The sequence below is a fragment of the Hypanus sabinus genome, chromosome 1 (genome assembly GCF_030144855.1).
Source record: "Hypanus sabinus isolate sHypSab1 chromosome 1, sHypSab1.hap1, whole genome shotgun sequence".
Taxonomy (NCBI): Eukaryota; Metazoa; Chordata; class Chondrichthyes; order Myliobatiformes; family Dasyatidae; genus Hypanus; species Hypanus sabinus.
The window spans coordinates 6,912,760-7,018,239 of record NC_082706.1 but is presented as its reverse complement, the minus strand read 5'-3'; the positions used below and the strand labels follow the sequence as shown (position 1 = coordinate 7,018,239).

The following is a 105,480-nucleotide window of genomic DNA, read 5'->3' as shown; positions in this document are numbered from 1 at the left end:
GTTTATTGAAATCAGGGTGATAACACAGGATGGTTTTCAGGCGGTCAAGTGCTTCTTGGCAGAGGTCATTCCACACAAATCTTTCACTCTTCCCTAGGAGTTTCGTTAGGGGGAGAACAATGTCTGTGAAGTTCTTACAAAACTTATGGTAATACCCAACCATTCCCAAAAACCTTCTTAATGCTTTCTAGCCCGTCGGAATGGGAACCTCAGCAATAGCCCAAACCTTGGCCTGCACAGGTGCCAGTTGGTGCTGGCCTACTACATAGCCAAGTTACGTGACAGTGGCGTGGCCAAATTCACTTTTAGCAAGGTTTACAGTGAGATTTGCCTTGGACGGCCTTTCAAACAGTTTCTCTACTGCTGAGATATGCTCCTCCCAGGTGTCATTCCATACAAACAAATCATCAATATAAGCCCCTGTATTTTCTAAACCCTGAATCACTGAATTCATCATCCTTTGCAACGTCCCTGGAGCATTTTTCATGCCAAAGGGTAAAACATTGTACTCATACAATCCAGATGGTCTAACAAATGCAGGTATTTCATTAGCCCTTTCTGTCAAAGGAACACACCAGTAACCTTTCAACAGGTTAATCTTTGCAAGGTATTTAGCCTTCTCCACTCTGCCAGTACAGTCATCCACTCTCAGGATGGGATAAGCATCTGTCTTAGTGACGGCATTAACTTTCCTGTCATCGGTACAGAATCTGATGGCTTAATTATGCCGGCTGTTAGCATGTATTCAATTTCTTGTACAACCATTTTATTTTTGTCTTGGTTTATTCTGTAAGGGTGTTGCTTAATGGGATCAACTTCATCTACAATTACGTCATGCACCGCAGCCGTGCACAGTCTTGAAATGTCAGGGAATAAACCTTTATACTTGTTAATTAAACTCTTCAGTTGTTTTTGCTGCCTTGACTACGAATGTTGAGTCTTTCCACCAAGATTTTTCAAAACATCATAATTTCTGAGTCTTGTGGAAACTACATGGAGTTCATTAAAATGATCTGGTATCCCAGTACCAGACACCACAATCTCCTCTGTTGTCATAACAGTACTCACAGGTGCAGGGTCGGGGTCACGATAACGCTTGATCATACTTATGTGGACGAGCTGTGCAGCCTTCCGCCATCGATCAGGAGTTCTAATAACATAATTCAAAGAATCAATTTTCTTAATTATTTCATATAGTCCACTAAATCTCGCTTGAAGGGGGTTGGTAAGGAGAGGGACCAGCTCCAGGGCCCTTTCTCCAACGTTTCATGTTTACCTGAGAGTGCTGTAAATTCTGCTTTGCAAGGTCACAAGCCTTGTTAAGTCTGTCTCTGAATTCCAAAGCATAACTAAGCACGAACATACACACATTCTGATCTGACCATTGCTCTCTGAGTAGGGTCAAAGGTCCCCTAGCTTTGTGACCAAAAAACAAGTTCAAACGGGCTGAACGCCAAAGACTCTTGAATTGAATCTCTAACAGCAAATAGGAGTAGGGGAACCCCTTCATCCCAGTTTCATCCATTTTCCACACCGTATGTTTTGATCATCGTCTTAAGAGTGGAGTGAAACTGCTCCAAACCCCCCTGGAACTCTGGGTGATATGCAGATGACACAATGTGCTTAACTCCCAACTCTTTAACTATCCCCTAACATGTTTTTGAAGTAAAGTTACTACCGTGATCAGATTGGATTTCTTTAGGTAGACCTACTAGTGTGAAAAATTTTATAAGTGCCTTTACCACAGACTTGCAAAAGTTCATAATATCCTTTCTTAAATTAGGCCAGTAGAATTCCTTCATAATCCTGTTTACTGTCTTCCTCACTCCAAAGAGTCCACCTAAAGGCACACTACGAGCCATGTTTAAAATCTCAGCCCTGTAAACTTTCGGGAACCACAACTTGATGTTCAATGGCCCAATCCTCACTTGCAGGCACTGTAGGTGGTCTCCACTTCCTCAGTAACACCCCATCTTTAAGGTAATATCCTACTGACTCTCTCTGAACCTCCTCTTCTGTGACAGCTGTCTCCTTTAACGCAGAAATTTCAGAATCTCAGCTTTGTTCCGCTATAAATTCATCCCTGGACCAGGACAAACCTTTCTCATCCTCCTTACTACCCAGATCCTGATGTAACATGGAAGGTAGAAAAGTCTCTGACAAATTCTCATATGTTGAACCCCTGTCTTTGCTATCTGCGTCGGCAGCCTTTCTAGACATGCTTCTAGACATGTGGGGTTCACATCAGTGTCTCTGTGTGTGTCAGCTGGCTTGTTGGCTGTACTGCTGAATAAACTGCGCCCTGGATAGGTGCCAGCCTAATGTTTACCAAACTCACTACCATCACTAAGCTTACGAAGACCATGTTTACATTATGAAAATTCCCAAACAATCCATCTATTCTGTTCTTATGACTTTTAACTTGACTCGTCTCTATAGTAACCCAGTCAGGTGGTCTGTCAAAACCAAAACTATCCTTCCTCCCCACGTTGCAATCATGAAAAGCAGCTCCATGACCTAGCAGCTGTTTACTTCCTACTGCAAAAACAGAATTCAACAGAGTTTCACATACTTCTGCAGGCCATTTTCCTGAAAGCAGGGTCAAAGGTCACAAAACCAGTCCAAACTTCACAAGTTCTTTATTTAAAAATCCAGAAACAGCACCTTTCTCAATACTTTCAGTAAAATTTACCTCACCAGTTTTCAACATCACCAACTTTTATAAAACACCTTCTGACACAAGTGACTGAGAATCCTCAATTTCCACTGGCACCAAGGTTAACCCTTTATTTCCATCTGACTCAAAAAGATTGCATTCCTTTTCAACTGAGTCAGACACCTCAGACCTTAAATGAGTTTCAACACAAGGTTCGACACCCTGGGAATTCACAGGTGCTTCAACAACCTGAACACAGGCAATCGGGACAGCTGCCTCCTCTAGGCTTTCAATACCAGACCCAGTTTCAAATTCCAGATTCCCCTGATCCTCCCAGCTACTCTCTGGGAAAATCCCATCCAGAGTGAACTCAACCTTGTGGGTTGAAACAACCTCGTCTGCTAACCCAGCAGACTCCCGCAAGGCAGTGGCATCCTTTTCATCTTGGTACGCCCTTACATCAGTGGGAACACACTTCTTAAAGTCTTCAATCACAACCAGCTCTTTCAAGCTGTCCAAAGCCTCAGTTACCCCTTCAGCGATTGAAGTACACTTGTTTTTCATGGGCAAACTCCACGTAAGTCTGGCTCCCGGTCTTTCTTAAATCTCTGAACTTTTGTCTGTGTGCCTCTGCAACCAACTCATGGAATTTAGAATCAGAATCAGAATCAGACTTTAATCGCCAAGTACCTGGGCACATACAAGGAATTTACTTCCGGCAGATGTTGTCTCTCTGCTCATAACAATAATAATGATAAATATAAATGAAAATATAGATTATACATACAAGTAGTGCAATCCAAGTAATAGTTAGCCGACAGTTAACCGGCAGTTAACTGTTCAGCAAAGTGACCGCAGTAGGGGAAAAACTTCTCCAGTGCCTATTAGTCTTAGTCTGGAGGGATCTGAAGCGCCTACCAGACGGAAGCAGTTCAAACAGTCCGTATGCAGGATGGAAGGAGTCCTTTATGATGTTCCCCGCCTTCTTCTTCAACCTGGAAGAGTACAGGTCCACAATAGAGGGCAGGGAGGCTCCAATGATGCGCTCGGCAGTCCTCACTGGGCGCTGTAGTCTGGTTCTATCCTGCTTGGTGGCAGCTCCAAACCACACAGTGATGGAGGTGCACAGGACAGACTCAATGACTGCAGTGTAGAACTGCAGCAGCAATTCCTGAGGCAGACCGTATTTCCTCAAGAGCATAATTTAAGAATTTAACTCAAGAAATTAAGCACTGCAACTTTCACTGTATCATAATTCTTTGACTGTTCAAGGGTCAGGGCAGAAAACGCCTGCTGAGCCTTCCCCTTCAACACACATTGCAACACGACAGCCCACTCATCCCTCGGCCATTTCCGAGTCTGGGCCACCTTTTAAAAGTGTAGGAAATATTGGTTGACCTCAGCTTCATCAAAGGGCGGTACTACCTTAATTTCTTGGCTGATAATAAATAGTACCACCAGCTCCTTACCCCTACCTGACATTTGATCTTGTCGCTGCCACATCTCCCTCTCGAACTGTCTCCATTTTTCTGCCTCTCTAGCCTCATGTATCCTCCGCTTTCCTGCTTCTTCAGCCTCCAGCTGCTTTAATTTCAACTCATACTTGTATTTCGGTTTTGCTACCTAAAGCTGAACCTCAGCCTCAGTAAGTACTTTACCTTCAGCAAACATTTCCAACACTTCCTCTTCAAATTTCCCCTCAGCTACGTAATGCTGTGCTATTAACAGCTGTATCTGAGCCTTCTTCATGCAAGTGGGCACTTTAACTTTTAACTTACAAGCAATTCCCAAGAGTACATCCCTCTTAGCATCATCCAATGCCTCCAGGGTTGGTTCTGCCACAGACTTATTAACTTCAAGCTCCATTTCTGCTGATAATACACTCACACAAATCGAAATGGAATTTCCCCAATCAAATCAACTAGTCAATCAAGCCCCCAACAAATTTTAGAATGGCTCCTACTAATTTTTGTTGATATCCCAGACAAGCCCCAATTTGTTACATACCCCGTAACGGGTTAAAAAGAACCAGCAGAATTGGAAGCACCTGGAGTCTGTGTCTTCTGTTATAAACTCTATTCTATTAGTAACTACGTGAATAAAGTAATATAAAACAAGGCAAACAGGTTAGCAGAGTATATGTATTAATGAGTAAATAAGGTTCCCAAGCTCCCCCAGCTCAGGTGATCAGGTGATACAGTCTTACAGTGGTATGGTAAGTAATCAGTTCAGTTCTGGAATTTGATTTGAGTAGAGTTGGAGAGAGAGAGATAGAGAGTTGATTTGTCTTCCAATGCTGATCCTCCATGTCGTCCTCCAGCTCCTGAAACTTACAGTCGCCAACTTGTGACCACAGACAAGGGACCATTTCCACAGTGGTGCTATCAACCCAGGTCGTGGTTAAACACACCAATAGCATTCCACCGTTCACTCCTTTGTCCACACTGTGAGCACACAGTTTGTTGTGGGCACACAAACCTCACTAGTGTCCCTCTTGCCTCTGGAGTCATGTCTCTTCTGTGTCTGATTAAGAAGTCAACTGACCTTCCATATATCTCCAAGTGCTGAGTATGAGCTGTCCATCCTATAGGGCCGCCTTTCAGTTTCCAAGGCAACTCACAGACTTTCTGTTGCTCTCTCTCCCAGAAAGAGCACACAAGCTGTTTGCTCCCTCTCTCTTGTTAAAGGAAGAGTCCACTTTAGAATAATCCTTCAGATCTGATCACAATGCCCCCTCATAATAGCCAAAACTCTCTAGCTCTTCACTCTATCTATGTAAGCTTCTTATCGTCTTGTGCAGTGACTGCAGTTCCCGTGAGACAAGGGTGCGGAGGAAACACAGAAGACCATGAGATATTGGTCCTTTCCCGAACCCTGTTTCTTCCTAATGAACAGTTCCTTAGCTCAATGAGATAGACCCTTGACCTCACAATCTACCTCAATATGATCTTACATGGTCATAGAGCACAAGCAGCAGAAAAACCGGCCGTTTGGCCCATCTAGTACATGCCAAACTATTATTCTGCTCAGGCCAATTGACCTGCCAGTGGACCCTACCCCTCCCACCCATGTACTTATCCAAACTTCTCTCTAATGTTTCAATCAAACTTGCAATGACAGTTCTGCTGGCAGCTCATTCCACACTCAGATTAAAGGACTTTCCCTTAAACATTTCACCTTTTGCCCTCAACCTGGGACCTCTAGTTCTAGTCTCACCCAACCTTAGTGGACAAAGCCTGTTTGCAATTTACCCTATCTATACCCCTCATAATCTTGTATACCTTAATCAAAACTCCCCTCATTCTCCTAGGCTTCAGGGAATAAAGTCCTAACCTAGTTAACATTTCCCTATAACTCAGCTTCCCAAGTCTTGTCTACTTACATTGCACTTTCTGTGGAATTGTAAACACAAGACACTCAGCAAATCAATATTTATGCCATCACGATGGAGGCTACGCAGGGTGACAATAAGATGTTGCTTCTCCAACCTGAGCGGCCTCATCACGGCAGTAGACCCGACATATGGAACAGGAATGGGCAGTAGCATTAAAACTATTGGCCACATGCTTGCTGTGGACCGTGCACCTTCCCCCCGCACCTATCACCTTCTACTTTGTACTCCTTCCACTCCCCACACCTTCTTTCTTATTCTGTCTTCTTCACCCTTTCTTTCCAGTCTTGAAGAGGGGTCTCAGCCCAAAACACCAGCTGTTTAATCTCCTCCAGAGATGCTACCTGACCTGCTGAATTCCTCCAGCATTTTGTGAGAGCTTCTGTGGAGTGTTACACTTTATTATGAATCCTGTTCTTTTTTAAAAAGACCTTGCACTACCTCAACGCACTCTAGCGAACTAACCTGTAGGAACAGTATGCAAAACAAGCATTTCACTGTATCTTGTTACAGATAGTGAATGATCAGTCATGATCTCAGAATGGCGGTGCAGACTCGAGGGGCCGAATGGTCTACTTCTGCACCTATTGTCTATTTCTGATGGATAGGGGAATCAAGGGATATAGGGACAAGGCAGGGACTGGGTATTGATAGTGAATGATCAGCCATGATCTCAGAATGGCAGTGCAGACTCGAGGGGCCGAATGGTCTACTTCTGCACCTATTGTCTATATAAGCACAACAAACCAACCCAATTCCTTCAGTTGCAGTTATCACTTCTGGTCACTGGGTGTCAGCAGAGGATCATGTGGACCATTGTTAGAGATGGCTACTCCCCTTCAACTTGGTCATTACCATAAGACCACTATACATAGCAGCACAATCAGGCCATTCCATGAATTAATTTATTATCTCTCTCAACCCCATTCTCCTCTTAACCTTTGACATCCTTATGAATCAAGACCCTACCAACCTCTGCTTTAAATATACTCATAACTTGACCTCATAGCCATCTGCAGCACTGAATTCCACAATTTCACCACCTTCTAGCTAAAGAAGTGTCTGTTCGCAACTGGTCTAAAGGGACATCCTTCGATTCTGAGGCTGTGTCCTCTGGTCCTAGACTCCCCCGCTATTGGAAACATCCTCTCCACATCCACTCTGTGTCCTCTGGTCCTAGACTCCCCCGCTATTGGAAACATCCTCTCCACATCCACTCTATCTGTGTCCTCTGGTCCTAGACTCCCCCCGCTATTGGAAACATCCTCTCCACATCCACTCTGTGTCCTCTGGTCCTAGACTCCCCCGCTATTGGAAACATCCTCCACATCCACTGTATCTAGACCTGTTTGATAGGTTTCGATCCCAGCCAAAAGGCACCAGATGCTTCTCAGACATTAACCTTTTTATTCCTGAAGCTGCTTTGGACCCCTTCCAACAATAGCACATCCTTTAAGGGGCTGAAAACTGCTCACAATACTCCGTGTTGTCTGACCAGTGCTTTAGAAAGCCTCAGCATCAATTTCACCAGAGCAGTTCAACTCCTCCATGGGACAGCGATTACCTCACTAACCACCAACATCAGGCTCTTGCCACCCTGACTATGAAGGATGCCCTGATCTGGGGCATGGCCCTTACAGGAGATGTTTGTCAATTTGCCCTCAGAGCGAAGTTACAGTAGCCCAAAGGCCCACACATTTTATGAACAGCTTCTTCCCTCCAAGTTTACCAACCCTAAACTGTACATCTTTAGTAAGTGAGAGGAGAATATACAAACTCCTTACACAGGTCGGAGTGGATGCAGGTCACTGGCTACGTCATACACTGCTCAGCTTTCTGCAGCTGAGCAAAAAGTTTGCTGACAGTGAAGTGACACCACAGTTAGGACCCACAAACTGGCAGAAGTAGCCCAGCCAGTAGAATCTCTTCACTCATTACCGTTAAATCGGCAACACCAGCAGCTGGAGGCCTGAGAGAGTTTGGAGTTTGAAGTTCAGAGGTCAAAGCCCTGGATTTGCAAGTGCCGAGGCCAATGACCAAAAAGTCAAACTGCAAAGGCTGAAGACCAATGTCTGAGTACAGAATCTGAGGCTCCATGGCCAAAGCCCATAGGTCAGCACATACAGAAATTAGAGCCATGATGTCTGCAAGTCCAGCCAGAGATATGAGGGGTGTGTGTCTGTGTGCGTGCACCTGCAGGCAGAAGTGAGTGTGTGTACATATGCAGGTGGCCATGTAGGCACAAATGCGTGGGTGTGCATGAGAGTATATCAAAGCGTGTGCAGAAAGGACTACGTTTTGCTGTTGTTGGGGCTGCTCGACTGAACATGGTGGACCTGCTAGGTTGGCACTGGAATGTGTTGCAGCATTTGTGGGCTGGCTCCAGCACACCCTGGCTGTTAACACCAACAAAACATGTCACTATATGTTTCAGTGTACATGCAATTATCAAATCTGATTAGAAGGCTACGAATTTAGTGATGGCACTTGAGGTCTAACATGGTGATGGTCAAGCAGTCTTTCTACCCTTACCAATGGAAGAGAAGTGGTTCAGCTTTGTGATATGGCTCAGAGCACTCGATAAGTGAATCGGAATTAGAGAGGAAGGGATGCTGATACCTCAAATCACACTTTCTGCAGATATTGCCAAAGCTTCTCCACCCACGTGCGCTTTGACCCCAGCTGTAACCCAATCAGACCACTGCAGCTCAAAAAGACACAAGGAGGCGTCTGTCATAAGAAGTATTTTAATTCAGATTAAGTAATAAAACACACCCAAGTGGTAGAAAGTGTTATTACATTCACTTGCTGGTCAGAATGCAGGAAGCTGTGGAATAAATATTGCTGTTTTCATAAAATTTTATGTGCACAAGCTGAATATTCAGTAGGTGATTAAAAACTATTGAATATCCTGCAACATTTTCCTCAAACCCCACCCCCCCCCCCACACCACCAGTGCCAGCAAGTTTACTCCTCTTCAAATAGCTTTAGAGAGGGCTTCTGCTTGCTTGTAATTACCATTCAGTTCTCCTTATTGAGCAACACACACAAAATACCGGATGAACTCCGGAGGTTAGGTGGCATCTATGGAGAGGAATAAAGACTCAACATTCATCGGGAAGTGAAGCTTGGAGGCCTGATGCTCCAGAGTACAAGAGTCTGGGGCAGAAGTCTAGAAGCGACCTGCTCTTGGGTTAAGTCCTGATGATAGGTCTTGGCTTGGAATATGGGCTGAATTTCCCTCCATAGACGCTGCCTGACCTGCCGAGTTCCTCCAGCATTTTGTGTGAGTTGCCCTGGATTTCCAGCATCTGCAGAATCTCGTGTTTTTGATGGTGGCTTCAAGCCCATTTAAGTCTTGGGCTCCAAGCCCATTTAAGTCTTGGGCTCCAAGCCCATTTAAGTCTTGGGCTCCAAGCCCATTTAAGTCTTGGGCTCCAAGCCCATTTAAGTCTTGGGCTCTGAAGCCCAAAATAGAAGAGAACTTTTATTAAGACAGATCTGAGATTTAGTTTGATCATTGCACACTGGCGGAAACATGCGTCTCTCTTCCCCCCACCCCCCCCCTCCAATCAGTGGCTTGTACTCATTGCCAGCCACTAGATTTCAGCTTGCCTAGAATCCTATACAGTAGTGTCCTATCCAGTATAATGAGGTACTCAGCAGCAAGATTATAGTACTCTACATCACAGCAAACAAAATCAATACAGATGATCAGAAAGCCTTGGTGACAAGCTCAGATGCCAAGTACAATCTGGCTCTTTCACAGAGATTGACATCTGAAGGAGCTGCTCCAGCCCATTATCAAACAACCCATCCCCAATACTGTTCAACATGCAGTTTGGCATCGGTAACTGTACACAAACCCATTGCCTGTGAGTCACAGGCAGAAAGCAGCTCGATTTATACCCACCGCCTCTGCTCTGCAGAAGTCGTCCTCAAGTCAATGCAGAGGTACAAAGCTGGGGTGCAATGCTAAAGTATCAAAGTCTCTCTCTCTCCCCCCCAGCCCAAATTAATCAATAAATTGTGCTAGTCATCTTCTACAAATATATACTGTAGTTCTCCAATAAATTTCTTCAAACATTAATATTAAAATATAACTCAGAATATTAATTGAACACACTGGATCACCAACAAAGAAGTAAGTTATTAGTAAGGGTTTCCCTGGGAACTCAAATTTATTCCCTCCACCCCCAAGTACCACAAAAAGTTAGTTTCCCAAATTAATTACTGGGTTTCTGCTGAAGAGAGCATCTTCCTCAGATGAATAGGAAATATGAATCCAAGATAAAGCAGGGAAATCTAAGAAAAAGATTTCCTTAATCCAGATTTATTTAATCCAAGATAATTTGGCATCAGATGGAATTTAAGACCTAAAGTCTAGCAATAAATCCCCCCAAAATAAAACATCCATCTTTACTCAGCATTTCTATGTCGATCAAAATTTTGCTCTATTTACACATCCACCTAGGCGCCAAAACATGTTTATCTGTGCCACATTGAAGATTTATTAAAATGCTATAGCATCAGCGGAGTTTACTACAACAGGGTTCTCGGGTATTATGTTGGTCAGTAAGACAAATTAAATTTGAAATTTACAAAATTAGGAAGTTGTAGAGCAGTTTGGCAAATGTGCAGGAGAATGGGATGATGGGCAGATTATCAACTTGCCAAGTGTGACCAGGAGCCCCAGAGGATGCACTGGGGCAAGAAGACACCTCATTACTGAAGAATCAGGGAATGGATTATGCAAGTCAGACAATGTCATGAATACCAGTGGAGGACATGGAGACAACTGTCTGCCCGGCATTCTGCCTCTTGCCTAACGAGATAAACAAAGGTCAATACTTTTGATGCAATTACTTCCAGTACATGCAATGATGTCATCATATGCACAAAATACAACGGAGACCTCACAGTAAGGGGTCCAACATGGAGGGAATGGACACAGAGATCAGGTGGAACAATGGGGCAGAGTTTCACAGCTCTGGGGAAGCATGTCCAATCCCAAACTCTGGGACAGTCCGGCTGGAGTTTGCACATTCTCCCTATGACCATGTGGGTTTCCTCCCACATCCCTAAGGCACTGCAAGATTCATTGGCCACTACAGATTGCCCCTAGTGGATAAGCAAGTGGTAGAATATCGGGGTAATGAGGAATGTAACAAGGGCAAATCAATGGAGAGAGAAAAAAAAAAAGAGCTTTTGGTTCAACACAAGAGATTGGCCAAACCAGGAATTTGGACCGTTGATGTTAGGGACAATTTGTTTGAAGTCCGAGAGGAGCTGACAGGGTGTGGATTGACAACAGGCTTTAAGAAGAAGTCTGGGATAGCTTCCAAGCAACTGACGATAAATATTATTTATATTCAATCCCAGCAATAAATAATCTGTCACTGTAAAAGTTGGCTCCAAGTGCAGTAAATGACCAAACTAGTTAGAAGTTAGATCTAGTTAAAGGTTTATCACCCCACTTGTGTAAACTATTGAAACAAAATCTGTTTTATTCTTGATCTCAAAATGAACACCTCATACCCTTGACCTCAATTCGAATTGAACAGCACTGAGGATTTCCAAGGGAATTCAAACTCATTCCTCCACCCCAAGTACCACAAAACTTGGTTTTCAAAATGTCTTGCTTACAGAATTATTCCTTTTCTCAGTACAGTAGACAGTATAAATCCAAGATAAAATAGCAAGAAAAAAATCTTAAATTCAAGGAAAAGAAATACTTCCTTAATTGAAAAATGATTTTTTAAAACCCAAAATTCAACATCAGATGGACTGTAGTCAGGTCACAAATCAACCACGATCTTACCAAGGTGGCCTTGAGCCAAACAGCCTCCTTCCTATCTGTCAAGTCACAAAATTGCTCCGAAGCCTGGTCCTGGCTTGCTTGCTCAGCCAATCGTTTAATATTTGCACCCAAATACCAAAGATCTATTTACATCTACAATTCAATTGTGATGCAATTGATTGAAAATAACATACTTTTGTGTCAAATGAAAACTGGCATGTATGGATTCATTCAGAGTACTCTCCCACACAGGAGCTTCACTAATCCACACACTTCCCTGAAGCCTGAAATATTAAGATGATGATTTATGAGCACCCCAATCGTACCTGCTCACATTTAAATCTCCATGGTAAACTACCAAATAATCTGTTACTGTACAAGTCAATCTCATATGCCGTAAATCACCAAAACAGACCGAGGTAAAAATCTGACCTAGTTAAAGTATATCACCCTACTTGGGCAAATTTTTTTTTTAAAATATGCATATTATTGTCAAAGGTTCACATCATACCCTTGACCTCAAGTTGTAGAGTTCCAAATCCCACCCAATGTGGGATGTTCTCCTCTGGTCATCAAGTTTGAGAACACTGAATTCTTACATCCCCATTTATTGCCCCCAACTGGGGTTTGCCGTACTTGTTCAGAGTGGTCTGAGTGCCTGCTTGCTGTGATCTCCCCAACAAATGTCCACTGCAGCAGACAGGTGAAGATCAATGATCAATCAACCTGTACAGGTGGCCAAGATCAGTACCACGTTCAACATCTACCTATGTGGAATGGCCAAGGCAAGGTCACGGAAGGATCAAATTGCTTAGGAGGCAAATAAAAGGAAACAGTCAGTACAAAATACAACAGATTTAAAAAGTACACTTTTTAAAAAAGATTTGTCTCAGAAATAATTATTCATTTCTACAAATTGGAATGTGTCCCCTCCCATCAAGCACAAGTCTTCAAATTTATGTTCAGGAATTGAAGCAATTGAGTAGCTTTGTTCAGCCTTTGACAGGTTGCCCCGACCTCGCAGGTGGTGGACTGAAAGGAAATTGCTTTGGACGGGTGGGGTGAATAACGCATTGAGGTTGCATTGAGGTTGAGGTACAGCCTCTCCTCTTCACCACTCTCTGCTACATGTAACCATTCACTTGGAACACTGCAACATTAAAAATGTCCCTTAACTTAGAAATGGTCTAGTTAATCTTTCAAAATAGCAGGCAATCTATATTCAACTGTATTTCAGACTAACATCTGGGATTCTTCAGTTCCACAAGCACACAATTTGAAATTATATTTTTAAAAGTGTTGAACATGTATATCGAGATAGAAAGCATCTGTGGAGAGAAAAATCCTCTTTTCAATATTTCCTCTACAGATGCTGCGTGACCTGCTGAGTATCTCCAGCATTTCTGCTTTTTACTTCAGATTTACAGCATCTGCAGAACATTTACCTTCCCAATTCAAAACCAAAAAGAGAATGAAATTAATGATGCCGAGTTTTTCCTGTTGTGAGTTAACTTTTCCATTGGCAATGTTTTAAAAGTCTTACTTTACATTTAAGTGGTGAAAGTCAGTAATTGAAGATAGCAGCCAGTGTGCACTACTAGATCTGCCACTTCAAGCACCTCAACATTTCTTCATATTTCTCCTCTCCTATCAATTTCCTCCTTCAGCCGTTTGCCTTATCCACCCATCACCGGCCAGCTTCTTACCTTATCCTAACCTCCCCCACCCACCTGGCTTCACTTATCAGCCTCCAGCTATCCTTCTCCCCACCTCCTTGTTCTGGTTTCTTCCCCCTTCCCTTTCAGTCCTGATGAAGGGCCCCAGCCTGAAATATTGACCATTTATTCATTTCCATAGATGCTGCCTGACCTGCTGAGTTCCTCCAACAGTTTATGTGTGTGTTGCTCTGGATTTCCAGCATCTGCAGAATCTCATCTTTATTTCTACATCGTTACTGTTTTTGACCCCAGAACTCCCTCCACAGGACCTGTTGGAAGCATCTCAACTAACTGCAATTGTTGAAGAAAACAAGTCACCCCCACCTTCACGGACAATTTGGGGTGGGTTATAATGCCATTAGGGTGGCGGACTGGAGATACATCTCTACCAAAGGAGGTGTAAGGCGCTCCATCCCTCTTCTAGCTGTGGGTCATCCTTGGAGGTGTAGCACCTGCTTAGCTCCCAATCAGGGTCACATGAAGCCATGGGAGCAGGTGGTGGATGGTCATATGAGCAGCCGGTGCAGATCACAAGTCCTGGTTATGTGACCACTGACGCCAGGCAGACAATCTCTGAAGAGTATTGATAATGGCTGGGGTCACCAGTCTTGTAAAGACACTGCTCAGAAGGCAATGGCAAACCACTTCTACTGAAAAATTTGCCAAGAACAATCATTGTCATGGCTAGACCACGATTGCCCATGTCATAAGATAAGGCATATATAATGATGAATAACATGAAAACACTGGCTCAAAACCCTGTTCCATCACAAAAATATCTCCAAAGATGAATGTTCCCCTTGTGCTATCAAGTGAAAATATCTCCAATGGAAGACAGTTGACCCAGAAAGTTTCCCCTTTCTCTCTACAGAAACTGTCAAAACACAATAGTCCATCACGTATGGTTTTATCTCAGATTTTCAGCAGCTGCAGTTTTGCGGCTTTTCAAACTCAATAAGGTAGGATTTTAGAAAAACAGATCTCGTTAGCTAGTAAATTTAAAGACCCCAATAGGTGAATTAGGGACCCTGGAACTTAGAAATTGGGTTTTAACTCCAATTCTAGAGGAGGTTTGCAGCTGGGAAGAGCATTCAAGAGAATTCAAGAAAGACAGGAAGAATCTCCACACCGAGGTAAAGAGACAGGAGGTCACAAGAAGCAGCTAAGATCCATTCCCACCTAACACCCTGCAGGTTATTGCTTCCTCACCACACACCTCACCAGGCCAAAAAGGTATTTTTTCCCCTCCTCTCACCCCCACTGCAAAGATTCCTCAGACGAATAACGTGACAGTGGGGTGCAACTTCTCCTTTCCTGATTGTTAGCAAAGTCAGTACTGGAAATAAGTCGAAGTGCAGCTCAGGATGTTGACGGTCTGGTTGAATTCCTCTTCAATCTTGGCAATCCATTTGCAAACATTTTGTCACCATTCCTAGAAGCGTGGTTTTCCGCAAACAGTTCTATAAACAAACATGAAGACCTCGTTTCCTTTTATAAGCCAGTGCGGGCAAAATTCCAGGCAAAGCACAGAGCTCACCATGCAACCAATCAGCAACAAGGCCCCATCACTACGTCACACTTGAGTTTCTGTAACAATGGCCAATCAGCTGATTGATAATAAATGCCAAGCATCCAGAGGACACAACACAATTAACAGCACTCTGATGACGTCTCCTCATATGACGATGAAATGTTTGCATATGGATTGACAAGATCAGAGAACAACTGAACCCAAAGTCAGTGCTGGCCATTCCTCCAAGTCCACAGAGTAGGTGACTTTTCAGATCAGGGTTTGCACGCAGCCTTGACATGGGAGGTAGGACTTAAAAAGCCCAGCAACACAGCTGACGGGCAGCTTACCTTCACAAAGTCAGGCTGTCTACAACATGTCAAAATTCATTCTCTGCTGTCCAGTGACAGAAGCGGGTCTGTAAATCTATACCAATATGGGATGTCTTGTAACACGGTGACGTACAAATTGTTGTACACATTTTCAGGTTGAAGGCGGCATGTACTGACCGTTACACTCAATATGGCAAAACAAACCCAAAAGAGTGTTCAGGGCTCAATTGGAATCACATTAACACACTGATGTTGAGGTAAGTGGCCAGGTTGGTCACAGGTGGAGCAAGACTACCCACTGCAGCCCGAGTCCCTTCTCCTGCCTCTTTGACCCCAGACAGTTAAGCCACTATGTGATGGGATCCCAGAGTGCAACTAGAGTTGAGTGACTGCTGTGCGACTCTAGGAGGCACCCTGATCAACACCCGAATGGAGGGGATTCGAAGGGAATGCAAGATGGAGCACAGGCTCCACTGAGTCACTGGGTTTAGTCTGTGGGTCGCGAGTCGGTCGGCAGTTGGTGCAAGACATTATCTTGGAGCACAGAGCAGCATTTCTCGCCATCGCACACTCTTTGTGCCCTCCCGCTGGGTTACTATGCCACCTTGAGGATGTTGGGAGTCTCCTCCATGACGCGGACCAAAAGGTTGTCAATGTAGCTCTCCAGGTCCCGCAGGTGACCGTCCTTCTTCGCAATCACCTCGTTCTGCTTCAGCACCAGCTGGATCAACTCGTCGTGGGTGAGCTGGGAGTAGGCGGCTGCCGCATCAGAAGGATCATAATCCTGCGAAGTGGAGCACAAGAACATTAACGTCAAACTCAGCAGAGGCGGCAAACAGAACGTTACAAATAGGAACATTAACAACCAGCACACCCAAGGGTCACCACACAAACTAAACTTATTATCAGAGTACATTCATGTCACCATATACAACCCTAAGATTTGTTTCATGAGGGGATTATTAGCAACACCAAGAACCATAAAAGAATCATTGAGTACAGTGTGCAAATGACAAAGTGCAAATACAAAAATTAATAATAAATAAGCAATAAATACTGAGAATCTGAGGGGAAAAGAGTCCTTGAAAGTGAGTCCATAGTTGTGGGAACATTTCGACGATGGGGCAAGTGAAGTTATCCCACTGGTTCAAGAGCCTGATGGCTGAGGGTTAATAACTGTTCCTGAACCTAGCGGTGCGGGTCCTGAAGTCCCTGCATCTTCTTTCTGATGGCAAAAGTGAAGAGGGAGCATGCCCTGGGTGGTGGGGATCCCCGATGATGGATGCTACTTTGCTGCGACAGCAGTCTGTATGGAGGAGTGGGCTTTACCCATGATGGACTTGGCTGAACCCACAGAGACCCAACTCTCACCTCCAGGTTCATGTGTGGTTACTACCCCAACCATCAGGCTCTTGAACAGTGGCAATAACTTCACTTGCCCCATTATTGAAATGTTCCTACTTTCAAGGACTCATCTCATGTTCTCGATAGTTATTGCTTGTTTATTATTCTTTCTTTTATGCATTTGCAGTTGGCTGTCTTCTGCAGACTGCTTGAATTCCTATTATGGTCTTTCATTGGCTCTACTAAGGTCATTATTCTATCATGGATTTATTGAGGATGCCTGCAAGAAAATGAATCTCAGGGTTGAATATGGTGACACAAGTTCAAAGTAAATTTATCAAAGTACATATGTTTCGATCTAAACAAATCTGAATCTAAAAGCAACCATGACCTTCACACATTGGTCATTAAAAATTAATCCATCTTCACTTACCTTGAGGGTTTGATTTTCATTTACCACCAATGAGTGCCCAGCAGACTTCGTCACCAATACATTCATATTCTTGATCTTGCTCTTCAAATTCTCCTCCGGAGACCTTGCGTTAAATCGCGTCTCCACTGCACTCATGGGCTTCACTGGGTGGGGTCTGGAAAAACAGTTTAACCAGGGAATTTACCATTACAGCACAGAATGAGGCCATTCACCCATCATGACACACAGACCCTCAGAACAAAACCATCCACCGATTTCCAAAGTAACCCATTCTCACTCAGTTGCCCATTAAGCCTACCATCCCTCTGCACTGATCCTCTGACTATCCACTCCTGAACCTGCAATGATTTACAAATTGGCTTTTATTTGTCACAAATACACTGATGTATAGTGAAGTGCATTGTTTCCAACAACCAGCTCAGCCCAAGGATGTGCTGGGGGCAGCCCACAAGTGTCGCCATGCTTCCAGTGCAAACACAGCATGCCCACAACTCACTAACCCCCAACTTGTATGACTTTGGACTTCAGAAGGAAACCCACGCAGTCACAGGGAGGTTGTAGAAACTCCTTACGGACAGCGACAGGAATTGAACCCTAATCGCTGATGCTGCAAAACGTTTTCCTAACAGCCACACTGGGCTGAGTTCAACCCAGATAAGTGTGAAGTGGCTCATTTGGTATGTCAAATTTGAAGACAGCATATTAATGGTAAGACTCTTGGCAATGTGGAGGATCTGAGAGAACTTGGGGTCCGTGTCGATAGGACACAAAGCTGCTATGCAGGTTGATGGTGCTATTAAGGCGGCGTATGGTGTTCATCAACCATGGGAATGAGTTCAAGAGCTCTGAGGTAATGTTACAGCTATACAAGACCTTGGTCGGAACCCACTTGAAGTACTATGCTCAGTCCTGGTCACCTCACTACAGGAAGGATGTAGATACTACAGAGAGTGCAGAGGAGATTTACAAGGATGTTGCCTGGATTGGAGTGCGTATCTTATGAGAATAGGTTGAGTGAACTGGGCCTTTTCCTTTCTCTTTGGAGTGATGGAGGATGAGAAGTGACCTGATAGAGGTTTACAAGGTGATGAAAGGCATTGATCATGTGGCTAGTCAGAGGCTTTTTCCCCAGGGCTAAAATGGCTAACATGAGGGGGCATAGTTTTAAGGTGCTTGGAAGCAGGGACAAGGGGGATATCAGAGGCAAGTTTTCTTCCCCCACACAGAGTGGTGGGTTGTGTGGAATGCACTGCCAGTGAAGGTAGAGAGACGGATACAATAGGGCCTTTTCAAAGACTTAGATAGGTACATGGAGCTTAGAGGCCTAAGGGGTAGGGAAATTCTAGGCAGTTTCCAGAGTAGGTTCCTTGGTCAACACAACATTGTGGGCCGAAGGGCCTGTAATGTACTGTAGATGTCTATGTTCAATGCTCACACAACTGTGCCACACATACAAACCAATTAACCTTACCAACCCATGTTTCACCAGGGGAAAACCACTTACAGAAAATGCATACGCTGAGACCATGCAAACTCCACACAGACAGCAGCAGAGTGAGGATCGAACCCAGGCTGCTGGAGTCATGAGACCACAGTACTTCCTGCTGCACCTCAGTGCTGTCCTAGCCGTGTTACACAACACTGACATTGTACAAAGCGGCGAGGGGATTTGTCGTTGGTGAGAGACCAAATGGAATAAGGACAGGCTCTCTTTAACCATCAACTGAACATGGTGGTTTAAAAAAAAAACCCACAATTCTGTTGGAATTCAGGTCAGACAGCATCTAGGGAGAGGAATAAAGAGTCAACATTTCGGGCTGACACCCCTCACCAGGACTAGGAAGGAAGGAAGGGGGCTAAAGCCAGAATACGAAGGTGAGTGAGGGGGAAAGAATACAAAGTGAGACTGCAGGCTTCCACAAGTAAAATGGATAAGCATTTTATGTTTAAGAAAAGCAGAAACACATTTTATTGCACTCTAAACCTACACAATAAAAGCACGCTGAAAACCTTTTGATAATAATGTTATCGTGTCAGACCAGCCTCAAAACGAAGGCCCCAACTCAATGGTGGTGGCTGGGAATTATGTACATTGCTCCCAGTTACATTAACCTACAAGAGCTGAGGAGGTGGTTGGGTGGGTGAGCAGAGGATGAAGAAAGAAGCAGGGAGGTGATAGGTGGAAGATGCAATGGACTGAGGGAGGAGGAATTGATAGGAGAGGAGAGTGGACCGTGGGAGAAAGGGAAATGGGAGCCCCCAGAGGGAGGTGGGGGACAGGTGAGAAGAGGCGAGAGGGGAGTCAGAATTGGGATGGGGAAATGGGGATGGGGAGGAAAGAAAGTTAGAGAAATTGATGCTCATGTTATCAGGGGAAAAAAGTCAATGAAATCTCAGCACAAAACATGCAATGTTTAGACCTCAATCTTCTTGGACACAGAAAAAGAGGGCACACAAAATCCCCTATTGGCTGAACACCTGCCTTACATTACAACTGATCTTCTCATAGTTTAAACTCCAAGTCGTTGGTAGCAAGCTACAAACTGATATAACAAAGCCACACTCCCTTGGCCATCATCTCCTCCTCTCAATACTTGGATGTGCTCAGATCTCCAGGTGTTCCACGGCTGTGCTACACCCATGACCTCCCACATAATAACATACTGGAGGAACTCAGCCCATCAGGCAACTCCTGGGAGCAAAGAGATGGTCAACATTTCATCTTGCATCTTGACTCAACTCTTTGCCCCCACAAGATGCTGCCTAACCCACAAAGCCCCTCCATCAACTTACCTTTTGCTCCACATCCCAGCTGTTGTAGTTCACTTACTCCTCTAGATTAAAAAACAACTTTTCCAAATCTACTCACACTGTGCATGTACGCCTTTAGACCAGGACTTCCCAACCTGGGCTCCATGGCTCCCTTGCTTAATGTTATTGGTCCGTGGCAGAAGTGGTTGGGAACCCCTGCTTTAGACCACTATTTAAAGTGGCACAGCATTAAAAGAGGATTAGTCAGCATAACTCACTACAACAATGCCAACAATCACAATGAGGTCAATTCCTGCCAGTGCCTGCAAGGAGTTTGTACGTTCTCCCCGACTATCTGGGCTTCCTCCGGATCATCCATTTTCCTCCGAGTTTGAGAAGATCTGGCATGTCACCAAAACCGCTTAAATTTCTACAGATGCACTGTGGAGAGCGTTCCAACTGTCTTTTGGGTGGGGGGGGGGGGGGGGTTGACGACACAGGATTAAAGCAAGCTGTAGAGAGTTCTAAACTCAGTCAGCTCAGTCATAAGCACTAGCCTCTGTAGTATCCAGAACATCGTCAGGGAGTGGTGCCTCAATAAGCAGCATCCATCACCCAGATCATGCCTTGTTCTCATTGCTAATATCAGGGAGGTACAGAAGCCTGAAGACACACTTAACGAATCAGGAACAGCTTCTTCCTCTCTGCCATCTGATTTCTGAATGGCCATGAACACTATCTCACTACTTTTAATTTCTATTTTACACTAGTTTAACACATACACACTTACTGTAATCCAGTTTTTTCTTATTATGTATTGCTACTGCAGAGTCAACAAATTTCATGACACATGCCGGTGATATTAAGCCCAATTCTAATTTACAGTACAGGCTAGGGGTAGCAAGTTAGTAAGCTTGATTCTGATGTACAGTACAGGTTAGGGGTAGTAAATTTGATTCTGATGTACAGTACAGCTTAGGGGTAGTAAATTTGATTCTGATGTACAGTATAGGTTAGGGGTAGTAAGTTTGATTCTGATGTACAGTACAGGTTAGGGGTAGTAAATTTGATTCTGATGTACAGTACAGCTTAGGGGTAGTAAATTTGATTCTGATGTACAGTATAGGTTAGGGGTAGTAAGTTTGATTCTGATGTACAGTATAGGTTAGGGGTAGTAAATTTGATTCTGATGTACAGTACAGGTTAGGGGTAGTAAATTTGATTCTGATGTACAGTACAGCTTAGGGGTAGTAAATTTGATTCTGATGTACAGTACAGGTTAGAGCAGGGGTGGGCAAATTTTTTGAGTTGTGGGCCACAAAGGGTTCTAAAATTTGACAGGGGGGCCGGAACAGGAGCAGATAGACGGAGTGTTTTGGTAATACACCTCATAAGAGAAAATAAAATATCATGGGATATGTAGAAAACATGTGCTTTAATTTCAATTGAAAATGAACAAATGCATTACAACAAAATATCTGTCTTTGAAGTCCCATGGTATTTAGCTATTTATTGAAATGACTTTTAAAACACTGAAAATTAAATGAATAAAATACAGCTTTTTTTAATAGTAACAGTTATTATTTTAAAGCACTGAAAATTCTGTTATCCTTCAAGATATTATCATCATCACTCTCCTCCTGACTGTCTTTATTTCAAAAACGGTAGGAGATGCAGGTCTACTTGTCCTGCTCCTTCTTATTCAATTGTCCCCTGTGCCAAAACTCAACAACGACCAGCACAAGGACAGAACAGTGACAGCGCGCCAGTATGCGGAGCGCGTTATTTGATCTGGAGCGCATTTTTTATTTTGAGAACGTACGTGCACCTGCGCACTACTCATGTCCATCACTTAACAGAAATGACATGCAACATGTAAGGCTTATTGAAAAAAATATTTTCAAATGCATTTTTTTTTACATAACACAACAAAGAAACTTATTTTTAATTTCAGTGGGAACAGTGTTGTTGGTCTCCCTTTTTAGCCAGCGCATCAAAGTCTGGATTTAGTTTTGTTGTGGCGATTCTCAGGATGGATCTGAGGTGTTGGTCAGTTAACTTGGATCTGTGGCTGGCTTTGTTGATGTTCATGACGTTGAACGCCTGTTCACACAAATAGGTCAAGCCGAACAAAGAGTAAAGCGCAAATGTGGAGTAATACGCTGCACCTCAACAAAGGTCAATGTATATAGAGTGCGTCATCTATTGGGAAAACGCCAGAATTGCGGGGAAAAAACGTTAACAAGGTTTATTAATATAATTTCATCAAGTTCTGTGGGCCGGATTAAAAAGCTTAACAGGCCGCATATGGCCCCTGGGCCGTAGTTTGTCCATGCCTGGGTTAGGGGTAGCAAGTTAGCAAGCTTGGTTCTGATGTACAGTACAGGTTAGGGGTAATAAATTTGATTCTGATGTACAGTACAGGTTAGGGGTAGTAAATTTGGTTCTGATGTACAGTACAGGTTAGGGGTAATAAATTTGATTCTGATGTACAGTACAGGTTACGGGTAGTAAATTTGATTCTGATGTACAGTACAGGTTAGGGGTAGTAAATTTGATTCTGATGTACAGTACAGGTTAGGGGTAGTAAATTTGGCTCTGATGTACAGTACATGTTACGGGTAGTAAATTTGATTCTGATGTACAGTACAGGTTAGGGGTAGTAAATTTGATTCTGATGTACAGTACAGGTTAGGGGTAGTAAATTTGATTCTGATGTACAGTACAGGTTAGGGGTAGTAAATTTGATTCTGATGTACAGTACAGCTTAGGGGTAGTAAATTTGATTCTGATGTACAGTACAGGTTAGGGGTAGCAAGTTGCAGTCCTGCGATATTGTCATCGGAAACTTGGCACCACTATAATCCTCGGACTGTGTCAGCCGTTGACACAAAATGACACGTTTCACAGCTTTGATAGACGTACTGTACATGCAACAAATAAATCCAATCCTTAAAGTCAATAGCTGGAAGTAATGTTGTCATTTTTATGGACTTCCCCAAACATTGATACTCAGTACTGTTTCCATCGATGCTCTTTCTGACCTGCTTGTGGTTATGATCAGCAAACTTCAATATGTGGATCTCTCTCTAGTCACCAAGGCACACAACTGTTGGAGGCATTAGGTCCCCGTAGGGGCCCCTTTTCATTTGTGTAGATTCAGATGCCTCAGATTTGTCCAGCTTTAAGCTCTTTGAGTCAAGTCTACACTCAGCTGACTGTCCCGTGGTCTAGGATGGCAATTCGAATGCACAGCAACGCAAGAAGCTGTAGAAGGTGGCGGATTCACCCCAATACATCACAGGCTCCTCACCATCTGTTGTATCCACAGGGGGCACTGCCTCAGGAAACACAAATCCAAAAGATCCCCTCCAGCCAAGACACACCATCTTCCCACAGCCACCATCAGGCAGGAGGTACAGAAGCCTGAAGTCCTACACCGCCAGGTTCAAGGACAGATACTTCCCTTCAACCGTTCAGCTTCTGAACCAACTGACAAAACTCAATTTAAACACCAAACTAAAATGAAAGAACAGCTCAGGAAACATCCGTGGAGGGGAATAAATAGTCAAAGTTTTGAGCCGAGACCTTTCATCAGCCAGACAATGCCTGATCTGCTGAGTTTCTCCAGCATTGTGCATGCTGCTGGGATTTCCAACATGTGCAGAATCCCGTGTGTCCTAACACTGAGTGTTTTTGCTCCAATTATATTTATTACAAAATTATTGTATAATACTAAAATTTATGTTTTTATTGTGAATGCTGTTTAGACAATAGGTGGAGTAGGCCATTCGGCCCTTCACTGTGATCATGGCTGATCATCCGCAATCAGTACCCTGTTCCTGCCCTCTCCCCATATCCCCCGACTCTGCTATCTTTAAGAGCTCTATCCAATTTTTTCTCTAAAGCATCCAGAGAATTGGCCTCCACTGCCTTCTGAGGCAGAGCATTCCATAGATCCACAACTCTCTGGGTGAAAAAATTTTTCCCCCAACTCCGTTCTAAATGGCATACTCCTTATTCTTAAACTGTGGCCTCTGGTTCTGGACTCCCCCAACATCGGGAACATGTTTCCTGCCTCTAGCGTGTCCAATAATCTTATATGTTTCAATCAGATCCCCTCTCATCCTTCTTCTAAATTCCAGTGTATACAAGCCCAGTCGCTCCAATCTTTCAACATATGACAGTCCTGCCATCCCAGGAATCAACCTCGTGAACCTACACTGCACTCCCTCAATAGCAAGAATGTCCTTCCTTAAATTTGGAGACCAAATCTGAACACAGTACTCCAGGTGGGGTACCACCAGGGCCCTGTACAACCTCTTTGTTCCTATACTCAATTCCCCTTGTTATGAAGGCCAACATGCCATTAGCTTCCTTCACTGCCTGCTGTACCTGCATGCTTACTTTCAGTGACTGATGAACAAGGACACCTAGATCTTGTTGTACTTCCCCTTTTCCTAACTTGACACCATTCAGATAGTAATCTGTCTTCCTGTTCTTGTTTAAATGATGCTGTTGCAAGTTTTTATTGCACCTGTGTGTGAAAGTAAACAATGAAACACAAACGCCCCACCACACGGAACGTGCCCTCTTCACATTACTACCATCAAGGTGGAGCCTGAAGAGAGACACTCAATGATTCAGGAACAGCTTCTTCTCCACCGTCAGATTTCTGAACAGACATTGAACCCATAAACACCGCTTTTTTTTGCACTTTAAAACATTTCAAATTGAAATTTATAGCACTGTATTGCTGCCACAAAGCAACAAATTTCATGACATACATCCGTGATAACAAACCTGATTCTAACCAGGATAGCTGGAGTTACAAAGCAGCAGAACATCCTGCAGGGCCCGAAGCCTGAATTTGCATGTTGAACTACTGCAGCTTAGTGCTACGAACCACAGGTCTAGACATCTCCCCAACTGCCTCTGGGTCAGAATTAAAGCAAAAAAAAACAACCAAGAGGCAACTCAAGCACTCATGCATCAAATGGGACTGAGATTTTGGAAGGGTGTCAACCCACACAGAACAGGATAAGTAATTAAAATAAAAATCATCTGGGCAGGAAGAGCAGGTCAGAGCACATTCAATACTCTCTCCAAGGATAGCCAAAGAATGGCTTCTTCAAAATGATGTGCATGAACACACTACCCACAAGCTCTGGCTGCTGGAGGTCCATGAGCCAGCCCTCATTAGAGGATCGGAGTTGGAGGGCGTCAGTAACTTTAAATTCCTTGGTGTTATCATGTCAGAGGACCTGACCTGGGACCAGCACACAAGTGCCATTACAAGGTACCTCTGCTTTCTTAGAAGTCTTGTAATGGCATGCTATCTAAAACCTTGACAAACTTGTATAGATCCATAGTAGAGAGTATTTTAACCTAGTCATCTCTTCCCCATTTACCGATCTGAAATATCAGTAATTTCTCTTCTCAGAGGGGTGGTACGGCAACACAGCACTACAGTTTCATCACAAGACCCCAGAACATTGGAGCAGAATTAGGCTATTCAGCCCATCATGATGCTGTTCACTGACTATAGCTCAGTCTTTAACACCATCATTCCCACGACCCTGTCCAATAAGTTACAGAACCTGGGCCTCTGTACCTCCCTCCGCAATTGGATCCTTGACTTCCTAACCAGAAGACCACAATCTGTGCAGATTGGTGATAATATCTCCTCCTCACTGATGATCAACACTGGCGTACCTCAGGGGTGAATGCTTAGCCCACTGCTCTACTCTTTATACCCATGACTGTGTGGCTAAGCATCGCTCAAATACCATCTACAAATTTGCTGATGATACAACCATTGTTGGTAGAATCTCAGATAGAAATGAGGGTATACAGGAGCAAGATATAGCAGTAGTTGAGTGGTGTCGGGGCAACAACTTCGCATTCAATGTCAGTAGGACAAAAAAGCTAATTGTGAACTTCCGGAAGACAAAGAAATCTAAACCAATCCTCAGGGGGGTTCAGAAGTGAAGAGAGTGAGCAATTTCAAGTTCCTGGGTATCTAGCCTGGTTCCAAGATATCAATGCAGCTATAAAAACAAGGCAGCAGCTATATTTCATTTGGAATTTGAAGAGATTTGGTCTGTCAACCATTAGATGTACCATTCTGACAGGCTTCACCACTGTCTGGTATGGGGGTCTACTGCACGGGACTGGAAAAGCTACAGAAAGTTGGTAAAATTAGTCAGCTCCATCATGGGCATTAGCCTTTGTAGAACCCAGGGCATCTTCAAGGAGCGGTGTCTCCGAAAGGCAACAATTATTAGGGACCCCATCACCCAGTACATTCCCTCTTCTCATTGTGGCAGGAGAACAACACAAACTTTCATCTTTGGAACACTGGAGGAAACCGGAACACCCACAGGAAAAGCCACATGGTCATGAGGAGAATGTACAAACTCCTTTCAGCCAGTGGCAGGAATCAAACCCTGGCACTATAAAGAGATTACGCTAACCTGCTACATTGCACTACCATTCCTTCAGGCTTTGCCCCCATCAAATGCATACCCTATGAAAGAAAACAAAAGCTTCTCCCAATTCCACCTCAGCTGAGAATTTAAATTATAAAAATTAATACTTCTTTCCAACTCAACACAAACAACCACCATATTCCATATTGAGACAAAACATTTAAGAAATTTGAGCTTAGGGTAGTTCAAACCCTCACCTGTGTTTAGAAGGCACTGTTGACCCATTGCTTTGCGAGGGAATTGGTTGCATCTCTGTAGGCAAAACCTTTGCCTGAAGCAGCTTCTTCTGGCCAGAGCTCTCTGCTTCGTGAGAACTCCCAGCTGGAGGAGGATCATCGGGCACAGGGCAAGCGGACTGCAACAAAGCGGGCGGAGACAGAGGAGGAACCAAGAGCCCAACAGAATCCAAAGGTGTAGGAGAAGCCCCAGCCTCTCCATAGACAAAGTCAACGGACTCAACCAGCTGGGCAGAACTAGAGGAAGCCACTGCCAAACTCGCAGAACTCTGCAATTCTTGATCAGTGAAAGGCCCTTCATTCAAGTGCAAACCATGGCCAACATCCAAAGTATGTGGCTCGATAACATCAGCCGTTAGCTCTGGATTCCCAAAATTAGCTTTCACAGATAGTTTTTCACTGTCGTTTTTATCAGGAAGAGCTGTTCCTTTACCTTTATCTGTGCTCTGATCAAAAGGCTCCCCCTCAAATTCACTCAAGGTCACTTCATTGTCACTTTGACTTTCATTAACCAACTCCTGCAAGTGGGCTTCGCTGTCATTAGTCTCCATCATCACAAACTGCGAGCTGCCCAGGTCACTGGAATCAGTGATGATCTGGTTTTGATCTGATTTCAGGGCAAAAGGACTCTGTTCTTCTACCTCCCAAGCCAGGGTCACAGCAGGTGGGGTTGGAGGCCCCAGAGATGGCGACTGACTACCAGCCTCTGCCTCCTCCTTTGTAAAAGCCTCTTCTGTAGAAACTTCCAGCTTCCCAGGAAAGACCAGCTGCCCGCCAGTCCCCAGACTGGAAGGACTGCCCATGTTTACGTCCATCTCCTCCACCATGGGGACCAGAGGGTCGGTGATCGCCTCTGAAGAACCAGCCCTCAAAATGGTGGAAGGCTCAAGCTCAGCTACCAGTGTTCCACCACAGCTACCTTCCCCTTGGCCAGTCAACAAGTCGTAAACAGAATTCCCCACTGCCAAAGTGGGGTCAGTCTCTCCACCCTCAGCAGACCCTACCGCCATCTCCTCGTGTTCGTCTTTCCACTGAAAGGAGATCAAGTCCTCTAACAGTTGTTCCTCTGAAGGTTGCAATAAGCCATCACTGACTTGGTTCATTGCCATTAATTTCCTTGGTGCAGGAGTTGGCAGAACCTTCTCCCCCTGGACCAACTGTACATCTGAACTGGACAAGCTGCTGCAGGGCGAGATGTTAGGTGGTTCCAAAGGCTGGCTGGCTTCTGACACTGACATAGAGTCGAAGTTGATCAAGGGCAAAGGATCCACAGACACCTCTCCTTGTGAAGCCATACTCCCAGGCATCTCCATCTCCTCTTCACTACCTCCACCCCCAACTTCTTCAGTGTTTTCTAACCTGCCTTCTGGAATTATTTCAATTGGAGAACTTTGAGACAGGTCACATTGCTCAACTGCGCTGTTGGGCCAATCTTCGCCAACACTCCTTCCAGTCAGCTCCTGGAACATGCACTGAGCCGACGTCTTGCTGCTCTGTATGTATGGCACCTCAGCTTCCTCAGATCGTCCCACAACAAACTCAGTGGGGAACTGGCTGGTTTGGGTGTCTAAGGAGGTGGAAGGGGGAGAGGAGCCACAAGCAGAAGGCAGAGGCGAAGGTGAGAGTTGGAACTCATCTGCGCAAGATGACGATCCCACCGAGTCCAACTTGGCATTCAACGAAGAGTGTAGAGGTTGCGCAGCTGGGCTATAGGTCAAATGGAGGCTGGAAGAGGCAGAGCCTTTCAAACCTATAGCAGGAGCCAAGCTAAAGGGATCGCTCACAGCAGGAAAGGAAGGAGAGCAGGGCTCTGTAAGCAAAGGAGATGACAAGGAGCTGGCTTTGGTTTCGGCCTCTGGAGACACGTCCAGTCTGCAAAGAGGACAAAACACCAGTCAGCTGGGTGAAGCATCACCGTCCCTGAGGCAAGTTTAGGGAGAGCGTCAAGACTTCCCCCAGTCAATTAAACAAAATCATCTTTATTAACAGTACTGTCAAGGGTATGCAGAGTCCCCAGTAGAAAAACGTAGAGAAAGGATCGATCAGCTTCATTCACCATACACTTATGTGCAATAGGAAATTGTTGTGGTATATGAGCCAATGTGTGACATGCAACAAAACATTCAACAAGAATAAAGAATTATATTTTAAAATATTTTAAAGTACAAGGTAAAGCATGTAAAGTTAGAGGTACCATTTATAAGAACTAAAAGCCAAGACACAGCAGAATTAGTCCATCGAGTTTGCTCTGCCATCCCATCATGGCAGATTTATTACCCCCATTCTCCTGCCTTCTCCCCATAAACAATGACACCCTGATTAATGAGAACCTAACAAACTCCGCTTTCAATACACCCAGTGAGTGACTTGGCCTCCACAGTCACCTGTGGCACTGAATTCCAGATTTACTGCCCAGCAGCTAAAGAAATTCCTCATCTCTGCTTGAAAATTTAATGCCTGTGGATCTGTGGATGTGCTGGTGATGGGTTTATTTTGCCCAGCTCACCATCTCATTTATTCCTCCCTCTCAGATCGAATATTCAGTGATTCAAATACTGACCTTCAAAAGGCAATCCACTCAAAGCAATGTCACTCCACAAGCAGGAAAACAAACAAACTGGGAGAAAATAACCAAACCAGTGCCGCTAAAGGTTTCGACAGGATGCAAGAAAAAACACAGAAACTGTATTTGATAAATGCACATCAAGTGAGTGAAATTAAAACTTGTCAAATTCCACTCACCCACCATTCACTCCACAGTTAAAGTCAATTAGGAGTTAATGTTGTCACATTAGGGACAACTCCTCAAAAGGCAATGGCTTAAAAAAGCATCATCCATTATTAACACAAGAGATTCTGCTGATGAAATGCCTTGGGCCAAAACAGTCTCTTTTATTCCTCTCCAGAGGTGCTGCCTGACCTGCTGAGTTCCTCCAGCATTTTGTACAACTCTACCATCCCTCATTAAAGGACCCCCCCCCACCACCACCACCGACACACACCACCCAGAACATGCCCTCTTCTCATTACTACCATCAGGAAGGAGGGACAGTAGCCTGAAGGAAAACACTCAACATTTTAGGAACAGCTTCCCCTCTGCCAGATTTCTGATGAGACAATGAACCTTTTTGCATGCATGTTTACATTTTTATTAAATACATTTCTTACTGTTATTTATAGTTTATATTTTGCACTGTACAATTGCTGCAAAACAAAAATAAAATCACTACATACTCCCTGTGACCACTATCAGGTGTAGGAGTGGAACTCAGTGGTCTTCAATGAGTTGTGCATTCAGGGATGTTCTTCGGCACACATTATTGTAGTGCATAGTTATTTGAGTTACTGTCAGCTTGAACCAGTCTGGTCATTCTCCTCTGACCTCTCTCATTAACAAGGATTTTGCTTTTCCACACCATTCTCTGTAAACTCTGTGCCTGAAAATCCCAACAGATCAGCAGGTTCTGACATACACCTTCCCATCTGGCACCATCAGTCAAAGCTACTAAGATCACATTCCTTCCCCCTTGGTCCAAACAACAACCGAACCTCTTGACTACGTCTGCATGCTTTTATGCAATGAGTTGCTGCCACGTGATTGGCTGATTAGATACTTACATTAACAAGACGTACTAAAGTGGTCACTAAGTGTCAGTGATAAAAAACCTGATTGTGCTTCTATTTTTACTGAGACTATTTAATATTCTGTATATTTTCACAGTTGTGGAGGCAATATTTTAATATGCTGTAAACATTTTCACCTGAACTTGATTCTGATGTGGTTTAACAGTGGCAGGGACTGCACTTATGATTAGATTATCACTGTCACGTGTACATTGAAAAACATCAACTGCGTCCACGACCAACACAGTCCGAGGATATGCCGAGGGCAGCCCGCAAGCCCCACCACAGCACGTCCACAACTTGCTTCTGCGGAATTTGGGAGGAGCCCCACACGGTCAAGGGGCGAACGTACAAACTCCTTACAGAATTGAATCCAGGTCTATTCTATTGCATTGTAATAGCATTACGCTGAGCACTACACTGTGCCAGACTTACATTGCATGCAATGTCCAAATAAAAGCCTTCCATTACCTTACCAGGCAGGTCAAGATAAGATCAATAAATGCAGATTTTACCAGCGACAGCAATGCCTGATCAATGACGGGGAACAAAGTTGGGCAATAGTAGGAAAGAGAAGCAATTCAGTCAATATGGACAACTATTTAAAATTCATAATTAATCTTCATTAAGGACCCCCATCTCCCAGGACATCTTCTTTTTTTCTACCAACAGGAATGGCTTAAAGATAATGTCCTGGAGTGGCCAAGTCAGAGTCCCGACCTCAATCCAATTGAGAATTTGTTGCTGGACTTATAAAGGGCTGTTCACTCACGATCCCCATGCAATCTGACAGAGCTTGAGCAGTTTTGTAAAGAAAATTAGGGAAAGCCAGCAGTGTCCAGATGTGCAAAGCTGATAGAGACCCGTCCACACAGACTCAAGGCTGTAATTGCTGCCAAAGGTGCATCTACTAAATACTGACTCAAAGGGGGAGAACACTTATACAATCAATTGTGTTTTGTATTTGTAATTTAGATCACTTTGTAGAGATTTGTTTTCACTTTGTGATCACATTTGCCAGACTTACTTGGGTTTGACAGCAGCAGTCCTGTTTCCCCACAAGGAGATGGGTGGTTTCTTCACCTCTGCCGTGTCAAAGGGGTTCTGCGAGTCCTTGGTTCCAGAAGCCTTGACAGCTTCAGTCTTCCTGGAGAACAGAGGTAAGATGCCACCTCGTTTGGGCTCCTCCTTTTTGGTCACTGCTTCAACCTCTGGAGTGGGCTGAACTTTCTTCTCCTCCTCCTCTTCAGCCATGTCCTCGAAAGGGTTGAGTGACTTGGTACTGCCCCCGACGACATTCACTGTATCAGTGATTTTACCTGGGGACTGCTCCCTCTCGGGGCTCCGGGGCAGACTAACATCTCTCTCCTTCAGCTGGTCAGACCTTTGGGTGGTCAGGTCATCCGTGCTCCCGAAGCTCTGGGAGGCTGACGGGGTCGTAGATTTCGGCACTTGGACACCGAACAAGAGTCCGCCGCTCGTCTCAGCTGAGGGGGTGGTCGACTTGGACGACAGGTCCTCCAGGGAGGCGTAGAACTGACTGTTTGACGTCAGCTTGGGATCACCCCTTGGTTTCGAGTGAGCGATGGGATTCGGCTCCTCATTGTAAACATGGCTGCCATTAATGCAGAGATTGGACTGTGACATCGGGTCACTCTTTGGTCTCAGGCCACCGAAAAACGAAGGAGCTTCTTTCTTCCCCATGGCTGATGGCGTTAAATTCACCTGCTTGGTGTCTGCACTCGAAGTCCTCTTGTGGGTCATAATTTTCGGTACATGAAAAGTCTTGCTTGAGCTTTCCTCTGGAAATTTAAGGAGTGACAATTAATGCCCTTTGCACAATAATCCCTTACAACATGGACCCATTGAAATGTCACTGTTTCCCCAGGGCTATAGAGGTCTTGCTTCTTACAGAAGCCCAAAATTGAGTCTTGGTCAGGAAAGCCTGATTAATACAGTATGGAAGCAGGCATTTCGGTCTACAACGTCCACACCAACCAGCCAGTACCCATCTGTCTGATCCCAACTTGATCCACAGCCCTCAACTCCCAGGTGACTCGTGCTAAACGTCATCAGTAGTTCTGTTTCTGCCTCTCCGACAATGTCATTCATGTCATCATATACATGAAGATTCATTTTCTTGCAGGCAGTTACAGGAAAAGGAAATGCAGTAGGAACTATACATGAACAAAGACTGACAGCCATTGGGCAAAAGACAAATTGCAAATACAAGTCCCGGGAACATGTAAAGGGTTACCCCTCGGATCCCGCACCACAAATTTACATCCTCTAATAAGAGGAGCCATAATTTAAAGGTGATTGGAGGAACCATACAAGGGAGGGGATGTCACAGGTAGTTGATTTTTTTTAAATGCAGGGGGGGGTGTATGGAACATGCTGCAAGGGACAGAGGTACAGGCTGTGTGGCCAATGCACCCACCTCACTATGTCCTCCCCCCCCCCCACCCTCCCCAGAATATTTAAGAAACTCTTAAACAGAAGATGATCTGCAGATTCTTGAAATCCAAAGCAACACACAAAATGCCGGAGGAGCTCAGCACGCCAGGCAGTGTCTATGGACAAGAGCCGAGACCCTTCATCAGGACTGGAAAGCAAAGGGAGAAGTCAGAGGACGAAGGTGAGGGGAGGCGAGGAAGTAGTACAAGGTGGCAGGTGAAACCAGGAGAGGGGGGGGTGAGGTAAAGAGCTGGTGAAAGAGATAAAGGGCTGGAGAAAGAGGAATCTGATAGGAGAGGGTTGAAGATCATGGGAGAAAGGGGGGGACCACCAGAGGGAGGTGATGGGCAGGTAAGATGAGAGAAGGGAACAGCAAGTAGTTAATGAGGGACAGAGGGGGCAATTACCGGAAGTTTGAGAAATTGATCTGCATGCCATCAGGTTGGAAGCCATCAAGCCTCGACTGAAATTCTTAGATAGGCACACAGATGATCTGAAAAGGGAGGGCAATGTAGGAGGGAAGGATTAGATTAATCTGAGAGGAGGTTAAAGCTTCGGTACAGCATCATGGGCTGAAGGGTCTGCAGTCTACTGCAATTTCCCATGTTCTGTGTTGATGTAACTGAGGCAGTGCAGACTGAGGTCAGGGCATACAGGGAGAAGAGAGCAAGTTAAAATTACCACTGGTAAAGTTGGATCAATGCTTTTACCCAAGCATCGAAAAGCCGTCAGATTTCTGACCGTGAACCCAATAACACCACATTACTTTGCTTTTCTTTGTCATTTTCCTTTAAAAGTGACGGAGTTACAATAGGAGACTGATGTATTGCATCAAATGCGTCACCAGAGACTCGAGTTTCTACAGAGCCGTCAGACTGTCTGGTATGGAGGATCACTAGAGGCTGCAGAGGGTTGTTGAGTTCCATCGGGGCAACAGGCCACCACTGATGACATCTTCAAAAGGTGACGTCTCAGAACGGCGGCATCCACCATTAAGAAACCCCACCAACCAGGGCATGCCCTCCCCTCATTACCACCAGAGACGAGGTACAGAAGCCCAAAGACAATGTACACAACATTTTAGGAACAGCTTCTCCCTCTACACCATCAGACTTCTAAATGATCCATCAACACACCTCAATTTTTTCTGCACTATTTTAAAAATATTTCACGGTCTAACTTTAGTGATTTTAATGTATTGCATTGTACTGCAGCTGCAAAACAACACATTTCTCAAAATACACTAAACCTGATTCAGGTTCTGAAAGATGCACTCTGATTAAATGACCAGCACTCAAACTCTACTTGAAAGAGCCAAGCTAAGGAGCCTATTCAGCTCTTAAGAGGACGGCTGAGTCATCATCTGGGTATCGCCCCCAATCAGGGTCACGTGAAGCCATGGGAGCAGGTGGTGGATGGTCGTACGAGCAGCTGGCATAGATCACAAGCCCTGGTTATGTGACCACTGACACCAGGCAGACGATCTCTGAAGAGTATGGATGATGACCAGAGTCACTGGTCTGGTAAAGATATTGCCTTTAAGAAGAATTCTTCATAGAAGAATTTGCCACGAAAAATCACGGTCAAAGACCATAATCACCCGTGTCATACAACACAGCACATAATGATGCTCCACCTTCATTACAATCTTACCATTCCTTCCCAACTGAGCAATTAGTTATTTGGAAAAGCCGGGTCTGTTTTCCCTGGAACGGTAGAGAGTGATGCAATTGAGCTACACCAAGTGGAATTGATGGAGTGTTCTGGGGAGCAGTTACACACTTCATCTGAAAACCATAAAACCCACCTTAAGGGTTCTAAGACACCAGTCCAAAGTTAAACAAGGCTTAAACAAGACAGCTGGGGGTGGGGGGGGGGGGGGGGGGGAGTGGTTAATTTCGAAACTGATCAGAACCAGTTTTAATATCACTGGCATATGTCATGTGCAGCAGCACATTTTATATATGTGTACATATATTTATATACACACACTATTTGTTTTTTTCTATTAAATATTTAAATAAGTCATGCAAAAAATAAATATGGAGGTAGTGTTCACGGGTTCAATGTCCATTCAGAAATCTGATGTCAGAGGGGGGAAGTTGATCTAAATCGCTGTGTGCGTGCCCCCAGGCTCCTGTACCTCCTCCCTGATGGTAGCAATGAGCAAAGGACATGTCCTGGGTGATGGGGATCCTTTATGATGGATGCCACCTTTGAGTTATCACTCCTTGATGTCCTGGATGCTATGGAGGCTCGTGCCCACCATGGAGCTGACTGAGTTCACAACTCTCTGCAGCTTCCTTCCATCCTGCGCAGTAGCTCCCCCATACTAGAGGGGGGGTTAGAGTGGAAAGCCAAAAGTCCTGATCACACCGGTCTGCCCAGTACAGATTACAGTCATTTGTCACAAGGTACACAAACTTGCGAAGCTGTGAAATCTGTTCACCAGTCCATCCCCGCCAGCTCAGTCACCAGAGAGAAGTGTGTGTTGGGTCGTTTGGTTAGGTGGCTTCTCACCACAAGCTCTAAAGATTAAAGACTAGCTTTGTCGAACCCTAGTGAAATGTGTCATTCATGTGTCAAGTCAAATCAACAAAGACTGTACTGGTGGTGGCCAGCAGATGTCGCCACACTTCCAACCCCAACACATCATGCCCCCAATTTCACCGGCCCTACCCAGTGTCTCTGGAATAAGAGGGGACTAGAGCACCTGGAGGAGATCCACGAGGCCATAGAGAGAATGACCAAACTCAGGAGGGAAATGAACCCCAACTGGTGATCACTGGAACTGTGACCCAGAGCACTGGCTAATTCACAGCTGACATCCCCATCAGTACAGGGGAGCTTTCCTGGATAGACAATAAATGTTGGTTGTGATGGGAGTCAGGACAGTACAAAAACGCAAGGGCATAGAAGCAAATTGGGCCACTTGACCCATTCAGTCTCCTCTGCCATTCCATCATAGCTGATTTATTTTCCCCTCAACCTCATTCTCCTGCCTTCTCCTCATAACTTTTGATGCCCTGACTAATCGAGAACCTATCAACCTCTGCTTTAAATATAACCAATGACTTGGCCTCCACAGCCGTCTGTGGTAATGAATTCCATAAATTTATCACCTTCTGGCTAAAGAAACTCCTCATCTGTTCTCTGGTCCTAGACTGCTCCATTGTAAGAAACATCCTCTCCACATCCACCTTTCAATGAGATCACCCCCCCACCCCCGCCACCAAGTCTTTGAAAGTCCCGAGGCCCAGAGCCAAACACTCCTTTCATACCTAGGATCATTTTCATCTTGACTCTCTCCAATGCTGGTACATCCTTTCTTAAATAAGGGGCCCAAAACAGCTCAATTGAGGTCTGACCAATGCCTCAAAGCCTTAGCATTGTATTCTTCCTTTATCTTCTTGTCCTCTCAAAGTAAATGCTAACATTGCATTCTCCTTCCTTACCACGGACTCAACCTACAAGTTAACTTTGAAAAAAGAACAGCGGGTACTCAGACTTGCAAAATTCTGATTTTCTTTCCCCCTCAGATGCAAATTCTGAGCCCTTTATGGGGAAGCACATTTTTAAATTCTGTACTTGATGTTCAATTATTTGTGGAGACAGTTGGATGTCCTTCAGCATCATGTTACCAACATTAGCCCTTGGCCCACTGCAATGCGACTCTTTAGTGAGCTGCAAGGCTGGGTTCAATTACCACCACAGCCCGTAAGGCGTTTGTATGTTTGCTCCATGACTGCACACACTTTCTCCAGGTGCTCCAGTTTCCTCCCACGGTCCAAAGACATGCAGGTTAGGGTTAGTAAGCTGTGGGCATGGTGACATGCGTAGGCTGCCCCCTGCACATCCGCATACTGTGTTGGCTGTTGACGCAAACAACACATTACACTATGTCTTGATATACCTGTGACAAGTAAAACTAACCACTCTCTTCTGGTTTCATTTCCTTCCTTTTCAGTCCTGAAGAAGGGTCTCAGCCTGAAACATTGACTATTTCTTTCCACAGATGCTGCCCAACCTGCTGAGTCCCTCCAGCATTTTGTATGTGTTTCTCCAACCACTCTTTCAGGTCCCTGTCACCTTGAGCTGCCCTGGGAACAAAGTACCTGGCTTTCAAGATCTCAAGTCCACAAGCTCCCCTCCCCCACAGATTCACCAACTTTTGGAGGAATGCAAACACTGTGGAAGAAAGATCCCATGAAGACAACCGAGTCACTTTAGCGCAAAAGAGATATGTTAATGCAAGGTGGGTTGTAAACCGTAACACAAAAAAAAAATCTAGAGGAACTCAGTAGGTCAGGCAGCATCTACGGAGAGCAATAAACAATGTTTTGGGCTGAGACCCTTCATCAGGACTGGAAAGGAAGGGGAAGAAAGCCAGGATAAGGTGAGGGGAAGTAGAAAAACCTGGCAGATGATAGGTTGAGACCACGTGAGGGAAGAGGTAAATGGGTGGGGGGTGGGGGTGAAGTATGAAGCGAGGAGTGATAGGTGGGAAAGGTAAAGAGCTGAAGAAATCTGACAGGACAGGGGAGTGGACCTTGGGAGAAAGGGAAACACCAGAGAGAGGTGATCGGCAGGTGTAAGAGGGAAGCCACAATGGGGAATGAAAAAAAAGGAAAGGGGAGGAGGAAGAAATTATCAGATGTAGGAGAAATTAATGTTCATGCCATCCAGTTGGAGGTTACCCAGACGGAGTCAGAAGTAAAAGCGCTGAGGCCTCAGAGTATTTGAGCAGTTTTGCCCCCCTCATCTTGGAAAGGAATTGCTGACACTGGAGAGGGGTCAAAGGAGGCTCACAAAAATGATTCCAGGATTAAACAGCTTGTCAGATGAAAAATGTCTGATGGCTCTGGGCCTGTATTCACTGGAATTCAGAAGAATGAGGGGGTGACCTCATTGAAACCTATCGAATGTTGAAAGGCCTCAATGGAGTGGATGTGGAGAGAATATTCCCTACAGTGGGAAAGTCTGACCAGAGGATACAGTCTCAGAATAGATGGGCTTCCTTTCAATGAAGATTTTCTTTAGCCAGAGAGCGGTGAATCCATGTAATTCGTCGCCACAGACAGCTGTGGAGGCCAATTCTTCATGCATATTCAAGGCAGAGATTGATAGACTCTTGATTGGTCAGGGCATGGAGGAATCAGGGGAAAAGGCAGGAGATTGGGGCTGAGAGGGAAGATGGATCAGCCATGATGAAATGGAGGAGCAGAGGCCCAATTCTGCTTCTATACATTACGCAACTTGAGGGTTGGCTCCTCCACCCTGAGGGCAGCCTTATTGTGGTAGTAGAGTTGGCCGCGGACAGACATGGCAGAATTGGAATTAAAATAGCTGGCTTCTGTGAAATCCTGCCTGTTGAGGGATGGAGAAAGGAGCAGATTAAGGAGCGTAAAACGTACCTTCAGGAGAGTTCTGCAGTCCAATTTCAGTCAAGTCTTCGTCAAAGGCTTTCTTGGAGACATCAGCTGGGGAAGTTGGGCCAGTGGGTAGGACAGACATGGACTGTGACAGAGTGTTTCGCTGCAGGTTTGACTTGGGGAACAGCATCTTCAGCTTGGACTTCTTTGGAGCCACATCCTCGTCGTGGCTGTCAGCAGAGGCGCCGGTGCTGGGGACGACTGCCGACATGGAATCGGAGAACCCATCTTTCTTCTTTCCCTTGAATCTGTCCTTCAGCTTCCCAAGAGTCGACCGGGACTTGTCCTTCATTGAGAGGTCAAACATGCTGGCCGTCATGTTGTTCCGCACAAACCTGATGTCCACTTCAATCTCTCCCCTCTCTTTCTCCTTCTTCCCACGCTTTGAGTGAAGCTTATGCCACCTAGTAGGGAGGAGGAGAGTTGTCAGCATAAATAAAGACTAGCCAAGTACCCACAAATACAGCAAACCCTCGTCGCCAACAACATCTTCAAGAGGCGAAGACTCAGGCGACATCATTAAGGACCCTCACCACCCAGGACATGCCCTCTTCTCATTACTACCATCAGGGAGGAGATACAGGAGCCTGAAGACCCACACTCAGTGATTCAGAAACAGCTTCTTCCCCTCCGCCATCAGATTTCTGAATTAACAGTCAACATTACGCCTCATTATTCCCCTTTGGCGCTATCATGTGACATGCTGTATGACATCAGGTGCCATATGATGTGGGCCATCATGGCCTTTCCATGACCATGATTGTTCTTGGCAAATTTTCTGCAGAAGTGGTTTGCCATTGCCTTCTTCTGGGCAGTGTCTTTACAAGACGGGTGACCCCAGCCATTATCAATACTCTTCAGAGATTGTCTGCCTGGTGTCAGTGGTCACATAACCAGGACTTGTGATCTGCACCGGCTGCTCGTACGACCATCCACCACCTGCTCCCGTGGCTTCATGTGACCCTGATCGGGGGCTAAGTAGGTGCTACACCTTGCCCAAGGGTGACCTGCAGGCTAGCAGAGGAAAGGAGTGCCTTACGTCTCCTTTGCTAGAGACATCTTCACCCCTCCACCCTAACTTACTATGTTATTACTTTATTTATAGTAACTTTGTTTGCACTGTACTGCTCTGAACGACATTTCATAGAGTGAACTAGGTGGACAAGATCAACAGTGACATCCAACAGCCAGGAACGTGGCTCTGAACCACTCCGTGCAAAGCGATGGGTAAAACCAGACACAGAAGTCATCGTCATCCATCGTGCCGACTACTCGAACCACCGCACCCGGATTTCCGGGAATCAGAGAGCGGAACTACCCTAGTGTAATAGCTTTTCCGCTTGAAAAACTCTTCCGCGTTGGTGGCTTGTCGCATCCAAGGATGATGATAGAAACCAACCAAATCAGCAGTAATGAACCCGATTGTGAAAAGCATAGAAATAGGATAGAGCAGTGGCTGGAAGGCTTTACGCTCCCTGGTAGAGCCTGAACCCATATCCTAGTGGGGGAGGGGAGGGGTGGAAGAGGACCCGGAAAAGCTGTAGTCTGTAGGAGCCAGATATCTATTGTTTGTCTGTCTGGATTGTATTCCCTGTCGTCTATCTATTATGGGTCATGGCAATTTGTCACACGAGTTGGGGCTGGTGTAAATTCAGTTGCCGAGTCATTCTTTGTCTTTAGTTCTGTTTCAGTCTGAATAAGTTAGGGGTAAGTCAAGGGAATTATATTTTTCATTCACCGCTTGGCTTAGTTACGTTTAGTTGCGAACATTTAAATATGCTAAGATCACTAATACTCAAGTTTGAATATGCTTCGACAGTTTATTTCGTTATGTCACTGGATTTAGTTTCATTAGTTTTATAGTTGCAAGACTGCTCGTCCTTGCTGGTTTCTTAAAGGAACAAATGTAATTTTTTTTTACTTAGAACTTAGTCACTGGAGTGTGTCGTAGAATGTCAACCCCCCGCCCCCCCAACTGTGCTCGATCTCCAAGCAATTTTGCTTTGTTTTTAAGTAACTGCTACAGACAGTCGATTAAATTACAAAGGGAAAGGGGAAGTTAATAAAAGGGACCAAAATGGACATCAATAAAAATAGAGTTCTACAAAGGTTAAAGGACAGCTGAGTAATGAGGTCTTTACATTAGAATCTGACTAAGGTATGAGTTAAACTATGATAATCCAGCACTCTGGGGCAGTTTGACAAATCTCAAGATAATTGAATGTTATTCCTATGAATAATCCAACACTACTTCACTTCACTATAAAGCTGCCAAATAAGATGCCCCACCCAGCCTGGACATTTGCTCCTCTCCCCTTCCCATCGGGAGAATGACTCAAAAGCATGCACCACTAGACCCAAGGACAGCTTCTATCTTCATGTCACAAGAATATTGACCAGTCCCCTACCATGAAAAGCATGGACCCGTGACCTCAGCATGCCTCATTACAGCCTTGCACCCCATTGTCTACCTGCACCAGCCTGAACAACACAGATCTAAGGCCTTCGTCAGTCAGGGTTGACCATAGATTTGGCGCCCTAGCTGTCTATACATGCACAAGCCAGGGTAGTATGAACAGAGATACACAGTTTGGCACCGGCTGCATCCCAAGAGTTGCCTGTCAGTGTAGGACTGTCTTAGTGACTCCAGCCCTGGACTTCTCCCCTCCCCCGGGTTTACTCCCCGAGACGTCCCCATGAGAGGGTGTAGCTGCAAAGCAGCAGAGGATTGAGATCAGAGTCTTCCTTCTCCGAGATGAACCGCCAACCATGGCGGACGAACCACGGGGTCAGGTCTAGTAAGCTGTGGGCGTGCCATGTGGCCCCAGACTCGTGGCAACGCCTGCAGACCGTCCCATGCACAATCCCCACTCATACGATTTAACAGCAGATTTCACTGCGCTTTGGTGTTCGTGACAAATAGAGCGAACCGCCAAGGTTTCATTTTGAAAGGGTTGACAGCAGAGTGGGGGGCAGGCGCTAATTGTAGTAAATGTTGGCCATTGACACCTCCTGAAATGGAGAAGTCAGAAAGGAGAAGCAGAAAAAAAACTGTTCTCAGCAAGTTCTACAGTGGTGCTAGAAAGTTTGCCTTCAGTAACTGGTGTGACCCCCTTGGCCATTATTCCTTACAAAACTGCTTCAACTCTGGGATGCTGGTGGGCTTCCTTGCATGAACTGCTGGCTTCAGGTCCTTCCACAACATTTCTACGGGGGGGGGGGGGGGGAGGTCAGGACTTTGACTCAGTCATTCCAAAACACAAATTTCAGTTTCGCTGAAACGCAGACTGGGAGACCGTTTCGCTGAACACCTACGCTCAGTCCGCCAGAGAAAGCAGGATCTCCCAGTGGCCACACATTTTAATTCCACGTCCCATTCCCATTCTGATATGTCTAACCACGGCCTCCTCTACTGTCAAAATGAATCCAAACTCAGGTTGGAGGAACAACACCTTATGTACCGGCTGGGTAGCCTCCAACCTGATGGCATGAACATTGACTTCTCTAACTTCCGTTAATGCCCCTCCTCCCCTTCTTACCCCATCCCTGACATATTTAGTTGTTTGTTTTTTTTTCTCTCTCTGCCCATCACCCTGCCTGTTCTCCACCTCCCTCTGGTGCTCCCCCCCTCCCCCTTTCTTTCTCCTGAGACCTCCCATTCCATGATCCTTTCCCTTCTCCAGCTCTGTATCGCTTTCGCCAATCACCTTTCCAGCTCTCAGCTTCATCCCACCCCCTCCGGTCTTCTCCTACCATTTCGCATTTCCCCCTCCCCCCACTACTTTCAAATCTCTTAGTATCTTTTCTTTCGGTCAGTCCTGACGAAGGGTCTCGGCCCGAAACGTCGACAGCGCTTCTCCCTGTAGATGCTGCCTGGCCTGCTGTGTTCCACCAGCATTTTGTGTGTTGTTTTTCTTCTTTTTAAACCATTCTGCTGTTGACTTACTCTTGCTTTTTGGATCATCCAACTCCTAATAAGGTTCAGGTGAGGGACTGCCATCCTGACGTTCCCTTGTAAAACGTGATACAGTTTTGAATTAATTGTTCCCTCAATGGTTGCAAGCTGTCCGGGCCCTGAGGCAGCAAAGCAGCTCCAAGCCGTGATGCTCCCTCCACCTTGCTTCACAGTTGGTTTGAAGTTTTGGTGTGCAGTGTCCTTTCTCCTCCGGACAAAGGAATGTGCATTTCCAGGAATGTTCAACTTTTGTCTCATCTGTCCATAGAATAGAACATTGTCACAGAAACATTGTGAAACGTCCAGCTGGTCTTTTGCAAACTTGAGACATGCCGCAATTTTTTTTTTTGGATAGTTGTGGTTTTCCTCCACAGTGTCCTTTCATGAACACCATTCTTGTTTGCCGATGTTTTTCTTAGCGGACACAAATAGAGGATTTAGCAAGATCTAGAGGATTCTGCAGGTCTTTTGCTGTTACCCTTGGGTTCTTTTTCACCTCGTTCAGCATCGCACATTGTTGCCTTGGTGTGATCTTTGCAGGAAACCCACTCTTCAGGAGAGTAGCACAATACTGAGTTTCCTCCATTTGTAGACAATTTCTCTTCCCGTGGACTGAACACGCAGGTCTTGAGAAATGTTCTTGTAGCCCTTTCCAGCTTCATGCATCTCTACAATTCTTCCAAAATCCTCTGAAAGTTGTTTTGTTTGAGGCGTGGTGCACATAAATGGATCTTTCATGAGAAGAGCAGTCAGTAACCTGTCTGTCTTTTTCTATATAAATAGGGCAGGGCACCTCCACCACCCACACCTCTAATCCCATCTTTTGATTGAAACATCTGACTACAAATAGCTTTTGTACGTGTTACCCCAGAGGTTCACTACTTTTTCCAACAAATACATGTAATGTCGGATCAGTTTCCTCAATAAGCAACTGAACAAGTATGTTTTTGTGTATTTATTTCTGTGTACATATGACCTAAAGATGTGATCAGATCTTCATACAAGCCCTAAAACTAGGGTTAAGATCTAGTTTTAGGATTTGGGAGATCTGATCACATTTTAGGTCATACGTATGCAGAAATAGAGAAAATCCTACAGGGTTCACAAACTTTGTAGCACCATTGTACGAGAACAGAAACTAATACTGTCATCAATGTACCAGAAAGTAGCGAGGGAGAGTCCTAGAGAAGGAATCTTCCTCTTCCTGCGCCCCCCCCAAAAAAAAAACTGAGCTCAAACCAAGTGATTGTCCATGTTAAGCTGATCTTCCCTTCCATTTTGAGGACAGGGCAGAGTTCCATGTCTAGAAGGAGCCAATGCCAGCTCACTGGAAGAGCGAGCCAGCAAAAGTTTTAATGCAGGACATGATCCTCTGACCAGGAACCAGACAGAGCTTGGAACAGGCCCTTCTGGCTTCACTTAACATTAGCCCCGTCACAGGACCGTTTACAATGATCAATTAACCTACCAAACAATAGGTCTTTGGACAGTGGGGGGAAACCCATGTGGCCAAGGGAAGAACGTACAACCGAACTCAGACGCTCCGAGGCTGTAATAGAGTCATGCTAACCATTCTGCTACCATGACATTTCTCTAGTACAACCACCTCCATCCAATGGAAATAAGCATAGGTGAGCCTACTTTGACACTATTGGTATAGTTGGGGTGGGTGGAAAATAGTGTGTAACCCGAATTTTAAACTACAGCCAACTCCACTGTGGTAGAACCTGTCCCCTTTCGATTTCAAAAATAATTTGTGTGTCTGACAAAAGCTTTAGGCATATATACAGCTAGGGTGCTTAAGACTTGTGCACGGTAAATGCAGTAATTTTATGTATTGCACTGTACTGCTGCCACAGAAAACAGTACAAAGCTTCCATAATGTGTATTCTCAACATTGTAGACGAATACTTTCCAAGGCACTTGTTTATTACAGGTACATGAATGCACAACTGATAACAGAACAGGTTAGACCACTTCAAACCTGTCGTGACACTTATTATCACTGACATACAGCTCTGTGCAAAAGCCTAGGCACATTGGGCACCCTAGCTAGATAACGTGTCCAAGACTTCTGCACAGTAGTGTACAATTTTATGTATTGCACTGTACTGCTGCCACAAAACAAAACCATGACATATGTGAGTGATGATAAACCCGATTCTGATACGAGTCTCTATTGTGGACTGAGAAGGAGAGGAGACAGGAGAATCATCGTTGGGAAAAGGGGAAAAGGAAGCTGGAAGCACCACAGAGACTTGTAATAGTCAATAAACCAAATGAAAAAAGGATCAAGTGCCTTCCCGGTGTATATAACAAATTAACTCTTCTCAGACTTCTACCAGGTACAGGTATCGGTTATAACTAACGTATCGATGACAAACCCTACCATCCTCCGCAGGGATGATGCCTGGGCATATTAGCCTTGTAGTATTTTTACACCCGTACTTTGTCTCTCCATCATCCCTCAAGATGGCAGAGTTTGTCATCCAAACTTTGGTTACAATTGATAACCGTACTTGGCTGGAAGCCCAAGAAGAATTCATTCACGATAAACTAATTGTTTGGAGTCAAATGACCTTGGCTGGGTGTGTGTGCACCCGTGCTAAACCCTGTCCCTGGCACTCCTCTGCCAGCTGTCCCACAAACCTGCGGCGCTCCACCCCCACCATTCCCAAAATCCTTCGCTCTCTGCTCCACACTGACAAATGTAGTGCTGTTAAAAGTCGTGACCACCCCAGCTATGTGCTGCCCAAGACCTTTGCACAATGCTAAGTACTAAGGTTGCTGGCAAGTTCTGAGTTCTCCACACTAAAGTCCTCCGGCAATAAATCTGAGGGGAAGGAGGAGTGCATCTTGCATCATTCTGGGCGTGATTTAAAAACATGAAATCTTCCCCTGGCTCATTCTGTTTTGGCCAATCGACAACAAAAACTTTAGATCATTTCATTTAGACATGCACACAGTAACAGCTGTTTTCAGCCCAATGATTCGCAGCGCTCAATTACACCCCGGTGACCAATTAGCCAACTAACGTCATTGAAACATGGGAGAAAACCAGATCACCTGAAGGAAACACACGCAGTCACATAGAGGACGTACAAACCCTTTACAGGCAATGACGGGAATTGAACCTGGGGGTCACTGGCACCGTAATTCATTACGTTAACTGCTACGTTATTGTGATGCTCCTGCGACAACTTCTCTGGAGATTATGCATCAGTTTGATTGGACTGGAAGGCATGAAGCAAATAAGAGAAGCAGTTCGAAATCCTCAGCAATGAGACAAGGGCTGGGTTTCATTTAATGCCGAGTCGGAAAAATTCCACACTAACTCCCTGCGGGGCCCAGCGTACCGAACATTCCTCAACCACAGAAACCTGGCTGCTTTAAGTACTTCTTTCCTCAATGTTGGTCTCTAAAATATTTACAATTCCTTCACAAGTTCAAATCCTTTCATTTTAGTGCAGCACAGTGGTCACCACTTGAGAGTACAACCAGGTTCAATTCCCAACGGAGCTTGTACCTTCTCACGTGACCGTGTGTGTTTCCTCCGGGTGCTCTAGTTTCCTACCACAGTCCAAAGACATACCAGCTGGTAGTGAATGTAAATGATCCTGTGATTAGGCTACAATTGAATCGGGGGGTTGCTAGGCAGCAAGGCTCGAAAGGGCTGGATGGGCCTATTCCCCACTGTATCTCAAAATTCAATAAATAAATGGTCTTGAAACACTTGTGCCACACTCAGATTAAAAAGAGTGAAGTACCACCCCCACAGGTTCCCCTTAAACATTTTACCTTTCACCCTTAACCTATGACCTCTAGTTCTAGTCCCACCCAACCTCAGCGGGAAAAAACCTGCTTGCCTTTGCACCCCATCTCCACTTAAAACATACGTCAGAAAGAATGATTGCATTTAAAATTCAGTACAACATGCAGGCAGGTCAATAGAAGGAATTTACCACCAACCCGCATGATAAATAGAAAGAATGTGCAAAGAGATAGTTTTCAGTGCACGTTGGAGTACTTCATGGTGTAAAAATAAACTTTAAGATGCATCACATCTAAGACACACCTAACAGGAGCACGTTGGGAATGCGGTCACACCTCTCCAGATCGACTGTTAGCCCCATGGCATGTGGACAGGGACAAGATCCCATCTGAGAGCTTACAGGAACTCCGAGTTATTACCGCTCAGGAGGAGGCCGTTCAGCTCACCGCGTTCACACCGGCTTCTGATAGATCAATCCCACCTGACTGCTCCTTCTCCCAGATTCCCACAAAATCCTCTCTCTCCTCTTTGGGAAGCAACCTCCTCACATTCAAAGCTGGACATCGCCGCCCTCAGCAGGGGGCATGGTGGGCTTTGATCAGGCTCACGTCCCGTCGGGGGATTGCTGAGCAGCACGGCTCAAAGGGCCAGAAGGGCTCTTTCCTCAACGAATCTCAAATTTAAAAAAACTAAATAAATAAAAGAATACCTCACCAAGGTGTTTAAAGAGACATTTAGATTTGCACATGAACATCGAGGGATAAGGATCACATTTGGGTAGATAGGTTTAGTTTAATTTGTCACAGATATTGTGGGTCTGTCCCTGTGCTGTGCACCTACGTTCAAGATCAAAATAATTATCTATCTGACCTCTATTGAAAAAAAGGGAAAAAAATGGATTTGGTTTCTACCAGCTCTGGACTTGATTATAATTGCAACAGCTGTATATAATGTCAAAAATAATTTAACTAACAAGGCTCCCAAATCAAATAAAGCCAGCTTATTCACTCCACAGGCCAGCTGAGAATAATTCCATTCCATAGAGTACAGAAACAGTCCCTTCGGCCCACTTAGTCCATGCAGAGCTGTTATTCTGCCTAACACACGAACCACAGCCCACCACACCTCTCCCATCCAAGAACCTATCCAAACTTTAGTTTGAAAACTAAACTGCATCCACCACCTCAGCTGGCACACTCACACCAATCTCCAAGAGACGAATTCCCCCTTCAGATTCCCCTTAAGTACTTTTCACCCTTAACCTATATTTTATTCTCACCAAATCTCAGTGGAAAAAGCCTCACAGTTACCCTATCTACATCCCTCATAACTTTCTATAACTATCAGATCTCCTACGTGCCAAGGAATAAAGTCTAACCTATTCAACTTTTCCCTACAACTCGGGTCGTCAAGTCCCGGCAACATCTTTGTAACAATTCCATCACTTGTCCAGTCAAGAGTGCCAGTCCAAGATCAGCATGACTTCGCTGCTAGTCCATGTGTGCCTTCTGATAAAATATTTCAGTAAGGTGGATCAGGTCAGGATGATTTGCCTACAGTAATAACGCGCAGAACTTCGAGAATATGGCCCCACCCTTCTCAGTTAATTAGCGGCTAGGATTGGGTCGAGTATGCAGAGGGAAAAGTGAACTCGGGCCAGGTCAGATAGTTCTGGTTTTAGCTTTGTACCCTGGTGAGGTAGTCAACCCCTCTCCGCTTCTGGAGTTAACAGGCGTGTTCCTGTATAACCAGGCTGTGATATACCACTCCCACCAGCCTCCCCATTTGCAGATTAGCTTTATTTGCCACATGGATTCAAACAGCCAGTGTTTAGTTTGCACCAACAGCCAGCGTCTGAAAGCCTGCAAATGTCACCATGCACGGCCACAACTCGCCAGCCCCAATCTCCAAACCTGTTTGGGATATCAGGAAACTGGAGCACCCGGAGGAAACTCACTAAGGCACAGGAGAGGGAATGCCTTACAGGCAACGATGAGAATTGAACCTGCACCCGTGGACATAGGAGAATTGAGTGGAGTATTGATTGAAGTATACAAACTTGACGGGTATAGAGAAGGTGAATGCAAGCAGGCTTTTCCCCAATGGAATTTAGTGAGACTAGAACTAGAGGTCATAGGTTGACGACAAAAAGTAGGAATACTCCACTAGTGAATAACACTTCACTAATCACTACATTACCATGTCGTGCTTGTGTTTCCAACCCTCAGACCAGACCCACATGACCAATTAATCGGTACCTCTGGAACGTGGGAGGAAACCAGAGCACCTGGAGGAAACCCACGCAGACACAGGGAGAACGTACAGACTCCTGACAGACAGCAGCAGGAATTGAACCCAGATTCCTGGCATTGTAAAACATTACACGAACCACAACCCCATCTCCAGGAACAATTGTGAAATAAACCAATTTCTCACTGCTCACGTACTAGGGTCACAAGGTCATGAGACAGGGCACGCGCGTGGATCAGCAGGTAGTGCTGTGGCTTCCAGAGATCCTGGGCCAATCCCGAGCTTTGGTTCACGTTTCCTCTTGCAACAAGTTTCATCCCGCATCCCAAAGGCTGGTAGATTAATTAGCCACTGTCAGTGAACTCCAAAGGCAGAGGTTGGAGTTAATGGGTTAGTGGGGAAAATAAGAGAGGAAACTAGACTGATGTATTGCCTGCCCACTCAACTCATCCTCATGAGACGTGATCTCTAATAAAGAGCCAATGTTTCAGGCAGAGGACGAGAAGGGAAGGGGCCAGAATAAGAAGCTTGGACAGGTACATGACTAGGAAAGGTTTAGACTCCAGGGATTCCTTTTTTTATGCCATGGACTGCTATCATTAAAGGGTCCTTGGACCCCAGGCTGGGAACCCCTGGGTTTAGAGGGACGTGGGTCAAACGCAGGCAAAGGGGTCTAGCTCAGTTAGGTGATTTGGTCAACATGGGCAAGTTGGGCTGAATGGCCTGATTCCATGTTGCATTAACTCTGGTTCCAGTATTTCAGCTGCTCTTTGGGATTTATTTTTACCAAGTAAATGTCAACGCAGGCAATATTGCTTCATCATCCTACCACTGGAACACAATCTGTATTGTTGTGTGGCTCCAATAGAAACCATTACATCATCCTATCGGCAGAGTGCGGCTCACTGCTCAGGTATCCTTTAACCACATGGAGATTACATCACACACACACCCCGATCATCTAACACTGCATTCTCTGAATGCAGGCCTCAGATCTCATTTGGAACAACACATCAAATGCTGGTGGAATTCAACAGGTCAGGCAGCATCTACAGAAGGGAACAAGGTCTAAATTTCAGGCCTTGGAGGTTCCCCAGACAGAATGAGATGGTGCTGCTACCTCAGCAGGGCCTCATCCTTGCAGTGGAAGGGCCACAGACTGACATCAGAAATGGCTCCACCAGGTAAACCTACTTTCAGTAATGGACAGAATCAAGGTGTTTAACCACATTTCAGCTTGTTGACTGTTACCACAAATGATCCGTCAGTTTAACCCAGGTGCCAGTTTGGTAACTGAAGAGGCGCTGCCCCTAATGAGGAGTCACGTACAAGCCCACGCAGTCAGGCACGAAGCCAGTAAGGTCTCCTTCGAGCACCGAGCCCGATCCCTTTTGACACTGCACAGCAGCAGCAGAACACTTCTGATCTACACCACTTGGTCAGAGTCACACAGGAACAGACCCTTCAGCCCACCCAGTCAATCCTGACCCATTTACACCATTCCCATTTTCTTCATCAATTCCAGCCAAGTTCCACCACTCACACGCGAGGGGAAACTTAGTGGCCAATTAACTCATTAAGGTAATGTAGTTGTTAGTGTAACACTATTACAGCACTGAGTATGTAGCATTTCAGTGGTATCCCAGTAATGTAAATATATTGTTTGATTAAGTATTCTTGTTTAAATAATTACATGTTATATGTATTACTGTGAATTTTATTTATTGAACATAGTGCAGAATAGAGCCAACCAGCCCCTTCAGTCCCCAGCCTAAATCACTGGACAGCTTGCAATGACTAAGTAACCAGAGCACCCAGAGAAAACCCATGCAATCACAGGGAAAACATACAAACTCCTTAAAGGCAGCGGTGGGAATTGAACTTGAATCGCTGGTCCTGTAAAGCCTTGTGCTAATTGCATACGTTATCACGCTACCACGCGATACATGCTTGTTTCACTTAAGGTAAACACAAAGTTAGGCCTGCATTTCGGACTCCCACGTCTTCCTTTGAATTAGTTTAATGCATTAAGTTACAAACTATAACAAGCGTTAGCTGCAAGATCAAGGTTAGATTCCTATGCTATCTGTAAGGAGTGTGCAAGTTCTCCCTGTGACAGCATGGGTTTCTTCCCGCATTACAAAAACATACAGGTTTGGGTTAGTGAGTTATGTTTTAACACCAGATGTGCATAAAGCTGATTTCTCTCTAGACTCTCTCAACTTGCACTATTTGGAACACGGCCACAGGGAGAGTATACAAGCCACAAAGACGGCAGAGATTGGGATTGAACCCAGACCACTGAAGCTGAGGGACAGATGCCCTTTACTCTGTCTGCTCATCTCCCCCTTGGACCCAAGGACCATTACATCATCCTACTGATAAGGACCCTACCGATACCCCACTCAGATGTGGCCCTCATATCAAGGGCCACCAGGGTACAGAAACAGTGGAGGACATCCCAAGTCCAACATCACTTCTTCCCTTTAGCCACTGACACAACCCTAATCACTGCAGTTTAGGAACACGGTGACCACCATGCCTCAAGAACAGTATTCACCAAGGACACTCCCCACCACGACATGCCTTCTTCTCATTACTACCATCAGGGAGGTGGTGGCACAGGAGCCTGTAGACACACTCAATTTAAGAATAGCTTCTTCCCCTCTGCCATCAAATTCCTGAAAAGTCCATGAACACCACCTCACCATTCTGCTCATTACTTATTGTATTTTAGTTGTTTTTTTAAAAATATATAATCAAACTGCACTGCTGCCACAAATCAAATTTCACAACATATGGCGGTGATAGATAATAAGCTGACTGATTCTGCTTTCTTTGCCCTCCAAGAGGACCACAGCCCTGCCACTGGGTTTGGAGATGCGCGTGTCTCTATGACCTGGGGAGCCATGTTGGCTGGAGTCAACATGGTATTTACGATTTGGCTCTTGGTAGGGTCACCCATGCCAAACAGGTCAAAGGGCAGAGGCCAGGCCAAGAGTAGTTCACTGGTCCAACTTAGGGCGAAGAACCCTGATAGTAGCCCAGACTCTCCACCTGGGACTTGCATGGCTGACAGCAGAGAGGAAGCTACTGACGTGATGAAGGAAGACAAGAACTCTGCCAGAGATGGACCTTCATTGCTGACAATCACTTAATGCTAGGAGTAGACCTTCTCCGCCACCAATCGACGAATTGAACTTGCAAACAATTTCTTCCTTGTGAATGCCGCTCACCTGATGCTCTGTGTCTGTGACGCTGCAAGTATTTTTCCTTTCTCGACTCATTGGGTGCTTGAGTCTCTTCCCCCCCCCCCCCACAAAAAAAAAAGGTTTTTGAGGTTGTTTTGTGGCTGCCTACGAGGAGGTGAACCTCAAGGCTGTGTAATGTATACGTACTTCAATAATAAATGTACTTCGGCTTGTGAAAACGAGAATAACTCTCCTTGGACACCAGCCCGAGAAGTCAGGAGTGTTAACCCAATACTGGACCTCACCTGGATGACTGCCAAAGCTCCACAGGCATTATAGAGCAGGGCAGTGCTCTATTTAGCTTGTTCCTCACAGAATGGTGACTTCAACAATGCAGCAGGAAACTAGCACCAAACAACCCTTGTTTACAAGGTAATCAAGTCACTCTAATTAAAAGGCCAGCTCAATGCAAATCAATTCAACTTCCCTACCACCAAGATACACATGTAATTACTTCCAGGCATTAGCCTTGAGAGATTCAGCAGATGCTGGAAATCTTGAGCGGCACACTCAAAGTGCTGGAGGAACTCAGAAGGACAGGCCGCGTCTGTGAAAGGGAATAAACAGTCAATGTTTTGGACCGAGACCTGTCATCAGGACTGGAAAGGCAAGGGGAAATAGCCAGAATAAGGTGATGGCTGGGAAGTGATGGGCGAGACCGGGTTTGGGGGGTGGGGGTGGGGGGGGGGACTGAAGGGAAGCTGGGAGGTGATAGGCAGGACCGGGTGAGGGATAAGGTGGGTTGATCGAGGGGAATGAAGTGAGAAGCTGGGAGGTCCTGTGGAGGCAGCGAGGGCAGGAGGAGGAATCGGACAGGAAAGACAGCAAACCATGGAAGAATGGAAAGGGGAAGGATGGGAAGAGAAGGAGAGAGGATAATCAGAATGGAAAAAGACAGGACCTCTTACCTCTTCTCTGGCTAAAAAATATTGCCCGAAAGACTTGATATTAGAAATTGGCCCTCTAGCATGTGCCAAACACAGCAAAAGAGATGCCTCAGGGAATCAAATTTGATAAGATCATAGCCAACCAAATCCCCACCTCAATGCCATTCTCTCCTCCCCATTGCTCAAACCCATTGTCAGAATAAATCTGATTCTGACAAAGATTGTTTTATGAAGGAGGCGATCAGCCAGGATACCAAAGTCATTGGTGTATGCAAGGCTCCAAGGACCTCTCAGTTAATGGTGGTTTACAAAATGGGTGATCTCAGCCATTATCAATGCCCTTCAGAGATTGTCTGCCTGGCGTCAGCGGTCACATAACCAGGACTTGTGATCTGCTGCTCGTACGACCGTCCACCACCTGCTCCCGTGGCTTCATGTGACCCTGACTGGGGGGGGGGTAAGCAGCTGCTGCACCTTGCCCAAGGGCGATTGCAGGCTAGCAATGGGAAGAGGTGCCTTACACCTCCTTTGGTGGAGATGCATCTCCACCCCACCACCCAAATTTACTATATTTACTTTATAACTCATAATAATTTAAGTCTTTTGCATTTACTGCTGAACAAATTTCTTATCAGAAAGGTGAACGAGATCAACAGGTGACATCCAACAGCCAGGGGTGTGGCTCTGAACCACTCTGTGGTGAGCGAAGGCTATGACCAGGCACAGAAGTCATGGTCGCCCATTGTGCCGACCAACCAGCCACCCAACTTTATGCAAGGGTTTTTTTCATAAATTCTATTGTAATTTCCATTTCCCTGCTAGAAAATTGATCTGGTAACATGTACGTAATTGAATTATAAATTTTACTTTGAAAACTTTTGTTGAGATATGTCTTCATGAACTGTTCTAACCACATTGTCACTACCCCTATCCCCCACCCCTTCCAACCATCAAAACTGGCCGACGACAGCCTTTCAACAGTACACATGCCTGCAGGCAGTTGCTTTCAATGCTAATTCTGCTCCAGGCACTCATCCAAGTGGATCTGGCAAATGAAACTGTCCTGATGTTACGTGTGTCGGTTGGTATGCAGGTCTCCTGTTTGCCCGAGGGTAGCACTGTATTGTTTACACATCATTGCTTCAATTTTCCACTGTGCAAACAGAAGCTACCTGATACATACACACAATGTCGGAGGAACTCAGCAGGGCAGGCAGCATCTATGGAAAACAGATAAACAGGCAACATTTCAGGCCGAGATGGATCGGCAGGACTGAAAAGGAAACATGAAGAAGCCAGAATAAGCAGCTGGAATGGTAGAATACAAACTGGCAGGAGATAGGCAAGACCAGGTGGGAGAGTAGGTGGGTTGAGGAAGCTGGCAGGTGATAGGTAGAAAATCTAATAAGGGGGAAGGAGGAGGAGATCCAGAAGGAAGTGGTGTGCAGGTGGAAAAAAAAAGAAAGTAACCAAAATGGAGAATGGAAAAAGTGGGAGATGGAGAAATGGTGGGGAGACAAGTTCCCAGGAAGGACATGTGGCTGCGGGTCTGCCTGATGCAAGTTCCTCCATCTGCAGAATCTCACGTCCATGTTGATTCCCTACCACGCGGGTTCCCAAACTTTTTTAAAAATGCCATTAATCGAGGGGTCTGTGGACCCCAGATTGGGGACCCTTACACGACCATGAAGGGCCCTCAGCATCCTAGACCGCTTCTCATTACTGCCATCCAGGAAGAGGCATCGGCATAACCTCTTGTTTATGGCACTTGACTGAAGGGTGGGAATGCTGCCAAGAATAGAGCTGGTTAATTATGCATTACCACTGAGAATACTTATAATGGTTTTAATATTTGGCCCTGGGGCTAGCTTGAACCGAGTCATATCATTGCCAGCCTCCTCTTCTCACCTCCCTCTTCCCTAGGAAACAGACAAAACCCTTTGGTCCCTGACGTGATTTGGAGTTGAACTCTGTTTTTTCTAAAAACATACAGCTCTCATCAACAAAGCCACAAGGGAAACAAGCAAATGCAGGGCTCAAAACCAAATTACTGCTCAAATAACGACCTTATTTTTTTATATATAAGTGATACACCCACATAACTCTGATGTTAAAACAGTGAATTCTAAGAACACAGAATAAAGCACAGAAATAGCTCAACACCAGTTTCTATTGCAATGAGTCTCTTTTCTATCACTCGATCTGCCCCCATCCACTGTTTGTCCACTCCTTTAGATATTCTCCAGAGGGACAATGAGGCCAGTATATCAGAGGTAGACAATACGGATACAATAAAAGCTTACCCCCACCCCCAGGTCCCACATGGAAAACAGTTTTAAAATAAATAAATCAGCTACAAAGACTTTGAAAGGTTGGTCATGTCATTTCTTCAATACTGAGAACATGAATTGTTGAGTCCTTGAACGAGAGTCTGGTAGGTTGTGGGATCAGTTCAGTGTTGAAGTGAGTAAAATTATCCACCCTGGTTCAGGAGCCTGATGGTTGAAGGGTTACAGCTGTTGCTGAACCTGGTGGTGTGGGACCCGAGGCTCCTGTACCTGCTTCCTAATGGCAGCAGTGAGAAGAGAGCAGTGATGGTGAGGGTCTTTGACGATGGAAGCTGCTTTCTTCTGGCAGTGCTCCGTGTAGATGTGCTCAAAGGTGGGGAGGACTTTACCAGTGATGGACTGGACTGCGGTAAGGAAAACCAAGAAGCTACAGTGGAAATTTACAAATTGTAGCCACAAGATTGGATTCGACAACTTTGTTTGATTAAATCATTTGACCTTAAAGACAACTGGCCAAAGCCTCTAAAACAATTTTATCTCCCACCTTACAGAATCAGGTTAATTACTCAACATATTGTGAAGTTTCATTGTTAGCGGCACTACAGTGAAATACAAAAATTACAAATTCCAATAAATATTTAAAAATTAAATTAGTGCCTAGAGAGCAGAGCATGAGGTAGTGTTCTGGGGTTCATTATCCATTCAGAAATCTGATGGCAGAGGGGAAGAAGCTGTTCCTGAGTGACTGAGTGTGTGCCTTCAGGCTCCTGTACCTCCTCCCTGATGGCAACAATAAGAAGAGGGCATGTCCTGGTGCCAAGTGCAATTAGTGATGGATTTCATCTCTTTAAGGCATCACTTTCTGAAGATATCCTGGATGCTGAGGAGACTGGTGCCCATGATGGAGTGACTGAGTTTGCAACTTCGCGCAGTGTTTTTTTTCCCTGATCCTGTGCAGTGGTCCCTCCGTACCAGATGGAGATACAGCCAGTTAAAATGCTCTCCATGGTACATCTATAGAAATTTACAAACGTCTTTGGTGACATACCAAATCTCCTCAAAGTCCAAATAAATAAAGGTGCTCTTTATACTTGTATCAAAAAATTAAACCCAGGATAGATCTCAGAGTCGTTGACACCCAGGAACTAGAAACTGTTTACTTTCCACTGCCAATCACTCATAAAGGACCGGTGCATATTCCCTCGACCGCTCCTCTCTGATCTTACATACACGATCCTCTGAACCCAGGACAGGCCGTTTTCTGTGGCCTCATGGGACAGACAATGGGCCTTCAACTTCCCCAGCAAGCTTGCAGGTTCACAGACTTGAGTCTTTGGCTATTAGGCCTCAGCTTCTGATCGAACCTTCAGGTATTTAGACTTCAATCTGTGGTACTGACCCAGGACTCTTCAATCATAATGAACGAGGACCCTGGATAAGGTCCTGAACTCCAATCACAGAGTACACAGAAAACTCCTCAACTGTGGGGTGGTGCTTAAGCCCACATCGCTGCTGGTCTGATATCCAAGTCTACGTCACTGCCCTTTAAACATGTAATGGAAGCTTAGACCCTGTCCTCAAATCCCCCACACATCCCTGTCCCTAGACTCCAACCTCACCCCTAACTCTCCTGTGTCCAAAACCATCCCAACGAACAAAAACAAACTAAAATCTGAACTGCAACCTCAACCTGGCACCATTTTGATAAATAAACCATAGACTGGGGGCTCCCAACCCATTTTTTTATGCCAAGGACAACACCATAAAGCAGATGACACCAAGTCAGCAGGTCAACAGTTTAGCTCTGAAAGGCTTGTAAAATTGAGTTTTGGTCACATTTCACAATATATTGGCCAGTTAGTCAACTTCCATTCTACTGGGACAGACCCCTGGTGTAGGGACGGAGATTGTGAGGAAAACCATGTTCTATAAAGAGGTGGTAACCAAGGCATGCCTTCTCATCAAGGTGGTGGTACAGGAGCCTGAGGACAATGTTTATAAGAACAGTTCCTACCCTGCCACCATCAGATATCTGAAGACAAATAAAAGAAGAACACAAACTCATTATTCCCTTTCTTTGCACTGTATTTATTTGTATAGTTATTTTAAGTCTTGGATCTGTACTGCCGCCACAAAACAAATTTCATGTCTTAAGACAGCATTAATAAACCAGATTTTGATTCTGACTTGACCCAATTACTCCACTTCTTGCACAACTCATTTCTGTACACATTTCTTATTGTAATGCACTGAACTGCTGCCACTAAACAGATTGCACAATATAGGTCCGCGCACTGGAATCTGCTGTCTGTCACGGCCTCATTCACAGCCCGATCAAGTCACCAGGTGTACAGTGCATTTCTGTACGATCCCCCAAGTTCCGTGCCGTTCACCTGGCGTCTGCACACACGACACATTTTCAGTTGTGGCAGGGCGGGTCTCCAAAACAAATAAATAATTCCAATCAAGGCACAAAAACGCCACCTTCCTTGCACAAGTTTGCTCCTCCCAAGCGTTGGCTGGGTATTTATTTACTGTTATTTAATTACTTAGAGATGACCAATTAACCAAAACATCTTGGGAACTTGAAAGGAAACCCACCTACATCACGGGGAGGACGTACAAACTCCTTACGGAGGACATCGGAACTGAACTCTGACACCTCGAGTTGTAAGAGTGCAACTACCATGGTGCCCCTGAACTTGGAATTAGCACACATCTGGGAGTTATTTTAATATTTTGTTTAGGGGTAAAGCATGGACCAGGCTCCTGCTGTCCAACGAGCTGCACCACCCATTTAACCGACCCTAATTACAGGACAACTTACAATGGCCAAATAACCTACTAACCAGTAGGCCTTTGGACTGCCAGAGGAAATTGAAGAGCCCGGAGAAAACCAATGTGGTCACGGGGAGAACATACAAACTCCTTACAGGTGGCATTGGATTTGAACTCTGAACTCACACACAGAGCTGTAATAGCGTCACGCCAACAGCTACACGACCGTCGCCCACCCACACGAGTTTTCAACTGTGGCTCTCACTGTACAAACAATGGAGCTTCAGCTCGACAGTATTTGAACCACCAACCGAATCAAGTTTCACTGCCAACTTGCTCCAGCACATCTGATTTACCACACCCTAACCACAGAGACCAGCACACAGTACCAGATGGCAGCAGCCTTGCTCAGAACAGGGTTCTAGCTTCCAGAGCAACTTGTGTAAAATGCTGGAGGAACTCAGCAGCGTATACGGAAGGAAATAAACAGTTGATGTTTTGGACAGAAACCTTTCACCAGGCTCAAAAACTCCAACTGTTTATTCCTCTCCCTAGACGCTGCCTGACCTGCAGAGTTCATCCGGCATTTTGTGCATGTTGCTCTGGATTTCCAGCATCTACAGAAATCTCACATTTATGGTTCAACTTCTACCCCTGGACTAGAGATCTAACCACAGTTACCAAGATCAACTTTATGATAACAATTTGTTCCACACTCACCCCACTTTTTCACATCTATCTGAAGGTCACAAACTCTACCAAACTGTCCGCTTCCACAACCAACTCCGATAACCCATTCCTCACACCTATCAATCTGCATAAACAAACATGACTCACATCACTTTTATACACCCCCACTTAACCTCAGAAGAACATCCTCTGGTGTTTGATATATCTACCCTGGAGAAAAGATTCCCAGAGGGCATGCACTGAAAGCGAGGGGGATATGAGGGGCAATTTTTTTCTTTAAAAACCTCAGAATAGTCAATGCCAGGAATGTGCTGCCTGGTACGGTGGTAGAGACAAATACATTACAGGCTTTTAAGAGACGTTTGTATACAAGGAAGATGAAGGCATATGGACAGGGGGTAGGTAAGAGAGATTAGTGTTTGGGCATTTTTGATTTGCTTTTTAGCTGGGTTAGTCCAGTGTTGTGGGCCGAATGGCCTGTACCAGTACTATGTCTACCCTGTCTATGCGTTTCTATCGAGCTTCCCCTCAGCCTCCGAGGAATGAGTGGAACGACACAAGTTTGTGGTAGGTCGCGACAGCAATCCCAGTAACAGATCAGGGTACAGGAACAGGGGACACAAAACTGACAGAATCGTGTGGACCATCACAAGATTGAACTATAGACATGCAAGGCACGTGGATGAAAGAAAAGAGAAGGGCCAGGTGGGAAGGAAAGGGTTAGATGATCTGACAGTAGGTTAAAGGCCAGAACAACATCATGACCCAACGGGCCTGCACTGCACTGGACCATTCTATGCTCAGTGTTTGACCCTGCACAAGCGGTTCACACTGAACCACCACACCCCAGTCTGCTGACTTATTTTTTGTATTGCTGTCATTTCCGTTACTGTATAACCAAGCACGATACCTTTCCTATCTGCTCCATATCTGAACAGTTCATGAACACTACCTTACTACACGGCTTCTGCTGCACTCTTACACACACTCACTGGTACACCTGCTCATTAATTCAAATATCTCATCAGCCAATCACATGGAAGCACCTCAATGCATAAAAGCATGGAGACATGGTCAACAGGTTCAGTTGTTGTTCAGCCCAATCGGAACAGGGAAGAAAATGTGAACCGAGTGACTGACCCTGGAATGATTGTTGGTGCCAGATGGGGTGGTTTGAGTATCTCAGAAAATGCTGATCTCCTGGGTTTTCATGCACAACAGTCCCTGGAGTTCAGAGAATGGTGCGAACTGCAAAAAAAAAATTCCAGAGTAGCAGTTCTGTGGGGGAAGATACAGAAGCCTCAGGACTCACTATCGGATTCACAAATGGTTACTACCCCTCAACCATCAAGCTCTTCACTTGCCCCACCACTGATCTGTTCCCACAATACAAGGACTCACTTTCAAAGACTCTTCATCTCATGATATTATCTTCTTGTATTTGCACAGTTTGTCATCTTTTGCACACCAGCTGAATGACCAAATTTCTGCGATTTTTCATTATTTCTGTGACGGTTATTATTCTATCATGCATATATTGAACATGCCCACAAGAAAATGAATCTCAGGGATTAGTACGTGGTGACAAAAACATTGTGATAATAAGTTTACTTTTGACTACTTAAGGCAGCACTTTTCTCACAACCACCACTCCGCGTTTTAAAAAACCCTACTTGTCATCCCACCATACTTTAATCACACTAAGATTATGACCCCTCGTACTAGCAAATTTCCACCTGGGGAAAGTCTCTGATTGGCCACTTGAAGCATGACTCACATCTTATGCACCTCTATCAAGTCACCTCTCATCCTACTTCACTCTAGCTAGAAAAGCCCTCTCACTCAACCTTCAAGTTCTCCCACAGCTTCACCCCTCCCGATTTGTAGACTCCTCCAGCCCTACAGTATTCCCAATTCTGAAAATATTGTTATGCGCCATGTCATAGGACGTGGGCAATCATGATCTTTTTATTACCATGATTGTTTTTGGCAAATTTTTCTGCAGAAATGGTTTGCCATTGCCTTCTTCTGGGCAGTGTCTTTACAAGACGGGTGACCCCAGTCATTATCAATACTCTTCAGAGATTGTCTGCCTGGTGTCAGTGGTCACATAACCAGGACTTGTGATCTGCACCGGCTGCTCATACGACCATCCACCACCTGCTCCCGAGGCTTCACAAGACCCTGATCGGGGGCTAAGCAGGTGCTACACCTTGCCCGAGGGTGACCTGCAGACCAGTGGAGAGAAGGAGCGTCTTACACCTCCTTTGACAGAAATACATCTCCACCCACTGCAAATATCAAGTTCAATAATTCCATAACAGCTGACATCAAATTCTGGAACTCCCCTCATGAAGCCTAATCTTCAAGAACTTCCAGTATTAGTCAGATTTTGTCCAGTGATGCTATTACATTTGGTTGTTATTTTGCAATGTTTTTCTTAAACTCACTACCCAAATGCAAGTGGTCACTATGTTTTGTTTCCAGTTTTCCCTACCACACCCACACAGCCCCAATATGCTGGTTTCTCCAGTCACCGGGGTTATCTCAGTCGCATTCCGTCTCGAGCACACTGGCCTCACAGAGTTTAAACTAATTAGGACAACAAACCACCAAACCCTGCAGCTGACGTCCTTCAGACTGCAGCAAGCAGAGTTCACTAAATTATTCCTAAAAATAAATGCACACCAACCGAGAAATGAAAGTCTCACTGTACCTATATGCAATGCAATTAATCATCGCATGTGTGACAATCGCAATCACAGGAAATGAAAATGCAGACAAGTCTCAAGATGTACCAACATGGTCCGATTTTTGCATGCTAACCTACAAGGAGGCCAAAAGGCTGCTGAACTGCCCGTGAAAGTCTGGAGCTGCTTGGACAAGGGACACTGCATTGGAAAGATGAAACGCTTCTCTCCATCTCCAGGCCTCCCTCCAAGCAATGTACCATCCCAAGTGTTTCACCATTACAGGCTCTAAACCATTTAACTCTCCTCCAGGACAGCAATTTCACCACAAGTCAATTGTAGTTGCCACCACCTTCAAGTATAATTAAGGTCAAGAAATGCTGCACTCTCCCACTTCAATCCAAGAACAAAAATCACTGAAGAGAATGCACTGCAATTAGACAACTTTCCTACTAACAACACACACAAAATGCTGGTGGAACACAGCAGGCCAGGCAGCATCTATAGGGAGAAGTGCTGTCGACGTTTCGGGCCGAGACCCTTCGTCAGGACTAACCGAAAGGGAAGATAGTAAGAGATTTGAAAGTAGTGGAGGGAGGGGGAAATGCGAAATGATAGGAGAAGACCAGAGGGGGTGGGGTGAAGCTAAGGGCTGGAAAGGTGATTGGCGAAAGTGACAGAGCTGGAGAATGGAAAGGATCATGGGACGGGAGGCCTCAGGAGAAAGAAGGGGGGGGGGGGGGGGGGGGGGAAGCACCAGAGGGAGATGCAGAACAGGCAAACAACTAAATATGTCAGGGATGGGACAAGAAGGGGAGGAGGGGCATTAACCGAAGTTAGAGAAGTCAATGTTCATGCCATCAGGTTGGAGGCTACCCAGCCGGTATATAATACCTGGACTATTCCTCTTCCCACCCAATCTCTTGCAAAAAGGCTATCCCCCTTATCACAATTCCTGTCTCCGCTGCATCTGCTCTCAGGAGGAGGCTTTTCATTCCAGGACGAAGGAGATGTCTTCCTTTTTTAAACAAAGGGGCTTCCCTTCATCCACCATCAACTCTGCTCTCAAACGCATCTCTCCCATTTCCCGCACATCTGCCCTCACCCCATCCACCCGCCACCCCACTCGGGATAGGGTTCCCCTTGTCCTTACCTACCACCCCACCAGCCTCCAGGTCCAACATATAATTCTCCGTAACTTCCGCCACCTCCAACGGGATCCCACTACCAAACACGTTTTTCCCTCCCCCCCTTTCTGCTTTCCGCAGGGATCGCTCCCTACGCGACTCCCTTGTCCACTCATTCCCCCCCCCCCCCCCCCCCATCGATCTCCCTCCTGGCACTTATCCTTGTAAACGGAACATGTGCTACACCTGCCCTTACACTTCCTCCCTCACCACCATTCAGGGCCCCCAGACAGTCCTTCCAGGTGAGGCGACACTTCACCTGTGAGTCGGCTGGTGTGGTATACTGTGTCCGGTGCTCCCGGTGTGGCCTTTTATATATTGGTGAGACCCGACGCAGACTGGGAGACCGTTTCGTGGAACACCTACGCTCGGTCGGCCAGAAAAAGCAGGATCTCCCAGTGGCCACGCATTTTAATTCCACATCCCATTCCCATTCTGATATGTCTGTCCATGGGCTCCTCTATTGTCAAAATGAATCCAAACTCAGGTTGGAGGAACAACACCTTATATACCGGCTGGGTAGCCTCCAACCTGATGGCATGAACATTGACTTCTCTAACTTCTGCTAATACCCCTTCTTACCCCATCCCTGACATATTTAGCTGTTTGCCTGTTCTCCATCTCCCTCTGGTACTCCCACCCCACCCCCCCCCAACTCCTTTCTTTCTCCTGAGGCCTCCCGTCCCATGATCCTTTCCCTTCTCCAGCTCTGTATCGCTTTCACCAATCACCTTTCCAGCCCTTAGCTTCATCCCACCCCCTCCGGTCTTCTCCATTTCCCCCTCCCCCCTCTACTTTCAAATCTCTTACTATCTTTCCTTTCGGTCAGTCCTGACGAAGGGTCTCGGCCCGAAACGTCGACAGTGCTTCTCCCTATAGATGCTGCCTGGCCTGCTGTGTTCCACCAGCATTTTGTGTGTGTTGTTGTTTGAATTTCCAGCATCTGCAGATTTCCTCCTGTCTGCAACTTTCCTACTGCTGGTTTGACACACTCATACCGGAGTAATTACTCAGCTGCTAGAATCGGAATCAGGTTTGTTATCACAAGGCATCATCATTGTATGCCGTGTCGTATGACGTGGGTGATCATGGTCTCATGCCCATGATTGTTCTCGACAATTTTTTCCTACAGAAGTAGTTTCCCATTCCCTTCTTCTGGGCAGTGTCTTTACAAGATGGGTGAGCCCAGCCATTATCAATACTGTTCGGAAATTGTCTGCCTGGCGTCAGTGGTCACATAACCAGGACTTGTGATCTGCTCCGGCTGCTCATACGACCATCCACCACCTGCTCCCATGGCTTCACGTGACTCTGATCGGGGGCTAAGCAGGTGCTACACCTTGCCCAAGGGTGACCTGCAGGCTAGTGGAGGGAAGGAGCACCTCACACCTCCTTTGGTAGAGACACATCTTCACCCCACCACCCATAACACACAGCAGCAGACTTAGGCCATTTGGCCCCTCATGCCTAGTCATCCATTTGATCGTGGCTGATTTATTTTCCCCCTCTACCCTATTCACCTGTCATCTCACCATAACCTTTGACTAATCAAGAACATATGAACCTCCATTTTAGATACCCAATGACTCCACCTCCTGAGCCGTCTGCAGCAATGAGTTCCAGATTCACCACCTTCTATCTCAAGCAGATGCTCCCAACCTGGGATGCACGGACCCCTTGGCTAACGGTAGGAGTCTACGGCACAAAGGTTCGGAACCCCTGCATTCCTCATCTGTTCCAAAGGCACATTCTTCAACTGAGGCTGTGCCCTCTGATCCTGGGCTCCCCCATGTAGAAAACATACTCTACACATAACCACTACAGGCCATCTCGGCCCTTCTAGTCTGTGCCGAGCACTTACTCTCACCTAGTCCCATTGACCTGCTCTCAGACTATCTTGGACTTACAAGAAATTCCACATCTCTGATCTAAAAGTACACCATTATATTCAGAAGCTAAGCCCTCAAGACAACAAATCTGTTGCGAAATTTGTTTTGCTCTAGCAGCCGAGTACAATACATAAAAAATATTGCCAAGAGAGAGCGAAGTAGCAAAGACAGTATACACTGTGCCCAAAACCCAGAGTTGCTCTCTTCAGGTCCCTGCACCCCCTCCCTGGTGGTAATGAGAATAGGGCTTATCCTGGGTGGTGGGGTTCCTTAAATGGTAGGGGATCTTCACAGCCAAGAAATGCTGGAAATGTTGAGCCACCCACACTAAATACTGAGGAATTTAGTAGGCCAGGCAGCATCCATGGCAGGAATCAAAGTGGACATTTTGGGCCAAGACCCCTCAACAGATCTGTCTCATCACCAGCTATAGGTGGCATTCAAAAGGGTGAAACAATTAACATCTTGGACACCTATTTTACATATCTCAACAAATATTAAAACTAAAAACTATTCTCCAACTCCGTAAAAATATAGATCAGTAAGGATGAACTCGGTTCTTCCTCTCCACAGATGCTACCCGACCGGCTGAATTCCTCCAGCATCTGCGAATCCAGGTTACTGACGAGAGCACCTTTTAAACCTGACACAGCAGAGTCAAGCAAGAGTTACACAGAAAGGAAAATGAACTCTGAAGAGCTGGCAGCAGGTGTTCTGCAGCAAGTTGGAGGCTGCTGGGGTCCAATATCCTTCAAGCCTTCCCAACATAGTCGGAAACCCTGCACTCTACCCCAGAGCCGCCAATCAGCGACAAGCCCTTTGTCACGTGTTTTCCCCCTTCGCTTCGAAAGCATTTTCCACCAGCAGCGTTAAATACCGAAACAAGAAATCAAAAAACTGAACAGATGGAATTCTGCAGGTGCTGGAAATCCAGAGAAGGCAACATTTGTGGGGAGTTTAAAAAGATAGCCGCCGTTTCGGGCCAAGGGTCCTGATGAAGGGCCCGAAATGTCACCTGTTTATTCCCCTCCAAACAGCTACCTGGCCTGCTGAGTTCCTCCAGCATTTTGTGCGCGTTAATCGGAGACTTGGGCAGGCTGAAAAGTTCTACAGGGGAGGAGAGAGCCGGAGGAAGGGAGAGGGGTTAATTTTGCTCGCAATTTGCACCTTACCCGACTTTATTCCTGGTCTTGTGTTGGTACAGCTCGCCCAGGTCGATCACCGCCTGGCCCAGGAATTTGTCCAGCCCCACCAGGGCTCGGTGCGTGACGATCAGGTACAGGGTGCTCCTCTCCTTGGCGCCCTGCTGCAGCAGCGGCAGCTCGAACTCGGCCTCCTCCCTCCACTGCGGCTCCCTGCTCTTCTCGGCCACCGAGCTGGAGTACTTCTCCTTGCCCAGTTGCATGATGACAAAAGCGTCGTTGGTACCATCCTTGCCCTTGCTGCGCAGCCCGCGGGCTCGGATCACCACCACCCTGACGTGGGTGGGATACCACTGCTGACTCTGCTCCAACAGCGACATGCCCTCGGCGCACGGAGAAAGCCTAGCCCGGTGGAACGAGAGCAGAAGTCTGGTTAGTGTTATAATGGAACCTCGCAACAGTGTCAAGAACTTATGGCAACGATGAGTAAAACTTTAAACCACTGATTCCTCTCCTGAATACCTCCCAGCCCAGTTTACCGAAACTGACCCGCGGACAGCTCACCACTCTCACCCGAGGTCGCTGCTACCTGGCACCGGACTCCGGAGGATCCTAACTCCGAACTCAACTCCACTCCGCCACCTTCCCTCCTCGCTACATAGATTCCACCTGCTTTCACGCCAGGAAAAAATCCCGCTGGTGCCGCCTCCCTCCTGTCTCCATTGGTCTATCTTCCAAGCCCATTGTCCTGATCCCTTTGCTGATTGGATTATCCTGTTGTCCATCAAATTAGGGTACCGCCCCGTTTTCTGCGTACTGCCATTGGTCCAACTGGCCGCCCGTAACAAAGCAGTTGCACGCCCCTCTCTGATTGTGCTTTTCATCTGTCCATCTGGTGACGCATAGGCTCCGCCCTCTGAGCCCTGAGTCTGATGGGGTGGGGGGGAGGAAATGTTGCCACAGTTCACCTGGAGATGACTTCCAAACACTTTAGATCTGTAGTTTCCGATGAAAGGTCACAAAGCAGTCAAAGATCGGGGTGGGGAGTGGAACCGAGTTCAATTCAACCGCTATCATTCTATTAAATAGCAGACTGGATCCGAAGGGCCGAAGAGCCTTCCTATCCTTCAGCATGCCAGCTACCACCACAGATCAACAACCTCAGTGGTTTGCTCTGGTGAGGCACCTGAGAGAGAATAATTTCCAGGTCTACATGCAAAGAGCATTGATAGAATTACTTCAGCAGGGTAGTGTTAAAGTTAGTGCTCTGATTGCAATGTTCTGCAACATTACGTATTTTCGTGCTTTCCCAACGAGGCTATTCGGCCAATTATGTCTGTGCCTGAGCAATCCCATTTGCAAATTCCTACAGATGTACCGGAGAGATGATCTCCGTCTGGTATGGGGGGAACGGAGGAGGCCACTGCACAGGATTGAAATAAGCTGCAGAAATTTGTAAACTCAATCAGCTCCGTCACGGGCGCTAGCCTGTCCAACATCCAGAACATCTTAGAGAAATACAGCAGATAAACAGACCCGGAGGCCCATCTAGTCTTTGCAGAAACAATTTAACTTGCCTTCTCCCATTGAGATGCACTTGGACCACGGCTCTCCACACTCCTACCATTACTGTACCTATTCAAACTTCTCGTAAATGTTGAAATCGAGCTCCGATGGACCACTCGTGCTGGCAGCTCACTCCATACTCTCACGACCCTCCAAGTGAATAAGGTTCCCTTCATGCGCTATTTAAACTTTTCACCTTCCACCCTTAACCCATGACCTCTGGTTGTTGTCCCACCCAACCTAATTGGGAAAAGCCTGCATTTACCCTCTCTATACCCCTCATAATATTGTATACCTCTATCAAATCTCCCCTCAATCTTCTACCTTCAAGGGGAATAAACCCCCAATCCTGCCGAAGGGTCTCGGCCCGAAACGTCGACTGCACTTGCTTCCATAGATGCTGCCTGGCCTGTTGAGTTCCTCCAGCATTTTGTGTGTGTGGCTTGTTTTAGGAACAGCTTCTTCCCCTCTGCCTTCAGATTTCTGAATGAACACTGAACCCATGAGCTCTACCTCACTACTTTTCTCTTTTTGCATTCTTATTTAGTTTAACTTTTTAAATATATATTTCTTTCTGTAATTTAGTCTTTATTATTAAGTATTGCAATTTACTGCTGGTGCATAACCAGAAATTTCACGACATATGCAGGTGATATTAATCCTTGTTTTCCAGTTACTGGAATCTGAGGCCTTGCTGGAAGGACTCAGGGAATGATGTGACATTGATGAAAAGGGGTAGAAGTATGGACAGAAACAGGGTAGTAAACAAAATACGTTTGTAAAAGAAAATTGCGGTAAAGTCCAGACTTTTCCATAATTGTTATTATTCTAGGCAGTTCTGTCATTGGTCCGGCTGCCAGCCCGTAACAAGACAGCTGCACTCCACCCCCCTCTGATTGGTGCTTTCACATGCCCATCAGGGGACGTCAGGGCTCCGCCCCCCCGAACCCTGAGTCTGATGGAGAAGGGCGGGGCACCCGGTCGGCATAATAAAACAGGATACTGAATCCGAACTGGATTAAACAAGCGTTCACCCCTATTTCTGAAGTGGAACAAGAGGCAGTGAACTGGGGAGGAGCGGGTACCTTATGAAAAGTCTGGATTTGTGTATTTAATGCCCATTAACCCAACCCACAAAGACCATCTCAAGTTCCACTGAATAACCGTAGGCAGCACAATAGTGTCGCGGTTAGCGCAACTGCAGAAATGTTGTTACTTGGGTGACACAGCAAATCTCAAAACTCTTAGTGAAATATAGTCGCTGGCGTGTCTTCTTGGTGTTTCAGAATCAGGGTCACGTTTAACATCACCGGCATATGTTGTGAAATTCGTGACTACGCGGCAGCAATACTTTTTACTACTTTATTATAATAATAAAAGATGTAAATTACAGTAAGATGCATAGATAATATATTAAAATTGATATTATATATGTTAAGTAGTGCAAGAAGAGAAATAAAAACATAATGAGGTAGTGTTCATGAGCTCAATGTCCATTCAGAAATCAGATAGCAGAGGGCAAGAAGCTGTTCCTGAATCGTTGAGTGTGTGTCTTCAGGCTCCTGGACCTCCTCCCTGATGGTAGCAATGAAAAGAGAGCATGTCCTGGGTGATGGGGATCCTTTGTAATGGACCCTGTCTTTCTGTGGCATCACCCCTTGAAGATGTCCTGCATGCTGGGGAGGCCAGTGCCCATAATGGAGCTGACTTAGTTCACAACTTCATGCAGCTTACTTCAATCCAGCGCAGTGCCCCCCACCCCTCACCCCATACCTGATGGAGCCAGTTAGAATGGTCTCCACGGTTCATCTGTAGAAATTTATGAGTGTCATTGATGACACAGCAAATCTCTACAAACTCCTATCATGCCTTTTCTGTAAATGCATTGTTTGCTGGTGGGGTGTCTTCTTCATTGAACCCAGGATAGATCCTCTGAGATGCTGAGGCCCAGAAACTTGAAGTTCCTCACCCTTTCTACTGAGGAACTGTGTGTTCTCCAGACTTCCCCTTCCTGAAGCCTTCGGTCTTGATGCTGTGTACGAAAGTAATTTTGCACGCCATTCAAAGACTGATTGAAAGACAAGGTAGATGACATTCTGAAGGATCCGCAAAACAAGGACGAAGGGGAACTGGCACAAAAGGGGAGAAGAGCCCTGGGACAGGTTAGCCCCTAACTTATCAGGTCAAGCTCGAGTGGCTAAGTGGTCTGCTCGAATTTCCTTATGTCCGCACATTCTAATCCACTGGAGGATAGCAAACTCCCAATAAAGAGTGAAGGAAGGTGTCCATTATCTATCAACTTCCAATGCACACAAAGCGCTGGAGGAACTCTGCAGGTCAGGCAGGATCGATGGAAGTGAGTAAACAGTCAATATTTTGGGCCGAGGCCCTTCATCAGGACCGGAGATGGAAAGTCCTATTGGGTGTTGTGTGAACGTTTTGTGTGTGATGCTCAAAATTTCCAGCGTCTGTAGAATCTCTTACTGTTCTCATAAGAACAGTAAGACATAGGAACAGAATTAGGCCATTCTGCCCATCAAGTTTCTCTGCCATTCCATGGCTGATTTATTACCCCTCTAAACCCCATTCTCCTGACTTTTCCCCATAACCATTGACACCCTTTCTAATCAAGAACCTATCAACCTCTGCTTGAAATACACCCAACAACATCTCGGCTGCAGGAGTACGTGCTGAGGGATGCACTGAAACTTGGTGAAGCCACCGCAAGGGCCCAGTGGGGCAGGACCACAGTTTAGAGTTCTTCTCCCGTGGGAGTGGGAGGGGTAGAGTGGCAGGGAGTTTACCCCTCAACAATGATGATTAAAGATGAACCAACATAGTATATATAGTCTGCATAGAGAATGTAGAGGAAATGTCTCTAACAGATTGAAAGTCATTGAATGGTTCATTGTAAATAATTTTATTTTTGAATTAAAGTATATTGTGTTTAAAAAGTATATATACCCAATAACCTGGTCTCCACAGCTGTCTGTGGCAATGAATTCTAGAGTTTCACCACCTCCAGCTAAAGAAACTCCTCCTTTAATAGGGTAAATCCTTCTTTTCTGAAACTGTGACAATAGACAGTAGGTGCAGGAGTAGGCCATTCGGCCCTTCTAGCCAGCACCACCATTTACTGTGATCATGGCTGATCATACACAATCAGTACCCCGTTCCTGCCCTCTCCCCATATCCCTTGACCCCGCTATCTATAAGAGCTCTATCTAACTCTCTCTTGAATGCATCCAGAGACTTGGCCTCCACTGCTTTCTGGGGCAGAGCATTCCACATATCCACCACTCTCTGGGTGAAAAAGTTTTTCCGCATCTCTGTTCTAAATGGCCTACCCCTTATTCTTAAACTGTGGCCTCTAGTTCTGGACTCGCCCATCAGCGGGAACATGCTTCCTGCCTCCAGTGTGTCCAATCCCTTAATAATCTTATATGTCTCAATCAGATCCCCTCTCATCCTTCTAAACTCCAGTGTATACGAGTCCAGTCGCTCCAATCTTTCAACACATGACAGTCCCGCCGTCTGATTCAAGGTTTGCCAGGATTAGGAGCATCCTGTCCCAGGTCCACCTTTCAATGTTTGACTTGGTTCAATCGAAACACATTGTTTAGCGGATTGTGACCCCCATCATCGATACAGCCACCAGAGAGAGAGAGAGAGAGAGACATTGTTTCCTGGAGCAAATGATTCCAGGGCAGGGTGGTGCGGATGTAGCGTTTTGGACAGTGGGGGCAGTGAGACGGTATTTCACACAATCAGTGGCTCCAGGGTGGATTTCACTGCTGTAAACCTGAGTGGTGTCAATGGAATCAATCAGGACTACCAAAAGGGAATTCAACAGAGAACAAAAACAATTTGCAGGTAATTGGGAAAGGAGGAGCAGAAATATGATGAATGGATTATTCTAATAGGAGTCATTATCGCTGCATTAAAAGAGATAAAGAGATTAGCTTTATTTACAAACATGAGAAAGTCTGCAGATGCTGGAAATCCAAAGCAGTACACACAAAATGCTGGCCAAGCAGCATCTGTGGAAGTGTGTTAACAGTCAACGTTTCAGGCTGAGACCCTTCATCAGGATTGAAAAGGAAAGGGGAAGATGCCAGAATAAAAAGGTGAGGGGGGGGGCAGGGGCTAAGGAGGACTAGCATGATGGTGATAGGTGAAGCAAGGTGGGCGGGAAAGGTCAAGGGCTGGAGAAGAAGAAATCTGATAGGAGATTAGAGAAGACCATAGGAAAAAGGGAAGAGGTAAAGGGCCAGAGATGGGATTAGAAGAGGAGCGGAGGGGAAGGGAAAAAATATTGAAAGGAGAAATCAATATTCATGTGATGAGGTTGGAGGCTACCCAGATGGGGTATAAGGTGTTGCTCTTCCACCCTGAAGACGGCCTCATCTTGGCACAAGAGGAGGTCGTGGACTGACATGTCGGAACGGGAATGGGAATTAAAATGTTTGGCCGCTGGGATGTTCCATTTTAGGCAGATGGACCAGAATGTTCGGCAAAGCAGTTCCCCAATCTATGGCAGGTCTCACCAATTTAGAGAAGGCTGCCGAGATGGCCTGTTTCCGTGCTGTAATTATTATATGGTTATGTATAGTTATATGTCTTGGATATAAAGAGGCTAGTACCCAAGATGGAGCTGACTAACTTTACATCCCAGACAGTGTACTCTCCATGGTTCATCTGTAGAAGTTTTTGAGTGTTTAAGGTGACAAGCCAAATCCCCTCAAACTCTAAGTATAGCTGCTGTCTTGTCTTCTTTGTGGCTGCATCAATATGTTGGGACCAGGTTAGATCCTCAGAGATAATGACAGCCAGGAACATGAAACTGCTCACTCTCTCCACTTCTGATCCCTCTATGAGGATAGGTTTGTGTTCCCTCATCTTGCCCTTCCTGAAGTCCACAATCAGCTCTTTGGTCTTGCTGACGTGAAGTGCCAGGTTGTTGTGATGTGTATGTGACGAGTAAAACTAATCTTGAATCTTTAAAGTGAAGTCACTGCTATAACATCGGACACCCAGTAGTCAATTTTCACACAGCAAGCTCTTGCAAACAACAAGGACCAGGCTATTTAATTAGAGATCCAGTGCGGAACAGGCCCTCCCGGCCCAATAGACAATAGACAATAGGTGCAGGAATAGGCCATTCGGCCCTTCTAGCCAATACTGCCATTCACTGTGATCATGGCTGTTCATACACAGTCAGTAGCCCGTTCCTGCCCTCTCCCCATATCCCTTGACTCCGCTATCTGTAAGAGCTCTATTTAATTCTCTCTTGAAAGCATCCAGAGACTTGGCCTCCACTGCCTTCTGGGGCAGAGCATTCCACATATCCACCACTCACTGGGTAAAAAAGTTTTTCCGCATCTCTGTTCTAAATGACCTACCCCTTATTCTTAAACTGTGGCCTCTAGTTCTAGACTCACCCATCAGCGGGAACATGCTTCCTGCCTCCAGCGTGTCCAATCCCTTAATAATCTTATGTAAAGAGGGTTTCTTCTTTTTGTTAACTAGCAGGAATGCTAATTTACTGATAACGAGAATGGTATTCCTTTGTAAACCAAATGGGGATTAATGTTCTTTCTTCTGAGTCTGTAAGCTTTTGTTGACGGGCTTTTGGGCAGATCGGCGCGAGGGGGTCGAAGAGAGGACGCAATGCTGTAAGTTGGGCGAGGATCGGACCCCAAAGGGGGTTCCGAGGCTGGGAGATTCTCCGAGGAGGGGGGTGATGAAGCTAGATGTGCTTGGTTGACCACTCGGAGGGTCCTGAGCTGTTTGGAGAGTCGAGGAGTTCGGAGAGGATCGAATGGTGGCCAGAAGACTTCAGTAATTGAGCTCCAACGGCTGTGCACGAAGTGGTTTGGACTTTGATAAGTTTGGCGCCTTTTCTTTAATTTTCTCTTCATATATACTGTATCGTTATTAATCACTTAGTTATAGTAACCTTTATAAATTGTACTCATTTAATCGCATATGGTGTACTGTCTGTTTTTGGGCGAGGCGGGGACATCACACAGCATCCACACCAGCTGATTACCCAGTTTGGCGGGGCCGAAGGCTGCTCCCCCTAGACAAGAACGAGCTGAGCGAGCCTGAGGCGACCCAGGGGGTTACACTTATATGTCTCAATCAGATCCCCTCTCATCCTTCTAAATTCCAGTGTATACAAGCCCAGTCACTTCAATCTTTCAACATATGACAGTCCCGCCATTCCGGGAATTAACCTTGTGAACCTACGCTGCACTCCCTCAATAGCAAGAATGTCCTTCCTCAAATTTGGAGACCAAAACTGCACACAATACTCCAGGTGGGGTCTCACCAGGGCCCTGTACAGCTGCAGAAGGATGCACCACTCACCATCCCCCCCTATTTAATCCTAGCCTAATCACAGGACAAGTTACAATGACCAGTTTACCTACAAACTGGACTCTAGACTGTGGGAGGAAACTGTAGCAGCCAGAGGAAACACACGTGTTCACGGGGAGGATGTGCAAGCCCCTTACTGACAATGCCGGGGTCGATGAGAACGAGAGTGGAAAACGAACGAGTGTTCAGCACTGTCGGCCTGTGCTTGACCGGTCTCCCGCTCGCTGCTGCCAGCAGAACTGGCGGGAATGTTGGCTCCCACGCTGCAAGGTTCAATCGTCTCGGCAGATGGTGGATGTGGACTCACTTTCGGTGGGATTTGATGTTTAATGTACTCAGGGCTGCACGTGCTTTACTATCTGCACGATTAGGTCGAGGCGTTTCGACACAGAACTGGACCTGCAGCCATCGACACAGCGCTGAACTGAGCGACTCCGTGGCCGCGGACGCAGCCGATGGCTCCTGGGCCGGCTTCGCTCGCCTCGCGACCCGTGGCAGTGGACTCACCGTGGGGGTTTCTGCGGTTTGATATTTAATTTCGGCGTGTTATTTGTTGGCTCTTTGTTGTTTGTTGTGACCGGTTCCTGCTTTCGCACGTTTGATGGTCTTGCTGTGTGGTGCTTCTTTGTTTTGTGGCTGCCTGCAAGAAGATGAATCTCGAGGCTGTATACCGTGTACACACTTTGATAATAAATCTACTTTGAAATATGCCATGAAATGTCAACAACCAACCCAAACTAAAGTTAGTGCTGGGCAGCCCAGACATGTCGGCATACATTCCACACCCACGCAGGATGCCTACAATGTTCAGCAGTGAGAACAGCAACAAAAGAAGCCCCCTTCCTCCCCCCACCATAGCCGGGCCTCCAACTCCAGGGCAAGCTCCCCCCCAGACTCAGTCTGACTCCGAGACTTGCAGACGTGGGACCTCCATCTTCCGGACATGCCCAGTACGCCCTTCGACCTTCAGCATCGACCATCGGGCCTCGACCTCCAGACAACAACCAGGGGCCGTCATTATGATAACGTGTGACAGGGGGAAGGAACTGGGCCTGTGTTGCTGCTGTTGCTTTGTCCCTTGGTATGTCTGTGTTGTTCGGCCGTGCATCGTGGGTGTGCTGTGTTGGCGGCAGAATGTGTGGCGACACTTGTGGGCTGTCCCCAGCACATCCTTGGGTGAGTTGGTTGCCTACGCAAACGACGTATTTCACTGATAAATAAATGATTCTGAATCCATCTTTGATAAAGCAGGAATTCAGCCTCTGAAATGTAGTACTTACATACCTTTTTGGGCCTCAAACACTTGTGTGAGAGGGGACAGCAGCTGAGCCATGTATCCTCCGGTTTGTGGTTACGTCCCACTTTACCGTGTGTTTACTGAGGTTCTCCGCTGTGGGTTGCTGAGTTCTAATTGTCATGAGGTATGTTTGAACTTTGCAAGTTTAACCACTAGGGAGGGGAAAAGCAGCTGAATCTGTTTCCGTGTTTGCTTAAGGCCAGGTTTCGGCGATTGCTGTCTGTGCAACGGATGTTACACTTTCAAAAGCAGTGCTGTTTACTGAGAACAAAATCAGTCCATTGGCTTTTGGTATGGAGGGGTCGTACAAATCTTCACAAGAACGAGAGGCTCACAAGAAGTTCTCGAGAATGATCTGGGAAAGAAAGGGTTAACTCTGGACCTGTACTTGCTGGAGTTTACAAGAGAAAGGGAGAACCTCATTGAGACCGATCGAATGCCTGAAGAGAGGATATTTCCAATAGTGGGGGAGTCTAGGACCAGAGGGTTCAGCTTTGGAATACAAGTATGTCCCTCTAGAACAGAGATGAGGAGGAATTTCTTTAGCCAGAGGGTGGTGAATCTGTGGAATTCACTGCCACAGGCAGCTGTGAAGGCCAAGTCATTGAGTATACTTAAACTGGAGATTGATAGCTTCTTGATTAGGAAAGGTATCAAAGATTACGGAGAAAGCAGGAGAATGGTGGTTGAGATGTTATGTTTTGCGTCTTCAAAACATTCAAAGGAAGATGTTGGAGTCCAAAATGCAGTCCAAAAGTTTACTTTAAGCGAGGCATGCATGTATCACATGGTAGTGTGATGATGTATGCATTTAATGTATTTTTACATATACCCTGTAATTAATTAGTTAAACAAACAAAAATGCTTAATCAATGAATATATATATACATACACACCAATAAGATTACTCAAATATTACTTAAGTATTAAATATACAACAAGAGGAATAATAAATCAGCCATGATGGAATGGCAGAGCAGACTCGATGGGCTGAATGGCCTAATTCTGCTCCTGTGTCTTATGGTTGCAACTGTAATACCAACAGGGAGATGGCAGAAAGACTCAGCGGGTTGGGAAGGAGGAACAGAATTCTCCCAAATTGTTCTCTTCCTCTCACATTCACATGGCTTGCATTATTGGACACCTACAACATCTGAGATACTTTCAAAGTATAGTGGCACGGTAGTGTAGCAGTTCATGCATCGCTTTCCAGCATCAGTGATCACCGATCGGTCATCAATTCCCTCCGCTGCCTGTAAGGAGTCTGTACGTTTTCCCCGTGACCGCGTGGGTTTCCTCTGGGTGCTCCGGTTCCCACCCACAGTTCAAAGACGTACGAGTTAGAGTTAGTGAGCCGTGGGTGTGCTATTTTGGCGCCAGAATTATGGTGAAACTTGCTGAATTGATTTGACGCAAACCACGTTTTACCGTATCTTTTGAATTTTCAGTGTACCTGTAACAAATAAATCTAGTCATTCAATTTAATCTTTAAAGTGCAGACACTATTATAACATAGGAAACCCACTGTCCATATTTTACAAAGTAAGCTCTTGCAAACAGCAATATGATAAGAATCAGATTATAAGACCAGAAGACCATGGAGTATAGGAGCAGAATTAGACCATTCGGCCTATCTGTTCTGTTCTGCTATTCCATCATGGCTGATTTATTAACCTTCTCAATCCCATTCCCCTGCCTCTTCCCCGTAACCTTTGACACCCTTTGACTTCCCCATAACCTTTTACGAACCTATCAAGCTCCACAATGAATTCCTCAGATTCACCAACCTCTGGCTAAAGAAATTCTCCCTGAATACATATCCTTTTATTTTGAGCCAATGATTTCTGATCCTAGATTCTCCCGCTAGTGGAAACGTCCTTCCACATCCACTCTATCTACTGGTAATTTTCAATGAGATTCCCCCATCATTCTTCTAAACCTAACGAGAGTGCAGGTACAGAGCCATCAAACACTCCTCGTACATTTCTCAGGATTGTTCTCGTGAACCTCCTCTGGATCCTCTCCGATGCCAGCAAACCCTTTCTTTGATAAGGGGCCTAATACTCTGACCATTATCTGCCCTCATAGTTGTTGATGGAGAGATGCATATGTTTTGAACTACTTTTAAATGTGCTCTTTATTTTGATGTGTCTGTACATTTCCTTTCCATGTATATATGTCAAATGAAACTAATCTCTGATCTTGAAAGTGCAGTCACTGCTATAACGTCGGAAACCCAGTGGCCAATTTTCACACAGCAAGCTCTTGCAAACAACAAGGTGATAAGGACCAGACCATTTATTTGGAGATACAGCATGGAACAGCCCCTTCTGGCTCGGTGGGACTCAACCCCCAGTTTAACCCTAGCCGAATCACAGGACAATTTACAAAGACCATTCAACCCACTAACCAGACTGTGGGAGCAAACCGCAGCACCCGGAGGAAACCCAAACTCCTTACAGCAGTGGGATAACATGTTTCAGAATCAGGTTCAATATCACCGGCATATGTCGTGAAATTTGTTAACTTTGTGGCAGCGGTACCATGCAATACATGATAAATATAGGAAAAAACTAAATTACAGTAAGTATATATAAGTATATTGAATAGTTAAATTAAAGTAAGTAGTGCAAAAACTGAAAATTTAAAAGAATAGTGAGTTAGCATTGGGGAAAAAATCTGTTTCTGAATCATTGAGTGTGTGCCTTCAGGCTCCTGTACCTCCTCCCTGATGGCAACAACGAGAAGTGAGCATGCCTGGGTGGTGGGGGTCCTTAATGATGGACACTGCCTTTCTGAGGCATCAGTCCTTGAAGATGTGCTGCATTTCACTCATGGTGGAACTGACTGAATTTACAACTCTCTGCAATTTACTTCGATCCTGTGCTGTAGCTCCCCAACGGTGATGCAGCCAGTCAGAATGCTCTCCACAGTACATCTGAAGAAGTGTTTTGGGTGATAAACCAAATCTCAAACTCCTAATGAAATATAGCCACTGTCTGGCCTTCTTTACAGCTGGTTCGTACTTGTGACAAATAAAGCCAATCTTTAATCTTTAAAGGGAAGCTGCTGCTGTAACCTTGGAAACCCAGAAGCCAATTTTCAAACTGCAAGCTCTTGGAAACAACGGTATGACAAGGACCAGCTTATCTGTCCCTTGTGTTATTGTTTGAGGGAGAAGAATTGACCAATTTACACCATAAACTGGACCAGCTAAAAATAACAAAGCAAGATTGTCACCGCCCAAATGTTAAAAAATGGAAAAGGTTACTAGGCCTTTTTCCATTTCCTCAATGTCACTGACTTTGCATTTGACTCATCTTAGCCAATGTTTTAACATTCAGATTTACTTGTCACATGTATATCGAAACATACAGTGAAATACATCATTTACGTTAACAACCAACACACCGTAGAAGACTAAGAGGAGGTTTGACAGAGGTATACAAAATTATGAGGGGTATAGATAGGGTAAATGCAAGCAGGCTTTTTCCACTGAGGTTGGGTGGGACTACAACCAGAGGTCATGGGTTAAGAGCGAAAGGTGAAAAGTTAAAGGGGAACATGAGGGGAAATTTTTTCACTCAGAGGGCTGTGAGAGCATGGAGTGAGCAGCCAGCGCAAGTGGTGCATGCAAGCTTGATTTCAACATTTAAGAGAAGTTTGTATAGGTACAGGGAAAGTAGGTGTATTCTGGTGCAGCCCAATGGGAGTAGGCAATAGGCAGCTTTGACTAGGTGGGCTAAAGAGCCTATTTCTGGGCTGTACTTTTCTGTACTTCTTTGACTTTATGAACTAAGGATGTGCTGGAGGCAGCCTGCAAGTATTGCCACAAATTCCGTTGCCAATATAGCTGTTATTACAGAAACTAATTGAAAGAAAAACACAGGAGTCAGGATATTTGTCTACTTAGTTTTTCTTTTCTTTTTTAATGAGGCACTCACATATGAAATGGTGGTGTGATGATGTATGCTATTCACAAACATCTTACATATAACCCGCAATGAATTATGCAAACAATATTACTAAATATTACTGAAATATTAAATACACAACTCTCTTCCCTGCTTAGCTATAAACTCCAACTCAATATAGAATGTATCTCAACTCAAGTATGTAACGTATTGATCTCTAATCATCTCTGAATAAATATACATATACATACACAGTATATAGTATCTATATAGTACAACCCACAGCATAGTAAATTTTAAATTGTCCCATTCAAGCCTAAAGAATTAGTCACTGTGAGGATTGTGGGATAAAGGCTTTCCTCTTGGGGGTGGGGGCTAGGCAGGTCAGACATGGCTGTAAAGCAATCTCAGTTTCCGTGGTGGTTGTGGGAGTGGACTCTGGGACTGCAGGAAGAGGTTCTGACAGCTCTGGGCACCTTTCTTCTCCAACAATTGACTCTGTTCTCCTCAACAGATCAATGTGTCGTCTCCAGATGACAGAAGACCATAAGATATAGGAGCAGAAGTAGGCCATTCAGCCCATCGATCAGACACAATTTTCACTGTGCAGGAGAGTGGTCCAGTTCTCTCCTTAATCCCTCCGAGTACCCACTTTTGATCACCTCTGTAGTCCATCACCAGGACTGAAATGTTCCACAATAAACTGTGGTCAATTGACACTAAGTGTATTGAAACACTAGTCCTTGAGAAGAGGCATCTCAACACATCAAAAGTGCTGTAGTGGAGACTACTGGGAACACTCCAGGCCACTTTTTAGCTGCATCAACTATTACTTTGTGTCCATGAATGGCAAAATCTACATGAATCGTCTTTCAAGGCAATTCAGGTCATTCCCAGGGATGCTCTTGGCATCTTCTGGATGTGTTGGCAGTTCACGGCAAGCTGATCAGTCCCAGGCCAGCAGACAAAGCTTTGAGCCAATGCTTTCATTTGGAGCATGCCTAGATGACCGGCATGTACAAATGTTTGTAGTTCCTCCAACACTTCCACTCTCGGCTTGGATGGAACAACAACTCTCAATCCCCACATCAAAGGCAAACTCCTGGTGCTGGTAAAGATGTGGGAACTGCAATTTCTGCTGCACCTTCCAGCCATTTTGGGTGGCCATGTAGACCTGAGACAGGCCTGTGGGGCCTTTTCTGGTTCCCCTTTCGCTCACCGCTGCCATAACAGGGCGACTTCTGATATGGAGTACTGAGAATACATAAAGAGAGGTGTCCTCTTTTGTAAATTTTTCATGCATTTCCTTTTCCAAGGGTAAACGGGGCAATCCATCAGCATTTCCAAGATTAGTTGAATTCAATCTCATAGTTGTGTCCTCCAAGAAACAGAGCCCATCTGTGCATTCGTGCTGCTGCTGTTAGTGGAAACCTTTCCGTGGATTGAAGATGATCAGTAATGAGGGTAAACTCTCGCCCATACAAATATTGGTTGAAATGTTTTACACCTCAACCCAGACGTAAGGCCTCTCTGTCAATCTGCTCATAATTTTTTTCTGCAGATGGAAAGGCTATGGAGCATTCACTTCCTTCACTTGTAACAGATGACACAACTGCACCTATATCATAAGACAAAGTGTCACAGGATATCATCAGTGGACAATTTTGTTCATAATGTGTAAATACAGTGCCTCACGTCACCATTTCCTTTGTCTTTTGGAAAGCCACCTCACACTGCTTTTTCCATTGCCGTTTCTTCCTGATCGACTGTAGTGAGGTGGAGCACAGTAGCCAGGTTTGGCAGGAATCCATTAGAGTAATTGACAAATCCTAAAGAGGATAGCAATTGTGACACTTCCTTTTGTCTTGGGGCTTCCACCACTATTTGAATTTTCTGAACATACTTGTGCATCAATGGTATGACTGCAGTAAGTGATGCTTGGTTTAAAGAATTCACATGTGTTGTGTTGGGCTCTGAGCCCATAATCTTCTAATCTTTTTAACACTGTCTCAAAATAGTGGAGATGTCTTTGTCATTCTAAGAAAGCTAATGGCATGCTGGCCTTTATAACAAGAGGAATTGAGTATAGGAGTAAAGAGGTCCTTCTGCAGCTGTACAGGGCCCTGGTGAGACCCCACCTGGAGTATTGTGTGCAGTTTTGGTCTCCAAATTTGAGGAAGGACATTCTTGCTATTGAGGGAGTGCAGCGCAGGTTCACAAGGTTAATTCCCAGAATGGCAGGACTGGCATATGTTGAAAGATTGGAGCGACTGGGCTTGTATACACTGGAATTTAGAAGGATGAGAGGGGATCTGATTGAGACATATAAGATTATTAAGGGATTGGACATGCTGGAGGCAGGAAGCATGTTCCCGCTGATGGGTGAGTCCAGAACTAGAGGCCACAGTTTAAGAATAAGGGGTAGGCCATTTAGAACAGAGATGCGGAAAAACTTTTTTACCCAGAGAGTGGTGGATATGTGGAATGCTCTGCCCCAGAAGGCAGTGGAGGCCAAGTCTCTGGATGCATTCAAGAGAGAGTTAGATAGAGCTCTTATAGATAGCGGGGTCAAGGGATATGGGGAGAGGGCAGGAACGGGGTACTGATTGTGTATGATCAGCCATGATCATAGTGAATGGCAGTACTGGCTAGAAGGGCCGAATGGCCTACTCCTGCACCTATTGTCTACTGTAACAATGATGTCATCCAGGTAACACTGACTGACTGGGCAGCCTTGCAGTACCTGGTTCATAGCTTTCTGCCAGAGTGTGGCTGCAGAATCTACTCCAAAAAGAAGCCTATTATAGTGATAAAGCCCTTTGTAAGTGATTATGATGAGAAACACTTTGGACTCTTCTTCCATCTCCTTCTGCAAGTAGGCATCAGCAAATTCCTCTTTGCTGAAGTGTTTTCCTCTAGAGAAGCTGCCCAAGATAGAGGATAGCAGTACTGGGTTGATGGTGACATTAAAATCACCTCAGATCCTGACAGACACATCCTCCTTGGCTACCGGGACCACTGGCGTTACCTGTAGGCTCCACTCAAGCTTGGAAAGTATGTGGCATGGTAGATGGATCTCCAACCAAGTTGTAGTTATCTCAGCCAATCATGGCCCCACAAAGCTGGTCCTCCTGTTTCACCACATACAAGCCCAATGTGTCCTGTTGGTGGTTGTTGTACTTAACTGTTACAAATTTCATTCCCACAGGAGGTATCTTTTCTCCAGTATTAGTACTTAGTTGAATATCTGTAGGCTTCAGTTTAGTATCTTTGAAATGCCATTCAGAATAATTTTGTAGAATGGCTGAAACAGCTGAGCCAACTCCATTTTAACTAATTTGCCTTTTGCTTTTGGTGCGAGCTATATTGCTAGGCTATTGTTAGCTTTCGCATCGCAAATCTCAGGGATATCCGGACCTGTGTCACTCATCATTATCAAAGTTTTCACCAAGAGTGTGCAGATTAGTGCTCTTCTTGAAACTGCAACCTGAGTTTTTAGCTTTTTCTCTTCCCTGTGCAGTCCAATTATTTTTGTCTGCCTGACATGCTCTTTGTATGTGACCTACTTTATTGCATTTTCAGCAATGTTTGCCTTTAAACCTGCATTGGTTGGGGGTATGACACAACAGTAACACAATTTGTTCACCCAGCCAGCTTTCTGTTTAGACATTGGTCATGCTGACTTCCATTCCTGACTGCAACTCAATTGTGTCTCTGGCTGCTGTTTCCATTGATACAGCAATTCCAATTGCTCTTTTAAATTTAAATTGTCCATCAGTTCGGGGCCACTTTTGTAAGATTCCATTAACAAAATGATCTCTCAGTGCTTCACTAAGCCCATGACTGAACTGACAATGCTCAGACAATCTCTTCAATTCAGACAGACAGACAGACATACTTCATTGATCCCGAGGGAAATTGAGTTTCGTTACAGTTGCTCCAACCAAAAATAGTGTAGAAATATAGCAAAATAAAACCAGAAATACTTAAATAATAGTAAGTAAATTATGCCAAGTGGAAATAAGTCCAGGACCAGCCTATTGGCTCAGGGTGTCTGACACTCCAAGGGAGGAGTTGTAAAATTTGATGGTGTTACGACTGTGCCCCAACTCTGAGGGGCTAAAGGGTACAAAATAGCCCCCTCCTTTTTGAGAATTGCAAGATCACTATTAATTTGGGTCTGGGACCCAGGAAATGAGAGAGAGACACGCAGAATCCTCAAGGTTTAGAATGTGTCTTGGGCCTCCGAAAGACAAAGCCACGGATAACGGAATTGTGTATTGAGTACTGTACTATTCATTGAAGCCCCTCAGGGGATGACCAGAGTGGGCTGGTTGAGGGATTGCATCATCCCAACCTGATTGACATCTGAGACCCCGTGAGTAAGGATAAAAGAGGGTCTGGGGAATAACCCCCTTAGACGCACCAGGAGAAACGCTAGAAATTCCGTGACAGCGTTTAATAGCGACAGCCGGTTGGGCCTGTGTGTGTCCTTTCCCGTTGCCTGGGATTGGCGGGACTGACCACAGAAGAACGGCTTAGCTAAAAAGGAAAAGGACACCAACGACATTTCGTTGGATCGACATCATAAAAAAGGAAACTCCGGCAAGTTCCAAAATCTCTCACTCTTGACTCCAACCAAAGGCTGCAGCCTGAATGAGCTAGTGACTTTTATATTTCCATCAGACAATACATTATCCCCTAGACAATAGAGCTTATTTCTTATTGATTATTATTATACCCACACCTTTAGAGTTAGTATTGACGACGTATATTAACTGTATGTTTGCATTGATATTATTTTTGTGTATTTTTACCAATAAATACTGTTGAAAATAGCACCATCAGACTTCAAAGGAACTCTCTATCTTTGCTGGTAAGTTACCCAGTTACGGGGTACGTAACAATGGCCACAGACAGGAATGACTTCCTATGATGCTCAGTGTTGCATCTCGGTGGAATGAGTCTCTGGCTGAAAGTACTCCTGTGCCTAACCAGTACATTATGGAGTGAATGGGAGCCATTGTCCAAGATGGCATGCAACTCAGACAGCATCCTCTTTTCAGACACCACCGTCAGAGAGTCCAGTTCCACCCCCACATCACTGGCCTTATGAATGGGTTTGTTGATTCTGTTGGTGTCTGCTACCCTCAGCCTGCTGCCCCAGCACACAAAAACAAACATGATAGCACTGGCCACCACAGACTCGTAGAACATCCTCTGCATAGTCCAGCAGATGTTAAAGGACCTCAGTCTCCTCAGGAAATAGAGACGAATCTGACCCTTCTTGTAGACAGCCTCAGTGTTCTTTGACCAGTCCAGTTTATTGTCAATTTGTATCCCCAGGTACTTGTAATCCTCCACCATGTGCACACTGACCCCTTGGACGGAAACAGGGGTCACCGGTGCCTTGGGCCCTCCTCAGGTCCACCACCAGCTCCTTAGTCATTTTCACATTAAGCTGCAGATGATTCTGCTCACACCATGCGACAAAGTTTCCCACCATAGCCCTGTACAAGTTGAAATGGACTCCCCTTCCTTTTGATTTGGTTTATGAAATCTAAAATATTCTGAAATCAACAATGGTTTTGGTTCTAGATGTTCCTGCGTTACATTCATGATATCAGCAAAGCTCATTTCGGCTGGTTTGGTTGAACTTCGAAGCAAACTCTATGCTTTCCCACTTATGGCACTCAGCAACACTGGCACTCACTTTTTACTGGCTGCTTCATTTGTTTCAAAATACTACTCAATTTGTTCAGTATATATCATCTAGTTATCTGTTGTGCAATTAAACATATCTATATTTCTGATATATCAGCCACCTGCTTTATTTATATATTTATCATTTATTATTATTACCCAGTAGTCTCTGCTTATGAACCCATGGCCGTACACATTGCTGTTGACTTTGCCTGTTTTCTACCCTTTTTTTTAATCCTGAACTTCCCTCCCCTTCTTGTGAAGAAAAATGTGCTGCACTTCAGCTGGTTGTTTCAGGTTCTTTATGAGACTTCCTCATCGCCACGGTTGCATTTCGTAACTCCAGAAACTAATTGAGAAAAGATCACAGGAGCTGGGATCTGCTCAGACTTTTTCTATAGTGAGGCGCTCACATATGACACCTTAACGTACTGACATACTTGTACGTATAACCTGTAATTAATTATGTAAATAAAGAATGCTTACTCAAACAATGTATTTACATTACTCAAATATTACTGAAATATTAAATACGCTACAGAAATGTTGACTGTTTATTCCTTTCCATAGATGCTGTCTGACCTGCTGAGTTCTTCCGGCATTTTGTGCGTGTTGTTCTTGCATTCTGCTGCCTCTAGGAGGGCCCAATCCTCCTCACAGGCGCCGTATCCTCCGGGTGTACAGCCTGTGCCTTGCACCATTCACTCCACTCTGATTACATTTCAGGAAAAACCTGTCTGGAGACTGCAACGTGGCAGAGGCCCAGAAGGAGGAATTGATACCGAGACGGCCAGGACATTGATGTAGAAGTCTCCGAGGCCTCTTTCCCTCGCTGCATTATCGGCGGAACAAGATAGATAGATAGATAAGATGCAATCTGATAGGGGGGAAGGTGAATAGTGGCGGTGGGGCAGACAGATGTGATAGTGAACTCTGAATCACAGCTGAGGATTGTGATAGAGATTTGACTTGTGATCTGAATGGGAGAGGGAGAGGGTTGGTGATCAAGACCTCTGTGATGCATTTTCTATTATTGTTTTAAAGAACAAAGAACTATACAGCACACTACAGGCCCTTCAGCCCACAATGTTGTGCTGACCCTTAAACCCTGCCTCCCATATACCCCTCCACCTTAAATTCCTCCATATACCTGTCCAGTAGTCTCTTAAATTTCACTAGTGTATCTGCCTCCACCACTGACTCAGTGATGCACCATCAATAATTCTCTCTAAGACGTGAAGGCGAGGTATCGGCTTTTATTGACTGGAAGAAAGAACAAGCAGTGAGTGACCACCATACTACATCCTGGAGACTGAGGGCCGGCTCAGGCCTCAATCGCCTTCATACAGGGGTCTGTGGGAGGAGCCACGATCAGTGGGAGGGGCCACAGGAGCAGTCAGCAGGGGGCGTGTCCAGACAGGTATATGTAGTTCACCACACTCAGGCAGTGCATTCCACAAACCAACCACTCCCTGAGTAAAAAACCTTCCTCTAATATCCCCCTTGAACTTTCCACCCCTTATTGAATTTTTTGAAGAAGTTACAAGGAATGTTGACGAGGCAGTGGATGTAGTCTATATGGACTTCAGCAAAGCCTTTGACAAAGTTCCACATGGAAGGTTAGTTAAGAAGGTTCAGTCGTTAGGTATTAATGCTGGAGTAATAAAATGGATTCAACAGTGGCTAGATGGGAGATGCCAGAGAGTAGTGGTGGATAATTGTTTATCGGGATGGAGGCCGGTGACTAGCGGGGTGCCTCAGGGATCTGTTTTGGGCCCAATGTTGTTTGTAATATACATAAATGATCTGGATGATGGGGTGGTAAATTGGATTAGTAAGTATGCCGATGATACTAAGGTAGGAGGTGTTGTGGATAATGAGGTGGATTTTCAAAGCTTGCAGGGAGATTTATGCCAGTTAGAAGAATGGGCTGAACGTTGGCAGATGGAGTTTAATGCTGAGAAGTGTGAGGTTCTACATTTTGGTAGGAATAATCCAAATAGAACATACAGAGTAAATGGTAGGGCATTGAGGAATGCAGAGGAACAGAGAGATCTAGGAATAACTGTGCATAGTTCCCTGAAAGTGGAGTCTCATGTAGATAGGGTGGTGAAGAAGGCTTTTGGAACGCTGGCCTTTATAAATCAAAGCATTGAGTACAGATGTTGGGATGTAATGTTAAAATTGTACAAGGCATTGGTAAGGCCAAATTTGGAATATTGTGTACAGTTCTGGTCACCGAATTATAGGAAAGATATCAATAAATTAGAGAGAGTGCAGAGACGATTTACTAGGATGTTACCTGGGTTTCGGCACTTAAGTTACAGAGAAAGGTTGAACAAGTTAGGTCTCTATTCATTGGAGTGTAGAAGGTTGAGGGGGGATTTGATCGAGGTATTTAAAATTTTGAGAGGGATAGATAGAGTTGACGTGAACAGGCTGTTTCCATTGAGAGTAGGGGAGATTCAAACTAGAGGACATGATTTGAGAGTTAGGGGGCAGAAGTTTAAGGGAAACACGAGGGGGTATTTCTTTACTCAAAGAGTGATAGCTGTGTGGAATGAGCTTCCTGTAGAAGTAGTAGAGGCCAGTTCAGTTGTGTCATTTAAGGTAAAATTGGATAGGTATATGGACAGGAAAGGAGTGGAGGGTTATGGGCTGAGTGCGGGTAGGTGGGACTAGGTGAGATTAAGGGTTCGGCACGGACTAGGAGGGCCAAGATGGCCTGTTTCTGTGCTGTGATTGTTATATGGTTATATGGTTACCTTAAAGCCATGTCCTCTTGTACTGAGCAGTGGTGCCCTGGGGAAGAGGCCCTGGCTGTCCACTCTGTCTATTCCTCTTAATATCTTGTATACCTCTATCATGTCTCCTCTCATCCTCCTTCTCTCCAGAGAGTAAAGCCCTAGCTCCCTTAATCTCTGATCATAATCCATACTCTCTAAACCAGGCAGCATCCTGGTAAATCTCCTCTGTACCCTTTTCATTGCTTCCACATCCTTCCTATAGTTTTATCTTGTGCTACCTCAATGTGCTGTTTATTTATATATTTAGAGAGACAGCACAGTTACAAGCCCTCCTAGTCCAATGAGCACGTGCCACCCAATTACACCCATGTGACAAATTAGTCTACAAACCTGCATACCTTGGGAATGTGGGTGGAACCAGGAGCACCCGGAGGAAACATTAACATTCATGGGGAGATTGTACAGTCTCCTGACAGACAGCAGCAGGAATTGAACCCGGGTTGCTGGCGCCATAAAAACGTCACACAAACTGCTAAACCAACATGCCTCTCCATTGTCAGTCTGTATGAATGGTAAGCACCTTGATATAATAAACCAATCTATCAATTGAAATTTTGCAGCTTTCGGGGGAATCACAGTTACATGTGAGCCAATGTAAATCAGAGTATTGAGTACAGGAGTTGGAATGTTATGTTGAAGTTGTATAAGACATCACTGAGACCAAATGTGGAATACTGTGTGCTGTTTTGGTCACCTACCAATGGAAAAGGTATCAATAAGATTGAAAGAGTGCGGAGAAAATTTACAAGATTGTTTAAAATGTCATTTCCTATACAAGTGTAAAGATAGTCGAAATAACTGTCTCTCCAGATCCAATGTAGGACAAAAAATACAATAAGATAAAGAAACACACACAAAATGCTGGTGGAACACAGCAGGCCAGGCAGCAGCTATAGGGAGAAGCGCTGTCGACATTTTGGGCCGAGACCCTTCGTCAGGACTCAAGATAAGATAAAGAACCCAATACTGTAATTAAAAAAACCACAATAAATATAAATATATAAGATAGCTTATATACATAGCTTGATTGTATCTCCATAAGGTGATGCTAGGCATAGGAGTGTCTGTACATAAGGTGACTCTGGTGGTGGTTGGGGGAGTGGAGGTGTTGATCTGCCTCACTGCTTGGGGAAAGTAACTGTTCTTGAGTCTGGTGGTCCTGGTACGGATGCTACGTAGCCTCCTCCCTGATGGGAGTGGGACAAACAGTGCATGAGCAGGGTGGGTGGGATCCCTCACGATGTTACTGGCCCTTTTTCGGTACTTTATGTATAAATATCCTCGGTGGTGGGTCGGCTGGTGCCAATGATACACCTTGACTACCCGTTGTGGAGCCTTCCTGTCCGCTGTGGAGCTGCTTCCATAACGTCCAGTGATACAGATTGTTACGATGCTCTGTACTGCATGCCTGTAGACTGACCTGGGTATAGATGTGCATGGTCCAGCTCTCCTCAGAAAGCAGAGGCGTCGATGAACTTTCCTGACTGTGTAGGATGTGTTCTGGGACCACGAGAGGCTGAGCGAAATGCAACTGGCAGGAGTTTGAAATTGCTGGCAGTTTCCATTGCTGTGCTGCCAGTGTATGGGTGAGTGATTGGAGTTCTCCTGATATAGATAACCATATAACCATATAACAATCACAGCACGGAAACAGGCCATCTTGGCCCTCCTAGTCCGTGCCGAACCCTTAATCTCACCTAGTCGCACCTACCCGCACTCAGCCCTTAACCCTCCACTCCTTTCCTGTCCATATACCTATCCAATTTTACCTTAAATGACACAACTGAACTGGCCTCTACTACTTCTACAGGAAGCTCATTCCACACAGCTATCACTCTTTGAGTAAAGAAATACCCCTTCATGTTTCCCTTAAACTTCTGCCCCCTAACTCTCAAATCATGTCTTCTAGTTTGAATCTCCCCTACTCTCAATGGAAACAGCTTGTTCACGTCAACTCTATCTATCCCTCTCAAAATTTTAAATACCTCGATCAAATCCCCCCCTCAACCATCTACACTCCAATGAATAGAGACCTAACTTGTTCAACCTTTCTCTGTAACTTAATTGCTGAAACCCAGGTAACATCCTAGTAAATTGTCTCTGCACTCTCTCTAATTTATTGATATCTTTCCTATAATTCGGTGACCAGAACTGCACACAATATTCCAAATTTGGCCTTACCAATGCCTTGTACAACTTTAGCATTACATCCCAACTTCTGTACTCAATGCTTTGATTTATAAAGGCCAGCGTTCCAAAAGCCCTCTTCACCACCCTATCTACATGAGACTCCACTTTCAGGGAACTATGCACAGTGATTCCTAGATCTCTCTGTTCCTCTGCATTCCTCGATGCCCTACCATTTACTCTGTATGTTCTATTTGGATTATTCCTGCCAAAATGTAGAACCTCACACTTCTCAGCATTAAACTCCATCTGCCAACGTTCAGCCCATTCTTCTAACTGGCATAAATCTCCCTGCAAGCTTTGAAAACCCACCTCATTATCCACAACACCTCCTACCTTAGTATCATCGGCATACTTACTAATCCAATTTACCACCCCATCATCCAGATCATTTATGTATATTACAAACAACATTGGGCCCAAAACAGATCCCTGAGGCACCCCGCTAGTCACCGGCCTCCATCCCGATAAACAATTATCCACCACTACTCTCTGGCATCTCCCATCTAGCCACTGTTGAATCCATTTTATTACTCCAGCATTAATACCTAACGACTGAACCTTCTTAACTAACCTTCCATGTGGAACTTTGTCAAAGGCTTTGCTGAAGTCCATATAGACTACATCCACTGCCTTACCCTCGTCAACATTCCTCGTAACTTCTTCAAAAAATTCAATAAGGTTTGTCAAACATGACCTTCCACGCACAAATCCATGCTGGTAACTTCTAATCAGATCCCGTCTAGCCAGATAATTGTAAATACTATCTCTAAGAATACTTTCCATTAATTTACCCACCACTGATGTCAAACTGACAGGTCTATAATTGCTAGGCTTCCTTCTAGAACCCTTTTTAAACAATGGAACCACATGAGCAATACGCCAATCCTCCGGCACAATCCCCGTTTCTAATGACATATTAAAGATCTCCGTCAGAGCTCCTGCTATTTCTACACAAACTTCCCTCAAGGTCCTGGGGAATATCCTGTCAGGACCCGGAGATTTATCCACTTTTAAATTTCTTAAAAGCGCCAGTACCTCCACCTCTTTAATTGTCATAGGTTCCATAACTTCCTTACTTGTTTCCCACACCTTAGACAATTCAATATCCTTCTCCCTAGTGAATACCGAAGAGAAGAAATCATTCAAAATCTCTCCCATCTCCTTCGGTTCCACACATAGCTGACCACTCTGATTCTCTAAGGGGCCAATTTTATCCCTCACTATCCTCTTGCTTTTAATATAACTGTAGAAACCTTTTGGATTTACTTTCACCTTATTTGCCAAACCAACCTCGTATCTTCTTTTAGCTTTTCTAATCTCTTTCTTAAGATTCCTTTTGCATTCTTTATATTCCTCGAGCAATTCCTTTACTCCATGCTGCCTATATCTATTGTAGACATCCCTCTTTTTCTGAACCAAATTTCTAATATCCCTTGAAAACCATGGTGCTCTCAAACCTTTAACCTTTCCTTTCACCCTAACAGGAACATAAAGATTCTGTACCCTCATAATTTCACCCTTAAATGACCTCCATTTCTCTATTACATCCTTCCCATAAAACAACTTGACCCAATCCACTCTCTCTAAATCCCTTCGCATCCCCTCAAAGTTAGCCTTTCTCCAATCAAAAATCTCAACTCTAGGTCCAGTCCTGTCCTTCTCCATAATTATATTGAAGCTAATGCTATTGTGATCACTGGACCCGAAGTGCTCCCCAACACATACATCTGTCAGCTGACCTATCGCATTCCCTAACAGGAGATCCAACACTGCCCCATCTCTAGTCGGTACTTCTATGTATTGTTGCAAAAAACTATCCTGCACACATTTCACAAACTCTAAACCATCCAGCCCTTTTACAGAATGAGCTTCCCAGTCTACGTGTGGAAAATTAAAATCTCCCACAATCACCACCTTGTGTTTACTACAAATATCTGCTATCTCCTTACACATTTGCTCTTCCAACTCACGTGCCCTATTAGGTGGCCTATAATACACTCCTATCAGTGTTACTGCACCTTTCCCATTCTTCAATTCCACCCAAATGGCCTCCCTAGAGGAGCTCTCTAATCTATCCTTCCAAAGCACCGCCATAAGATTTTCTCGGACAAGCAATGCAACACCTCCTCCTCTGGCCCCTCCTACTCTATCACACCTGAAGCACTAAATCCAGGAATATTTAGTTGCCAATCACACCCTTCCTGCAACCATGTTTCACTAATAGCTACAACATCATAATTCCAGGTATCAATCCACGCTTTAAGCTCATCCACCTTTCTTACAATGCTCCTAGCATTAAAATAGATACATTTAAGATACTCTCCATCTCCTCCTCTCTTTCCATCCCTAACAATGCATTCAAATTTATTATCCTTTTCTTTCTTCTCCCCTACATCTTTGGCCTGAGCGCATCCCTTCTCCATCACCTGCCTTTCCTCCCTCACACACTGTCTATTTACTTGCTCCACTGGTGAACTAACCTCCTCTCCCATAGTCTCCTCAAATAGTCTCCCGCCCCCCCCCCCATCTTACTAGTTTAAAGTCCGCCCTGTAACCCTAGCAAACCTCCCTGCTAGGATATTGGTCCCCCCAGGATTCAAGTGTAACCCGTCCTTCTTGAACAGGTCACTCCTGCCCCAGAAAAGGTCCCAATGATCCAGAAACTTGAATCCCTGCCCCCTGCTCCAATCCCACAGCCACGCATTCATCCTCCACCTAATTCTATTCCTACTCTCACTGTCGCATGGCACAGGCAGTAATCCCGAGATTACTACCTTTGCGGTCCTTCTTCTTAACTGCCTTCCTAACTCCCTATACTCTCGTTTCAGGACCTCTTCCCCTTTCCTTCCTATGTCATTGGTACCTACATGTACCACGACCTCTGGCTCTTCACCCTCCCACTTCAGGATATCTTGGACGCGATCAGAAACGTCCCGAACCCTGGCACCAGGGAGGCAAATTACCATCCGGGACTCCTGGTCACCTCCACAGAAACGCCTGTCTGAGTCCCTGACTATTGAGTCCCCTATTACTATGGACCTCTTTCTTCTAACCCTACCCTTCTGAGCTACAGGGCCGTCCTCTGTGCCGGAGGCTCGGCCACTGTCACTCCCACCAGGTAGGCTGTCCCCCCCAACAGTACTCAAACATGAGTACTTATTGTCAAGGGGTACAGTCACTGGGGTACTCTCTAGTACCTGCCTCTTCCCCTTCCTGACTGTAACCCACCTATCTGTCTCCCGTGGCCCCGGAGTGACCACCTGCCTGTAACTCCTCTCTATCACCTCCTCACTCTCCCTGACCAGGCGAAGGTCATCGAGCTGCAGCTCCAGTTCCCTAACTCGGTCCCTCAGGAGCTGCAGTTCAGCGCACCTGGCGCAGATGAGGACGTCCGGGAGGCTCGGAGACTCCAGGATCTCCCACATCCGACACCGAGAACAACAAGCTGCCCTCACACTCATACTTCCCAAATAACTGAAAATACAAGAACTAAAAGATAAGCCTACTGTGCCCTCTTCTGCCTAAGCCCTCTGAGCCCAAGCCCTACACTCTGCGCCCGGCTCACTCCGCTGCCCGCAAACAAAGCTGCCCGCTTCTTAAGGCTGCGTTCTTTATATATCTTCCCTCCTTCCCGGGCCTCCTTCACGCGCCTGCGCAGTCCCGCCTCTCAGAACTCCGATCTGAGAAGCAATTGGACAATTTGAAAATGGCCGCCGCCACACTTCCTCTCAAAGCCTCGCTGTCCTCTTCCAAAAAAACAGTTATTATCCCAAAACCATCTCCTTGCTCATGTTGCTGGGACCTGAGGGTGTGAATTACAGGGAAAGGATGAATGGGTTAGGACTTTATTCCCTGGCGCATATGAGAATGAGGGGAGATTTGACAGGGATATAAAAAATTACGAGGGGTATAGATGGGGTAAATATAAGCAGGCTCTTTCCACTGAGATTGGGCTGAGACTAGAACTAGAGGTCCTGAGTTATGGATGAAAGGTGAAATGGTTAAGGGGAACGTGAGTGAGAACTTCCTCATTCAGAGGGTGGAACAAGCTGCCAGCAGAAGGGGTGGATGTGGGTTTGATTACAATACTACAGAGAAATTCAGATAACTACATGGATGGGAAGGGTATGGAGGGCTATGGTCGGTGTGCACGTTGATGGGACGAGGTAAAGCAAGGATTAGATGGGCTGAAGGGTTTGCTTCTGTGCTCTAGTGCTATATGATGCTATAATGAAGTTAGTGGAATGATGTGATACTGATCTTTTCGCTCAGTCACGACGTTACTGAATGCTGGATTAGGCTCGTGCAACAGATCGGGCAATGTTTGCTTCCGCTTTCTATGCCTGACGTTGTTTCCTGCACCTTTGCCTCTCCATTCAGTAGAGTCTCATTGCCTGAACAACAACATCTCTCGTACACGCACAAGCATATATTAACAGCGTAGCAAAAGATCACAAGATCACGTCATAGGAGTACAATAAAGCAGAATTTGACACTGGGCCAAAGAACAGCTCAGCTGAGAGCATCTTGCAACGAGTCACTGCACCCCAGTGTCACCTTGAACATGCTCACTTCTCACCGCTGCCATCAGGAAGGAGGCACAGGTCCCACACCACCAATGTTCAGGAACAGCTATTACCCCACAACCATCAGGTCCCACACCACCAGGTTCAGGAACAGTTATCACCCCTCAACCATCAGGTCCCACACCACCAATGTTCAGGAACAGCTATTACCCCACAACCATCAGGTCCCACACCACCAGGTTCAGGAACAGTTATCACCCCTCAACCATCAGGTCCCACACCACCAGGTTCAGGAACAGCTATCACCCCACAAACATCAGGTCCCACACCACCAGGTTCAGGAACAGCTATCACCCCACAACCATCAGGTCCCACACCACCAGGTTCAGGAACAGTTATCACCCCTCAACCATCAGGTCCCACACCACCAGGTTCAGGAACAGCTATCACCCCACAAACATCAGGTCCCACACCACCAGGTTCAGGAACAGCTATCACCCCACAACCATCAGGTCCCACACCACCAGGTTCAGGAACAGTTATTACCCCACAACCATCAGGTCCCACAACACCAGGTTCAGGAACAGTTATTACCCCCTCAACCATCAGGTCCCACACCACCAGGTTCAGGAACAGCTATCACCCCTCATCCATCAGGTCCCACACCACCAAGTTCAGGAACAGTTATTACCCCTCAACCATCAAGTCCCACACCACCAGGTTCAGGAACAGTTATTACCCCTCAACCATCAGGTCCCACACCACCAGGTTCAGGAACAGTTATTACCCCACAACCATCAGGTCCCACACCACCAGGTTCAGGAACAGCTATTACCCCTCAACCATCAGGTCCCACACCACCAAGTTCAGGAACAGTTATTACCCCTCAACCATCAGGTCCCACACCACCAGGTTCAGGAACAGTTATTACCCATCATCCATCAGGTCCCACACCACCAGGTTCAGGAACAGTTATTACCCCACAACCATCAGGTCCCACACCACCAGGTTCAGGAACAGTTATTACCCCTCAACCATCAGGTCCCACACCACCAGGTTCAGGAACAGTTATTACCCCACAACCATCAGGTCCCACACCACCAGGTTCAGGAACAGTTATTACCCCACAACCATCAGGTCCCACACCACCAGGTTCAGGAACAGCTATTACCCCTCAACCATCAGGTCCCACACCACCAAGTTCAGGAACAGTTATTACCCCTCAACCATCAGGTCCCACACCACCAGGTTCAGGAACAGTTATTACCCATCATCCATCAGGTCCCACACCACCAGGTTCAGGAACAGTTATTACCCCACAACCATCAGGTCCCACACCACCAGGTTCAGGAACAGTTATTACCCCTCAACCATCAGGTCCCACACCACCAGGTTCAGGAACAGTTATTACCCCACAACCATCAGGTCCCACACCACCAGGTTCAGGAACAGTTATTACCCCTCAACCATCAGGTCCCACACCACCAAGTTCAGGAACAGTTATTACCCCTCAACCATCAGGTCCCACACCACCAGGTTCAGGAACAGTTATTACCCGTCATCCATCAGGTCCCACACCACCAGGTTCAGGAACAGTTATTACCCCACAACCATCAGGTCCCACACCACCAGGTTCAGGAACAGTTATTACCCCTCAACCATCAGGTCCCACACCACCAGGTTCAGGAACAGTTATTACCCCACAACCATCAGGTCCCACACCACCAGGTTCAGGAACAGTTATTACCCCTCAACCATCAGGTCCCACACCACCAGGTTCAGGAACAGTTATTACCCCACAACCATCAGGTCCCACACCACCAGGTTCAGGAACAGCTATTACCCCACAACCATCAGGTCCCACACCACCAGGTTCAGGAACAGCTATTACCCCTCAACCGTCAGGTCCCACACCACCAGGTTCAGGAACAGCTATTACCCCTCAACCATCAGGTCCCACACCACCAGGTTCAGGAACAGTTATTACTCCTCAACCATCAGGTCCCACACCACCAGGTTCAGGAACAGTTATTACCCCACAACCATCAGATCCCACACCACCAGGTTCAGGAACAGCTATTACCCCACAACCATCAGGTCCCACACCACCAGGTTCAGGAACAGCTATTACCCCTCAACCATCAGGTCCCACACCACCAGGTTCAGGAACAGCTATTACCCCACAACCATCAGGTCCCACACCACTAGGTTCAGGAACAGTTATTACCCCTCAACCATCAGGTCCCACACCACCAGGTTCAGGAACAGCTATTACCCCTCAACCATCAGGTCCCACACCACCAGGTTCAGGAACAGTTATTACCCCTCAACCATCAGGTCCCACACCACCAGGTTCAGGAACAGTTATTACCCCTCAGCCATCAGGTCCCACACCACCAGGTTCAGGAACAGCTATTACCCCTCAACCATCAGGTCCCACACCACCAGGTTCAGGAACAGCTATTACCCCACAACCATCAGGTCCCACACCACTAGGTTCAGGAACAGTTATTACCCCTCAACCATCAGGTCCCACACCACCAGGTTCAGGAACAGCTATTACCCCTCAACCATCAGGTCCCACACCACCAGGTTCAGGAACAGTTATTACCCCTCAACCATCAGGTCCCACACCACCAGGTTCAGGAACAGTTATTACCCCTCAGCCATCAGGTCCCACACCACCAGGTTCAGGAACAGCTATTACCCCTCAACCATCAGGTCCCACACCACCAGGTTCAGGAACAGTTATTACCCCTCAACCGTCAGGTCGCACACCATCAGGTTCAGAGACAGTTATTACCCCTCAACCATCAGGTCCCACACCACCAGGTTCAGGAACAGTTATTACCCCTCAACCATCAGGTCCCACACCACCAGGTTCAGGAACAGTTATTACCCCTCAACCATCAAGCTCTTGAACAAAAGGGGATTACTTCACTCACTTCAGCTCTGAAATGTTTCCACAACTTATAGACTCACTTTCAAGAACTCTACAACTCATGTTCTCAATATTTATTGCTTATTTACTTATTATTTTTTCTTGTATTTGCACACCTTGTTGTCTTTTGCACATTGTTTGGCCATCTTGGCCCTGTGAGGTTTCTCATTGATTCTGTGGTGTTTCTTTGTACCTACTATGAATGCCCACATGCAAATGAATACCAGGGTTGTATATGGTGACATGGATGTTCCCTCTGGTCCTAGACCAGAGCTGTATACACTGGAAGAGAGTTCCAGGGCTTACTTTAGCTTTTATTGTTTTGTTGCTTGTTGTGTTGTGTGATGTGAGCACGCTATGTTGGTGCCAGAAGATGTGGTGACACTTGTAGGCTACCAAGTGTTTTGGTTGCTAACACGAGCGACGCATTCACTGCATGTTTCGATGTACACATGACGTAAGTTCAAATCTTTAACTTTGAAATCATGTACAAGCCTTCTACCACTTCTTATACAAGCTAAGAGGTAATGTTGCAGCTATATAGGACCCTGGTCAGACCCCACTTGGAGTACTGTGCTCAGTTATGGTCGCCTCACTACAGGAAGGATGTGGAAAGCATAGAAAAGATGCAGTGGAGATTTACAAGGATGTTGCCTGGATTGGGGAGCATGCCTTATGAGAATAGGTTGAGTGAACTCAGCCTTTTTTCCTTGGAGTGACGGAGGATGAGAGGTGACTTGACAGAGGTGTATAAGATGATGAGAGGCATTGATCGTGTGGATTGTTAGAGGCTTTTTCCCAGGGCTGAAATGGCTAGCAGGAGAGGGCACAGTTTTAAGGTGCTTGGAAGTAGATATGGAGGAGATGTCAGGGGTTAGTTTTTTTTACGCAGATTGTGGTGAGTGCATGGAAAGGGCTGCTGGCGATGGTGGTGGAGACGGATATGATAGGATCTTTTAAGAGACTCTTGGATAGCTGCATGGAGCTTAGTAAAATAGAACGCCATGGGTAACCCCAGGTAATTTCTAAAGTAAGTACATGTTTGGCATAACATTGTGGGCCAAAGGGCCTGTATTGTGCTGTAGGTTTCCTATGTTCCTATATTTCACTCTTGATAGAAGCCATTTCAATTGTCAAAACAGCCATTCCACAAAACATAATAACTTGGTCACTGAAAAAAATCATTTTTCCCCTCAATTTTATTTGAATTCAACAAAAAAAATTAAATAACCCTGATTTAGCATCCACCGTGATACCTTGCCACAGATACATAAGATGGTGATAAATCAACAATATTTTCTTTAATGGAATATTTATGTCAATTAAATTAATACAAGTGTTTATTTTATGCTACATCAGATCCCAAATAACAATCATTTAGGCAACACAATGGCTCTATTTCATCAGAAGTTTGACAAGATTTGATTTGTCACCCAAAACACTCAAAAATTTCTACAGTAGTACTATGGAGAACATTCTAACTGGCCGCTTCACCGTCTAGCATTGGGGAGGGGAGAGTGAGGGCTACCGCACAGGATCGAAGTAAGCTGCACAGTGTAGTAAAACTAGTCAGCTCCATCATGGGGACTAGCCTCTGTTTTATCCAGGACATCTTCAAGGAGTGATGCCTCAGAAAGACAGCGTCCATGATTAAGGACCCCCACCACCCAGAACGTGCCCTCTTCTCATTACTACCATCAGGTAGGAGGTACAGGAGCTTGAAAGCACACACTCAGCGATTCAGGAACAGTTTCTTCCCCTCTGCCATCTGATTTCTGAATGCATGTTGAACCAATGAACACAAATTCACTACACTTTTATCTCTTGTTTTAATTTCTGTTTTTGCACTTAATTTAACTGGTTAATATACCTATATGTATATACTTACTGTAATTCAGTTTTTTTCTATATTTATCATGTATTGTAATGGCCTGCTACTGCAAAATTTTACAAATTTCACGAATTATGCTGGTGATATTAAACCTGGTCCTGATTTTGATTCTATGCACTTGTGTACTGAAGAATGACAATAAATCATCATGAATCTTGAAATAATGACACAATTAATAACACCAAGATATGAGGTAACCAGACACAAAAATAATTCACAAACACATGTGCCTTAATCATTAATTATTTCACCAGTCAGTCTTCTGTCTGTGCCCACTCTTGTCAAAATATTATTTTTAGAAATATATTCCAAAATAGTTATTGTTTCAAACAACGCAAAACTTGACGACATGGGACTGACTCACTCACAGATTGCACCATGATTCATATTACAGATGAGTGAATTTTTGGTGAGTACACAAGTACAAAAACAAGGATGAGGCTTTATAAGGCTTTGGTCTGACTGCACTTGGAGCATTGCGAGTAATTTTGAGACCTTTGTCTGAGAAAGGATGTGCTGGCATTGGAGAGCGTTCACTCGAATGAAACCAGAAATCATGGAGTTAACGTATTTGGAGCGTTTGATGGCTCTGGCCTGTGCTCACTGGAGTTTTACAAGAATGAGGGGGAACATTGAAACTTGTCGAATTTTGAAAGGCTAGATAAAGTGGGAAGGTTGTTTCTTACGGTGGACCAGAGGGCATAGCCTCAGAATTGAGGGGCATCCATTTAGAGCAGGGATAAGGAGGAATTCTTTAGCCAGAGGGTGGTGAACCTGTGAAATTAATTGTCACAGACAGCTGTCAAAACCAAGTCATTGGGTATATTTAAAGCTGATGTTGATAGTTTCTTGATTAGTAAGGGCGTCAAAGGTTAAGGGGAGAAAGCAGGAGAATGGGGTTGAGAAGGACAACAAATCAGCCGTGATAGAACAGTGGAGCAGATTTATGGGCCGAATGGTCTATGCCTGCTCCCATGACTTATGGTCTTACGACAGAAGAACTCCAAAATTTCACAACATACTTCACACTAAATTAATTACACCCAATATCACATATTCATCAAAAGACACAAACCTTCAATGCAGCTCGCATTGAGAGGTAACAACACACAAAACCCAGCCCTAGTGAATCTATGCCCGTGAGGGAGCTGGAAATGAATGTGCAGAGAAAATGTTTCTATCTGCAGGAGTGGGACAACACTAAACTGTCACTAAAAGAACAAAGGAAATTCTGCAGATACTGGAAATCCAGAACAACATACACAAAATGCCGGAGGAACTCAGCAGGTCAGGCAGCATCTACAGGGAAGAATAAACAGTCAAAATTTTGGGCTGAGACCCTTCATTCTGATTTCTAGGCCTGAAATGCTAAGTGTTTATTTCCCTTCCTTGGATGCAGCCTGACCTGCTGAGTTCCTCCAGTGTTAGTCACTGAAAGAACCTGGTCACAGATTGAGGAACCATTTGATAACTCAGCCAGTGGTTAGAAGTGGAACTTGCTTTCACAGGAGTGGTTAAAGCACGCAACCTGTTTAAGGGGAAACTGCCTGAGTACGAGAGGCAGCAAAAAGGACTTTTGGAGACAGGGATGTTCAGGGAGGCTTGTGTTGTTCAGAAACACTCACACAGATCTTTTCCAGCTCCCCCCCCACCCCCTGTCTGGACTCTGTCCACACCTCTCACCCCCCCCCCCCAGTAAAGCAGCCAGCATAATCAAAGCCCCCCAGCCACCCTGACATGCTGGATCCTCCACTCTCCCATCGGCCAGCAGGTACACAAGCCCCAAAGCAGATACCACCCGGATCAAGGACAGCTTCTACCAGACAAACGGTCTGTTGTATGACAAGATCTCCTCTCTTCCCTCCACTGCTTTAAGGAGTTTGACCGTCTCCCCGTGACTGTGTGGGTCTCCTCCAGGTGCTCCGGTTTCCTCCCACAGTCTAAAGACATAGCAGTTGGTAGGTTAATCTGGGCATTGTAAATTGTCCCGTGATTAGGCCGGGCAGCACGGTTTGAAGGGTAGAAGGGCCTACACCACACTGTATCTCAATAAGTAAATAATAAGATGGCTTCTTGCCCTCATCATGACCTCGCACACTGTTGCTGAAACTTTACTACCTAACTGCTTTCAATGGTCTGTGATGAGTTTTTCTCTGTACTTTGGTCTATATGACAACAATAAACCAATTTATCACCAGGAGCCTTTTCCTCAGCATTTCTCATCCTCCAGCCTCTTGTCTCCACCTTCCCCCACACCCCCCTCCCCGGCTAAATCTGCCTCTTCTCTCTTTCCTTGACCACTTCCACCAATCCCCAGCTGATTCCACAGGCCCGTCATCCCTCACCCTTCCTCAGTTTACCGATTACCTATGGCTGTCGTTTCACCCCTTTCCCACTTCCTCTTTATACCCACAATCTTTCCTCCCCTTTTTCAGTCTTGATCTGAACCGGCAGCAATTCCTTCCCCACACAGACACTCATCAACCTGCCACGTTCCTGCAGAAGTCTGAGGGGTCTGTCTCTGCTACAGTCCAGGTAACAACGACGATGTGGATCAAACTGCCCAAAGGGATGGTGATAATGGAACCAATCAGGACTTGCAGGAGAGAGTTGGCCAGGTACTGTACTTGGGTGGCAGGGTGGAGATATGACCTTACCAAGGGAGGTGTAAGGTGCTCCTTCCCTGCACTAGCCTGCAGGTCACCCTTGGGCAAGGTGTAGCACCTGCTTAGCCCCCGATCAGGGTCATGTGAAGCGATGGGAGCAGGTGGTGGATGGTCGTATGAGCAGCCGGTGCAGATCACAAGTCCTGGTTATGTGACCACTGACGCCAGGCAGACAATCTCTGAAGAGTATTGATAATGGCTGGGGGTCACCCGTCTTGTAAAGACACTGCCCAGAAGAAGGCATTGGCAAACCACTTCTGTACAAAAATTTACCAAGTACAATCACGGTCATGGAAAGTCCATGATCACCCACGTCATACGACACAATACATAATGATGATAATGACTGTAACTAAGGAAAATAACTTGGAGAGTTCCAGGGAAAGAGAAGTGAAATGGGACCAATTTAACTAGAGCCAGCATGCATTCAATGGGCCGAAAAGCATCCTTCCCTGCCACAAGTCAGATTTATATTCAGTTTCAGACTTACTTATCACATGTACCTTGAAGCATGCAGTGTCATTAGTGTCAACAACCAACACAACCTTTGGATGCACTGGAAGCTGGAGTCATGACACACTCCAACACCAACATTGCAATCCCACAATGCTTGGCAGAACAACGCAAGCAACGACAAGCCCCTTCCCCACACCCCCCCCCCCCCACACACACACACACGCACACACTCACACTCAAACCAAGTTGGTGTGGTCTTTCATTGTTTCTGTTATGGTTATTGTCCTAAAGATTTATTGAGTAGGCCCACATGTAAATGAATCTCATGGTTGTATAGGTACTTTCATAATAAAATTTTCTTTGAACTAAATATAGAAAGGCCTCCAACCCCAGGACAGGCCAGCTTATGGCCTCAAATCCACAGTCCCTGGATCGGAAACACTGACATCAGGTCTCCAATATTTTGATTTCATATAATCACTTTCATTCCCAAGTATAAACATTCCCGAGTAAAAGTTTGTTCATGTTCTGTTTCTCTGTGAATGCATCCGTGCAGTGGGTTGGCTGTGGCCGGATGTTTTGCACGCTGTTGCCACCTAGTGTCTCCTGTAGGGAACTACACATAAAGAATCTAGGTTCGCAGACGTACACACACTTACCCTTGAGGTCTAGGCAAGGTAATAAGATTTATGAGTTTGTTAATTACATTATATGTCATGTTGTATGACGTGGGCAGTCATGGTCTTTCCATGACCATGATTGTTTTTGCCAACTTTTCTACAAAATTGGTTTGCCATTGCATCTTTCTGGCCCCGGCCATTATCAATACTCTTCAGAGATTGTCTGCCTGGTGTCAGTGGTCACATAACCAGGACTTTTTGATCTGCACCGGCTGCTCATACGACCATCCACCACCTGCTCCCATGGCTTCACGTCACCCTGATTGGGGGGGGGGGGGCTAAACAGGTGCTACAACCAGGGGTGACCTGCAGGCTAGCGGAGGGAAGGAGCACCTCACGCCTCCGACATGTCCTTTGGTATAGAGGTACCTTCACCCCACCACCCAGACTTATGAGGGAGATCTCATTGAAACTGACCAGATATTGAAAGGGCTAGATAGAGTGGCGGTGCAGAGGATGTTTCCTAAACAGGAGGAATCTAGAATAGAAGGATTTCCCTTTAGAACAGAGATGAGGAGGAATTTGTTTAGCTAGAAAGTGGTGAATCTGTGGAATTCATTGCCACAATCGGCTGTGGAGGCCAAGAGGCCAAGTCGTTGGGTGTACTTAAAGTGGAAGTTGAAAGGTTCATGATTAGTAAGGAAGTCAAAGGTCATGAGCAGAAAGCAGGAGAATGGGGTTGAGAAGGAAAATAGTCAGCCATAATTGTATGGTGGAGTAGACTCGATGAGCCAAACGGCCTTCTCCTGCTCCTTTGTCTTATGGACTTATCTGGCATCTCTGACACCATAGAGAACTAATCTCAGGGTAGTATGCAATGACAAACATACTTTGATAATAAATTTACTTCGAGCTTTGAACTTGAGTCACTGCCTTCTTGTTGTCATGACGACCTGTGGGACCAACCAACAAACACACAGGAAGATTTCACAATCATTCGAGCCAGCAAATGGTGGAAGCTGAAAAGGATATAATTCAAAATGCCGGACCCTCTCAGGGCACTGCACTCAGCACAGGTGTACCAGTCTGGGTGGGGAGTGAGCCCCTGGTGGCCAGATTCTTCCTGCCCTTCCTAGCAACTTTCTCTTTTTGTTGCAGATTCCAACATTAGCATTTTCTTTATTTTATTTTGAGAACAGGCCCTTCCTTCCATCTGCCCAGCAACCCACTTAATTTAACCCTAGTCTAATCACAGGACAATTAACCCATTAACTGGTACTGTGGGAGGACACCACAGCACCCAGAAAAAACACACACGCTCACGGAAAGGAATGTACGAACTTCCTACAAAGGATGTCGGAATTGAACTCAGAACTCCAAACGTCCCAAGCTGTAAGAGCTTTGCGTTAAATGCTACACAACTGTGGCACCTCAATGTTCAATAGTAGTTACAGATCAGTTTGGGCTTTAATTATATCTTGAACAAATACTTATTTTTGATGATAGAATTACAAACTTCTCTCCCTACTTTTACCTACCTACCAACATACACTGGACAACAAAAATTTTGCATCCTGAATACTTTGGATGTGTCTGATGGATTTTGGGCTGCTAATCATGAAAATCACCATGGAATTTCTCTGTCATGTACCATAGTTTTGAAATTGCCTATATTTGTTATTTCAATTCATAATTCAAGTCAGAATAACTGATGCCAAGACAAAGGAAGGGATTCTTGTTGATCCACAAATCAAATATATCATCAATGACAGGAATTTCAAAGAACGTCTAGAGGGACCGGAGAAAATCACACGGAAGGCATTCAGGGATGCTGTTGAAAATTTTCTTGGCAACTACAGAGCACCAAACTATGTGAGGTTTGACAACATGCTTCCAGCATACAAAACCACGAAGAGCAACATGTCACTAAAGGTTCATTTTCTACATTCCCGTTTAGATTTCTTCCCTGCAAATCTTGGCGCTGTCAGTGACGAGCACGGTGAAAGTTTCACCGGGACATTGAGGTCACGGAGAAACAGCAACAGGGCAACTGGAATCCGTCAGTGCTGGCTGATTATTGTTGGAGACTTAAGTGAGAAGCCTCAGACACAGAGTACAAATGAAAATCATCAACAAAACATTTTTAGCTTAGTTGAACAATTGCAAAGTGTCAGCACTGCTATGCAATTAAATGCATTATATTCAATTAAAGTTAATTTCTTGTTTCTCCAATTCCTACGTGATACAAGTAGTCTGAAATTCTATTTGTGTTCAGCTTCAAACGGTCTATCATAAACATAGAACATAGAATAGTACAGCACAGTACAGGTCCTACGGCCCACAACGTTGTGCCGACCCTCAAACCCTGCCTCCCATATAATCCCCCACCTTAAAGCCATGTCCTCTTGTACTGAGCAGTGGTGTCCTGGGGAAGAGGTGCTGCCTGCCCACTCTATCTATTCCTCTTAATATGTTGTACGCCTCTATCATATCTCTCTATCATGTATAAACAAAATAAAAATTCTGAGGAAGCAACACTTTTGAAAACCTTTGTTGTCCAGTGTGTGGTCTCAACTGTGCCCAAGACGCTGCTGAAAGCAAGTCTTGCATTTGACTTGTGTCTCACCTTACTGGTGAACTTGATAACAAACTCAGTTTGACTTTTCTTCATGCATATACCCTCAGTGGCCATTTTATTAAGTATTTCTTGCACCAACAGTCATTCCACGGTTAAAGTCACTTCGATCATATTTCTTCCACATTCTGGTGTTTGGTCTGAACAACAACTGAACCTCTTGACCACGTCTGCATGCTTTTCTACATTGAGTTGGTGCCGCGTGATTGGCCGATTGGATGTTTGCATAAACGAGCAGGTGGCCACTTGGTGTGCCTTCCCCCTCTTTTGCCACACAGCAGACCAGCAAATTGCTCAGAAAGTAAGAATGGTGAGTCAAGCATAAACGCGAGAGGTTCTGCAGATGCTGGAAGCCCAGAGTTACACACAGACAATTCCCGGCTTCTTCCCCCTTCCTTTCCAATCCTGATGAAGCGTCTCAGCCCCAAAACATCGACTATTTATTCCCCTCCATAGATGCTGCCTGACCTGCTGAGTTCCTCCAGCATTTTAAAGAGATTAGATTTATTTGTCATAAGTACACGGAAACACGCAGTGAAATGTCTACGACCGACACAGTCCGAGAACGTGCCTGGGGAAGCACGCAGGTGTCACTACGCTTCCGCCGCCCGCAACTCACTAAACCTTAACCATAGATCTTTGGACTGTGGGAGGAAACTGGAGCACCCAGGGGATACCCACATGGTCACGGTAAGAATGTACAGACTACTTACAGTCAGCAGCAGGAAATGAACCCCGATCGCAATCGCTGGCAATTTAAAGCGTTGAGGTACCACTATGCTAACGTGTCGCCCAACATTTTGTCCGAGCTGATCCAGATCTCCAGCTTCACCAGTCTCTTGTGTGTCTCTTTTTTATTCAGGGTTGCAAATGCCATCGTTTTGTGTACACACAACGAAGGAACAAAATATCACATACACAATCACTGCACAC

The 105,480-nt window shown here is 45.4% G+C and overlaps 1 protein-coding gene across 2 annotated transcripts; it reads right to left on the bottom strand.

The window, feature by feature from the left end:
* Positions 1-8,780: 8,780 nt before the first annotated feature.
* Positions 8,781-67,040, bottom strand: LOC132390842 (rab11 family-interacting protein 1-like). 2 transcript variants are annotated; one of them, XM_059963385.1, is made up of 7 exons: positions 65,528-67,040; positions 64,985-65,356; positions 38,158-38,579; positions 31,314-32,088; positions 26,624-28,534; positions 17,185-17,338; positions 8,781-16,191 (listed from the first exon to the last, which is right to left on the bottom strand). In XM_059963385.1, exons 1-7 carry the CDS (start codon positions 65,836-65,838, stop codon positions 16,003-16,005), a joined length of 4,134 nt encoding a protein of 1,377 aa, XP_059819368.1. In that variant the 5' UTR covers positions 65,839-67,040; the 3' UTR covers positions 8,781-16,002. The 2 variants fall into 2 exon arrangements, with proteins under 2 accessions (XP_059819368.1, XP_059819374.1); XM_059963391.1 differs by having other exon boundaries at positions 65,519-65,608.
* Positions 67,041-105,480: the final 38,440 nt, after the last annotated feature.

Coding starts and splice junctions, on each gene's coding strand:
- LOC132390842 (XM_059963385.1), bottom strand. CDS start 65,838: ATGAAAAGCACAATCAGAGAGGGGCGTGCAACTGCTTTGTTACGGGCG. Junction 32,089..38,157: donor ACTGCAGAACTCTCCTGAAG/GTACGTTTTACG, acceptor TTAAATTTCCAG/AGGAAAGCTCAAGCAAGACT. Junction 17,339..26,623: donor ACAGTGCCTTCTAAACACAG/GTGAGGGTTTGA, acceptor CTGTTTTTCCAG/ACCCCACCCAGTGAAGCCCA.